Source organism: Tubulanus polymorphus, chromosome 10 (genome assembly GCF_964204645.1).
Source record: "Tubulanus polymorphus chromosome 10, tnTubPoly1.2, whole genome shotgun sequence".
NCBI classification, from domain to species: Eukaryota; Metazoa; Nemertea; class Palaeonemertea; order Tubulaniformes; family Tubulanidae; genus Tubulanus; species Tubulanus polymorphus.
The window spans coordinates 10,185,431-10,301,959 of NC_134034.1; the positions used below are offsets into that span (position 1 = coordinate 10,185,431).

The 116,529-nt window shown below is 38.0% G+C and overlaps 10 protein-coding genes across 12 annotated transcripts; 6 read left to right on the forward strand and 4 right to left on the reverse strand.

Annotated features, from left to right (window-relative positions):
* Nucleotides 1-2,585: 2,585 nt before the first annotated feature.
* On the forward strand, nt 2,586-36,117 carry LOC141912034 (nose resistant to fluoxetine protein 6-like). Its single transcript, XM_074803203.1, has 15 exons — nt 2,586-2,835; nt 16,790-16,914; nt 24,908-24,986; nt 25,373-25,457; nt 26,458-26,693; nt 27,379-27,546; nt 28,514-28,607; nt 29,042-29,143; nt 30,179-30,347; nt 31,190-31,269; nt 33,343-33,453; nt 33,578-33,692; nt 34,217-34,403; nt 34,630-34,772; nt 35,031-36,117. The coding sequence occupies exons 1-15, from the start codon at nt 2,622-2,624 to the stop codon at nt 35,289-35,291; spliced, it is 2,169 nt and encodes a 722-aa protein (XP_074659304.1). The 5' UTR covers nt 2,586-2,621; the 3' UTR covers nt 35,292-36,117.
* Nucleotides 36,118-37,019: 902 nt separating this feature from the next.
* Nucleotides 37,020-55,974, reverse strand: LOC141911590 (nose resistant to fluoxetine protein 6-like). Its single transcript, XM_074802575.1, has 17 exons — nt 55,945-55,974; nt 46,465-47,188; nt 46,135-46,259; nt 45,483-45,561; nt 45,308-45,399; nt 45,226-45,242; nt 44,699-44,922; nt 43,448-43,615; nt 43,149-43,242; nt 42,472-42,573; nt 41,703-41,871; nt 41,291-41,370; nt 40,078-40,188; nt 39,878-39,992; nt 39,505-39,691; nt 39,256-39,398; nt 37,020-38,545 (listed from the first exon to the last, which is right to left on the reverse strand). The coding sequence occupies exons 2-17, from the start codon at nt 46,697-46,699 to the stop codon at nt 38,285-38,287; spliced, it is 2,202 nt and encodes a 733-aa protein (XP_074658676.1). The 5' UTR covers nt 46,700-47,188; nt 55,945-55,974; the 3' UTR covers nt 37,020-38,284.
* Nucleotides 51,405-55,007, forward strand: LOC141911862 (beta-1,3-galactosyl-O-glycosyl-glycoprotein beta-1,6-N-acetylglucosaminyltransferase-like). The gene is made up of 4 exons (XM_074802936.1): nt 51,405-51,518; nt 52,010-52,827; nt 53,136-53,371; nt 53,957-55,007. The coding sequence occupies exons 2-4, from the start codon at nt 52,013-52,015 to the stop codon at nt 54,268-54,270; spliced, it is 1,365 nt and encodes a 454-aa protein (XP_074659037.1). The 5' UTR covers nt 51,405-51,518; nt 52,010-52,012; the 3' UTR covers nt 54,271-55,007.
* On the forward strand, nt 55,767-59,764 carry LOC141911740 (beta-1,3-galactosyl-O-glycosyl-glycoprotein beta-1,6-N-acetylglucosaminyltransferase-like). The gene is made up of 4 exons (XM_074802770.1): nt 55,767-55,789; nt 57,341-58,188; nt 58,506-58,741; nt 58,850-59,764. Exons 2-4 carry the CDS (start codon nt 57,380-57,382, stop codon nt 59,164-59,166), a joined length of 1,362 nt encoding a protein of 453 aa, XP_074658871.1. The 5' UTR covers nt 55,767-55,789; nt 57,341-57,379; the 3' UTR covers nt 59,167-59,764.
* Nucleotides 59,754-66,084, reverse strand: LOC141911742 (uracil-DNA glycosylase-like). Of its 2 annotated transcripts, none has more exons than XM_074802774.1 (5): nt 66,006-66,084; nt 63,430-63,716; nt 62,549-62,596; nt 61,809-61,984; nt 59,754-61,591 (listed from the first exon to the last, which is right to left on the reverse strand). In XM_074802774.1, exons 2-5 carry the CDS (start codon nt 63,607-63,609, stop codon nt 61,312-61,314), a joined length of 684 nt encoding a protein of 227 aa, XP_074658875.1. In that variant the 5' UTR covers nt 63,610-63,716; nt 66,006-66,084; the 3' UTR covers nt 59,754-61,311. The 2 variants fall into 2 exon arrangements, with proteins under 2 accessions (XP_074658875.1, XP_074658874.1); XM_074802773.1 differs by lacking the exon at nt 66,006-66,084 and adding an exon at nt 64,126-64,411.
* On the forward strand, nt 65,347-73,714 carry LOC141911741 (uncharacterized). 2 transcript variants are annotated; one of them, XM_074802771.1, is made up of 8 exons: nt 65,347-65,481; nt 67,657-67,886; nt 69,131-69,302; nt 69,474-69,599; nt 70,645-70,806; nt 71,319-71,477; nt 72,469-72,716; nt 73,396-73,714. In XM_074802771.1, exons 2-8 carry the CDS (start codon nt 67,707-67,709, stop codon nt 73,486-73,488), a joined length of 1,140 nt encoding a protein of 379 aa, XP_074658872.1. In that variant the 5' UTR covers nt 65,347-65,481; nt 67,657-67,706; the 3' UTR covers nt 73,489-73,714. The 2 variants fall into 2 exon arrangements, with proteins under 2 accessions (XP_074658872.1, XP_074658873.1); XM_074802772.1 differs by lacking the exon at nt 65,347-65,481 and adding an exon at nt 66,291-66,463.
* A 6,678-nt stretch (nt 73,715-80,392) lies between these two features.
* LOC141911958 (isopentenyl-diphosphate Delta-isomerase 1-like) lies at nt 80,393-85,091 on the reverse strand. The gene is made up of 6 exons (XM_074803087.1): nt 84,999-85,091; nt 84,279-84,463; nt 83,352-83,444; nt 81,836-81,966; nt 81,056-81,245; nt 80,393-80,562 (listed from the first exon to the last, which is right to left on the reverse strand). Exons 1-6 carry the CDS (start codon nt 85,049-85,051, stop codon nt 80,426-80,428), a joined length of 789 nt encoding a protein of 262 aa, XP_074659188.1. The 5' UTR covers nt 85,052-85,091; the 3' UTR covers nt 80,393-80,425.
* A 315-nt stretch (nt 85,092-85,406) lies between these two features.
* LOC141911895 (UPF0538 protein C2orf76 homolog) lies at nt 85,407-90,248 on the forward strand. Its single transcript, XM_074802986.1, has 5 exons — nt 85,407-85,637; nt 86,751-86,801; nt 87,467-87,504; nt 88,007-88,088; nt 88,795-90,248. The coding sequence occupies exons 1-5, from the start codon at nt 85,478-85,480 to the stop codon at nt 88,869-88,871; spliced, it is 408 nt and encodes a 135-aa protein (XP_074659087.1). The 5' UTR covers nt 85,407-85,477; the 3' UTR covers nt 88,872-90,248.
* Nucleotides 90,249-99,629: 9,381 nt separating this feature from the next.
* Nucleotides 99,630-103,858, reverse strand: LOC141912062 (PGA biosynthesis protein CapA-like). Its single transcript, XM_074803242.1, has 3 exons — nt 103,710-103,858; nt 101,262-101,486; nt 99,630-101,109 (listed from the first exon to the last, which is right to left on the reverse strand). Exons 1-3 carry the CDS (start codon nt 103,745-103,747, stop codon nt 100,050-100,052), a joined length of 1,323 nt encoding a protein of 440 aa, XP_074659343.1. The 5' UTR covers nt 103,748-103,858; the 3' UTR covers nt 99,630-100,049.
* A 3,661-nt stretch (nt 103,859-107,519) lies between these two features.
* LOC141911591 (thrombospondin-2-like) lies at nt 107,520-109,548 on the forward strand. The gene is made up of 4 exons (XM_074802577.1): nt 107,520-107,588; nt 107,955-108,084; nt 108,744-108,929; nt 109,304-109,548. Exons 1-4 carry the CDS (start codon nt 107,520-107,522, stop codon nt 109,546-109,548), a joined length of 630 nt encoding a protein of 209 aa, XP_074658678.1.
* Nucleotides 109,549-116,529: the final 6,981 nt, after the last annotated feature.

Genomic DNA, 116,529 nt, shown 5'->3' on the forward strand with positions numbered 1-116,529 from the left:
ATATGATCAGGAGTTGAATAAGAATACTGTGCGAGTGGATGTTTAAAAACCTGGGGCCAGTTTTGTAGACTGGTATAACCTTTTACCTAGGGGCTAACTTAATTGATAATGAATTGAGTTAGCCCCGGGGTTGAAGGTAATACCAGTTTAAAAAACCGGGCTATGAGTTACTAAATCGACACCATGATCAAAGAAACCTTTTCTGACTTATTTTTTCTTTTCTGAATTGCGGGATTGTACCTTCTCAGGGGGATTCATCAAGATTAATTAACATAAAATCAGGCGCAAAACGGTAGTCACTTTTCGAGCGACCAACCTCCGGGGTATATTTTTTCTATCGAACGAACGACTTTGTATCTCGCTCGAGGACTTCGTGGGGGGGGGGGCGCTTTCGGTTGTCCGGAACCTGACGGTCGCTCTGTCGTCCTGCCGGTAATCAATATCTGTACACGCGAAGCATGTCGACATGTCAACGGAGAAAAAGTCACTGATTTACGATGAAAAATGGTGCTGTCGAACACGAAATAACAAGACTCCGCGCAACGAGATCAAGGCCGAATGACGATACATCGAATATCCGATCACCGTGGCTACGGTTTTATGGGTATCCACTTCAACTCGTGGGTAAGTCAATCGACTTCGGATTCAGATAACCCCCGGGTTAAACGTAATGCCAGTCTATAAAACTGGCACACATACATGCCGATTCGTTTGTCGCACCGGCGTAGGAGCACTCAGCTCGACTACGACTCGGTCATCATCGCGAAGTCTAAAGGTCATGTGGCGATCTGTAATACGACAATGCGTCTCCGTCACGTCCGTTTTACCAATTACCCAATAAGTCTCTTTGTTCCGATGGATTGTGGGTATATATATATATATATATATATATATATATATATATATATATATATATATATATATATATATATATATATATATATATATATATATATATATATATATATATATATATATATATATATATATATATATATATATATATATATATATATATATATATATATATATATATATATATATATATATATAAATGACCCTTATTGTGCTCGAATAACGAAAGAACAAATTCTCCGCGCGCGTCGGTCATTTATATTCTCAAACGACCGAGGCTGTCAAGCAAGTCCCCGGGGTCTAGTTTGTTTGCGGCGACGACCTCGTCGGTAACGATTCAATCGGACTCACCGACGCTCCGAGAATAAACGCGTGACGTGGAGACGGTTCCGGTGATCAATTCAAACGGCGTAACCCTGCCAGACGTAAACAATGTCGTCGGTTTATTGGCGGAAATGATCTTGGAAAAAAACAGCATAGCGGACCCACAGACGAGAGCACGAGGAGCACGTGCTCCAGTCGCAAATTTACCGTGCCCTTTTGATAATACAATGGCAATCAAATAAAAACCCGCAGTAGATTTGTAGAAACAAATACAAGTTTTGTTTGTATTTCTTGTTCCTCTTGAGTTAGAGTTAACTGTGAGTTAAAGTTAGTTCATTTTCAATGAGTTAACTCAGAGTCAAATCTTAACTCAGAAACTGTGGAACTGGACCCACGGTTTGAAGATGAGGTTTAGTTTTAAGCTCGAAACTGTAAAGGCTAGTTTTCACAAGCGGTTTCCTGCGGCGGCGGGAAAAAGCTAGCTGGAAACCGCTCGTGAAAACCAGCCTTAAGGAAATGAACTGTTTCTATCAATTCACTAACGTCACAATGGCAATATTTTTGAGGGCGGAGAAAGTCAGGTTTCGATTGAAAGTATGTATTCCAGTTTAGGAATGGCACTCTTCCAGGTGACAAACTCTCTACCGGCCGCTTCTATCAGGTTTACAGATTACAAACTCTCAACCGGCCGCTTCTATCAGGTTTACAGATTACAAACTCTCTACCGGCCGCTTCTATCGGGTTTACAGATTACAAACTCTCTACCAGTCGCTTCTATCGGGTTTACAGATTACAAACTCTCTAGTTTATACGTCCATGGCGAGACGTTTGAATATCGAGTTATCTATAGAGACTTCGCCTGGCGTAAATGAAGTCAAGTTTAACTTCTCCAATTCTCGATATTTCATTATTGAGTGTCTGTGCGGATTTATAACGGCGAAAGATCCTGTTTTTCCAATCTTCGGTTAATGAAATAGCCAGGATCCGAAGATCCACCGTGTGCCACTGCGTCTCAGGCGATTGCATCTGATGAACGCAATTCCGACAACGTCGGTCATTCATTTCTATTCATTTCTATGCACGACGTATAAAATAGGTTTTTATTTCACAATCTCTGCTGCAATTTCGTTAGTCCCGTCCTCACATAATAAGATCCTACCAACTGATCTAACCCAAAATCTATGCTTTTTTCACGCTAGATTAAGGTAAGTAAGCCGCGATTTTATTTTGTCACAAGAGACCAGCCTTATCTCATTGAGCTACTGGGCCCGCTCCAGTAAGTCGACCCGCGCGTGTGCGCCATCTTTCTTGAAATCTACGAAGTAGCAGCGGCAAAACGGTTGTCACTGATTGGCTAGGCCAGAAAATACGGTGCTATGACGCGCGTTTGGTCAATCCACAAGAAACAGATTCAGAGGTGTATGTAGGGCCGCACAGATAGCATGGAGCGCAATGTTTATTTCATTGGGAAGCTACTTTTCATATTCGTGGTGTCTATCAATTCGACGAATGCCATCGATCCAAAATTGTCGACGCCTTACGAAACAGCCTTAAAGAACGCAATGAGTAAAAGATTAAGGATAACCAAGGTTTGTTCTGATCAGACCAAGGAGCTGATTGCACAAAAGGCGCAGAAGACCGGTTGGGCAGTTGCTAGTAGGTTTTATCTCTGTTTTTTTTTAAAATTCTGTACACGTTTGTCCAATTTCTACAAATTCATCGACAAATTGATTAATAATAATCTTTATTTACATTGAAATTATAACATAATATAACATTCAGTTTTATACACAATTAGATAGATATATAAATATGTTATAATATCGATGAAGGTGCCCGAGAAGCGAAATGCTTGTAAAAAGGGTCACCTCAACGCACTGTTACAATCACACAATCACATACACACTCACATTCATACATCAAAAGAAAAATCAATAATGTAATAAATGGCGAATAATTAGCTAAATCATATAGTTAGAGATTGTGGTATTTTTGAATTTATATTTAAGTTCACGCAGAGATTTAGAAATTTTTAAACTGTTGGGAAGGTTTTGCCAAAGACTAGGTATTGAACGTAGAAATGAGTTATGAAATACATTTTTTCGGTGATAGGAAATTCGTGGAAAATCACGCTTTCGCGTATTATAGCAATGATTTGATGAATTTCTTTTGAATAGACAGATTATTTTCGTTGGAAGTTGGATATTAATGGAAAGGTATGCATATTTTATTGATTCAAATTTAATTAGGTCATCAAATTTAAGAATTTTGAAGCCTAGGAATAAAGGATTTGATGGGCTGTTGTATTTTGTTTTGCCTATAATTCTAAGTACCTTTTTCTGTAACTTTGTTATTCTATTATGATTTGATTTAGAAATCAATGGAACCCAGGCTATAAGAGAAAATGAATGAATGTAACTATCATACAGTTGTTTAAGGCAAAGGGAAGGAACAATGTGTTTAATACAATTCAGAAGGTATAAGTTACTAGAGACTTTTTTACAGATTTTATTAACATATAAATTGGAATCTAAATGTTCATCTATTTCAAGACCTAACGACGATGCCGATGACGATAGATTAATGGTTTCATTGTTTACTCGAAGAGTGTATTGATCATTTTTGATTAAGGTATTTCTATTGGGTTTGAATAATACTAATTTAGTCCTAGATAAATTTAACGTCAAATTGTTTGAACAGAACCAATCATATAAGATAGACATATCGTCACTCAATGATGTAAATAATTCTTGAATACATTTTCCCGTGATGTATACAGTGGTGTCGTCTGCAAAAAAATGGAGTTACACTTTTCAAGGCAGAGATAAAGATCATTAGTATAAATCAAGAAAAGTAGAGGTCCTGGCACAGATCCTTGAGGGATTCCATAATTGACCGGTAGTTTACAAGAACTGGTATTTTTGCTGCAAGTGTAAAAGAGTTATTTCCGAAGCCTGTGATTATATTGCCAATAACTTCCATATTCGCATGTGTCGTCGAATGACCTGTCCTAACGCCATATTGGCTATTATATAGTATAGAATTCTTCTGTAGATAACCATACAAACGTTTGTGTACGATCTTTTCAAGTACTTCGGATATGCATGGTAATAATGATATGGGTCGGTAGTTTGTAAACAAGGATTTGTTATATCTTTTTAATAGAGAGGTGTTACATACTGTAGTTTAAAATTATCAGGAAAAATTCCGTTTACAAGTGATTTATTAAAAATCTTAGTTAGGGGTTCTGCTATTTCAGCCCCAATGCGTTTTAGGAGTATACTATTTATTTTGTCATGTCCAGCAGACTGTTTTGGTTCTAAAGATACGATCAATTTACACACTTCATTTACATATGTAGGAAAAAGAAAAAAATTACAATTGTTCATCTTAGGCATATAATCCTTGTGACTCAAATTTGGTTTTGGCAGTTTTTTTTTTAGACAATTCACTTCCAACAGTACTGAAATATTTACAAAATGCATTACTTATTGTTGATTTGTTTTTACATAATACGCCGTCTACATTAAAAATATCAGGATCACAGTCTTTATTATGAGATTTTCCCAACACATCTTTCATGGTAGCCCAGAGTTTACGGCTATTGTTTTTGAACTTTAGTAATTTATTACTATAAAATTGCTGTTTTGCTGCCCTTTTAGCGGTGTTATAAGTATTTCTATAAGCCACATACAATTTATAGCGTGGCTGACTTTTATCTAAACCTATTATTGTCTTGTACAGGGAATTACATTTTCGAGCAGAATTCAAAAGGGTCTGTGTCATGCATGGTTCGCGAATGTTATGGTGTTTGAGTTTAACAATGTCTTCTGGTGCATAATAATCAATAATACGCGTTAGATTATCATTAAAGTACACGTATGCAGCATTAACATTTAGCTGATTTATCGGTGACCAATCGGTCGCCAAAATAGCACGGTTGATAAAATTTATATTTACACCTGTAATTTTTCTTCGCTTATAGAAACGGGGATTTTCATTTACATGCGCGGTTTTATCAATTGAAACGAGGCAAGGCAGATGATCTGACAAGTGGGATAGCAAAATGCAAGAGTTAATACTTCCTTTAATATTAGAATCAACATATATATTATCTATCAAAATAGCAGTATTTTTGGTTATACGAGTTGGGCGAATGATAGACGGATATAGACCATTAGTTAGATTAAAATCTAAAAATCTAGCCGTATTAGCATGATTATCAATTTTTAGAGAATCAAGATTTTGGTCAGTCCCAATCATGACACGCTTATTTTCGTTCTTAACTTTCTCTACACAGATACTGTAATCATTAATGAAACTTATCTCACTTGTACCTGGTACACGGTATATCTCACCTACTACAATATTGTCATCTAGCTCTATAAAACAGGACTCGAATTGATCAGATTTAAAAATACATATTATTATGTACATAAATGGCTACACCACCGCCCTGGCTTTTTTCTCTGTGTTTTTCAACTAGACTATAACCAGGTATTTGAACTTTACAAACATTGTCGTCACTAGTAACGTTTCACATAATAGAATTAAACGTAATTTACATGACTGCTGGAGAAGTCGCATGGAAAGAACTCTTTCCATGCGACTTCTCTAAAAACCAGATCCTGAGATTTTGCGACTTTTATTTCGAAAAAAACTTTTTCAAAAAATATTGGGTTCTCAAACTTCTAGACGGTAATAATATTTCTTAGATCTGTTATCTTACTACAGAGACTGTGTATATTAAGTTGACGAATATTGAACTTAGAATCATCGAATTTGATCTTACTTATATGTCATACATATCTATATAAGGACAATCATTATTCAAGGGATTAGAGTCGATTAAGTCGTGATCTAGTAAGTAATCAGAATTATTCTGAATGACCTTGATACGGTCTGTTACATTTATATTACCGAGACACGTGTACGGTGTTACGGTCGCTCTCTATTTAGTACGGTCTTGAATAGAATTCTGAAAGACTATAAAATAATTTATTCAATAGTCAATAGTTGGCCTACAATTAGCAGTGGAACGCTATCAGCTATTCAACAGTCATTATTGTTTCATCTTTCAACACCTGTTGGCACGCAGCCAGCGCAGCGCAGCGTTCAATGCTTATGTAATACTATAGTCTCACACACAGACACACTTCCCTGCTGTAGTAGCAGTGATCAATAGAGAACATATATGGCTATTAATACATGCGCTGTATTGTAACCATCCTCCCTCTGCAGGGACTCGAACCTGATGGCATCGCTACACTCAGCCACAGCACGAACCCCTGCATCAGTAGACCGGGTGCGCAGGTACATGCGCAGCTTTCCGAACGAAAACTGGCGGCACCGATCAGATTGCTCGTTGTAAAATCGTTGAGGCAAATTTCAAGGAAGAACTATAAATGGGAAAACCCGGGCTAAAATAAAACTGGATTTCTGATTGGCTAAAAATCACATCATCTGAACTGCGCATGTATCTGCGTACACGGTCGATTATGGCAGGGTTTCGTGCCGTGGCAATCTCGATGCCATCAGGTTCGAATCCCTGCCGGGGGAGGATGTATTGTAACACTACTGCGACGCACGCGGAGAGCTCTGGCCCGCGTCTTATAAATTTGATCCAAGGATAATAAAAGCTTTAAATTACGAGTATAATAAGACCTTTATGAATCATAAACTGTAATAAGGGGCTATCAATTAATAAAGCAATTAGATTTAGAATAAAAACCGCTATCATCAGAACCAAAAACTCTAGAATCTTTGATGATCATAAAAACATCAGCTTTTTTCATGTTGCGTTATTCTTGGAAAAATACTGACAACCTCAAGAAAATACTGACAAACTCGAAGAATTGTACTGACAACATCTTTCTGAGGTTGGCAGCTATGTATATAATAAATAGGCTCATGTTTATTCTTGGACATTTGGCTTTTTGGTGGTCTTTTCAGCAGAGGGAGGCGTCTCAGTAAGGGATCTGTCTTTACGTTTCTTTCCAGTGTTACCCGTCTGTGGTGTCGCACAGACATCGCTTTCGCCGATTCCTTCAACTGCTTCGCAGAATTTCTTTATCAGAGCTAACTTTCCGGTTTCACTAAGATGGATGCCACTGATCATTCTCTTATGACGGTTACCGGCGCGCGAGATATCACCATCCGAAATATGTTAATGTTTGGCAATAATAAATGATAAAACACGTATCACAAGTAGTCTTTGAAAAAAGATTTGTATTGCGAATTTCTACCTATTACGCCAAAATTCAAATTATTTTCTCGAATTTCGACTTATTATGTCGAATTTCGAGTTTTATCTTCATGCCGAATCTCGAATTTTTATGTCGAATTTCGTGTTGATTATGTCGAATTTCGACTTATTTTCTAGTCGATTTATCATTTCGAAATTCGACATAAAAATAACTCGAAATTAGACATAATAACTCGAATTTCTATATAGAAATTAGTAGAATTTCGACATAATTAACTCTAAGATCGACATAATAAGTCGAATTTCGACATAATTAACTCTAAATTCGACTTATTACGTCGAATTTCGAAATATCGTATGTCACCAAGGGGCTTCCGTATTATTCTGCTCCTTGAACAGAGCACAGTAGTACTGCAAAATATAAACTAGGCGGAAGTTATAGAAGTAATAGAAGTTAACCCTTTCGGACATGAAATATTGTCTTCATCGTGGTACTTATGAGAAGTTATTAGGAAGATTATACTTCATGTCCCTAAAAGCCTAGCGCACATCGACACTGCGATTGGAGACAACTAGTTGCTACCGAACGATTACCCCGCGCACATCGAAATCTAGTTACAACCGGTCAGTTGCAGCAACTGCATGGCGCGTGTCGATCGTCAAGATCCAGAGCGCACACATCGACGGATATGACTGCGATTGAGTACAACCAGTTGCTCAAAATTAGAACATGGGCAACTGGCTGGAACTGGAGATAGATCGACGCTTACCAATTGTAAGCTCGCTCACATCGACACATTCAAGCAACTGATCGTATCCAGCCAGTTGCTCTCATGCGCCGTAAACTGCCAGTAATAGGGGTAATAGGCTTTCATACCAAAGGTCGAACGGTCGAGCCCATTAAAAAACGAAAAAACATAAAAATAATAACAATTTCTACTTGAATTACTCGCGAAACTCATAAAAATGAAAAATAAATTCTCACACGCTCGAATTTATTTTTCATTTTTTACTCGCTAAAAAGTAACGAGTAATTAACGAGTTGTTTGAATTGATATTTTAAACATATTTCAATATTCATATTTGTATGAGTTAGATTTTTAAATATAAAAGTGTGAGTAAAGTGTGAGTGAAATAATTCATATTTAAAACAGTGAATATTTATATTTGAATGAGTTTTAATAAAAATTTTGTTATAAAAATGAAGAAAGAAGAAGAACCCAACTTTAAAATCGAAATCAATGAAACCAATAAATCATTTTCACAGTTTTACATTAAAAATTATATTTCGGCAACAAATTTAGTGTCCGCAAGGTATTATAAAATCGATAACATAACTATGATTAATCAAATATTATCAAATGAAACATATTTAATTACTGAACTAGTAGATACTTTTGATAATGGTGTTAAAAGTCCTAAAGTATTCGATACAGTTTTAAATTTTAAAGGAACTTTAGATGAAAACATAATTAATATTCTTAAAACTCCTTTCAATGAAAGAAATGATGATATAATACTTTCAAAAGATTACAATGATTTGATTAACTTAAGAATTGAAAAAAGACAATTATATTATTTCAATTTTGATAATAAACAAATTATCTATAATGAAAATTCATCAAATATTGGAATTCAATGTGAATTAGATAATAATAATTCTTATAAAGATATTGGAATTCAATGTAATTTTGATGATGAAATTGTTGCGCCTAAATATAATCCTAATGAAAGCGTTTTATGTAATTGTGGAAAATATTATACTCGCAGCAATAAATCACACCATTTTAAATCAAAATATCATAACACATATTAAAGATAAAAAGTGATAACATAACTGATGATTTAAAAATATTAAATCATCATTTTGATTTCAGTAACTATCCTAAAGATCATGAATTGTTTAGCAATGATAATAAAAAAGTTCCTGGGAAGTTTAAGGATGAATTAGGTGGTGAAGAAATGATAGAGTTCATTGGTATTAGATCTAAAATGTATAGTTATAAAACCAATAAGGGTAAAAAAATATTTTAAAGCGTAAGGTTTCAGCGAACTCTAACTCTTTTTGAATTTTAACCTATTTTAATAAAAATTTGATATATAAATGTGCACAAGATTAATTAAAGTTCCCGCGAAAGACATGAGTAATAAATATATAAATTTGATATTATATTATTTAACTGTTAACAATAATTTAGCAGATATTTCAGGAGTAAATATAAATAAGTATTATAAATCTGAAAATAATGAATTAATTGAAACATCAGATATATTTTGCGATAATATAATGCTATATAAAATCATGTTAGAAAAAGAAATTATAAAAGAAAATAGAACAACTTTTCTAAACATTAATCAGAGAAAGATAACACATTATGAAATTAAAGAATGTTTTAATCAAGGAGATATTATATTGGATAACTTAGCTATAAAAATTACACGTGTTTTAACAATTCATGATGATAATTCAAAATCATATATATTAAGTAGAATTAATCAAGAATTAGAATTAACAGATTATATTGCTGTATTTAAAATTTCATTATGCAATCAAAATTTAAATGAATTAATACAGAAAATGGATAATATTGAAAAATTATTAAATGAAAAAAATTACAATATATTAGATGTAGATGTGACACAAGATTTTAAAGGATCATTTAATTCAGATGAAATAAAATCAATGTTCGAAAATAGAAAATATAAAGTTCTAAAAGAATTTTCCAATAGTTGTGTTTCAGCATTACATAAGGATGATAAAATAAAGATCTATAATAAAACAGCATGTCAATTCAAATCTCCTGGTGTAAATATAAATTTCGGTTCAAATTTAATGAGTTACATAAATTGCTATCAAGAGAGGTTAAAAGAATCATTTGAAAAATCAATTGAAACAGGATTGATTAGAATTGAAATAACAAGTATTTCATTTAAAAGAGGATTAAAAGTGATGGAAAAAATAAAACAATACTTAAAAAAAAAGAAAATATTTACTATTCACCTACATATTTACAACTTAAATCATTATTTGATGAGGTTCAACAGACCGTATGTATTTATGATTTGATTGAAAAATGCTTTTATTTCTGTTATTATGGTGATTTATTAGCAAGGAAATTTATAGGATATAAATCTAGGATAAGTAAAAATATTGAAGAGTCCTCCTTTTTACTTATTTTATCAATGTTTACAATTAAGAATATCCCATGTTTATACCTAACAATTAATCAAAATGATGATAAATCAGAATTCATTATTGAAGCAAAAAAATATATTAAAACTGAAGGAGCAACTGTTATATCTTCAACTAATTCAATGTTTACAGTATTGAATAAATTTATATTTAGATTTAAATTACGTGAAACAGGAATTAGTTTTACAACTTTAAAAAAGAGATACAATATAAAATCTAAACCTTTTTATAAATTAGATGCACTTGATATTGAAGAAGATTTTGATTTAAAATTATTATCTAAAAGTGAATTTAAAAAGTTAGAAGAAATGAAAGAACTTAAACAATTACAAGAAGATATAGATGAAAATAGAAATAAAATTTGTAATGAATTAAAACAACAATTAGATATTGATAATGAATTATTTGAGACAGAATTTAAAAACCTTGAAATAATTCCTGAAGTAAAATTAAATGATTATACTCCTAAAATATCTGGAATTGACAATAATACAATTTTTGAAATTAGAGGTTTTTCAACTCAATGTAAATGTATAACAGATCTTTATTTCAGTTATATTTTAACAGATCAAGGCTTTTATGAAACTACTACTGATTTAAGAGAATTATTGATAAAAACATTACAATTAGACGTATTAAATAATAATTATTTTGAATTGTCTTCGATAGAAAAAATCATCAAAAAGTTAAAAATAGGCGTTCATAGCCCTGATAGACACTTTATTTTATCAAAATTAGAAAAACCTTTAAAAAAAGATTTAAATAAAAAAACAATAAGTTACTTTATCTAGTAACTTATTGTTTTTTTATTTAAATCTTTTTGATTTCTATTCGCGCTATTGGTTAACAAGAATTGACTAGAATTCAAAAAGATTTAACAAGAAATTCAATAACTTTAACTGTTAGTATCACTCTTGTATTATTTCATTGTTTCTCTTACTGAATAAGCCAACTAACTAATACCACTCTTGTATTATCCTAGTCAAATGTAAAGAATTTATAATATCATACTTGAATGAATTAAAACATAAATTACTTCTGTTACTTCATTTTCAGAAATAAAGCATAATATGTATTCAATACCATTAATACGTATTTAATACATGGTATTAGGGTATCTAATAGGGTATCTAATACATGGTATTAGGGTATCTAATAGGGCATCTAATACATTGATACCTCAACCTCATACATTTCAACTAATATATTTTATATTTTCAGCTAATTTAACAGTCGATTTCTTATTTTGATTCATATAATTTTTCATCAAGTTCATGAATATACATGTGATTTCTCAAACTCTTTTTATTTTTATATCTTTTATTGCATTTTTCACAGCATTTAATATTATTCAATCTATCTGAAATATAATTTATATTTTCTATTAATTCAGTGTATCTAATTTTACAGCAATCATAGAATTCTAACAACTGTTTTATACTATAAATTGAAAAAGAAAATAAACCTGTAAGCATAATAATTGATTTAATATTCTGTTGATTTTTATATATTAGATGTAATAAGTTTAATATATTTTCACTCATTTTTATAGACAAAATATATAGAATAAATTAAATTAAAAGATGCTGTTTTAATCCTCTAAATCATTTTCTAAATTAACTTTTTTATTGTTATTCTTTCTGTGATTGTTTCCATTTAACTTCTTTAATTTCTTGCTCAATTTTATATTTTCATTCATCAAATCCTTACTGATATTTTCATAATAAAAGAAAAGCGCAGCCAATATTAATCCGCCTGCTACTAAATAATGTTTCAAATCACTTTTCCCAGTTGGAATGAAACCATCCATTTATTTAAGAGAAAAATTAAACAGTTTATAAAATATTTAATATTTATATGTTTCAAATCAAATAACAATTAAACTTACTACTAATTCTTTATGCCGCTGAGAATTATATTTTTGCTTGTGCGTAATCAATTTTATCACCTGATATTCTGTTATATTATTCTTGATCATTTCTTTATCGAAAAATTCATTTGATATGTAAATATTTTCATCATTATGAATTAAAATTAGATGGCGCAATTTATTTCTAAAATATCTAGGATTAATGAAATCAATATTATATTCAGAATTATCTTTCAATAGTTCTAAACGCTCGCATTGCTTAATTTTCATATTGTTAAGTTTCATTTTTCTTAAATAATCAGATTCTTTACGTATATCACATACATTTATGAAATCATTAGAATTTATCTTTAAATATTCAGTATATTTTTTCATCAATTCAAAATCCATTTTATCAATTATTTCAAAATGATCGTGTGTTATCTTCTTTACTTGGAAAATAGGTTTTTCTAATTTTGATAAAATAAAGTGTCTATCAGGGCTATGAACGCCTATTTTTAACTTTTTGATGATTTTTTCTATCGAAGACAATTCAAAATAATTATTATTTAATACGTCTAATTGTAATGTTTTTATCAATAATTCTCTTAAATCAGTAGTAGTTTCATAAAAGCCTTGATCTGTTAAAATATAACTGAAATAAAGATCTGTTATACATTTACATTGAGTTGAAAAACCTCTAATTTCAAAAATTGTATTATTGTCAATTCCAGATATTTTAGGAGTATAATCATTTAATTTTACTTCAGGAATTATTTCAAGTTTTTTAAATTCTGTCTCAAATAATTCATTATCAATATCTAATTGTTGCTTTAATTCATTACAAATTTTATTTCTATTTTCATCTATATCTTCTTGTAATTGTTTAAGTTCTTTCATTTCTTCTAACTTTTTAAATTCACTTTTAGATAATAATTTTAAATCAAAATCTTCTTCAATATCAAGTGCATCTAATTTATAAAAAGGTTTAGATTTTATATTGTATCTCTTTTTTAAAGTTGTAAAACTAATTCCTGTTTCACGTAATTTAAATCTAAATATAAATTTATTCAATACTGTAAACATTGAATTAGTTGAAGATATAACAGTTGCTCCTTCAGTTTTAATATATTTTTTTGCTTCAATAATGAATTCTGATTTATCATCATTTTGATTAATTGTTAGGTATAAACATGGGATATTCTTAATTGTAAACATTGATAAAATAAGTAAAAAGGAGGACTCTTCAATATTTTTACTTATCCTAGATTTATATCCTATAAATTTCCTTGCTAATAAATCACCATAATAACAGAAATAAAAGCATTTTTCAATCAAATCATAAATACATACGGTCTGTTGAACCTCATCAAATAATGATTTAAGTTGTAAATATGTAGGTGAATAGTAAATATTTTCTTTTTTTAAGTATTGTTTTATTTTTTCCATCACTTTTAATCCTCTTTTAAATGAAATACTTGTTATTTCAATTCTAATCAATCCTGTTTCAATTGATTTTTCAAATGATTCTTTTAACCTCTCTTGATAGCAATTTATGTAACTCATTAAATTTGAACCGAAATTTATATTTACACCAGGAGATTTGAATTGACATGCTGTTTTATTATAGATCTTTATTTTATCATCCTTATGTAATGCTGAAACACAACTATTGGAAAATTCTTTTAGAACTTTATATTTTCTATTTTCGAACATTGATTTTATTTCATCTGAATTAAATGATCCTTTAAAATCTTGTGTCACATCTACATCTAATATATTGTAATTTTTTTCATTTAATAATTTTTCAATATTATCCATTTTCTGTATTAATTCATTTAAATTTTGATTGCATAATGAAATTTTAAATACAGCAATATAATCTGTTAATTTTAATTCTTGATTAATTCTACTTAATATATATGATTTTGAATTATCATCATGAATTGTTAAAACACGTGTAATTTTTATAGCTAAGTTATCCAATATAATATCTCCTTGATTAAAACATTCTTTAATTTCATAATGTGTTATCTTTCTCTGATTAATGTTTAGAAAAGTTGTTCTATTTTCTTTTATAATTTCTTTTTCTAACATGATTTTATATAGCATTATATTATCGCAAAATATATCTGATGTTTCAATTAATTCATTATTTTCAGATTTATAATACTTATTTATATTTACTCCTGAAATATCTGCTAAATTATTGTTAACAGTTAAATAATATAATATTGAATTTATATATTTATTACTCATGTCTTTCGCGGGAACTTTAATTAATCTTGTGCACATTTATATATCAAATTTTTATTAAAATAGGTTAAAATTCAAAAAGAGTTAGAGTTCGCTGAAACCTTACGCTTTAAAATATTTTTTTACCCTTATTGGTTTTATAACTATACATTTTAGATCTAATACCAATGAACTCTATCATTTCTTCACCGCCTAATTCATCTTTGAATTTACCGGGAACTTTTTTATTATCATTGCTAAACAATTCATGATCTTTAGGATAGTTACTGAAATCAAAATGATGATTTAATATTTTTAAATCATCAGTTATGTTATCACTTTTTATCTTTAATATGTGTTATGATATTTTGATTTAAAATGGTGTGATTTATTGCTGCGAGTATAATATTTTCCACAATTACATAAAACGCTTTCATTAGGATTATATTTAGGCGCAACAATTTCATCATCAAAATTACATTGAATTCTAATATCTTTATAAGAATTATTATTATCTAATTCACATTGAATTCCAATATTTGATGAATTTTCATTATAGATAATTTGTTTATTATCAAAATTGAAATAATATAATTGTCTTTTTTCAATTCTTAAGTTAATCAAATCATTGTAATCTTTTGAAAGTATTATATCATCATTTCTTTCATTGAAAGGAGTTTTAAGAATATTAATTATGTTTTCATCTAAAGTTCCTTTAAAATTTAAAACTGTATTGAATACTTTAGGACTTTTAACACCATTATCAAAAGTATCTACTAGTTCAGTAATTAAATATGTTTCATTTGATAATATTTGATTAATCATAGTTATGTTATCGATTTTATAATACCTTGCGGACACTAAATTTGTTGCCGAAATATAATTTTTAATGTAAAACTGTGAAAATGATTTATTGGTTTCATTGATTTCGATTTTAAAGTTGGGTTCTTCTTCTTTCTTCATTTTTATAACAAAATTTTTATTAAAACTCATTCAAATATAAATATTCACTGTTTTAAATATGAATTATTTCACTCACACTTTACTCACACTTTTATATTTAAAAATCTAACTCATACAAATATGAATATTGAAATATGTTTAAAATATCAATTCAAACAACTCGTTAATTACTCGTTACTTTTTAGCGAGTAAAAAATGAAAAATAAATTCGAGCGTGTGAGAATTTATTTTTCATTTTTATGAGTTTCGCGAGTAATTCAAGTAGAAATTGTTATTATTTTTATGTTTTTTCGTTTTTTAATGGGCTCGACCGTTCGACCTTTGGTATGAAAGCCTATTACCCCTATTACTACTGCCTTGCAACTAGTTGTCTCCAATCGCAATGTCGATGTACGCTAGGCTTTAAGCTGAAAAAAAGTTGAAAGGGGAATAAACGTTGCTCGAAACATACAAAATTAAACGTTGCTCAAAATATATCTCTTCTATTAAAGAATGTTTTATCTTTGACTGAATCATCGTTGGATTTCTCTCGTCCTCCATCTTACACGGATAGTGTGTATATTCTCGACTCACTGGTCTGGTATTATCTTCACCCAGTCCTGGCAGTGGTTGTATCTACAGTGATCTCCGCTGCTCTACGATCTTAGTGTAACCCATCCTCCCCTGGCAGGGATTCGAACCCGATGGCATCGAGATTGCCACGGCACGAAACCCTGCCATAATCGACCGTGTGCGCAGATACATGCGCAGTTCAGATGATGTGATTTTTTATTTAGCCAATCAGAAATCCCGTTTTATTTTATCCCGGGTTTTCCCATTTATAGTTCTTCCTTGAAATTTGCCTCAACGATTATACAACGAGCAATCTGATTGGTGCCGCCAGTTTTCGTTCGGAAAGCTGCGCATGTACCTGCGCACCCGGTCTACTGATGCAGGGGTTCGTGCCGTGGCTGAGTGTAGCGATGCCATCTGGTTCGAGTCCCTGCAGAGGGAGGATGAGTGTAACCACCCAGACACGTTCACTCAAATTGTATCTGTATCTGAAGTTATTAGGCCGCTTATGGTCCTTATGAGGCGCTATGGCGGTGATGTCGCAGTTAGCGTCGCACTGTGGTACATCAGACACTAAGGTTCTTGGTGAAGTATTATCGAAAATATTTTTCAGTGTATCGCGCTACCGGAGACATAGGACACGGAAAAGGCAGCCGTTGGATCGGCGATTTTGATCTTTGCCATACAATCAAAACTGCTCAGTACTGCTCATCAATAGCCGGCGGTGGAAAATCTAGAGTAAGTAACGTTTGTTTATGATTTATTCACTGTGAAGGAAATTATAGTTTTTCGGTTTAATTTATTCGCATAAAATACTAATGTATGTTCGATAGTCTGTGACACCTCCTCTCCGCGCATTTCAATTTATAATTTCAGTTGCGAACCAGCTCATTATACATTTATCATAATCGTTGCATCGATCTGTTTTCGTATTCGGAAACAAATGTTTAATTCACTGTCACTTGTTTGTTAAGCGCGTCCCTATCACAACGGTAGGCCGAACGATAATGATTGCACTATACTGTTAATGCGACCCGAAGAAGGAACCGAGATATCGTGGGAGAGCGAATCCGTCCTCAGCTCCGCACAACGACACAAATTGAATTTTGACCCGACACCAAAATAGATAAACAACTCATGTGTATATAATTGAATTTTGACCCGACACCAAAATAGATAAACAACTCATGTGTATATAATTTGAATTTTGACCCGAGACCAAAATAGATAAACAACTCATGTTTATATAATTTGAATTTTGACCCGAGACCAAAATAGATAAACAACTCATGTGTATATAATTTGAATTTTGACCCGAGACCAAAATAGATAAACAACTCATGGGTATATATTCCGAAATCTAGATACTCACAACTATTTTATTATATTCGTGTTTCCTACGTATCGACACCTTTTACAAATCTTTGTTTCCTAATTTCTTGAGGGTGCTCTCCCGGGTACTCTCCCGGAGCTACCCCCGTTGCTCTCCCGGGTACTCTCCGACTAGTTCAACTATGTCTCTTATTTTCATACTCTCAAAATTTGGTTTCCAAGGAACTATTCTCGTGACCAACGCCACCACATTTGGGGAAGGCCGACGACCAACCTCGGGACCTTATTCGTCCACCAGGCCCCCAACAATTAATGTTCCTAGCAACCTGGTTAAGAAACAAGCCCGGAGTTGTTTAGGTTTCCAAACAAGTAGACGTTGACACTTGACTAATCCCTTAGGATTTTTACTATTGTCTTGAAAACTAAATCCAAAATATTTCTTGCTTTTACATAATCATCAGTTTTAAAATCAAATTTGAAAGTGCAATAGGTTCTAAGTTTAGGAAGTGAGACTAAGCCATTCAGTTTGATAAAGTGATAACGATTTGGTTTCACAGTGCAAAATAGTTTCCTTAATCGTAGAATTGCGTAGTATATTATTTCCTATATGTTCGTAGTATTGAGCTATATTTAATTTATACATAATTGAACTAACGCCTTTACACCAGGTATTTTTTGTTAACGATAAATGATAGTCCCAAAGAAATATTTTCCTAGTAAGTCTATAAACTGGTAAGTTGCACAAACGGACCCACAATCTCAAAGTTTCTAGTTGGTGGCGGATTTTGACGGGAGTCCACCCCATATCACCCTCCGGTGTCACAAGTGCGCACTATTTTCCTACACCTAGATAAAATCTCATTGCTCTGTACTGAACATTTTCTGCCACTCGCCATGGTTTGAGTCCCCATACACCGGCACCGTAATCCAGAACCGGAACCACTGTCGCATTGTAAAGTTTAGTATAAACCGCATACGGTAGTCCATTTGTAGAGAAATGTTTCGCTTGAAAACCTCGGCATGAACTGAACCAGTAACAAAAGCAAACCATTGGTCAAAACATGCCCGTTTAGGAATTCCCAGTGAATCGAGTTTTATGTATTATATATGAACATACAACTGCTATCGATTTACGCATGTTTTATAAATATCAAAAATTGCCTATCATAACGATACGTCCAAAGCTAAGTTTAGCCCAAGTACTTAATCTCATCGAGATCCGACCCTTTGCTCAGCTATAAAAGGGGCATTCAAAGACGAACACCTCAAAATCTTGTTTATTCGTAATTTGTTTGCGTTGAGCCGTTTTAACCTCATCATTTGACATCATAGCATTATAGTTATGTGCGATCTTTTAAATTTTTTTAATGTTTTTAAATTACTTAAATCTATATTGCCCCTAGTACACCCGATGATGGCTAATAGTCTTTAATACAAATATATATATATATATCTGTTCATTTATGAATATTTGAGGACTTATGAACTAAAAATAAGTTAAATTTTTGATACATTTTGAGAAAGTCACAAAACATTTGAGACTGCGTTATATATATATATATATATATATATATATATATATATATATATATATATATATATATATATATATATATATATATATATATATATATATATATATATATATATATATATATATATATATATATATATATATATATATATATATATATATATTTATATATATATATATATATATATATTTAACTTATTTTTAGTTCATAAGTCCTCAAATATTCATAAATGAACAGTTAAAAATTGTTGAAACATGTCGACTCTGCCGTAAAATCAACCTATTAACATTCCGGAATTTGGGATAATATTGGGCTTTAGAGAACATAATGCCCCCGAGGTCTTCACATTTACAGAAAAGATCACGTAAGGATTCACGCGCAGCGCGTGATAGGCGCACAATAGAAATATGAGCCGCGCGTTCTTTGAGTGTCACCAATTAAGAGGACCGCTATTGTGAAAATTGACCTTGGTAGGAATAATCCTCCCAATGTCAATCGATGGAAACTTGACCATGGGGTCCGATATTTTTACGATTGACTTTGGGAGGAATATTCCTCACAAGGTCAAACGAAGAGAATTTGACCTTCAGGTGTCTGATATTCGAAGTATCGACTTCGGGATGAATGTTCCTCCGAATGTCAAACGAAGGAAACTGGACCTGGTCTGTTATTCGAAATATAGACTTTGGGATGAATGTTCTTCCAAACCACTGAACGCTAAAAACCTGAGCTTTTAGAATGATAGGTATATATATTAATTATATTGTTGTAATAATTGTTTTAATAAGTAGTATACTATAGCGACGACATCAGACATATTTAGGCAATTTGAGTGATAATGCACACGGTATTTGAGGTTCTGCGACGAATGATTTATAGAAAGTTGAATAGCTGTAGTGCAGGTTCTAATAATAATCCTAATATAGTCTTCACATCGCAATCAGTTGTTAGAATGCATCTTCCTTTTTCTTTACTTGATCTTGAGTCTTTGACTAGTTAAATTTTTTCTTCATTGATTGACGCTGAGAGGTCTAGATCAAATTATACTGTTTATCAAATCAATTATTTTACAACTGCAAATTCACACTTGATATTGATATTAACAATCAATATTACTTATTTCATTATATAGCGCACTGCTGCAAATTGTAATCAGTGTGCTTTGCATGAGTATAAAATTAACACAAGCTGAAAGAATCGAAATTTAAATACGTGGATGATAAAAATCAAGTTAAAAGGCGTAGGGACGGAGAGATCTGGCGAAAAAAAAAACAGTTATGGGCGCAAAATGGACCCGTGCCTAATTGCCCGACCAAAAACGACAGACCAGACCTGAGTCAAATTAAGCGTGTTGATTTGAACTGGTTCTGGAAGACAGTCACTTCGCTTGGTTTAAGTATGGACTCGTTTTAGATTCCATGGTTTAAGCATTGTTTAGTAACGAATGAATGGATTTGAATTTGAATGTGAAATGAATTTGAACATGAAAACCTGCGCGCTCTTTGGTAAGCCATACGTAAAATTTAAGTCGGACCTGATTCGAGCCAATTTAGCCCCGAAAAATCGTCTCTATAGCCGCGATCACACGTGTATTTTTGGCCATTTGCCCGGAACAACTGTTCACACGGGTGCCAAATGGGCCCGAGCCTGTTTGAATTGCAACTAGCACCGTAAATGATCCACTTCGCTTTGTTTGAGCATTGTTTAGTATCAAGTGAATGGTTTGCGTGTGAACGCACTCTCTAATTACCAAAATTGGCCCGAGCGTGCTTTGAGTAGCCTTTAGATATTGGATAGGGCGATTTTGAATTATTTTTGTGGAATTTTATTGAGAAGCTCAAACTCCCTAAGGCGATAAAGTGTTTAAGGCAGATCTTTCCCGATTTTGATCCCACCATATGAATTCCTCATGAAACTATTATGTATAAACACCTCACAATTAACGTAATGACTCAGTGACGTTAGAGCCTATTATAGTCGAGTTGGATTTCTCGATGTATAAATGCAGGGAGGGTCGGGAGCTTTATGTTCAATAACATTAGGTTCCAATGTTTGCTCTATGGATTTCAAAATAAAAGAAAAATCTACGTTTCAACGTGATATCTGTTTCATTACTCGTAATATATCGGGGAATCTCTGCAATAAAATTGGACGATTTCAAAAATATTACAAAATGAGCAAATTGCAAATAAAAAAAGTGATTTTTGCTAACAGTATTGATTCTAGCGTATACGCGGATTTTGTGTTTTAATATAAATAGCATAGTTTGTATGGGCATATTGATATCCTAATGGTGTTCGACAGTAAAATATGAATAAATTGGATATACGTATCAATAATACGAATTAATTGACCTTAAGATTGTATCTACTTATAATCCCTTCAAAGGGAGGGGATTACCTACTTTGAAGAATTGGGGATTTTTACCTAGGGGATTTTTACTCGCTTACTTAGATGTTTTGAATTATTGACTTAGTTATTTTATAAAGTTTAAGTTCATCGCTAGTAAGTTTATTCATTGACCACTTGCATGATAGTTCTTGATATATTCATTATATGCAATGAAATGAAATGTAAGTTCATCACATTTCTGAACTCATTAATACCGATTTTAATTGTTTTAAGCCCCATGAAAAATATGTGATGTCATTAAATTGAAAGCTTAATGTTTTATTAACATTGGCAGTAGTTCTCATAAATTTTCCTTGGCCTTTTTTTCCGTGGCCATTTTTTTCTTGGCCATTTGTTTCCTAGACAAATTACCTTGGCCATTTTTTCCTTGGCCATTCTTTCCTGGCCATTTTTTCCTTGGCCATTTTTCCAACATTCTGGGGTTTTTTACCGCTGTTTTTTAGCAATGCACTGTAATGAACAATTTACTTTGTTTTGCTAAATTAACTACTTGTAATCAATTCACTATAGAACTGTGTTTGATCCTAACAAAGAGTCCGGCGTGCTATTCTAAACTTCAGTGGACAAAAATCTCTTTCTAAAAATTATATTGCTAAGATATTCCTAGTCTTCATCCTTCAGCATGAACTCTAGGCCTGGATATATTTCGGATTCATTAAATGGTATCATGTGTGTGTAGAACGTTTGGGCGAAGGTATTATCCCCCGGTATCACGCGTAAAACAAACAGAGAACATATTTTCATACATAGGTCATCGCATTATAGAAATTGAACTGTTGACAAGTTGATACGTCAAGATTTCAGTAAAAAGGGCAACATCATCGTTTATGTTAGCGAAGCTTGGTATACAAGCAAGCTGAAAATAACAAGCCACTGAATTTTATCTGGTTAGGCTTTGTATAGCTCATTATCTATAGAAAGTTAGTGATTAAGTTCTAAGTAAATATTGCTCAATTAAAGAGAATTCATTATGACAATGTACAAGCGATGACAGGCCTATGAGGCACCCGTAAAACAAAAATGTATTTCACGGATTTTGCTGTGCGGTGCGATAAATTATTGAAACTTTTTATTTGAAATATCTTTGAAATACTATTTGAAATTTGAAATATTATTTTACCAGTGCGATAACTTTTAGTATTAGTTTAGTATTAATGAAGTATTTCAATCTTTGGATAAACGTTGGAAAAATGGCAAGGGGAAAATTGCCGCTAAATAAACATTAGAATTTGCAGGTTTTGTAATAACTTTGAATTGTTAGATTTTACTGGACATTAGTGTATGCTGAATATCACGAACAACGAAACATATATCTCATACAAACGTTGATTGTCTTTTTCAACTTTCTTCATTTCAATAACAATCAATCGATTTCTAAGTCGATTTAATTACCAGGATAGCGACTATATGCGTTTGTGCTTTTAATCAACTAATTTCCGAATCCGTGGTATGTCAATCAAATAATAATTTTTAAGTCGAGAAAAAGTAAGATGCATTCTATCAACTAATTTCAATGTAAAGACTATAATGCTTCCTTAGACCAGGGAAGTGTGATGACACACATCACACTTCCCTGCTTAGACATATCATCCCGATATCTGGAGTTCTGGGCTTAGTAACGCATGTTTAAAATGAATTTTATCCGATATTTTTGTAACATAATGTTTTCTCTCTGCAAATTCCTGACGTTTTGTGGGTGCTAACGTCCAGTGGCTAGTAGGCTGGATTGTATTTTCCCGTATTTCATAGATCTCCATGCGTATAAACTTGAACTGAACTGAATGGGAACTGAGTTCGGTTAGTAGTAAAAACCTCCTTATTAACTCCTATTTCTGAATTGTATGTGAATAAAGAATCAAACCCTCATACTGAATACACTTTTACGTATAAATGAGAATAATGCTCACTAGGACAATGGCTAATTTGCGACCGTAAATGAAAGAAATACGACTCGAATATTTTTATTTTTATCATGCGTGACACGCGAATCTCCTATTAACACTAGTAATGAGAGAAGAATCCACGCGAATGAAATGTATCAGCTTCATAATGATCTTTAATCCTTGAATGACCATTCTTAATTAACACAAAACACTTAATATAAATGATTTGTATCGATTACTATAGAATTTCCATTTAAAGAATGCATTTATCAAATTACGTCCATTGACTCTGAGAATGAACCTTTAAACCCGTAAATTAGCTAAACTCGTGCCGTTAAGCTATTTAGATTTATCGCAGTCTTGTGAAAATTTGTAAGCAGTCCTAATATATTCCCTGTACAATCAAAACTTAATTTCTATGTTATGCACGTGTTTTAATTACGATTTCCCCTCTACATGTTTATCGGGAAGGGCCTGATTACAATCTGATTACAATTGATTGTCAACAAAGTTATAGCAATTTACTGTTAGACAAAGAAAGTACAAAATCTATTTAGTTTTCTAAAAAAGTATGTATGTCTCATACCGTCTCATTACCTCGAACACTGTGTATCGTATCACTCGAAATTCATAAATCTACCGGCTTTATGGCTTTAAAAAAACTAATTACACCCAAAACACCAATACCTATCTTTCTAAAAATGCAGGTTATAGCGTTTAGTGGTGGGAGGAAAAATTCCTCCCCAAATCAATATACTTTGAATCTAAGACTCGGATTCATTTTCCTTCAGTTGACATATGACAATATTTCGAATATCAGACCAGGTCCATTTTCCTTCGTTTGACATAGGGAGGAACATTCCTCTCGAAGTCGATACTTTGAATATCAGACCTGAAGGTTAAATTCTCTTCGTTTGACCTTGGGAGGAATATTCCTCCCAAAGTCAATTCTTTGAATATCTAACCCCATGTTCAAGTTTCCATCGATTGACATTGGGAGGAATATTCCTCCCAAGGTCCATTTTTCACAATAGCGGTCCTCTTAATTGGTGACACTCAAAGAACGCGCGGCTCAGATTTCTATTGTGCGCCTATCGCGCGCTGCGCGTGAATCACTTACGTAATATTTTCTGTAAATGTGAAGACCTCGGGGGCATTATGTTCTCTAAAGCCCAATATTATCCCAAATTCCGGACTGTTAATAGGTTGATTTTACGGCAGAGTCAAACATGTTTCAACAATTTTTAACTGTTCATTTATGAACAAAATGGCGGCCGATTGAATAGGTCGATGTTTCTAGCGCGATTACTGCTACTCGTATCGTAAAACGATTTATTCGGCAAATATAATGTGTTAAGATGCGTGTAATTTGGATATCCCGTGCATTAAGGAACGTGTATCAAGAACGTGGGTTTGTACATGCGGAAATCAGTCGCACGGAGAGCCTCGTGACAGACAATAGATAAGATATTTGAATATTTAAATTCTTGTCTCCAGAACGTGTCTTTATCGGTATCGGTATCACAGTATAGCTAATCTTTAATTAGTTTCATATTATGCTTTATTCAGAGAATACCAACTACCGTATTCGGAACGTGTTTGCCGATATCATGCTCGGCAAAAGATACTCAGACAATCGCAAACGACGGTACGTAGTAACAGGAACCGTTGTTACAGAAATAGCTGCAACCGAATAGGGTTACTGAGATACGATTGACTAACTACTCAAAACCGAGGTGGGAATGCATTAGGCTCTAACTATATGACAAATTAATCTAAAGAATTAGTTTTATAAAGCATTTCTTACTACTAATTACCAATATACCAATTAACTAATACCTTCACCACTTACGTAACAGTGCAAATCTAGTGAAAATATTTAAAAGTTTGAATTAAGGGGATTTATACTGTCATAAAAACTCTGATCAGTAGTTCTTTGATTATTTGATAAAAAGGCTAAAATATAATAATCCTTTTATCCAATATCTTTAAAGTTTAGCACATAGAGGCATATAAAATACAATATATTTCCAGTACTTCGTCAACTTGGGTTCGGAGCAACAACGACAAAGTGCAAAAGAACAAAACCGGCCTATACAGCGAACGACAAGCTACTTATGTAAATATATAAATAAGAAAATCCACAAAACGGGCGTTACCCTTACTGTGCCCGTGTTAAAACTGCTCAAATTGATATTCGTGTTTACGATGTTATTGGTGCTACTTATTGGTGCGCTTATTTGCCCAGATTTCCTACAAAGATAAATAAGATTACAGTGGAACCTCGTTACAGCGAACTTACAGCGGGACCAGAATTTATGTTCGTTATAACCAATAGTTCGTTGCATCCACGTATAAAATCTATCTAAATGATTTACTTTGGACAAAACCCTATATCTTTATAGTCTCTTCATGTTTTAATGAGGTTCCACTGTAGTGCTGCACTCTTAGAACAAAGGGTAGGCCAGGCATTACATTTTAGTTGACAAATCATGTACTTGATTATCCGCTAACCGGGCGAGTTCGGCAAGTAACTTAATTTAACTCCATTGAAAAAAGTCAATAAGTCGAAAGTTGCTGGTCAAAGAACCACAGTCAGTGCGTTTTAATTGGGAACCGCTCGTCGGCTAGAAGCGCGGCAAGCCGTTACAAAAATGTAACAAACAGAAAAAAACAAAACAAAGTAAGGCTTATATATTTACTTTTGTTTGAAAAAATCACTGGCGGATAATTGCGGAAATATACTACGGAAAAAGCACTTTTCAAACTAAGTGGTTGTAAGCAAATGTGGCGAATAATACGAACACGTTAGGGAAATCCGTACAAATATACGGCGGATAGCGAGAATGGTGGTTAATTGGAGGGTGGGTGCTTGATTGCTATTTGAGCCATATTTTACGAACAGATTTGAGCACAGATCTGTCAAAATACACATTAGATATTAGAAGATGGCCAAAAATCCTTCGAGGGTAGACTATATATGGATATGAATGTGAGCAGTGTTCAATAGTCAGTATCACGGGCACTATAAAGGCGTAGGAGCGTTTTAGGGATTTTTTGCCCTATTATCATGTTTCCGAAATACATCTTTTTCAAACTGTCGGATCGATATTTTGTAGATTTTGGCTGAAACGGTTGGTTGGTTTGATTGTCGTGGCGACAATTGTCGATATTCTACAACAGTTCGTCGTAAATCAATGCCGTGGTCGGAAGAGCATCGGCGGTAGTAAAACGGTCACTTCCGCCGAGCAAACTTCCGATGCCGAAAATGGTAACGATGTCGGCGAAAACCCTAAAAGACATACTTCGATAGCCAACAGAATTGTAACAATTACTGTACAAATTGTATCATTTTGTAAGTCTAATGCTATCACTTTGTTCATAATTCGTAGTTGAGGGTAGTCCGATAATTCGTAGTTGAGGGTAGTCCGAAAGTAGTCTTAAATGATAGAGACTTACATTGACTATAGAACTAATGGTCTTAAGTTGTTACGTAGATTTACTATGAAAATAGATGGTCTTAGACTGATTTTGAGTTGTTAGATTGGCTATAGAACTAAGATGATCTTATAGGCTGGTCATAAGTTGTTTGATTGACTATAGAACTGAAATGAGCTTACACTGGTCTGAAGTTGTTATATTGGCTATAGAACTAAGATGTTCTTAGACTGGTCATAAGTTGTTAGATTGGCTATAGAACTAAGATGATCTTATAGGCTGGTCATAAGTGGTTTGATTGACTATAGAACTGAAATGAGCTTAGGCTGGTCTTAAGTTGTTATATTGGCTATAGAACTAAGATGATCTTATAGGCTGGTCATAAGTGGTTTGATTGACTATAGAACTGAAATGAGCTTAGGCTGGTCATAAGTTGTTATTTGCCATAGAACTAGATGGTCTTACACTGGTCATAAGTTGTAAGATTGGCTATAGAGCCAAAATGATCTTAAGTTTAAACCTTGACCGTGGAACCGGCCCCCAGTAACACATAACTGACGGAGAACGAAGCAAATATGAATTTTACTCAATTCTCGTATTAGTTTTTCAGTTTTTCCGAGCATTTTCTCTCTATACAAACATCGGCAAACTGTCGTCTCTGGAATCTTCTTCGTCGAGTCTTCATTGCGTGAACGGTATCCGAATATTCGGTACTCTGTGGATCGTATACGGTCATACTATCGCGTACGCCGGAGAATCACTGCTAGCAGGTACGTGTTTTCAATCTTGCGGATTGATCATCGTCAAATGTTTTTCATTGATCCTAACAGTAGAAGCATTGAAACCGAGTTTTACTGTATGTTATCAGGCTGACAATGGATAATTTATTCCAGGCCTACCTTAAATATTTACGAACGGATTTGGGAATGTATTATTAACATGTGGAATATGTAAAATAAGCAAAGTAATGATTGCATGTATAGTTGGTTATGAGATAATTTTCGATTAAACCTAATAAGCTCTGTGAAAATGGCCCCTGCTTCTGCTGCTGTTGTTGTTGTTGTTGTTGTCGAATGCTGCGACCTGACCACATGTCACCGGCAGCAGATGCTAAACCGGCACCAAAGAGTATGGTTATCTGTGCCAGAAATAACGCTGGTATATTTATTTTTTGCAATGGAAAGAATGTCACCGTAGAACGTTAAATGTTTGAAATGTCTAAAATGTTCAAATTTTCGAACTGATATGGAAAGAAACACACAATGATCTGGAAACATTATCAGAGGGCATTTTCTTGAATTCATTGTCCCACTAGTACTCAGACACTTGCTTGCCACTTCATTGGTCTATTACATCGCCCAAAATCTCTCGAAATCAGATGCGTTTATAACGTCACGACGTTTGCTCTATAAATACCACGCATCTGATTAGCTAGATATATAGACTGGTTGGCGCTGAGCGGAAAGAAATCGTGGGCGATGTAATAGACCAATGAAGGACCCGGCCAGGGTTTTTGTTGGCGTGAGATTCAGCGGGCGGCAATCAAACACTGGCAAGCGAGGATTTTGCTCAGAAAAATTCCGAACTAGGAAAAGGTCCTAAAATCGCCTAAAATGCCTTCATGCTTTCCGCACTGGCACCATCCGCGGTGTCGTTTTTTGTTAGACCTTTCTGGTATGAATCCTGAATCCACACCAACCCACCGTTGACGCCGACAAAACATTGCTTATTTTACAGAAAATACAAGTTGGTTCGTTGAACAACAGAAAACGTGGAATTTTCAGCTAGCCGATACATTTTTGATCGCTGTTGATTTGTTTTTCTTCCTCAGGTTGGTTGTTTACTATCTAATTCAGTACAATAATTCCGATATTATCAGCTACACCTTGTTGACGCCGTAAAATCGTGGGGTTCCGTGTGAGTCGATGTGTCGATGTGCACTACGTCATCAATTTCGGCGTTTCAAAATAACAATATCAATTATGATTTCGGCGTTTATTTGTAATTGAATACATCTAGTGACTCTTTATTTTCTAATTGATGAATTTCTATGTCTATTTAATGATGAATCTTACTTGCAACTTGGATACGGTGTGGGTTGATGTGCGAAACGTCATCGATATCAAGTTTAGACTGGTTGCCGGTCAATTCAATTCAATTGTCGGCATATTCAAATTCAAAATAATCTTATTGATTCAAACTACATAAGCGCGTTATTCATAGCGAAATTATAAATTTTCAAATTAGCTTTCTTGTTGATTACAGCGGCGTGCTCATATCGTATTCCTTTATGTTGAAAATCGCTAAAGTCAACGGAGTTCCCTGGAAATACAACTGGTTCATGTATTACGTTCATCGCTTCTGGAGGTAAAAAGTTCTACGCTCAAAACCCATCCCATGTTACATAGAAGAAAGAATACTCGAGGCCCGAGAAAGCGGTTTTTCAAAAAAGATACTACACTTTGATTTTAGCTAATAGGCCGAGAAGCGATAAAAGAATTTCATAAAGTGCCGCCACCTATCGGTGTTTGGGCATTTCAACGAACGTAAGATAGCTCTAAAGCACACTAGTAGTGCAATTAGGGCAGTCACCTTCGACTAGTTCGCCATCTAGCGGACAATAAGGTCAGTAGGCCAGTCACCGTCCTGTGAGGTGACATTGCCATAGAGTGGGTTTTAGAGAATATCATCTATGATTTGAGTTCGGTCATTCGTTTACGAACTTAGAATTTATTAATGATTAACCGACCAACGATAGATTCTTGATTGCTCATTCATGAATTGGAGAATTGGATTTTGCGATGAATAATAATAATAATAATAATAATAATAATAATGAAAATAATGATAATAGAAATAATAATAATAATAATAATAATAATGATAATAATAATGATAATAATTTTATTTTCATTCAACTACATTTCGATATAAGGTTATTTTTACAATTCGGAATAACTAGAGATGAATGAGGGATCCAGCGCAAACCTTTGGGGCTGTACTTACAAACAATTGCACGGCGCTGAACCGCGCTTGATGATGCTTCTCGGCCTTGCATTCTAATTCTATGTCTAAGGGATTTAGTTGATTGAGAATTGATCCTTTGCCGAAGCTGCTCCAACTGACCGCGAGCGTTCCCGGGATTCTTTAACGAGGGGGTTGGGGCTAAATTCGCTATAAAAGGGCTCAACTACTAGATTCCACCACTCACTGCCGTTAGGCCTTTCTAAAAAAAAAACAAATATCGTGACTGCTAGACCCGGGGGCTTTTTCTTTGTGATTTGTATGTCGAGGAAAAATGTTTTCCATTATTTCGAAAAAGATATCATGACTCAAAAGGTAGAGGGTTCGTAATTGTACTATCACTACAACTTTCTTATCAATTGATTGATATTTTCCTAGGTTGACTCCTGCGTATATGTTGCTACTCGCGATATCGACGAATCTAAGTCGCTACCTCGGAGATGGTCCGGTATATCCTGATGTTTGGGGTTTTGACCCTAATTGCAGAGCTACGTGGAAGACACATCTGATGTACACGAACAACATACACGCTAGGGATATCGAATCGGTATATGGTCGATATTAGAACTCTGCACTAATCGGACGAAACTTAGAAATCCGCTAGGCGCTGTTAGTAAACTTGTGTTCAGTCCAGCGCCTTGACCGTTGAAAGTTGACGGGGGGGGGGGGGGCAAAGAAACCCTAAGAAGGGCAGTTACGCAAATACCGATATAACGATGCTTCATATGGGCCCTAACAAAAGTTCTGATACACTTTTAAGAAAATGTTTTGTAGGAGCGATGTGGCCGATTGGTTAAAGCGTTCGGCTCTGGGAAGTCAGGTAGTGGGTCCATACATTACCAACCGTAGTGTCCTCAGGCAAGACACTTATCCTCATTGCTTCACTCCACCCAGGGGAAAATGGGGACCTGGCTTGGTAGGGACTCCTGGGCTCAGTTTCAAGGTTGAACTCAAATTTTTGGTCTAATTACTATCGTCGGTTACTTCATGTTTCCAATGAGGACAACAATTCAAACTTAACCGTTTTAGGCTTAAACTTGTTCATGAAACTAGGCCCTGAGCGCTTGTCAGCGCTCGGCGTTACTTCTGGGGGCGAGGGATCACTGATACATGTTAGAGCATTAAATGGCTGAGTATTCATTTCATAAGATTTTTTGATTTCTTGGTAGGCAACTGGCCCCACCACTCCCCCCTCTAGACACGGCACTGAGATTACTAGCAGTGCCTATGGCCAATTATTGTTCCCTTTAATTATCATTTGAAATTAATCTTGACTAGATAAAAATATAGATATATCATTAAAAAACAGCCAGCCAGATAAATTACATACCATAAGAGAATATATGACTCGATAATCTGATTTAGAAAATCACGTTTTTCTGATTCCAGTGTTTAGGATACACGTGGTTTTTGGCAGCAAACATGCAATTTTATTGGGTTTCTCCTATAGTTCTCGTGGCCTTTTGTTGGTAAGTAATACAAGTACACGTGATATCATTTTGATTAATAAAGTTTTGCCCGTGAAAGTGCTAGAATATCAGGACACGACGGTAAGATGCGTTCACTTGTTAATGCATGGAATTTTTTTATGGCCGTAAAAACCGTTACGATAATGTTTACATACATCGATACCAGGTAAGCGTTATTTAAGGGGGTTCTGTGTGAGTCGATGTGCACTACGTCATCAATATCGGCGTTCAAAACAATTACAATAGTGAATTCTGGCGTTTATTTTCAATTTAATTCTACTTCATAATTAGGGTTTTCTGACTTTCGTCGAAAACCCTCTTGAAATTCTGTTGATTATTATTATTATTATATATTTTCCGCCGATTTCGTCAAATAAAATTCATCTTCATTCAGATTCGGCAACTGACAGCTTCGAAACGAAATGTATAAATTGATACTGTAATAACGGTCTCTCTGAACCAACAGATTGTCTGAATGTACTTTCCATCCTATTTGAAACTTAAAATTACTTATTAGGTTACTGTAAATAAAGAATTGAATTGAATTGTTAGACAACAAGCACCGGCGAAATAACAGTTTGTGACGTCATTTAGTTAGTAAATAAAGGAGGGCTCCGATAATTTCCAAATTACGGGGACTATACTGGGGTTAGACCATTCAACCAAAAAGAGGATTGCTCCGATAATATCCAAATCATCTCATTTTATTTTTTCCATCGAATACCCGGTAATTAATTTTTCCTTTCGATCACATGCATCCAGAAAACCCGTTATCGCTGCTTTGCAGCTATATTTCTTATTCTATTTTTGTTAAATTTTGATAATTGCTTTTGAGAGGATGTGCACAACGTCGTCGATATATCGTGGCTAGACTGGTTGCCGGTCAATTCGATAAATTCAAATTCAAAATAACTTTATTGCCTGTGCAGTACACGCATTATATGATTTGTTTTATGCTATTTCATAGAACTATAAGCGAAAGGGAAGGCCAACTCCGTGACGTCAGCCCTCGCTATCTTCGAAATTGATCCGCGCCCTCACCAATGGCGATAAACAATAGGTTCTCTGAAATATTTTTGACCATATTTTCTCTGCGAGCATTGAACATTACCGTTTTTCGAGATTTGGTATTAAACAAATCACTGAAAAACGCTGAATAAGAGACCGGCAATCAGTCTACAACATCTATTGTGTATCGCTACTGGTGAGGGCACTGAACAAAACAAGATAGCTAGCGGTGCCTAGCGGATTTTTGAGGAGTCGGCCTTCCCTTTCGCCTATAGTTCTACGGTTATTTGTTGTCGACAATGTTAGGTAATTACGCGTCACTTTACATGGCGATATAGTCTTTTAAGTTAGTGTTCTTGTTACTCTGTGAGTGGTTGACAATTACTACTTATACAATGGCACGAAATTAGTTCACTTCAAAATAACATAGTGTCAATATGTCGAAACGTCGTGTCTTCGAATTCTTAACGATATCATTGAAGGGGTCGTCTAACCCGCAGCTATCCCACCAGATGGCGTGACGAGCAATTGGTCTAACTTTTTGTGATATTTTGACAAGACAAGTTTGTATACTTTGTATAAGTCTCCCTCCATGTTCCATAGAAATGGTTGGAGTGTAAATCCTAATCCTAATCCTTCCGTTGTCAAGATTAGTTAATTTTCAAATTTTCAATGAACTTTGAACTGAATTTTCCCGAATCCGTATATTATCACAGCAACCACCAAATATATAATGAAATCATTCTTCAGCTCAGATGTCGGTGTATATCAGATATCGTTGATAGTTGATTCATTTAAGGGAAAAGTTCATTCGGATTTGATTGAAATGTAAAAGAAACCGAGTAACTACTAGCGAACCTGGTGGAGCCTCACCTGCCACGCACATGGAATCCTCGATTGCCGGGGTAGTGCTACCGGTACCCTTTTCTGAATACAGTTTTATTGTATTTCTATATTGTAAAACCGATCTTTTTAAGATTCTGAAAATAATCATCACCAATTAGACAGATCATGGATGATAGATTATAGAACACCTTAGTCATGATTACATGTTTTACACGACAGGAAAGAAGCTTTTGGTGTGCTGGTAGCTTCCGTTCCGATATTTGCGCATATTGGATACATAGCGCATACATCGACCGTTCAGCGCTGGGGCATTAACGCTCAAGGCGGAGAGTAGGTGCAAATTATTATTCTTAATTATCCATAAGGTGCAAATTATTATTCTTAATTATCCATAAAATATATAGAAATGTATTCTAAATTCTATATCTTGCTTATTGGTGTTCGTTGTTTCCAGTTTTACCTATGGAATATACGTAAAACCGTGGTATCACGCGGGTCCACATTTCTGCGGACTTATCGTCGGCTACATCATGGCTAAAACCAATGGAAGAAATATCGCGTTCAATCGGGTAAGCTTCACGGGAATCGGTGACGTATTCGTTATCCATCACTTATCGGGGCGGTTCACTTCCTGGCGCGGCCGTTGTACCTTATTCGTGTTCTCCGAATCAAAATCTGGACCCTTATGAAAACGCCTTTTTCCTTTGAATTCTAGGCCCTGGATATATTTTCACTCGTTTATTTTATATGCAAAACATTACTTTTTCATGATCATGATAGTTCATGATATAATCACCAGATGTCGCCCTATCATAGCAAAATCATACATTTTTCTTTTCTGATGATGTGGTTTCTTTACAAACCTAAAATTTGCAACTTTACAGAAATATCTATATACAAATGATAGTTTTTTTTAAATTAATTCTAGTCTCCTCCGATACCAACGTTGAAATTAAATCTAAAAAGAACTCGTCAATTTAATTTCTATATTCAATTTATATCAAACAATTACGTAACGTTAAAAAAGTATAATCTGTTCTCCTTGTTTGAGTCTGGTCATTCTACTATTCATTTTAAGCTTTTCTTTCTCCAGGTATTCATAATTATTGGCTGGATAATCGGCATCGCTTGTATTTACTGGCCCGTATTCGGATTGCATGGAGCATACAACGGCCATCGAATGAGTCAGACGATGGTTAATCTCTACTACTCGTGTCACAATACGGTGTTTGCTATCGGATTGGGATGGGTCATATTCGCTTGTCAAAACGGTTATGGCGGTAATTATCGATTAGTTTACCTACTACTCTTAAAGTGACTGAAAAAATTATAATCTTTTGAAAATTCGTTGATTTAAAAGATTTGTTCTCGTGTTTAAATTTTAAAACTCTTAATACGGCGGTAATTATCTATTTATAAAATGATGAATTTGTGTAAATTCATTCGTAATTTTTCCAATATTTCCAAGTTTAAATTCAAAAACTCTTTTCTTTTTCACGATCTTAGGAGTTGTGAATAGTTTCCTATCGTGGAGGGGCTTTTTACCGCTAGGTCGATTGTCGTACTGCGCCTACTTGGTTCATCCATTTGTTATCATGTACAGAGGTCTATCGCTACGGACTCCCGTGTATCTGAACTACACCAGTTTTGTAAGTTATGTCGATTACTGATAAATGTAACATTAAACTATACTATACAATATATATTGTATAGTATATTATTATATAATATACTGATCACCGAGTAAAATAATGTAATTAATGTATATTTGGTGATAAATGTATGAATTTGGGAGCATTAGACAACATAAAACTGGGTGCGGCATTTCGTGACGGATATGCCATGTGTGTGCCCCCCCCCCCCCCGTTGAAACCATTATGGTAATTGAATCTTTTTCTTCATTTCAGTTGTACCTACTGGTCGGTAATACGCTACTTACTTTCATGGGTGCAGCAATACTTAGCCTATGTATGGAAATACCGTCTGCTGCGTTGGAATTCAATATCAGGGAGATACTCGGCGCTATATTTTCGCCTATTTTTAGGTGTTTATCCGCTGTGAGTCCATTACCTCATTTTACCAGTTACGCTAAAGCAAGGTTGTCTAACCTGTTGATGTATTCGCGGTCTACCGTCCTGTGGCAAAGGCTGAAACAACAAAATGCATAAAAGGTTATTCCTTTTTCTCGAGGTCTTTTCTTGTTTGTTAATTTATTCATTCATCCATCTGTGGTTGAAATCCTCAATGGCGTTTCTCATCGCTGATGCTAGGTTCTGCTAGATCGTAGTTTATAGAAAGGCAGACTTCTGTCTCAGAAATTGGGTGAACTCAACTCGTGTTGGTTTGTGTTTGAATATCAGACCGGATAAGACCAAAATCCGGATTAAGACGATCCGGATTAAGCGAGCCGTGACTCACCATCTTGTATATCTTGACGATACGTATCAACATTCGAAGACGAGAAATCCATACTCTGACTCTTGAGGCGGGTTATGTGTTTTTTATTTTTAAAGCTATTTTCTGGGTTATTTACCGTCGCGGGTGGGATTTCAAAGTTTTAACGAGAAACATGGCATCATAGTCTGTACTTTGTGTCCTTATATCACTTAACCATTGTCCGCACAACAGTCCGTCCACTCACCTATCATTCGTCTTGAGTCCATGATCCAACTACGATAGTTGTGATATATGTCTGTGTTATTTTTGCCTTTCGGTGTGGAATTAACTTTATTAGTAAGGCCCTAAAATTGGTACACCTTTCCAGGCAAATTTTTCCCGCATTCGTCTGAAATCTCTTGTAAACTATCTAGTATCAATTTAAGGTCCTTACTAATAAAGTTAATTCCATGGTACCAGCTAGGTTATTGAATCGTCATTTTCTTAAGCGCCATTAACTTGTGTGAACTCTTGATCTTTGATTATATATCCATGACAATACTGTGTGACAATATTTCTTATTAGATAGATGACTTTCCGAAATAAACGAATAGAAATCTTTTTCCGGACACACTGGGCGATTTGGTCGCCCGATTTCGTCGCCCGACGAAATCGCCGGTAAAATCGCCCAGTGTGTCCGGGCAATCGCCTTCGGCGATTTAGTCGGCCGACGAAATCGCCCGAATCCAACATGTTGGATTCTGTCGCCGGCGATTTCGTCGCCGGCGACAGAATCGCCCAGTGTGTCCGGGTACGGCGATCAGTCGCCTCGAGCGCCGTATTAACCAGCCAATCACGGCTCTTTGATTTATTAAAGGTGGCGCTAGCAGCTGGTCGTTTCAAAATAAGCGGCGCTGTTCGCCGATTTCGTCGCCGACGAAATCGCCCAGTGTGTCCGGGTCTGTCGGCGATCAAATCGGTCATAAAATCGGCGGCGATTTCGTCGATTGGTCGGCCGACGAAATCGCCCAGTGTGTCCGCGGCTTAAAGTTCCACGCGTACCGATATCGACCATACGTTATAGGATCAGAAAATACTAGTATCATTACTATTATTATTATTATCTTATCATTATCATAATTGTTATTATCATCAATATAATCATTATTCATACTATCATTATATTTTTGTAATAATCTGTAATTTATGCGTTATTTTTGTGCTCTGTGCAATGTTATTATAACTTGTGGAGTAAATAAACTAAACTGAAACTGAAACATTACGCGAGCGTCGGGTTCACACGTAGTCCCGAGAGTTTTGACGTTTCGCGATATGACCTGGCAAAAAAACAAGTTATTTCATAGTTTATTTCTGGATGCAAATCTTTACTGAACAAACTCATCACGCATGTATTAGATGTAAAAGATTGTTACCGAATATTCCAGACCATGAAAATAAAGAAAAAAAGCTTTTAATAAATAAAATATCGCAACAATCTTTATTTCATTTTAGTCTTTAGTTTTTAGGTATATGTATAATGTTTAGAGCCCTACAATGGAAAGATAATGAATTTACGCAGACATACTGTCAGGAGCCGTCAGACACCGTCAGACACCGTCATGAAGAGTGAATCTTGAAGGCAGAAAAGGAATGCAAATTTGAAACGACACTTGAAAATACTAAAATGTTGTTTATTCACAATTTGAGAAATCAACTCAAGCTTATACATTAAGAGTACGCCGAAATTAAAATAAAGGCAAAATTGAAAATAACAATATACAAATACACTACACAGGGTAAATGACTGACAAAATTGATATTTACATGAATAGGAAACGCAATCCCTGGTAAACAATTTATTCCGGCCCATTTATTCAACTTTTAAAAGGCAAAATAATCTAATGAAAAAAAGGAAACTTTGAAAAATTTATACAAGGTAAATGACTGACAAAATTGATATTTACATGAATAGGAAACGCAATTTATTCAACTTTTTTCGAACTGTAATGTACATTGAAATCAAGGCAAAGTAATCGATCTTATTTTAGAATAATCAAAATAAACAAATGAAAAATTAACTTAAATTAAGGGGTTAGGGAACATGGAACAGACCCAGTTTGCAATTTATTAATCACTTTGTTGTCATTTCGAAGTAATAACAATTTGGCAAAAATAAAGTGATTGTTAGATTTCGGAAAAAAGTTTAACTCAAACTAAGAAATTGAAAACTACGATATATTACGAAAAGATTTATTTCACAAAATTTGCTCAATTTGCACAGCGTATTGTTGGGTTTACCAAGGAAAACTCGTGTTATATAAAAAAAGGTATTTCCAAATTCGATTTGCACAGTAGGACTCATTTAGTGTTGATATTCAATTTTAGAATTCACAATCATTGTTTTTTATTTCCTGACGGTGTTTAGTATAACCCGTGAGTTCATGACGGTGTCTGACGGTCTTCCTGACGGTGTCTGACGGTGTTTAGTATGACGAACCTAACTGCAGTAATCTTTCTAAAATGGGCGTATATGAAGAGATGACGCAGAGCCGGCGGTGTAATGTAAGCAGACCCCAAATGACGTAGGACACATCCACTGACTTAAGATTCATTATTCAACTAAAAGACATGAACTTTTTTCATCAAATACGTAGAAATTATGAATCGTAAGGACTATCTAATTACAAAATAAACGCTAAATTTCAAATTATTGATGACGTACTACACATCATGTGTGTGTGATTTCCCTAATCAATGAATAAACGAAAGACTCCCATAAACCGTTTTATGCATTTTGCTGTTTCAGCCTTTGCCACGGGACGGCAGACCGGGAATACGTCCACAGGTTAGACAACCTTGCTTTCGCGTAACTGGTAAAACGGGGAAATGGACTCACAGCGGATAAACACCTGAACGCAGGCAAAAACACTAGGGCGAATATCTTGCTGATACCGGGTTCAAGAGCAGCTGACGGCATTTCCATACATAGACTAAGTATTGCTGCAGTTATGAAACTAAACACCGTAGTAGCGACGAGTAGGGACATCTGAAATGAAAAAAAAATAAATTATTACATGTACAATCATGGTTTTCGCGGAAGACGTGTATGACACATGATGCCTGGAATACTAATGAGCTTTTCGTAAAAGAACATGGAATGCAAGAGATATCAGACCGGACCCAGTTCCACAGTTGTGAATTAGAGTTAACTCTGATTTAAAATCAGTTCATTTTCAATGTTTAAACTCAGAGTCAAATGCTAACTCACGACTGTGGAACTGGGTCCTGGAACTTAAAATGCTACAGTGGTTAGACAAAACTGTGCGTGAACTGATATAAATCTCAGTGTAGAGTAAACGGATAAAAACAATTTTACTTAGATATAATTTTGTTCCTCTGAAGATGAGGTTTAGTTTTAACTTCGAAACTGTGAGAAAATAAACCGTTTCGGCAGATCTACTGTGGGTTTTTATTCGTTAAGTGGTTAGACAAATTGTCGCCACTTAGAAATAAGTCTGCGTTTTCTTCAATATTCGAGTACAGCCCTTCTTCCACCAAATAAACATTAAAATCATTGTCTGCTCAGTGATTGGTATAATCAATTCATTACTTCATAAATGACGTGTTTAAGAAGAAAGTTCAATGTAGAAGAAATTGAACGCAAAAGACCGAGTAACTACTAGCGACACCTGTCGGAACCCCGGTAGCGTTGGTAGCTTTTCATTAATGTAACATATCAGTTAAGATATAACTTACGAAACTGGTGTAGTTCAGATACACGGGAGTCCGTAGCGTTAGACCTCCGTACAGGATAACAATAGGATGAACCAAGTAGGCGCAGTACGACAATCGACCTAGCGGTAAAAAGCCCCTCCACGATAGGAAACTATTCACAACTCCTAAGATCGTGAAAAAGAAAAGAGTTTTTGAATTTAAACTTGGAAATATTTGAAACAATTACAAATGAATTTCAACAAAATCATCATTTTATAAGTAGATAATTACCGCCGTAACCGTTTTGACAAGCGAATATGACCCATCCCAATCCGATAGCAAACACCGTATTGTGACACGAGTAGTAGAGATTAGTCATCGTCTGACTCATTCGATGGCCGTTGTATGATCCATGCAATCCGAATACGGGCCAGTAAATACAAGCGATGCCGATTATCCAGCCAATAATTATGAATACCTGGAGAAAGAAAATGTTTTGGTAAGTGCCAGCGGGAATAACGAGTGTGATGTTTGTGGTCGCCGGCGCGCGTTCATTTCCTTTGGCCTTGTAGGATACATCCGCATTCACCCGGAAAAAGGGGGCTAAGTGAAAAAATGAATCCAGTTGCATTGTCATGGCTTAAAACAAAACCTTGAAGCTTACCCGATTGAACGCGATATGTTTTCCATTGGTTCTAGCCATGATGAAGCCGACGATGAGTCCGCAGAAATGTGGACCTAGGTGATACCACGGTTTTAAATAATAGTCATGGCCGAAGCTGGAGACAATCAACACATATGATTAGCATATAGAATTTAGAATATAGTCTTTAAGGATCATTGTAGGAAATATTTTGCACCTACTTTTTGACCTTCTGTCCAACTTGCCAGTGCTGAACGGTCGAGATATAAGCGAAATAGCTAATATGAGCAAATATCGGAACGGAAGCTACCAGCACGCCAAAAGCTTCTTTCCTGTCGTGTAAAAAATGAAACTCGTGGTCCAAGGACACGATGCCCACTTGGAAAGTGGTTTCAAACGCTCGAAAATCTAAAAAATTTCAATATTCAACGCCTCCTGGTGACCATATCAAAGAACCAATGACCTTGAAACTCACTACAATTATAGAACATGTCAGCAGCTACAATTTTGCAATTGATTGTGGTAACAAAATATGCCTCGGTACCAATATAATATAGAAACACTAAGTTATTGTATTATTCAACGCCTCCTGGTGGCCATATACAAAGACTGATGACCCTGAAACTCACCCCAATCATAAAAACATCATGAGCTACAACTTACCAATTGATTGTGGTAACAAAATATGCTTAGGTATCAATATAATGTGGAAAGACTGTTTTCTACCTACGAATGAGTATTGATGACACTAAGATGGCCACCAATTGCGTGATAACTGGCTGATCAAAAATACCAGTCTCATTTATTACAGATCCCTTTCCAAAGAATACCCATCACAAATTGCAATAAGAAATGGCAAACCAGTAGGAAGCTACAGGACTCAAAATTCACATTTTTGGGCACTAAAAAGGTCATAGGACGGCCATCTTGAGTCCGATCGACCCAGTTTTTCTTATGCTGATGGGCCCTTGTGGGATTCAAATATGTCCGAAGATCAAGGTAATTGATCAAAGCGTCTTCAGAATTGTCCTAAAAAATTTCAAAAATGTGTCAAAAGTGCTGATTTTGGCGAACAACAACGGCTGCCATTCGGCAATCTTGATTCTGACTGGGCCAGTTTTTTGGCTGAAGATGTGTCCAGGGTAGATACATGTGTAACCCAAATATCAAGATATTACATTGCAGCGCCGTTGAAACTTCCTTTAAAAAACTGGTGACCGTCTTCGGACGAAAAGTGAACGCAATAGCCCGCTGGGACTTAAGTCCCAAGTAAGCTAATTACGACAAAAGCGATCGATGATTCGTACGCAATCGATTATGATCATCTTCAAAATCGTTAAAAAACGATTTCATATATAGAAATACGATCAATTTCTGAATTGTATTTGGAATTAAGATTCTATCAAAAATTTCACTCGCATTTGCATTACTTACCAACAAAAGGCGACGAGAACTATAGGAGATACCCAATAAAATTGCATGTTTGCTGCCAAGAACCACGTCCACCCGCAACACTGGAATCACAGAACACAAGCTAACGCCAAATACATATTCATATTCAAAATCGTATTCTGTTTCTTGGTTTGTTATTTGTCTAGCTGGCATTTGTCTGAATGAGGCATTAATATTTTTATCTAGTCGCGATTTTTTTTTCTTCAAACGATAACTGAATTGAACCATAGAACTACAATGAGTGTTCGGGAACACCAAGTCCAATTCATCACGATCCTTTCGGTGTTAATTTTACTACCCTAAACATATGTGTTTGCCCGATCAAGATTACATGATTACAAGCGGATTTTGGATGTTTCCGTTCGATTTGAGAGCTCTACGATCTACCATATACCACTAAAGTATCATTAGCCAGGAAGTTGTCCATGTACGTCAGATGTGTGATCCACGTATCTCTGCAATTAGGGTTGAAACCCCAATAATCTGGATATATCGGACCATCTCCGAAATAGCGACTTAGGTTCGTCGTTACCGCGAGTAATAGCATATACGCAGGAGTCAACCTAGGAAAATATCAACGAATAGATGACAATTTCATAATGATGGTAATTTCTTTCGTAAGTGCATACCGGTTTCCACCCATTGGGGGCATAATGAAAAATATTGTTATATACCCGGCCTCATAGATTTATGCGTTGTCTGCTCGTAACTTCGCATACAAGGATTTAATAGCCCCGGCAAGATTAAGCGATCATTTTTCCCATTTAAAAAGCCCTAGCAACAGGATGTGCAAGAATGGATTATAATGGGGCTTTTGAAGAGAGATTTGCCCACTCCTCTAAAAATCCTCGGCCCGGTTCCACAGTTCTGAGTTAAATTTGACCCTCGAGTTAAAGCATTTAAAATGAACTGATTTTAACTCAGAGTTAACTCTAACTCACAGCTGTGGAACCGGGCCCTGGGAACGCCCATGGTCATGGCCAGATGGAGCCGCTGAGGCAAAGGATCAATTCAATCAACTAATCCATTCGAAAACGAATTAGAATGCATTATTCATTTTGGGTTTCCAATTCATAAATGATCAATCAAGACTTATTTTTCGTCGGTTGATAATTTAGAATATTTCTAAGTTGGCAACATGTTAAATCAGTTGTTACTGTTACCTCCAAAAGCGATGAACGTAATACTTGAGCCAGTCGTATTTCCCGGGATCTCCGTTTACTTTATCGATTTTCAACATGAAGGAATACGATATGAGCACTGCGCTGTAATCATTAATAGAACTAAGTTGAATGTTTATTGGAAGCCTTAAGAATAGCATACATATATAGCGCTCAAAAGTATCGATAATGAATAAAATATAAATACAGATAACATAATACATATCAGGGGCCAATAAACATATCGAATTGACGATTGAATTGAATTGACCGGCAACCAGTCTAAATCCATTGTTGATGGCGTTGTGCACATCGATTCATGCCATATCTTTATTGCCCTAGCCGGTTGAAACTGTTGAGGGTAGGCTGGCACTCCGTGAAATTGAAACTTACTTCTTCGACCCAAAGGGGTCATAGATGGGTAGAACGTAGCCTGTACGTTTTCTATCCGCAAATCGGGGTCATATATAGAACGCTGGAACCTTAAGGTTACATTTTTCATATGATGGATTTTTCAGGGGCCAATAAACATATCGAATTGACGATTGAATTGAATTGACCGGCAACCAGTCTTTTTGTAACGATTTTTACAACTTGATTAAGGTATCGTGTAGCTAGGAATGTCTCTAATCGACATTGGGAGCATTCGGAAAATGGGTAATGAATGAAATTCAACCAACCTGAGAAAGAAAAATAAATCAACAGAAACCGTAAATGTAGTGGCTGGCTGAAAAAACCACGTCCAAGTCTGTCCATGATACCACCTTGCGTTTACTGCAAAATAGGCAACGTTATGTTTGTTTCAATAGGCACAGATCCTAGAAAGGTGTGGATCCAGGACTCTTGCCTCGAGGGGGAGGGGTTCAAACGAAAATGTCCCAAAGCTATAATAGATACCAGAGAAAATATATCCTCAACATTTTGTAATTCTAAGAGTGTCTGTGCATATCAGTTAAATGCGTTATCGTATTGAACTCACCTGCTAGTAACGCGTCGTAGGCACCCCCGAGAGTATGACCGTATATGATCCAAAGGATGCCGATAATTCGTAGACCGTTTACACAATGCAAACTCGACGCAGAAGCTTCCAGCGAAAACAATTTGCTAATGTTGGCATAGAGGGAAAATGCTCCGAAAAACTGAAATACTAATACGAGAATTAGAATATATATATATATATATATATATATATATATATATATATATATATATATATATATATATATATATATATATATATATATATATATATATATATATATATATATATATATATATATATATATATATATATATATATATATATATATATATATATATATATATATATATATATATATATATATATATATATATATATATATATATATATATATATATATATATATATATATATATATATATATATATATATATATATATATATATATATATATATATATATATATATATATATATACTTGCTTCTTTTCTACGTCAGTTATATCTTCCCGGGTCAGTTCCACAGTCACGGCAAACCGAGCTTTATAAACAGAGCCAATCCAACGGTCTAAGCTCATTTTGGTTCTATGGTCAACTTAAAAAACCGGTCTAAGCTCATTTTGGTTCCATAACTAATCTAAGGGGCAGTCCCGAAAAGACGTCAACGGTCGAGTGGGGGGTCGTGAACTCTGGACTTGAGAGCACAAGGAGAAGGAGAGTTGTTCGGATGTGGACGTCCTTCTTTTTTCTCGCTTAATTTCCTGTATGCCAGAACAAATCATTTAGTCCATTACATGTACGTATGAATATCAAATTGGGTCCATGGTCCAGTGTCACAAAAACTCTTAAAATATCGATTTAATTTCTCCGTTAAATCAGCTTAAATCCCGATTCCTTTTACGATATCGATATAAGCTTGTCCGTGAAACTGGGCCCAGAGTGTATGATAAACGATTATTTCGCATGACTGGATTTCTGATGTCTTTGATTGTTTTTTTTTGTCCCACGCACAAGGGGTGGGGGTTAGTGCAATGTGGACAATCTGTGGACATGAGGGAGGTCAAAATTTAGCAATTTTGTTTGGACGTCGTTTAAGGGCAGCCCCAACCGCTTAACACCAGTCTAAGCTCGTTTTAGTTCTAAAACCGAGCTAACAATTTACGTAAGACCATTCTCAAGACTTAAGATTACGTTTCGACTATAACTCTCGACTATGAATTACGAAAAAAATCACAACTTATTCACTTACGATATGGCATAATTTGTATATCGATTGTTCTATCGGCTGCTGATTTAGGTCTTTTACGGTTTTCTCCGACATCGTTACCCTTTTCGGCATCGGAAGTTTGCTCGACGGTTTGACTACCATCATCACTGTTCTTCCCACCCAGGCGTAGATTTACGACGTACCGATGAAAGGAGTCGGCAATCGTCGCCACGACAATCAAACCAGCCAAAATTTTCAGCCAAAATCTACAAAAAAAAGAATCGATCCTACAGTTTGAAAAATGTGTATTAAAATCTTATTAAAATACAATCACAAAGTTGACGAAGACATAATGAACAAATGATACGCATTCGCCTTTGGTGCCTCAACTTGAAAAGTCTACAGGATTCTGGTGTCAAAAACTTTTTGTGTCAGGCCCATGTGTCGTGATCGTGGGGGTTTCTACGGCGTCAAACGTTTTAAGCATATAGCGACTTAAATTAAATCGTTAAATTATTTTGTATTCTATGTGAATGTGGCGTGAAAATGAGTTTGATTGGTGGGCGAACGAGGGCGGCGCAAAAATCTGATAAACCATTGATAAAGTTCATTTCGGGGCTTTTCAAACAGCTCAAGTTTCTATATACTTACATAAGTAGTTTGTTTGTCGTAAGCTGTATACGCCGGTTTCGTTCTTTTGCAAGTCGTCGTCAATGTTTTATTGAAACCAAATTGACGAAGTACTAGAAATAAATCGTTGTTCTTTATTTTTAGATAGCGAATGCAAACAACAGCCTAGAACTGATCGCTCGGATTATTCACGTACCGTCGTTGGCGATAGTCTGTGTATCGTTCGCCGAACACGATATCGGTAAACACGTTCCGAACACCGTCGCTGCGAGTCTCTGAACAAAACGGGGTTTCAATTAAAAGCATCTTTGGAAATAGGGAAGAATAAAATTGTATCATTTAGTGATCAATAATGTACAGAATGATGCATATTGATGCATAATTACGCTCGGATCAACTGTTTATCAACGAAATTGCGGATCGAAACGTCGCACGGAGAGCAAAAATGTGTGACAGGCAGTAGTGATCAACACATTAGTATTCTATGCGACTGAATTACGGGGCCAAAAATGTTTTCTTCGAAATATGAATATGCATGATATTCAACTATATAGGTTACAGGGACTCGTATCAGAGTTGTAGCTAAATGTAAAAACGATAATCTGTTAATCCAATGTATATAGTATATATAAAATAACGTTATTACGTTATTTTATATTATATACATTGGATAAACAGATTATCGTTTTTACATTACCTACAACTCTGATACGAGCCCCTGTGATATAGGTTACGACATTTTGTCGTAACCTAATTGTTGTATCCCCTCTGTTGTATAGGCCAATTGGATGTAACCTACGGCACAATATAGAGATTTTATTGATTTGAATTGAATTGTGTATAATTACTTTAGTAGGTCCGAGGCCGGCTATAGACGCGCAGTACTGTGCTGTATCGATTGAATGGCAAAGATCAAAATCGCCGACCCAATGTTCGTTCTGTCCGTATTTAATCTCGCCGGTAGCACGCAACACTGAAAAAATAATCGCAACAGAATCAACTGTTTCATTCCTTTATTCGCATCCGATAGACTAGAGTACAGGCACGGTTATCATGTAAGAAATCGGGCATTTCAGGTAGTGGTGAAAGAGACGGATCAAGAAAGTATATATCACCTTGTCAATGATTTTGTCCAAATTGGATGAGGTTTATAGAAAATAATACAGATAAAAACCTACTAGTAACTGCCCAACTGGTATTCCGCGCCTTCTGTTCAATTAGCTGCTTGGTGTCACCAGAACAAACATCGGTTATCCTCAAGTTTTTACTCATTGCATTCTTTAAAGCGATTTCGTAAGGTGTCACCATCAATCCGTTTTGAATGAACCAAGACAATTTCGGATCTACAGCACGTGCCGAATTGATGGACACCACATGAAGTACAAAGAGTAGCTTCCCAATCAAAAGCTCCATGATATAAGTGACCTACTTCTGTGTCAACATAGCCTGCTGACTGCAATCCGTGTATAAGATATGTATATTGATTAAACACACGTATTCATCAAATAACAATGTACGTAAAAAACAGGTTGTCCCCGTGTTGTATGGGTCATCTGTCAGCTGCTGTCAGCACGCCGCACTTCTGTTGAGCCTACCATCTATCTAAGTCTTCCAATCTTTTCCGTCTGATGTCCTGTCCTTGTTCAAAAGAACACATATTATCTCCCATCACCAGCAGTGCCGCCTAGTTGGCTAGATTCAGTTCAAATTCAAGTTCTGATGGACTTTGTTCGGTATTTAGACTTGCAGTGTTACTTATTTGGTGGTGCTGACACCTACTATATCGTTCTTGTACTAGCAGGTTAGTTGTAGTCGACGCTCAAGATTCAGGTTTTATGGCAAAGATCATTATCGCCGACCCAATGTTCGTTTGTTTTATCCGTACTTTATCTCACCGGAACACTGAAAAAGTAATCGTAGCTTGGGATAACCAGAGTTATGATAAAACGAGTTTTCTGATGGGTGAAGCCACTAAATCCATTTTTGCGAAGGCAAATGGCCCAAAGATTTTGCGGTTCTATGAACGCTAGTAATCGGGGTAATGGGCTTTCAAGCCAAAGGTCGAACGGTCGAGCTCATAAAAAATGAAAAACATGAAAATAATAACAATTTCTACTTGAATTAGTCGGGAAACTCATAAAAAATGAAAAATAATTCTCACACACTCGAATTTATTTTTCATTTTTACTCGCTAGAAAAAAGTGTGAGTAAAGTGTGAGTGAAATAAATTCGAGCGCGCAAGAATTATTTTTCATTTTTTATGAGTTTCACTCCTAATTCAAGTAGAAATTGTTATTATTTTCATGCTTTTCATTTTTAATGAACTCGACCATTCAACCTTTAACCTGAAAGCCCATTACCCCTATTACTCTTAAAATATTCATATACATGAATAAAATATATATGAATAACATATAAATTGATAGATTATTCAATATAAAAGTGTGAGTGAAATAATTCATATTTAAAACAGTGAATATTTATATTTGAATGAGTTTTAATAAAAGTTTTGTTATAAAAATGAAGAAAGAAGAGAAGAACCCAACTTTAAAATCGAAATCAATGAAACCAATAAATCATTTTCACAGTTTTACATTAAAAATTATATTTCAGCAACAAATTTAGTGCCCGCAAGACATTATAAAATCGATAACATAACTATGATTAATCAAATATTATCAAATGAAACATATTTAATTACTGAACTAGTAGATACTTTTGATAATGGTGTTAAAAATCCTAAAGTATTCAATACAGTTTTAAATTTTAAAGGAACTTTAGATGAAAACATAATTAATATTCTTAAAACTCCTTTCAATGAAAGAAATAATGATATAATACTTTCAAAAGATTACAATGATTTGATTAACTTAAGAATTGAAAAAAGACAATTATATTATTTCAATTTTGATAATAAACAAATTATCTATAACGAAAATTCATCAAATATTGGCATTCAATGTGAATTAGATAATGAAAAATCATTTAAAGATATTGCAGTTCAATGTAAATTAGATGATGAATTTAGAAAATTCAATCCTAATGTGAAAGTGCATTGTTATTGCGGAGGTAAATATTTAAAATCACATAAATCAAAGCAATATGAAGCAATTAAACATAAAAACTGGCGTAAAGAGTAACAATTCTACATTATAATTATTGAATTGAGTTAAATGATTTAAATATCTAATAGACTGTTACAATGATAAATTGTTTGACAGTTGAAATGATAAATTGTTTGACAGTTGAAATGATATTTATCATTTTAACAGTCTATTAGATATTTAAATCATTTAACTCAATTCAATAATTATAATGTAGAATTGTTACTCTTTACGCCAGTTTTTATGTTTAATTGCTTCATATTGCTTTGATTTATGTGATTTTAAATATTTACCTCCGCAATAACAATGCACTTTCACATTAGGATTGAATTTTCTAAATTCATCATCTAATTTACATTGAACTGCAATATCTTTAAATGATTTTTCATTATCTAATTCACATTGAATGCCAATATTTGATGAATTTTCGTTATAGATAATTTGTTTATTATCAAAATTGAAATAATATAATTGTCTTTTTTCAATTCTTAAGTTAATCAAATCATTGTAATCTTTTGAAAGTATTATATCATTATTTCTTTCATTGAAAGGAGTTTTAAGAATATTAATTATGTTTTCATCTAAAGTTCCTTTAAAATTTAAAACTGTATTGAATACTTTAGGATTTTTAACACCATTATCAAAAGTATCTACTAGTTCAGTAATTAAATATGTTTCATTTGATAATATTTGATTAATCATAGTTATGTTATCGATTTTATAATGTCTTGCGGGCACTAAATTTGTTGCTGAAATATAATTTTTAATGTAAAACTGTAAAAATGATTTATTGGTTTCATTGATTTCGATTTTAAAGTTGGGTTCTTCTTCTTCTTTCTTCATTTTTATAACAAAACTTTTATTAAAACTCATTCAAATATAAATATTCACTGTTTTAAATATGAATTATTTCACTCACACTTTTATATTGAATAATCTATCAATTTATATGTTATTCATATATATTTTATTCATGTATATGAATATTTTAAGAGTAATAGGGGTAATGGGCTTTCAGGTTAAAGGTTGAATGGTCGAGTTCATTAAAAATGAAAAGCATGAAAATAATAACAATTTCTACTTGAATTAGGAGTGAAACTCATAAAAAATGAAAAATAATTCTTGCGCGCTCGAATTTATTTCACTCACACTTTACTCACACTTTTTTCTAGCGAGTAAAAATGAAAAATAAATTCGAGTGTGTGAGAATTATTTTTCATTTTTTATGAGTTTCCCGACTAATTCAAGTAGAAATTGTTATTATTTTCATGTTTTTCATTTTTTATGAGCTCGACCGTTCGACCTTTGGCTTGAAAGCCCATTACCCCTATTACTAACGCTTTTGCTGATGTTTGTGATACCACATTTATAAAGAACAGAATTTAATGATCACTATAATATTGTATTTCATTCAGAGGAAATATTTGTTCGATTGAAAAAGGGAGCGCGAACTCGTGATGGAAATGAATTAGGCATTATATCAAAAATATAAAATATGAAATTCACTCTATAAAAATAAAACACTTTAAAAAAACCTTATGCGCTTAGATGGTCCTTGTCAATCAACGTGATTACGAGATTGGAATCATAGGAGTGATTAATAGGACTCGCAAAGCAAGTAAGATAGCGAGGATAGATGTTGCGCAGACGCCGGTTGTCATTGAGCCATTATCAGTTTCCGAGTTTCCATCCGATGTCGAATTTACATTATCAATAGCCCCAGGACCCGAACCCATCCGGCGAGTGCCGGTGATAGATCGCTTTCTGATCACCGATCAATTCAAATCAATCAAATTACATTTCAATCGGTTCTGGAATACATCCAAGAGTGATATCCGTCGCTTTCTTATCTTGAAATAGGGATTGACCGGGATTGACCCTCTTAAATTTATTTGATCGGTAAATTCCGTTTGATTTTTTGCCGTTAGCGTCCCTAACAAACCCACCACACCTGCCGGGAGCGAAACTGGGGGTTTAATTTTGAAATCGGAAATCGAAGTACAGATCGTGTATAGTGTGGATCAGCAGTCGAGTTACAGAATCTTTTCTTTTTGTTTAAATCGAAAAGTCGGCTTTTAACGATCCCACTGAGGCCAACATTAGACAAGATCCTTGGTACGTTATGGACACATTTCCCCCAAACCATCTCTTTCTTTACCCCCAGAGACTACTGCAGTCATTGAAGACGATGCTGAACAAGATGCTTGAAAATATAGCTCATCGTCAATGATTTCAAGAATTTTCTGGGTTTTTTTTCATCGACGTTTGATGGGTTTACTATGTCAATTTGCAAGTATTATGAGATTCAGATTACATAAAATTTTGTCGTTTTAAAACATTTGAACACAATACGCAGGGCCGACGATTACAAGTTGACATTGACCCAGCTCTCAACCACACAAAAATATCGTACCATTTTTCTTTTCTTCCCGGGAGAATTCTTTTCGAAATTGTTGCATTTAGAAGGCTCCGGGGCTATTTGAGACCGATCATAATGTTTGAGACGCAGCTGCATCACAAGCCTAAATACCTTTTCAGGTATGGGAGCTGGCCTATAGCTACGGTTTAACGTTAGCCCCTCCGCCGGCGCTATGGGCGTCATGTGTCATGCGAAATTCAACGCGAAATTGCGTAATCTTACTTTCATCCAATTTTTTTCGCCAAAAAATCTTTGTTTGTTTTGGCCACCGCGGTATCTAAATCATTTCATCCCCATTCGATTCGTCCGAATGCGTGCGTGAAGATGGTTGAAAATGAGTTAGCAGTGTATGAGTCAGCGCGATCGATGCGCGGTTGCATCCCGGAAAAGGGCTGCAGCATCTTTCCATCACAAGCAGAGAGGAGGAGGGAGAGAGGGGAGAGATGAGGCAGTACTGTGCGTACGGTATGTCAGCAACGTAGGCCTACGGTATTTGATCAACTGCGTGTGCTCAGTGATAAACATGTACGGTTTTTATCTTTTTAGAACGCAGTACTAAACTTTCCGGTATCGATCCGGCTGATATTTCTAGGTGAATGTATGGGGCTGTACTGAAAATAGTGCCTTAGATTACAGGTTATATATTGAAGATTTATTCCAAAGAGACCACGTACAGACTGGTACAAGGAACTATAATGATACTCACAAGGTAGGATACAGCTTGTACATGTCGACCGAGATTCGCTAATTAGAGACACCAACAATGTTTTTATCGACTTTTTTCATTCGATTGAACACGTGCGTTGTATATGTAGGTATATACGTAGGCTACAACACTCCTCAACAATCGCCGTGCATTTAGTATTGACTCAAACAATAGATAGAGGATGTACGCCTAGGCAAACGAGGTAAAGCTCCCCTCCCCCTCCCCTGGAAATCCCAAGAAATATAGGGGATAACAATTTGTGTTTCGTGCACAAAGTACATAGTAATTAGTATGTAACGCTTTGAGCTTACCCATCCCCTACCCCTGTACCGGACCCCTTATCATATACTTACTAATTTGGGTTGGGGTTGAGCTTTATATGTCATATCTATCCGCGTATTTCAATGCTTATCTTTATGTTCATGTAGTGAGGTCGATCGTATTGTGACTTTTTGTGTGTTCACAAGATTAATACGTGCTTTAACCGTTCGTAGGAGATGAAGTGCAAAACCCGCACTGTAGCCGTCATACCGCCGCTGCTGCTAGTTGCGGGTTTGCTGTGGATGACGTTTAGGCACCCCCGACGCCCGCGGCCGGCGCTCAGATGGTGCTCCGACGAAGAGGACCTAAGGGACGCGGCGCTGTTCAAATGGGATCGAAATGGCTGGAATAGAACTGATACCGATTTGGTAACTGCCGCAGACGTGTCGATCCCCGATATACGCGAGAAGATCGTCTACAAGAACTGCGCGGCGTTTTACGTCGAAGGAGCTAGTGAAAATATCCTGCCGCTGCTGAGGGAGGCAGAAACGGCCGCGCGGAGACCGCAGCGCTCGACTGAGGAATATTTGAAAATGACTTGCGACTGTAATGCGTTTAGACGCGATAGGAAGTATATTTTACACCCGCTGACAGAAACTGAACGCCAGTTCCCGATCGCGTTCAGTATACTTATCTACGCAGACCTGGAACGTTTTGAACGCCTGCTCAGAATGATCTACCGACCTCAGAATTACTATTGCGTGCACGTCGACGCGAAATCGTCTGCCGAGTTCATGGCAGCCGTCAGAGGTATCAGCGACTGTTTCCCGAACGTGTTTCTATCGCCGGAACGTTACGACGTTGTGTGGGGTAAACTGAGCGTACTGCAGCCGGAAATAAGCTGTATGAAACAATTGCTTATAATGGGTAAATCGTGGAAATACTTTATCAATCTCACCGGCCAGGAGGCTCCGCTGAAAACGAATTTTGAACTGGTCAATATTCTGAAAACGTACAACGGAGCCAACGACGTTGAGAAACTGATATCTAGGTAAACACTTATTCATGAATTGTACGTATCAGAGGCGAATCTTAAATAGAGCGTCTGATTCGGGGAGGGGTGCACCTTAAAATAGGGCGTATCATAATCATATTAATAGGTTTTATAGTTTTTATATAGTTTTTCAGCTATTTTAAGTTTAATATTTTCCCTTTCCCCGCGAGATTTCAGGGCAAGTTGACATTACTGGGGGCAAGGTTCGGTACCCCTGCACCCTCCTCATAATTTGAGTTAATGTTCGGAAGGGCTGACTTAAAGGTATTCCTGTTATCTATAGTTTCTAAGTTTTCTTTTCACAGAAATGCCCCGGAACGTTATGCCGAGCGCATGAAGGAACTACCACTACCGGAGGGCGTTAGGGTTGTGAAAGGCGCAGTGCACGTGGTCTTGTCGAGGGGATTCGTCGAGTTCACCACGCATGCGCCGGTCGCCAAGTACTTATATAACTGGTTCAGCGAGACGGCGATACCGGACGAGTATTTCTTCGCTACATTGAATCATAACCCACAGCTTGGAGCGCCCGGCGCTTACACTGGTGAGTATATCCATATTAATTCCGTCTACAGGGGTATTTACAGTTTTGGACCCTGTGTGTTCAAGGTTGGTCTGCGAGCTTGCATGGCTATGACCAACCTTTCAAGATCACCCTTCTTCGACTATTGCCCTATAGATACATACAGTCATTTTGGAATATGGCGTTGGTAGTTGATTTTCGATTCGAAAGGTGAAGTGCTGAAAACATGTGAAGTGTGGACGGTCAGTTTTTGAATGTGTGCTGAAAAAATGCCTTATATTTGGTGTTTGTAGTAATTTCGATAAAAAATGTCTCCGTTCGAATCCTGAATACGTGTGAAGTGTGAACGATCCAAAATTGGTCAAAATGGTGCTTAAGTCGCCCGGGTCAATCACCAAGTTAAAATCTCTCGTATCGATTCATTTCCTTGTGAATTTAGTTGAAATCGGATCGAGAAGGTACCGGTACTCGATTACCAGGCTATAATTTCAATCAAAAAATCCCCGGGGGGACAATCCGAACGATGATAAACTGTTGAACGTCCGAAGGCGATTGCAGATAGAATAACTATGTCCGGCAAATAAATGTCTCTTAATTTTCCTTCAGGTAAAGTTCACGAGACCGACCCGGTGAAGTTACCATTTATGGCGAGATTCAAAAACTGGGGAGAATACCCATGCTCTGCGAATTTCTGGTTGAGATGGATATGCATTCTTACAGCCGGTGATCTTCCGACGCTTTCTCACCGTCCGGAACTGTTCGCCAATAAATTCTTGTGGCATTTTTCGCCGGTCGGATTCGACTGTCTGGAAGAGTTGTATTTCAATCGGACACGCGATCAGTGGGCGAAGGGTCTATCGGCTAGCGCGATAGATTTGTCCTACTATAAGTCGTTAGATAACGTGTCCAATCACGTTTAAGGCGGTTTCATCGATGGTCCGCTAGGTGGTGTTGCTAGTCGGAATAACTTCCCACCAAACGATGACCAGTGTCATCGGCTATCCCACCAAAGGGGCGTGTTGCAACTAATCAAAATCTATGTTAATTTGTTATGACGCGTGACTAGGAATTTGGCGAATCAGAGGCGCGTTTGTTTGAAATCGGTTTGTAGAAACTGGTGTATATCGGTTTATTGCGTCATAAACCCATTTGCTGTAGTGTGAACAAATGCGACGTTACGAAAAGTCATTTTGAGTCAGCCGACCGCGGAAATCTCCTTATTCGGCCATGTTGGAAAAGACGGTTAGATGTTACAAACCGCTCGCAAACCGGTTTAGTCGGTTTACGCAAACCGTTTAGGTTGACGCCTAAACGAAGTTTGAGACGCCGGGTTTATGTAAACCGGTATGGACAAAGTCGATTTTCCTACAAACCTAAACGGTTTGCGCGAACCGATTTCAAACAAATACGCAACATTGTCCACGATTGCTATCAGTCGACTGCGGAGGAATCCTTAAATGCTACAGCTTGTTTTTGGCAATGACTGTTACGCAGTAAAGAACTTCGTTACAACGTTCTTTGATACAACGATTGATCAGTTTTTGCGGACTAAGAAGTATTACATTCCGATTTATTGCGTTAATTATAACGATTTAATTCCATTTAAAATGGAGCTAATAATACAATTTCTACCATTGTCTTAACATATTATATTTTGCCAATTAATTTAATTTACATTAATGTAATTGATTTAATAAATTTTATGTTGTACGAATATTTAATGTACTGTCTCATTCTCTTGGACACTATGTTTCCAGGCCAGTCTTATCGGTCTCTTAAAAACCGCAATGCACACGGAAAGGATAAACCTTTTGAATTTGTTTGTTTTGCCGTATGCATTGGGCGGATACGAGTGTGATGTCTAAGAAATCGCCAAACCCAGGACATGAGCGCCTAAAGTGTGGGTCGAACAGGTTTGGGAAATATCTACACCTACTTTCATGGTATTTGGAGCGATCTTAAGAGGATAAAAACGTTAATTTCGCTCACTTATGAGTCAGAAAAAATGACAAATTAGGGGTTTTGAAAAAGGAGTTCGTTTTTACAACCTTACCCCATCGACCTCCCCTCTCTGACACCTACTTCTCTGCCCTCTAGAAAGTCTCTCTTGAGCGCTCTGTTCTCGTCTGAGAGTAGATGTGACTTGGATCCATTCCCCCACAACCACGGCACCCGTATTTAAATATTGGGGGTGAATAGTAGCTTAGATCATCCAGTATCGCACGTATTATTGGATACGGTACGTTCCAAGCTACTAATCACCCAAACGTAGTCCCTGTGACCCCCGAAAGACGAGATCACGGCTAGAATCTCGTGCCGGGATTGATGATCGTCGGTGATGTATGCGGAACATTGCGGACTGCAACTCGGACGCGTTTGTCGCGTATTTTTTATGATCGTTTCTAATTTCCGGTGATCAGACAGGCAGTGAGACCGCAGGTGAGTACGCTTATTACGCACGGCAGTAATATATCGATTGACGCCCCTTTCAAATTAGGGTCGCAGATGTATTTTACCTTGTATGACAAATTAAATGGTGAAGCTCGTTTTGAAATATCTCCAGCAGATTGAGAATAGTTTTGATATTTACCTACCCGTATTTTGCTGTTTTTATGGGTTTGACTAAAATCCGGTTATTGGCCTCGGATTTGGAATCGATTTTTTGCGTGAAATTATCGATAATCAGTAGACCCCACGGGATATGTATGATGCCACATTTTCAACCTAATTCCAGGTCTATTCAAACATAAAATGTCTATATGGCCTTTTAACATTGATTCCCAGTCAAACGGGTGGATTCGTTATTCAGATATATATTATATATTTATAATAAATCGGAATGTAATACTTCTTAGTCCGCAAAAACTGATCAATCGTTGTATCAAAGAACGTTGTAACGAAGTTCTTTACTGCGTAACAGTCATTGCCAAAAACAAGCTGTAGCATTTAAGGATTCCTCCGCAGTCGACTGATAGCAATCGTGGACAATGTTTAATCTTAATTAGTTATAGCGAGTCGACTGAACGTAAGTAGGCCTAGGTGAAATATATTGATTGATCGATTTTTTTTTAAATATATGAATTTTCATAAAGAAAAGGGGGCCTATATCAATCGGATCAGGCTCTTGTAATCTGGGATACCATATTTAGCCTACCCCGAATTGGGATACTTTCATCATGCTAGTTTCATCAGCCTGATTCTAAGAGCTCAATGATGCCCTGTCGCCGTATAGATTCACTCAGTGGGTGGTCATAATGACCATAAAAAAGAAAAATGAATTGAAAGAAATAGGCTGTTTATCATGTCTGCAGTTATAACAGGCTTGATTTACACAGTGATCTCATCAGAGTACCGGGTAGAAGGAAATATGTTGGACTATGTTTTGGTTCGGCGCTGCATATGGACAGGTCGTGTTGACTGAATTGGGTCGAGCGGGGATCATAGAACTCAAAACATAGAACTCAAATATCAAATTTTTGATTTGAGTTCTGTCTGGATTGACTTTTTGAATCTATACGTGTTTATGCTCTACCGTTCGCAGGTGGCATCAGACCACAATTAGGTTAGTAGTTCGAAATATGCGTAGGGCCGGACCCCAAAAATAGTACCTAGAGTGAAGAAGAGGTCCCCCATAAATGTTGCTATAATTTCTGCAAATGGGATAGGTAACGAATTTCGGTTATATGTATGAAAGCCATTGATCCTGAGAGACAGATCGATGATGAAATAAGGGATTCCCTGGACTTTTTTTGCTTGGATTAAGGGTACCACACACGTTGGGGGATTCCCTTAGATATTGTGCTCGGATGTACTGGCATGTCTGTAATGGATACCCCTCATTTCTAAAGGTTTGATTATTTCAAAAGTAAGGTTGGGTATGCATGGGGCGAAAACCACTTCAATGCGTAGCTAAGATGCTGGCCGATGAGCCATAAGCAGGATTTCGCTTATATATGAACTAAACTCTCGAATTTCTTGTTTTTACTATAGGATATAGACGATTTTGGAATAGTGGTCTGAGCTCAGGTGATGAAGTACAAAACCCGCTCGGTGGCCGTTGTTCCACTGATGTTGCTAGTTACGGGTTTATGTGTGATATTCATGCGACGCCTGCGGCCGGTGTTCAGACGGTGCTCCGACGAAGAGTTCCTAAGGGACGCGGCGCTGTTACTCTCGTATTGGGATCGAAACGGCTGGAATAGAACTGGTGGCGAGCTAGTTACTGCCGCAGACGTGTCGATCCCTGATATACGCGAGGAGATCGTCTACAAGAACTGCGCGGCGTTTTACGTCGAAGGAGCTAGTGAAAATATCCTGCCGCTGCTGAGGGAGGCAGAAACGGCCGCGCGGAGACCGCAGCGCTCGGCTGAGAAATATTTGAAAATGACTTGTGATTGCGATGCGTTTAGACGCAAAAGGAAGTATATTTTACACCCGCTGACAGAAACTGAACACCAGTTCCCGATCGCGTTCAGTATACTTATCTATGCAGACCTGGAACGTTTTGAACGCCTGCTCAGAATGATCTACCGACCTCAGAATTACTATTGCGTGCACGTCGACGCGAAATCGTCTGCCGAGTTCATGGCAGCCGTCACGGGTATTAGCAACTGTTTCCCGAACGTGTTTCTATCGCCGGAACGTTACGACGTTGTGTGGGGTGTGAGCGTACTGCAGCCGGAAATAAGCTGTATGAAACAATTGCTTATAATGGGTAAATCGTGGAAATACTTTATCAATCTCACCGGCCAGGAGGCTCCGCTGAAAACGAATTTTGAACTGGTCAATATTCTGAAAACGTACAACGGAGCCAACGACGTTGAGAAACTGATATCTAGGTAAACACTTATTCATGAATTGTACGTATCAGAGGCGAATCTTAAATAGAGCGTCTGATTCGGGGAGGGGTGCACCTTAAAATAGGGCGTATCATAATCATATTAATAGGTTTTATAGTTTATATAGTTTTTATATAGTTTTTCAGCTATTTTAAGTTTAATATTTTTCCTTTCCCCGCGAGATTTCAGGGCAAGTTGACATTACTGGGGGCAAGGTTCGGTACCCCTGCACCCTCCTCATAATTTGAGTTAATGTTCGGAAGGGCTGACTTAAAAGTATTCCTGTTATCTATAGTTTCAAAGTTTTCTTTTCACAGAAATGCCCCGGAACGTTATGCCGAGCGCATGAAGGAACTCCCACTACCGGAGGGCGTTAGGGTTGTGAAAGGCGCAGTGCACGTGGTCTTGTCGAGGGGATTCGTCGAGTTCACCACGCATGCGCCGGTCGCCAAGTACTTATATAACTGGTTCAGCGAGAAGGCGTTACCGGACGAGTATTTTTTCGCTACATTGAGTCATAATCCACAGCTTGGAGCGCCCGGGGCTTACACTGGCAAGTATACAAAAAATACCCTGGCTGGGCTCTCGTCTGGTCATAGCTTACATGGTGACCTACGACTTACCGGTTTGCTAACTAACTGCATAATTTTCTCTTCCTCAGGTAAAGTCAACGAGACCGACCCGGTGAAGTTACCATTTCTGGCGAGATTGAAATACTGGAAAAATGAAAACCCATGCTCTGCGGGTTTCTGGCGGAAAGAAATATGCATTCTTACGGCCGGAGAGCTGCCGACACTTTCTCGCCGTCCGGAACTGTTCGCCAATAAATTCTTCTGGAATTTTTCGCCGGTTGGATTCGACTGTCTGGAAGAGTTGTATTTCAATCGGACACGCGAACAGTTCGCGAAGGGTCTATCGGCTAGTTCGATCGATTTGTCCTACTATAAGTCGTTAGATTACGTGTCCAATCACGTTTAAGGCGGTTTCATCGATGATCCGCTAGGTAGTGTACGGTCGAAAATACATTCCGCAGTCGCCTGTCCCAAACGATAGGCATCGTACTTCACTCGTTGCTGCAATTGCCGAGTGTTTCAGGATTTAATTGGATCCGTCCGCGTATAGAATCTACTCGTGGCGATATATGTGAATTACCATCTTCCAAATGAATACAAGCGAAAAGATGCAGCGGGACTTTTTTGACGACTTCTGATATTTCCAATACGAGAATCCGTCCACAATTTCAATGATTTCATAATGGATATAGCGAATTAATCATGAACAGATTTTCCGGTGCCCTGAAGTTCGTTATAACGAGGTTCCGCTGTATATAGAACTATCGTTTGTAAGGAACTTAATTTTCCGGTTCGTTGTGGCGAGGTTCCACTGCTAAAAGATTCAATCGCTATATTAGTGCAAGGTGACGAGCGGGTTCGAGTCCAGCTTTCTGCTTACACTTAATCACCGTCCCGTCCTTTCCCATCCGATATGGCTAGTCTCAATATGAAATCAAGATCCGAGAAACGTAAACCTTTCGACACAGATAAGCTATAACGAAACAACAAAAATGAACTAGCTGATAACTTTTAATATCCCTCATCGAAAACTGACTGCTGATAAGACATGATTTCATACTTTCGGACGCAACAATTCATGCAAAATTCTAGAAAAATAATGGAACATCTATAACTGATACTCCGTGACCAGTTTGAACGAGACAGTTTTCAAAACCAATCGTAAACGACAAAAATACCCCCGGTACCCCGTTCCCCCGGACGAAATCCCACGAGGTATAAATCCCCGCTGATAACAGTCACCCCAAATTTGATTTCGCAACAAAATTCAACAGGATATTTCAATATTCTCATGTTGAAAAACGGATTTCAAAAAATACTCCGTGATGTATGCATCATTATTTTCATTATCATTTAATAATAATCAAATAAACAATGATTATATGATTATTATTATCATTATCATCATTATTATCATTAATATTATTAGAAAACTGAACCTGGGGGATTTTTAAATGATTTTAGATCAAACGTGGTGAGCGGATAATAAGATAAAAACCCACTATCTACAGATTAAAAGAATTTTGATCTCACAAACGTCGAAAAACGTCTAAGTTCGAAACGTCGTGTAATTTATATATTTTAGATTGAATGAATAAATTCTTGTTTTTGAATTCTTTTAATCTGTAGATAGTGGGTTTTTTTAAAAATGTTTTTAAGCACTATATTAACCAGATAGATGGTGACTAGTTTATTTCAATGTAGAATTCTTGGGTCTCAACTTTTACTTGCAAACAACGATAGATCATGACCTACTTGCGAATGCTTGCGGGGAAGAGTGAACTGCACCTCATTCTTTTTGATGTTATAGAATTTCGTGAAAAGATTTTTAAATTTGAATTCAAACTTTTATAAACTGTTTTATATATGCGAACTACCTGCCGAATCTATTTTGACATATTATGTCTCACTTCAAAATAGAATTCGGCGGATAGAATTCGCCATAGCCAAGCTGATGATAAATATATTATATATGAATCTCTCGTCTCAAAACATATACTTTGCATAAATCTACTATACTTTTTCGTATTTTTGTTTTTGTTGTTTTTTATACCATTGGAGAGAAAAACTTATTTTTTGCCTCTATACGTTTAATGGAAATGGTCGCTGTGGTAATGAACTTGAATGTAGAATTTAAACTTGTCTTAAACTTGTCTGATCTTATCTTATCTTATCTATGAGTATCCCCGTGTCGTCAATTCCACTTGCGCAAAAGCGTAACGACTCATTTAAATTAAGTTCCACTGTTTTGTCGGATTTAATTATAGTTCGACAGTTGTGTGGGTTTAATTTGATCCCTAAGGCCGGTTCCAAGATTGTGTGGGTTTAATTTGACCGAACCCAGTTCCACAGTTGATTGCGTTTAATTTGACTCTGAACCCAGTTCCACTTTGGCTGTAGATCCAGATTAATTTGACTCTGGATCCAGATCCACAGTTGTGTGGAATTAATTTGACTGTGGATCCATTTCAAAAGTTGCGTCTAATCTAGAAATGATAATATGTGAAAGTGTCTTGGTTTTCGACAAAGCCGAGTTCGTTTTTTTTTATTCTTAAAGTTTCCAGTTAATTGGAGTTTTCCCGTGTTTTTTCAGTTCAGAGTTCACCGAACTGAAACATTTACAATTTTGAAACTTATTGAACGACAACGGCGACGGATGAGCCGTTTTAATGACCGAATGTTTCGTCAGGTCGATGAACGAAGCTTTTTTGTGCGCGAACCCGCCCCACAGTAGAAACACAATCGCCGAACAATGATCGTTGATCTTCTTCAAAACGTCTGTAGTGAATTTCTGCCAGCCGTATTTAGCGTGAGAGTTCGGGGAGTGGGCCCTGAAACAAAAGCGAATCAGTGTCCGGTTAATAAAGTGTAGTATCGATTTTAGACTTTCTATTTAGCAAGTGTAGCTTAAGACTGGATCCAGTTCCACAGTTGTGACGGTTTAGTTTGACTCTGAATCCAGATCCACAGTCGTGTAGGTTTAATTTGACTCCGAATCTAGTTCCACATCTGTGTTTTTTATTTGACTGTGGACCTTGTTGTACTTACTCGACTGTTAAAGTAGCGTTCAGTAGTAAGACCCCTTGGTCGCACCATTTCTCCAAGTTGCCACAATCCGGAGCCTTGAAACCGGGAATGTCGTTGCTCAGTTCTTTGTAGATGTTTTTCAGCGAAGGCGGCAACGGAGTGAAGGAGTGCGGAACGGAAAATGCTAAACCATGCGCCTGAAAGATGTTCCCACAGGTTTTAATATATAGATTCGACAATCCCGTGGGTCCGACTCTCCGAGATACACGGAATCTCGGAGCAGGGATGTCGGGTCGTTATCGCAATAATCTGGGGAGGTGGTTCGTACTGATTCATGCGTATAAGTCTAATGTATACAACTTCTGAAACATCTAACTGCATATTTCTTTAAAATTGAAGAGTTTTGGGCATTTTGTTCAAATTGACCTCTGGGGAATTAAATCGCATGTTACCCGCAGAATGCTTGAGTTTCAAGCACCTTCAGAAGCTGTTTAGAGGGAGTTTTTAAGGAATCGAGGAATCGTTAGAAACCCTTTCTATAATCTAGGTTTTCATCCCGTAAGTCTGTTGTAAGTTTTTCATTCCAATTGTGAGTTTTTTCTTCATCAATCGTCAGACAAGACGCGATGCCATATTAGATTCAAATCTACGATTACATGGTCGTAGACGAAAGTGGAATAATGCGTGGATGACGAATCTCGGATTAGAAAAAAAATCGTGTCCCATTCGGAAAAGAAAACCGGTTTGTATATGGCTTTTACCTGGCCGTCGTCGTGGTATGGGTCCTGTCCTAGAATAACAACTTTCAACTGGAATATAGAATTACAATACCCTATTGTTAAAAAAATGCAAAGAAAATTCGTTTTAGAATCTATAGGCTCTATAGGCGTACACTGTTCTTATGTTCAAGGCAGTTTAATGGTAACAGGCTATATACTAATAGCAATGGTCCCCAAGAAAAATATACAAATACAATACAATATTGTTGAAAAGGTCAAAGGAAAAAAATCGTTTTAGAATCTATGTACACGTGTAGGGATTCACTACTATTCTTATGTTCAAAGCAATTCAATGGTAACAGGCTACACTATAGTAATGGTCCTCAAGAGATGAAATACAAAGGCCATAGAATACCGGTAGTTGGCATTATTCTATACGCTGTACTCTGGCGTTAGGACTGGCAATATATAGAATGTTTTTTTTTCAAATGGTTTTGCGTAAAAAGTCCACCGATCAAGCTGTGTATTAACTTCAGGGATTACGGATAACTAGGCTAAAAACGATACCTCCTTTCTCCTAATGGGCCGGGTCATATTGTAAACTGCGATAGCATTTGTAATAATTTCATTTCTATAACTGCCGGGTCTGTTATTGTCAGCTTGATCATGATTTTTTTAAAAGTGATGTACAGGGTAGATAGGCGGCCGGCCGGGCCAACTTTTAAGCTCAGTAGAAATGAGAAACAAGGTATCAATTTGTCATCAAATTATAGCTGGTCATTTTCTTAGTAGAATCGTTCGGAAAATGATCCACTTATATCGGGGAAAATACGGTTGAAGTCTTAAAGAGGGTAGTACGGTATCGTGACTTCGCCCTACTGGGCTCGCTACACCTATAGGCCTCGAAGGCTAGTCACTCGCACCTGTTTCAACGGTGTCTTCTGAAAAGCGTTGAATATCATGTCTCGCGGGGGGAAAATCGTTTTCCCCGCTTTGTAATCGCTTTCCAGGTGATTTTCAATTTCTGACCAATAGTTTTCGCGGAAACAGTCAGCTAGCAGGTTGACCCATCCGTCCTCGGTTAGGTACGACTTCAGATCCATGGATGAAGTTGATTCGGTCGCGACTGTCGGTGTTTTCGCTGCTTTTTTCAGCCCGGGTTTTCTCGCCGCCGTTGTTGTTTTTCGCTTTTTGTTTTTGGATACGCCGCCTGAAGAGAGAGTATAAACAAGAAAGTAAATCTCTTGCGTAAGTCGGATGCGGTTGAAGATTAATCACCTCGGACGCCAATAGGTCCTAAGTTTTCCTTCCCTTTTTCAAAGAAATCTATATTCCAAAGTTGGCCGATTTCTCGAGTCGGGAACTCGCCTATTTCGTGGTACTTTTCTTATTGCCAAAATAAAAACTAAATCAGTTAGAATCACTCGCCGTGAATCGTATGTCTATAAGTCATCCCGTCGCAGTTTGATGTTTCCCCTGCTCCTGGCTTAAATCGACGATACAAACGTTCGTTTAGATTTCTATCTGGAGAGCCCCCCCCAAAATCTCGCCTGCCCTGGACGGGGTGGATTTACTATCACGCGTACTAGGCTTGCCGCGATTGGCACGTACATACATACCATCAGTTTTCCTTTTAGCACAGTCTCGGCTCGGTGCGCCGGTGTGACGACCCATGTTTCGGAATGTAAATTTCGAGCCTGGTTGCCAACAACGCCGTAATCCCTAAATTGGAAGCTTTATCGAAAAAAAACTCCACTCCAGCCCACATGCAACAGATGCCCTGGATATGAGAAGTCGACCCGTGAAGACACAACACTACCGATCCTTTTGGTAAGGTGCCAACGTCACACCAAATGCTTTATTCGGCCTGTATAGTAATCTAATATAATATTTTCTATGCGAATAAAGTTTATTGTATTGTATTGTTGTATTATTTATTCTATTCCCGTGGTTATTTTGCACCCGTGGAGGAGTGTGGCAGCACCACTCTGCGTCTGCCGAGTGATTGAATTCGGCGCGGCCAGGTCGTGCCATGATAAATTACCCCGAGCTACACGATCGCACGGAGACGATTTGGCACGACGGATCAGGCTCGGCCAAATTTGGCCCGTGCCTACAACAGAGAGCGCGTTCACACACAAACCACTCACTCGATACTAATCAATGCTTAAACAAAGCGAAGGTCATTTCCGGTGTCGCAAAGTTGCAAATGCTTCTTGCGCTAAAATTTCGTTGTCCGCCGATTTTGTCTGGCCAAACAGGCTCGGGCCCTGCACACCCGTGTGAATAGTTGTTCCAGCCTGGTCAAATTTGACACGGGACAACAATGTTCGTGTGATCGCGGCTAAAGGTTCGATTCTCTCTGGACAGGGTACCAATGCCGGGGCGGGCTCCATAAACCACGGGCCCGCGCCAGAGCGTGTATCGAACGGTCAGATTCTAAAATAACATTAACATTTAAGCCCTCCCAGCGCTATTCAATGAAAAATCTATCTTTGATCAAGCGCTGCTGACGGCTCATGCTGAGGGCTAAAGCGAAGTACACGCCGGTGTCCAAGCGTTACGTGCGCGCATCGATAGACGCCGGCAGTCCAATCGTTCGTGCCTAATTCGCCATCTAGCGGAATAGAGTGGCAAGTTGATACGGTAGCCCAACGACGTAAATTCAAGAAAATATAAATTGACATAGAAAGTATGCTAAAAATGACTTAGAAATATTTCGGGTTGTTATTACCACCTTTCTTCAGTCCAAAATGATACGCCATATGAATTCAGAGTAAATATAGAGGTTAAACATTTATGTTGAATTTGAATTTGGTGGAGCCAGCTGCGTAATTGCCGTTCAGATTAGCGCCGTTTCGCGCAGGTTAACGCCGGAAGTTCCCAGCCCTCAGCTTCTCCAGCGTCCGATACAGCGAGCTTCCTTCGAGAATTGCAGCCCGAAAACATTCGAGTCGACCAGCGAATCGCCAGCAGTAAGTCTCGGTAGCGCGCACCGCTTATTTTGCACCGTTTTGCGCAGGAATTCGACTCCGAATTTCGGCAGAAAAATCGCTCATTAAATCTGTCGGTTTCTAATCCAAGCAGTTGATTAATTAATCAATGCTACTACTCTACTGTACTCTCTATCAATATCATCGTCGTGCTGATTAACCGAGACTGACTGAGATAGCCGATAAACTAAGCGTTGATGCAGGCCACCAAAAATGTTGTATAGGCCTACAAACCTGAACTCACATGGACCAGCACAAATGCCGGTCAGTTACTAGTTGAGTTAAGCTTAGTCAGTAACCTGTCTGTGGTTTAGTTTCACGATCGGATATTTTCACAAACCACAGTCAGGAATGGGAAGGTCATTTTTGTATGAAATCTTCGTCAGCCAATTTGACTGACGAGTAATTTGCCTGGCATTTCATTGTCTCTTAAGATATCTGTCTAATTTTTGTTGTAATCGACGCACAACAGATTCGTAGTTTGTCTGATACCTATAACACCTCACCTGACGATCTTAATCCATGTGCAAATCGGCCGTAAAGTGAGAGTAAATTTCCGTCCAGTCAGCAGCTGCCATTTTGAAAATTACTGGAGATGCTGGCACCTGTGGACTGAGGCCAGGACAACAGCACAAACTAACGAAGCGAAACGACGAAATTTAAAAAAATTAAGAAATCAACACTTATACACGTTTTTCTTTTACCAGAAATTTATTGTTTCATTATTCGTTATGGAAAACACGAAGATTTGAAATACAAGTTGGAAAACCATCAAAAATAAAAATTGTCGTTTCGTCTTGGAAGTTTTATATAAATCCTTGTAGGTCCCCTTGTCTTATCATGCCACATGTGCAATACAGAGAAATGGCGGCCAATGGCGAAATTTGTGGAGAAATTAATTAATTTCTCAAAATAATGTTGATTAATCACTCGAAACATACATAAAATTGGATTATTTCGAAAGGTACCTGTGTTAGTTTGTGAATTAAGCCATTAATTGTAGACTGAAGTGAATAGAAAGTATATTTTTGAAGTGTTACTTTTTTCAACCGTGTTTTGGTCCTTGTCATCCTGGCTAACGTTGGTATAAGCCCATCCGATTATAAAAAGCTTACCACCAACGATTAGGTAACTAACTAGTCCTTGTTAGGTCAGGCATGTACTACAAAAGCTAGTCCTCTCTAGCAAACTTGAAATAGACATGGATAGAGCTAATGATAATTCATTGTAGCTTAGCTTTGTCAATTGCTCCCATGGCATCTCTGTGTACAGGGCCCTTATGACTCAACTTGGTTCCGTGAAAACTACTCAACGATAAATGTTTTTAAATGTGCTTGAAACTCCTTTGATAAGAGTGAAATGTCAGACAAATTCCTTTAAAAGTTCCTACATTTTTTAAGGCAAATAGATACACTTTAGAAGCTGTACATTAAAACTAAGCCTGAATCGGAAGTGTTGGAACCGGGATCGTTTTGCTACCCTATTAGGCGGTTACCAAATTAGGACCCAAGTTTATTTAGTGTCAAGGAGGCCCGTACCAAACACGGGGCAGGGGGATTTCTGAAAATTGTCATTATTGCAAATGTTAATTTCATATATAAGAAACTGCCCTTTTTCAAGTTTCTCTGTTTGGCCTCAAGTAATGTGATGTAATTTATTTCATCGTCAATTATAATTACAAATGAAATTTATAACAAATAAGTAGATCGATGACGAGGGACCTGAACAGAGCCTTAAAGGCTGTACAATCGCTAGGACGTTCAGGCCCCCTAGAGAAAAAAAAAAGATTAATGGTAATGATGATTGTTTGAATGAACCGGAACCGAATTTCCAATAATGTACTTCAATTTAAAAAAAAAAAATTCTGTTAACTCGACCGCCGATCACACAACTATATTTGTACTTTTTCGATTTCAAAATCAAACCCCCTGTTTCGCTCCCGGCAGGTGTGGTGGGTCTGTAAGGGACACTCAATCAAAAAATCAAACGAAATTTACCTGCGAAATAAATAACAGGGACAATCCCTATTTTAAGATCAACAATTAGTAATGCTAATAATAATAATAATAATAATGATAATAATAATTACTGAGTGTCAGGTATGGACGGCCCTGTATTTCCCGCAACTAACAAATGTCATCGTATTTTTCGCGATAGGTTCAAATAAACCGCGTTAGAAGAAAACATCAAATCGATCGATCAACAACATGTCTGGACGCGTTATAATCGTAACCGGGGCGAGCAGCGGCATCGGTCAAAAAGCGGCCGAATACCTGTGCGAGCGCGGCGACAACGTCATCCTGGCGTGTCGCAACGCGGAACGCGGCCAGGCCACCGTCGATCGTATCAAGAAGAAGAATCCGGAAGCCCTCGCTCATTTTATGGAGGTCAGTAGTATTCGCATTGTTAGCCTAACTCAGAGGAAAAGTGATAATAATTCTTGAGTTTTTGGGGGTGTTCCCCGCTAGGGTCCCCCACATCCCATTCAATTGGCGATTCGCGACTTTACAATTGAAGGCTTAAAACACCCACCCAGCCCTATATATAGCTAATAGTTACTGCTGTTATTATCGTAATTAGCAATTAACGACCTATTATTAACGAGAAAATTATTAATCCTTGTACGTAATTAGGAGATTAATTATTCTCGATTTGGTTCAGTTTCGACTGGGGATGTTATTGGCCTATTTTAAAAGTGGAACGTGTAACACCAGCTGTGTCACCAGGTGGCGTTGCTATTAGTTCAATCTTTTGTTCAACGTCGAAGTATCAGTGTTTAAAGTATCTGGAATGAATCAAATTAGCTTAAAAAAAGATTCACCACTAAATTGAGGGAATTTTGATGAAATGCACATCTATGTTGGATCATTAATCGTGGAATCCACTCATGTGGCAAGCGAGGGTCCACCAGGTGTCGCTTACGATGCGTGAAGCAACCAGCGATGTCAGATTTATTCTCAGATTCGATTATTAAAATCCAACCACAATTTCTCAAAAATTGATGAAGAAAAATAGCACCGTCTGCGAAAAATCATTTGAAAGTTAATCAGGGGTAGATTTAGCACTTTGAAAAGGGGAGAACAAGCGCAAAATGAAGGCGATCGGATGGCGAAGCTGCTCCAGCGCGTTCCATCGGCCCTAGACCCCATCATTTAAGTTGATTGGGAAATCTTTCCGACGTCCAGAAAATTTAGGAAAAATAAACGCAATGTGACGAATTGGTGAGCGTATTTTAGCAATATAATTGAAAGAGAATATTGCGGCGATGATGATTCCGTCCTCCGTAACGTAATTCAAATTTTCAGCTTCCATCCTCCAGCAAACTAGTTTGTTATATACATTGGCTTGAAAAAGTTTGTTACTCGGCCAGACAGGAGGCTTACGAAAAATTTTCGAAAACAGATTTTCTTAAGGGGTCATTCATTTATAACGTACGCATTAGGGGAGGGGGAGGGGTCAGTGCAATTGCGTACTGTAATGCTTAATGTATACGAAAAAATGGCCGATTTTGCGTACAGAGGGGGAGGGGGGGGTTGAAAAATTCAAATTTTATGCGTACGTAATTAATGAATGATCCCTAAGACTTTGCATTGCGATAAAACCGTTTAAATTTGAATCGTATTTTCGATAGTTGGATCTGGCGAGCGTGGAGTCGATTCGTAAGTTCGTCGAAGCGTTCCACGCGACCGGTAAAAAGTTACACGTTCTCGTCAACAACGCCGGAATGTCGCTCGGGTTCAAGTCGACGAAACGCGAGACGACGACAGACGGATTCGAAATCACGTTCGGAACTAATCATTTAGGTGAGTGTGAATCGTCGGTCAAACAAGGTGCGACCACTTTCCAAGAGATGTTATATTTTAATCGGGGAAATTTTGTTGAAGGGTCAGGGAAATATTAGGGGTATTTTGGTCAAATTATTGCGCAACTGCGAGATATATATTGTTACAATGTAATTTATTTTGTATTTCAAGGTCCGTTCTTGTTGACTAATTTATTGTTGGATGATCTGAAGCAGACGGCTGAGGAGACCGGCGACGCGCGCGTTATCATGGTCGCCAGCAGCGCTCACGATAAAGCCACAATGGGTCGTCGATTCCGTAAGTTTGTACTGCGTCGTCCGACTGCGGAGGATTTTTTTCACCCATTTAGGCGCTTACTGAATTATTAGAAACCAAGTCTAGACCATAGTATGTGCTGAGGATAAAAATCTGATAACAAAACCACCAAATTAATGATTTACCGAGATCAGCAGGACTGATTTAGGAGAAGTCTACTGTCATTGGGATGAATGAAAGTGATGCAGACGCTACCACGAAATTTGAAATTTTCTCCTTAAAAACTCCTTTTTCCAGGAATGACTGATCTATAGGGACCCTGTATATCCAGGAATGACTGATCTGTAGGGACCCTGTATATCCAGGAATGACTGATCTGTAGGGACCCTGTATATCCAGGAATGACTGATCTGTAGGGACCCTGTATATCCAGGAATGACTGATCTGTAGGGACCCTGTATATCCAGGAATGGCTGATCTGTAGGGACCCTGTATATCCAGGAATGGCTGATCTGTAGGGACCCTGTATATCCAGTAATGACTGATCTGTAGGGCCCCTGTATATCCAGTAATGACTGATCTGTAGGGACCCTGTATATCCAGGAATGACTGATCTGTAGGGACCCTGTATATCCAGGAATGACTGATCTGTAGGGACCCTGTATATCCAGGAATGACTGATCTGTAGGGACCCTGTATATCCAGGAATGACTGATCTGTAGGGACCCTGTATATCCAGGAATGACTGATCTGTAGGGACCCTGTATATCCAGGAATGGCTGATCTGTAGGGTCCCTGTATATCCAGGAATGGCTGATCTGTAGGGACCCTGTATATCCAGGAATGACTGATCTGTAGGGACCCTGTATATCCAGGAATGTCTGATCTGTAGGGACCCTGTATATCCAGGAATGACTGATCTGTAGGGACCCTGTATATCCAGGAATGGCTGATCTGTAGGGACCCTGTATATCCAGTAATGACTGATCTGTAGGGACCCTGTATATCCAGGAATGACTGATCTGTAGGGACCCTGTATATCCAGGAATGTCTGATCTGTAGGGATCCCGTGTTTTGTTGTTTGCAGGTGTGGTGGATATGGACATGGAAGACTTGCACCTCGTTAAACCGGGAGCGTTCACCGGCGTTCAGGCGTACAAAGACTCCAAGGCGTCGAATATAATGTTCATGAGAAAACTGGCGAAAGACCTCGACGGAACGAACGTGTCGATTAACGCCATGTGCCCAGGTAAAGCAATATTCTAACACCCTGGCCTTAAAAAAGAATGGGTTTTTTACTTGGGCTCTAAATCCAGTTCCACATGATTTTAATTTGACTGTGAACCCAGTTCCACAGTTGTGTACTGTTGAATGGGACAGCCCAGTTCCACAGTTGTATGGTTCTAATTTGACTGTGAACCCAGTTCTACAGTTGTGTACCGTTGTATGTGACAGCCCAGTTCCACAGATGTATGGTTCTAATTTGACTGTGAACCCAGTTCTACAGTTGTGTAGCGTCAAATGTGACTGAGCCCAGTTCCACACTTGTGTGGTTCTAATTTGACTGTGAACACAGTTGTGTCTGTGTTTAATTTGACTCTAGATCCAGTTCTACAGTTGTGTGGGTTTGAGTTGACTCTGGGCTCTGTTCTGCAGTCATGCGCTTTAGACTCTGGACCCGGTTCTGCAGTCATGCACTCTAAACTCAGTGCCTCAGTTGTGTGCATTTGATTTCACTTCGGAACAAATTTCTGTTTGCAGGATTTATCCCGTCGACCGGTTTGGGCAGGAACAATCCGGCCGGAATTAAAGTGTTGATGAAGTTGTTTTCCGTTCTGAGACCAGTGATGAAAACCATTAAAACAGTAGAGCACGGAGCCAATATGATCTACGAGTTAGCTGATGAAGAAAAATTCAAAGGTAATTAGAAAAAAAAAATATTAAATTCATTAAGAAGTCGAAGTTCATGCGGATCATCGGAGGCTTGATGGAAAGGTATGTTTTAAGAGCGAAAACTAAGATCGCGTTTGTAAGTGGTCGTTCATGAGACGGCTGCTCGACGGTTTGAACTTCTGTCGCAAGAAAAACTTCCTGCATCGCGACATCAAGTGTTCGAACATCCTCATGAATAACGAGTAAGTTTCGGGCGCTAACGTTTCGATGCGAATATTCTTCCGACCGAGTTCTGATCGTCAGAGGCATCTGTTAATGATTCGTAGCCACGTTTTAAGAATGACACTGAGGTCGTTTGAAAGTCGTTGGTGTTCGGTCACAGTTTGTATCGGTTTGAACATTCTTCAGACCGAGTTCTGATCGTCATAGGCATCTGTTAATGATTCGTAGCCACGTTTTAAGAATGACACTGAGGTCGTTTGAAAGTCGTTGGTGTTCGGTCACAGTTTGTATCGGTTTGAACAATCTTCAGACCGAGTTCTGATCGTTTATCATTCTAACAGCACTATCACAGGAAAATCAGACAGCTTCACGAAAAAATAATTTCAATAATTTCAGACCTTGTCGTTAAAATTCAGATCTGCGAAAAAAAATATAATAAATCGTCAGAAAATCAAGTGGTTTAGAAATAACCATAACTAAATCCGGGTCAAAGTATTAGCCCGGGTCTTATCTAGAAACTTAATACATACCGACAAAATCCCGCAGATTGGTCTGAAAATTACGACTTGGAAACATAAACCTGTTATGATTCGTAGCCACGTTTTAAGTGTTGAACTACGATTGTGTTTCTAAGTCGTCACTCTTCGGTCGCGGTTTGTATCGATGTGAATATTCTTCAGATTCAGAGTTCATCGTAGATGATTAAAATCAGTCGCGTTTAAAACACGAGAAAGTTTGAAAGTCGAAAGAATTAAACTAAATAAGCTCTCTAACTCAATGAACTCCCACATTTCAGGTGTAACCGGAAAATATTTGGTCGACCTCGAAGAAGGCGAGAGCAGCGAAGAGACTCGCGACGAGGAGAAAATCGAAAAACTCTGGCAGATGAGCGGCGGGTATCTGAAAATGGACGGATTCGAGCCGTTGGATGTACCCGAGCCGCCCCCGGAGCCCGAACCCGAAACCGCCAAAGAGGAAACAGTTAAAGAAGAGAAGACCGAAGATAAAAAAGTAGAGGAGGCGAAAACCGATGATGCCAAAGAGGTAAAAGAAGGAAATTCTTATAGGGTTTTTAGGATCAACTGTGTTGATCTCTATAGAATGGTTCTGAGAGTAACTTTCTGTTAGCTCTTGGTGGCACAAATTGTAACCACTGAATATACACTGCTGATATTTTTTTATTAGGTGGGAGATAGGTGTTGGAATTAATATGGCGAGTTTCATCCATCAGCTCTAAGCTATTTGGAAGTACTGGGAGAAAATGTGCAAAATTTCAATGGATCTTTCCCCCATTCTACTAATCGATGCTTGACCTTGTATCTTGATGATAACATCACAGGGAAAGCCCTTCAGGAGGGTATCACATGGAAAGCTCTTTAGAAGGGCTTTTCCAGTGACATCATTATCAAGCTGTAATAGGGAAACCCAGTACCATGTATATCATCAGTTGAACATGCTTCCACTACACAGTGCACCATGTTTCATCTTTATTAGCTGTTTATACGTTATTTCAAATCGAGAACAAATCCATTTTTGTGCTCAAAGGTAAAATGTACACAGTTGATCCTACTGGAACCCATGGTCCTTTATTAATATACAGATTAGAACTTTAGCCTGAGGGGATTTGTAAATCGGCGAAAAGTGGCGCCACCTTTTTTTTCCGGTTTTTCGAGTTAGTCTCAATTTGCAAACGATTCGGTATTTCATTCGTGTTTCATCGCAGGACGAAGCGAAAGACGAAAAAGATGAAACCACTAAAGGCGAAATGGAACCGGAAGACAAAGATAACGACGCCAAAGAAATCAAAGACGAATAAACCGCGCCATCGACCGTCACCGTGGCAACCGCGCCGAGTACGTTCCCGTGGGCCATTGTTGTCGATGTAATTTTTCCGCCAGCGCGGCGCGCGGTATAGTAGTTTCAGCACGTACGACGAAAGCGCGACCGATCGAAAAAGAGAGACACCTAGTGGAGATCAAATGTACTACTATCATAATATAACTATTATTTGTATGGATGTATTTTAACAATGAAAACGAAGAACTGCTTATATATATATGTATACATATATATATATATATATATATATAATTGTATAAATGTATTAATTATTATGATTATTATTATTGGCATTACAGCGGTCATAAATGTATGTACATAGACTATTATCAATATTATTATTATTACTATGATTAATTATAGTTAACCGAGATTGGGACCAGTGTTATAATGTAGTATAGGTTCGGTGTTGTAATTCGAAATGTCGTTTGACTGAAAGAAGAGAAGAATTGTTCAGAACTAAACCATGTAAGCTGCCAACTGTTCCTTAACTGTAGGTCTTAGGCCCCTTACATACTGGTATTAACCGATTCGCATTAACTCTAGCCCCCCCCCCCCTGAGATATTCTGGTATTATGCGTACTGATTAACGAAAAGTGTTACTGAGGGTCTTACCCCCTTGATTGTTGATAATTTGAACAGAAATATGAAAGATGTTACTGAGGGTCTAACCTCCCTTGCTTGCTGATTAATTTGAACCGAAATATGAAAGGTGTTACTGAGGGTCTAACCTCCCTTGATTACTGATTAATTTGAACAGAAATATGAAAGGTGTTACTGAGGGTCTTACCTACCTTGGGTACTGATAAATTAGAGGACAGTTTGGATGACAATTTTATCGAAAAGAGAACATTTCAACTAATTATAGGACTAATTAGATACCGTTTAGAACTTAGCGCGTGGAAGTTGGCAGCGTTGGATGACTCGCTAAGATGAACGACGACATATATAGATATATATATATATATATATTGAAACCTGCTAGTGCTGCTACTGCTGACACCTATCTGTCATTGTTGTAACTATGATCACGTCTGTTGTCGTCATTCTTGCCACAAAATGTCGTCTGCTGCAAGCATCGATTGTCGTTCCTCTTTTTGGTTGGTGTTTCGTCCATTGTTCATCGTCATCATCACGATCATCATCATTGACAGGTTTAATCGTCGCAACTACACGAGCATCACGCGGTTTTTACGCGCAATAGTTATCGTTTACGGTGTGATATTTTTTTCGTTTTAGGGCGTAGGGAGTTATTTAATCGATCGAGAACAATGTTTTGTTTTTTTTTTTTTCACGATCTTGAAAATACTCTCTTAGTTCGATGTAGCTTAGTTATAGAAACTATATTCGAGAGATGAATATATCGATGGACATTCTTTGCAGGGAACTGAGGCGGCTTCGGCGGGCCATTGAAATTGCCAATATTTATTTGCTGAAGGTTATTCCAAAACTTGGACTTGGCCGGCTCTCATCCCTCTGAACTGTTGTGCAATACAGCTATGATTACAAATAGCCCCAGTATAGATAGACTTCGATACGAGCCGGGTCAAGGACTTACTTCCACCAGCCTGGCTTTGTAATCAAATTGTAGAGGCATCTGTTTTGTTACAACCTTGTTTAACGAGTGAAAACTAAGATCGTTAGAAAGTCTTGCGCATTTAAACGAGAAAGTTATGCAGTTATTGGTCCAATATCAGTTCAAACTCGAAGAAGCCACGTTCTGGTTTGAATGATCGTGGGTGGCTCCGAAAATATCCAAATCACAGAATTCGGATTCATCTGTTTCTCTCAAGCGGCTGGCTCTGGGTGGACGAGGTTTTGAAATCGACCAGTGAAAGAATGTCCATCATGAAGGATCGTCGTTTCTGGTTATTATTATGAAACTTGATTTTGGCGTCTGTACGGGTTTGAAAGTGAATTTATGTGGCTTTAACGGTAGTAGGATCTATTAGCTTAGAAACAGTAGCTAGATAGCGATCAAGAATAGTAAAATTTTGATCCAGAAAAAAATCGATCATGCGAAATGTTTATATTTTTCGAAGAAAAAATCCACCATTCCATTTCGGGCTTCGACTGGCCAATTATAGAATAGAGCTATTCTAGCTAGGTGAAAGAAAGTCTTGATGTATTTGATGTATTATTTAGAGGCATTTCTTGCGAGGGCATTTTTTTCATCGTCTAAATATGTGTCTTAGGTCATTCTGTAGTCGGAAAAGATGGCTGCCAATACGGGTACTTCTGCCTGCGAACATAACCCGTATAATTGTTAATGTACATGAGGGACGGGGGCTTGCAATTCAGCGAAGTATCGGAAGTTGAATTCATAAATTATCGGCGGTCGGATTGATGTCAAGTATGGATTTCGGTTTAAAAAATTGAAATAAATCCGCGATTGAATCATGAAAAATTTACGAAGAGCATCGAAGTATTTTGGTCCTTTTGATTTGTCGTATACCATGGAGCCCATAGTTGTGGCACGAGCTGTGCTTGAAGTGTTAAGAAATTTTACCTCAATCCGTCAGTGACCGACCGCTTTTTAGTTTTTTGTACCACTGCAAAGTTTTCTGAAGTCCAATATTGCTTGTTAGCTTAGCTATTGTAAGCATATGATGCGCCATAGCGTAGGTGGATTGTTTTGTGCGGATACAGGCCGCCATCTTTTCCGTAGAGGTTGATAATGGAATAATTATTTTTTAACGTTAGGGTTAGTAGTAGTTTAGTGTAGTTTCATTCTACGTGGATACCTCTTGTCTAAAACGCAAAAAAAAAATTATGAACCATTCCCGAGTCACACGGGTTATATGAGAATAAACGATATTAGGGTTTTACGCTTGCGGACTAATTACTTGATTACTTAATGGCAAATTTATATAAACACATTCATATTTTACGCCAAAACGAAAATGATTTGAAGGTCTATATTTTCGCGATTTCTTTTTAATTTTGTACGATTTGCAAGCGTTATCATACATTAAAAAAAAGATATTTCCGAATTTAAATTTTGTAATTTTCATTACACACAAATATATATATACATATATGCGTGCGCCATCACTTGTCCTTCCTCCTAAAATCGTAAAGTTTATTTTTAGCTATTTTTTTACGCGTGAACTGAGAATGATATGCATTAAATTTAGATGCTACATTGTTATATTTCTACGAACTGACGTCAGTCGTAGCTGACGATTTCTTACTTGAAGAAATTTTCAGCGGTCGCTTATCAAATAGCCTACCGAGCTGGTAATGCAGACTCAGCGTTTCTCCTTACTTTGTTTAGTTGATCTGTGAAATGTCTCTTACCGCAGTAAAGGTGGAAACTGGTAAAATTCTGCCCCAAGTTTGTATCAAATACTGAGTAAGAGTTTGAGAAATACAGTAGAATCGGTCCTTTACTGCGGTCAAGTTGAGACTGGTAAAATTCTACCCCGAGTTGGTGTCAAATACTGAGTAAGAGTTTGTGAAATACAGTAGACTCTGTCTCTAACTGCGGTAATGTTGAGACTGGTAAAATTCTACCCAGAGTTGGTGTCAAATACTGAGTAAGAGTTTGTGAAATACAGTCAACTCCGTCTCTTACTGTGGTGAAAGGTTAAGCCATTTATTTTGATAGTCTCATAACGAAAATAGAACAACCATCATTTACAGAAACCAAATGTGATATTTTGTCTAAAACTAATTATTATAGATACAAATAGCTGCTTTTCAATGAGATTCATTTTTACTTGTTCGAAAAAAAGATTGCCTACATATACAGCATACACATGTTTACTATAAGTGTATCATCACCACTCAAGGCTACGGATTGACAAAAGTCATTGCCCGTGGTTTCATGAACAAAAAGTTAAAACTTAAAATGGTTAAGTCGGAATTGTCATACTTATCGATGCTGCGAAGTTTTCAGTTCATTTTGTATTGACTACTTCGTGTGAAGAATAAGTACAGCCATTCAAGCTTAACCGTTTCAAGCCTAACTTTTTCTTTGTGAAGCCCACGCTCATGCCTTTAAAAATGCTTCTTTTGTAAGAATTTTTTCTTTGCTCGCTTTATACTCTATAAGATAATTTAAAACGATGGTGCTGCGTACGTACATGCTTTGTAGGGGTGTTCATAAAATTCTCTAGGATTTGTGCTCTTGCATAATCTTTTTTTCCGCGTTATAAAATCGTATCCCGCAATAACACAACCAGTCGGTGCATTTGTCTTCGCGCGTCTTGGTCGTGAAATTTCGAAAGAAACAAAAAAATTCGTCCCAATTATTTTCTACCGTTTTTTTTTTTTTCAGTCTAATTTTTTGTTCAAAACAAAGTAAAAAATGAATTTTTTAAATTTTTAGGAAACTCGTTTTTCCGTATTTTCGAGTTGTTTCAAGAATGAATGTATGTTTCGCTCTGCAATCGAATTAGACGTTTACGAAATGGATTGTTAACACAATTACCTGGTAATATTATCGGTTAAGATATTCTCGGTGTTAAGTCGTTCGCACCTGTTTGCTTTATCATCACTTATGATCCTCACTTGCCAGGGTTCGACCGAGACCACCGTGGCCAGTTCGATACGACGAATGCGTGAGGCGTTTTTATTTAAAAGCAACTCGGTTTAAATCGGTTCGCTCGATTGGTTGGCTATCACGTGATAAATGACCCTACCCTCTAGACCGTAAACGCCAATATTCTGCGGTTGAAAAGCCGCCATTTTGTTTCTCACGATCTATATCTGCACCATCTTGGAAATCGAATCAAAGTGCAGCGAGAAGGGATATGACCGCGTTGGGTAGACGAGTTGGTACTTCAGCCGCGAGCGCACGCGCATTTTTGGCCCGGAACAACTGTTCACGCGGGTGCCAAATGGGCCTGTTTGTTTAAGAAATGAACGATGCGTTCAGTTTTGACACGAATTGCTTGAATGAAAAAACGCCCATACTCAAGTTGTAGTGTACATGTCGACTGTGGCAAGTGAGGGCCCATTATCATAATTTATGATGTTATTTATCATTGTGCATGCCATTTATCTGCCAGGCTCGGGTATCTTCGGGTCCTAGTAACGTCGTAATCGTGTATCTCCATCGTTTTCGTCGTCTTCAAACTGAACTATAAGATATTAATTAATCGATGAATATAAAATTTTACGAAAAATAAAAAGATTAAGATCTTGGAAATCTTATTTCATTACGAACTGTTTCAAAATTATATGTATCGAATAAATGAATTATAATAATAAAAATCTGTGTGAATTTCCATTAAAATCCTGTTGTTGTTTTTTTTTTTTTTTTGTACAGATTTTCTCAGCGCCAGATTTTGGTTGCCAATAATGTCAGATGTTTCACTTTTTAGTTGCTATATTTGATTATGAAATTGTCACTCGGGTGAAGTCCTGGCCATTTGTGAAGTATGGCCCAGTTTTAGAAAATATGTCTGGCATTAGTAGTATGGTAAATTCTCAAACATTTCTCTGGTTAAAGGTCTGAACACATCTGAATTGAGGATGATCAGTTTTTGAAAGAGTGCTGATAAAATGTCTAATGTCTGGCGTTTGTAGTTCATCTTTAATTTGAAAGATATGTGGACAATCAGTTTTTGAAAGTGTGCTGATAAAATGTCTGGTGTTTGTAGATCATTTTCAATAAGAAATGTTTCCTGAACACATATGACGTGTGGACGATCAAAAGTTGGAAAAATTGTGATAAAGCATCGAAGATTATTAGTCTTGGATTCTTGTTCTCCCTAAACTAATCTGCGTTCAACAATAGTATCATGACATTTTAGCCAGACTCAATTTCCCTGATGAAACTTTCCTAGGCTATGCAAGACAAGCCTTAGAAGCCTTAGAAAGTAGGTTTTTTAATCCTATTTTCGACTATTGGCTGTTTTTTCTTCATTGGGGAATAAGAATTTATTCTAAATGGAGTTCGAATTTGTTTTCACTGAAATCTAATTTCTGCTGCATGCGCGACAGAAGCCTTAGAGCTAAAGACCTCTGCGTCACTGACTCAAAAAAATAAGGCGCATCTTTATTGTCATCTTGATTTTTTCAGGAAAATTCTTTGCCTGGTTTTTTTTCAACGGAAGTTTCTTAGTGCAGGGTCCAATCTAAGCACTTGTCCAATTGTCCGGGACAAGTATATTATCATCAGGGCAAGTAGGTTATCATTATCACTTGTCCTCCGGGCTAGTGCAATTTTATATCTCAAGCTTTTTCCCAAATGATACAACAGTTGGACTGCTTGTGTAGGGCAGGTAGATTTTTGAGGGGTATGTAAAATTTGAGATATGCTTGCCCTCGGGCAAGTGGTTTTTATTCCTTAGATAGGACCCTGTAATGTCAATTCATTTTTGTCTTCCATCGATTTTTCAGGGATATTTCTCTTAATCTTTTGAACACGTACCTCAAATTGGTCTTAAAATACGACCAGTGAAACTGAGCAGTCTAAATAAAACCATCGTTTTTATATCCATTTACTATTGAAGGATTGCTAAAAAGTATTCTTTAGCTCACATTGAAAACAGAAAAGATCAGCCATTTTCGTTAGTTTTAAGCTGTTTCCTGTGTTTCCATGCCTATGCACAATAATATTTGATGATTTTGAAGTAATTCTAAATGGTATGGATGGAAACATTGTTGAAGTTGATTCAGTTCATAAAGTGGAGTCTCTTTCCTCTTGAGTCAAATGAGTCAAAGAAGAATTTTTCCTTCGATACAGCATATAATGGATATAAAAACGATTGTTTAAGACTTCACAGTTAAACTGGTCATGACCGATTAGAGGAATGCTACAAAAGATGAATTGAAATAAATATCTCCAAAATTAATGTTGATGACAATAATAAATAAACCTAAGAAAATTTTGACGAATAAAACTCTCACAATAGAAATTACACGGTAAATACAAATTAAATTCGGTTTTATTTTCACGATACTCATAGATATTTGTGGATGGTCTTGTGGTCTTTGAATTTGTCGAGTGAGTTTAGATTGTCCCACCATTTGTATAAATTCGTACGGCTGATTAACTCGAACCATGGAGTGATCAAATTACCATCACGTTCAGCTTCAGCTGCAAAAAGAAAGGATTAGAATCTTAGAAAGTGCATAATTGAGGTTAGTCAACGTGTATATATAAATCTGCAGCCTTCAGACCTTCAACAATGTTCTGTGAAGTGTGGATGTTACCAGTAATTTTTTGAAAGTGAGCTGATAAAATGTCTTATGTCTGGTGTTTGTAGTTCATTTTCAATCAAAAATGTCTCAAGTGAAGTACTGAACACGTGCGGACGATCAGTATTTGAAATTGTGCTGATGAAGTGTCTAATGTCTGGTGTTTGTAGTTCATTTTCAATTAGAAATGTTTCAGATGAAGTACTGAACACATGTAAAATATGGACGATCCGTTTTTGAAAGTGTGCTGATAAAATGTCTAATGTCCGGTGTTTGTAATTCATTTTCAATTAAAAAGTGTGGACTACATTGTCTACAATGTGGACAATCAAAAAATTGAAAAAATAATGATACAACAGTATCGAATTTTTTTAGATCTATTTCTAACTCACCGATGAACGATTTCAGTTGATTCTGATCGACGTATTTATACGACTTCACCTCGTTTAAATTCGGGCAGACGTCGACTTGTGTCTGTATGAACAGTATGTAATCGATCTCGTGTTCGCCCCACCGTTCATCCGGAACGTTCCGCGATTTATAATGTATCCGCGTTAGATAATGAAACTTGTCCAACGGCACCTAGAAATGAAAACGTAAATACAATTTTCTCACGATTTGGATCGATAAACCTGATCAGTTTCATAGATATGTAACTTTACGTCCAGTTCCACAGTTGTATGGGTTTTATTTGACTCTGGATCCAGTTCCACAGTAATATGGGTTTCATTTGACTCTGGATCCAGTTCCACAGTTGTGTGGGTTTAATTTGACTCTGGATCCAGTTCAAACAGTTGCGTGGGTTTTATTTGACTCTGGATCCAGTTCCACAGTAATATGGGTTTAATTTGACTCTGGATCCAGTTCCACAGTTGTGTGGGTTTAATTTGACTCTGGATCCAGTTCAAACAGTTGCGTGGGTTTTATTTGACTCTGGATCCAGTTCCACAGTAATATGGGTTTCATTTGACTCTGGATCCAGTTCCACAGTTGTGTGGGTTTTATTTGACTCTGGATCCAGTTCCACAGTAATATGGGTTTAATTTGACTCTGGATCCAGTTCCACAGTTGTGTGGGTTTAATTTGACTCTGGATCCAGTTCCACAGTTGTGTGGGTTTAATTTGACTCTGGATCCAGTTCAAACAGTTGCGTCTGCCCCAGTATTTTTTACCTGTTCAGGTTTGATACCAAGTTCATGGTTTAATTTCCTCTGTGCGGCTCGTTTGACTCCGACTGCGTCTGTCTCATCCAGTTCACTGGATGTATTCAGAGGATGACTGCAGCATGTGTTTGTGAAATGACCTACAAGTCAAACAGCAAAACACCTTTTTACAGGTTAACAGAATATGGTACAGGGATCAGTTACTGAAAGGTTGTTCATTGTAAACCACAGTACAGGGGTCAGTTACTGAAAGGTTGTTTAATGTTCCACAGTACAGGGGTCAGTTACTGAAAGGTTGTTCAATGTAAAACCACAGTACAGGGATCAGTTACTGAAAGGTTGTTTAATGTTAACCACAGTACAGGGATCAGTTACTGAAAGGTTGTTTAATGTTAACCACAGTACAGGGATCAGTTACTGAAAGGTTGTTTAATGTAAACCACAGTACAGGGGTCAGTTACTGAAAGGTTGTTTAATGTAAACCACAGTACAGGGGTCAGTTACTGATTAATGTAAACCACAGTACAGGGGTCAGTTACTGAAAGGTTGTTCAATGTAAACCACAGTATAGGGATCAGTTACTGAAAGGTTGTTTAATGTTAACCACAGTACAGGGATCAGTTACTGAAAGGTTGTTTAATGTTAACCACAGTACGGGGATCAGTTACTGAAAGGTTGTTTAATGTAAACCACAGTACAGGGGTCAGTTACTGAAAGGTTGTTCAATGTAAACCACAGTACAGGGGTCAGTTACTGAAAGGTTGTTCAATGTAAAACCACAGTACAGGGATCAGTTACTGAAAGGTTGTTTAACGTAAACCACAGTACAGGGGTCAGTTACTTAAAGGTTGTTTAATGTAAACCACAGTACAGGGGTCAGTTACTGAAAGGTTGTTTAATGTAAACCACAGTACAGGGGTCAGTTACTGAAAGGTTGTTCAATGTAAAACCACAGTACAGGGATCAGTTACTGAAAGGTTGTTTAATGTAAACCACAGTACAGGGATCAGTTACTGAAAGGTTGTTTAATGTAAACCACAGTACAGGGGTCAGTTACTGAAAGGTTGTTTAATGTAAACCACAGTACAGGGGTCAGTTACTGAAAGGTTGTTCAATGTAAAACCACAGTACAGGGATCAGTTACTGAAAGGTTGTTTAATGTAAACCACAGTACAGGGGTCAGTTACTGAAAGGTTGTTCAATGTAAAACCACAGTACAGGGATCAGTTACTGAAAGGTTGTTTAATGTAAACCACAGTACAGGGATCAGTTACTGAAAGGTTGTTTAATGTAAACCACAGTACAGGGATCAGTTACTGAAAGGTTGTTTAATGTAAACCACAGTACAGGGGTCAGTTACTGAAAGGTTGTTTAATGTAAACCACAGTACAGGGGTCAGTTACTGATTAATGTAAACCACAGTACAAGGGTCAGTTACTTAAACCACGGTACAGGGGTCAGTTACTGAAAGGTTGTTCTATGTAAATCATGGTATAGGAGATCATTTACCCAAGGTTATTCTTACCTGGAAACGTGATTTTTGAGTCGGCTCTTTGTTGGAGTAAAAGTTCATTTTGACTATTGAACAGAAACACGCTGAAGGCTCGATGTAAAAGATCTGAAACAAGTTGAAAATAAGGTGAATCACAGGGATACCTCGACTAATCATAGAATTACCCTCTTATTTTATACTAAGACGTGTAATCCATAAAATCATGGAAGTGGATATTTTGCCAATATTTTGCCATTATTTTAGTAAACGCTATTTTTCAAACATCTATGAAAAACAACAATGAAATCATTTTATTAGGTAGGGCCTATAGGGTTAGGTTTCGGTAGGGAAAGGGTCCAGAGGGTTAGGATCACAGATAGAGGTTTGGGGGCTCTTGACCATTAATTACACACCTAATTAAGGCAGAGACACCCCACCGTTGCACAGGCAGCGGGAGAGCTTGTAACTAATTATAATCATGTGTGTGATTAGCGAATTAGTGAAGTACTAGCGGACGAGCGAAAATCTGTCAATGGTAGGGAAAGGGTCCAGAGGGTTGAGGTTAGGGTTAGGTTTATGGATAGAGGTTAGGGGAACCAATTTGAATATTAATTAATGACAAGTGTGTTCTTCAGATTAACCCCGAGACCCGATTAATCAAGATTTATTAATTAATTTCTTTTCAGTTCCCCACTAGAGCACGGGCAGCGGGAAAGCAGGCTAACTCCCTACTGAATGCGTAGTTAAAACATTTGGTGTTAAAACAAGCCTCGGTGGTCTAGCGGAAATACGCTACGCTAGCAATAGTCAGTTGCTCCGTCCGTTCTATTCTCTCAGTTCTCCACACTTTCCTTGAAAAAGTTGCGTCGTGTGAATTAACCAATCAGAACGAGTTATCAGCAAAACCCACGTTGCCTGCCTGAAATCATTCAAACTGAAAACATCATTTTTTCGTTTCACCTTTTTTTTCGATATTTTCCCAAAGGTGACAAGTTTTCTTCGAAGCGCTGTCGACTTTTTTGTCGTTTTCGTCGACGACAATGCATTCCTCTTTCAACAGGTCGACCTGAGTTTGATCCAAACCGGTCAACAAGTCGACTGCGTCACCAGTCGACATACCTCTCCTCGTAAATAACGAAAGCGACCTGTAATTAAGCCATTCTTAAAATTATTCTAACCCTTTCTGCCTTGACTTTTTAATATCTAAAACTGTGGAGATGATTTGAAAATTTAAAACAATTCCACCCCACAGGCTTATGAATTGTCTCTTCACCGCGGTGCGGTGTATTGTTAGTAAGGCCTACTAATAATATTTCGCAATATTTCAATGGTCCTGCCATCTTTCAAGAGAAAATGTTTAACTTATTACTATAATCACTGCGAGTGCGATGTACTGGGCTAAGCCCATCTTCGATCTATACACCGCATTGCAGTGCAAATACACTGTGAACAAGGCCTCGCAACATGAACCCAACTTAACAAACACTTCGGTCTAACAAGTTCGGTCTGAGTAACTACATTAGTCCATTACTGACTGCAGTTTGAATTTTTGTTAATGTTTTGCCTGTGGTGTGGCAAGATTTTAACTTGAAGGGAAAAAGCAGGAACCAGGGCAGGTCACTGTGGTCAATCTTTTCCTCTAATTAGGCCTAACCGTTAAATGTTGCTGACTTTACTTGCCGATTTATTTTTCGACCGATGACAGATGAGTTCTTCATAAAAACCGACGACATATCCTTAAAAGTGATGAACACATTCTGCAATTAAATTGCATTTGCTATTGCATTTGTTAAAATAAATCTATTTCCGGGTTCCCCGACCTACAAAATGTGGATTCCCGATTTATTTCCGGCTTCCCCGAACGAGGGATTCCTTTATCGGAACCTACTTTGGGTTCGAATCCCGCATATCTTTGCCGGTATAATCCTTATATCGAATAATCTCTTTCATGTTTTATGCTTAATTTTGCTCTCCAGATGAATATGGTGGATTCGTCGATATTAGCTGAGCCCACAATCGATTCCTTCGTACAGCCGCAAATCCGAGTAAATCAAATTTTATTGTACGAAGCAACGCGTGTGTGGAGCGTTTCCGGTGAATTGCTAAAGTATCGTTTTCCTGGGTTGTTTTTACGCCGAATTCGTCCCTGTATTGTTGGAATGTTGACCGGTGTCAGGATGACAGCACCCGACGCGGCTCACGGTACGATCACCGTGCGTCTGATTCGATCGTTCGAACACCGAAACATAAAACACGTCATTTATAAACACATCGATTTCAGTATGACCGCCAAACAGCTGATGAACCACGTCAACCAAGGTGACCAATTGATTTGAAGTTTTTTTTCTTACCTTTACAATCCGTACTTCGTTCTACCTCGATTTCCCAAACCTCACTGACTGGCCCAAAGTAAAAGGCCCTAGCCTAAGGCCATGAGAATGGATGTTATTTATTAGATTTGCGTCCATCGTTTGGGGTTTGCATGAATGAGCGGGCCTCGATAGCTCAGTGAGATAAAGGGTGATGCTGTTACATCCACTGACAGTGCTGAGTGACAAGTGGGTTCGAGTCCTGCTTGCTGCTTACAATGGACACTTCAAAGGTCGTGATCTCATTGTGAGATTAAATGAACAATCCAATAAGGTTAATGTCTATTTATTAATTGATGAGACCTGTTTTTCTGGGATATTTTGCTTACTTTTTGGGGTACATACCTCATTTATGTCTTAACAGAATGCCAAAAATCGCGGACAACAACTGAATATCCGATATATTTCCAGTTCTGTACCAATTAGATGGATTGGCAAAAAGACTCCTTAAGTCCAATTGAATGAGAGAGAAAATCCTCCATTTTGTCAAATTTCTCGAATTTTTACATTGTCACCATGCCTACGAAATGAAGTTATTTTTCTTGTGGGGTCTCAACAACTAAATCAGGGTGGCGTAGGCATGGTAACAATGTTCAAATCCAAGAAATTTGACAAAATGGAGGATTTTGTCTCTCATTCAACTGGACTTAAGGAGTCTTTTTGCCAATCCATCTAATTGGTACAGAACTGGAAATATATCGGATATTCAGTTGTTGTCCGCGATTTTTGGCATTCTGTTAAGACATAAATGAGGTATGTACCCCAAAAAGTAAGCAAAATATCCCAGAAAAACAGGTCTCATCAATTAATAGATAGACATTAGACAGACCCGTCTGTCGTTTCTAAAGGACCCCCTGTTTTTCAAACTAGCTTTCGTTTCAGGGACTGTGACATATTATGGGACCCTCCTGTTTTTCAAAGGGACCTGGCTTGTTAATTTCTTATTGAAAACACTGGTTAGTCTTGGGAAACCAAGTTCCAAGCGATGTAAAGCCAAACAAACCCACTAAAAAATTTGATTTTATGTCGAAATTTTCATTATGACGTTTTGTATATTTTTCAGATATACAGCATCGTCCTGGCCTGCCGCCGCCTATCCGAAAATTTCAGTACGGTAAGCCTTGACTCTCCTATCCTTATCTCTTACGAAGACTTTCTCTTATTATCCTGAAGTCGAAATTAGAATGAAATCTCTTCAAATAATCAAATTGTAACTGACCGCGGGGAACTGTGGTGCTCTGGATCCAGTCTCACAGGTACAGATTAATTTAATCCGTGCTGTTTGAATAAAACTCTGTGAAATACCAGTTCAATTCCTTCGAGATTTTCATTTAAAAAGAGTCGACTTTTCGTATCAATTTTTTAGGAAATCTATACCTTTTACTTAGTGAGAGAGCTAATCTTTTATCAATATGATGACTCATTTGATCATTTTCGGATTTGAAAGCCTAAAAAAATCAAGCTCAAATTTCATCGAAAATGAACCAATTTTCAATACGAATGACCTGGGATGGGTTTCAGAGATGTGGAAGAAAAATATTCCCTGGGAACATTTTGAAATTTGTTATAACCATGGTTTCTCATTGGTGGTTGTCATCCAGATTGAGGATTTACCTCTAGGGATAACGTTGATACTCAGGCTATGAAACCGGGCCCAGGTGTTTTCTGGCGCCATCTGGTGATTATCGTCGGTACCCCGTGAAATAAGGATTTAGGAATTAAAAACTTTTTCGTAGACTCTTGGTTCAGAAATTCAGTTGAATCTGGTTTTTTTTTCAGATACGATGAAGATTCAACATAAAGCTCATGGCGCGAAGGTAAAATAAACTTCGCGAAATTTGTGAAAAATACCCCAAAAAAAAAACCGGTCATTGGTGTGATTGGAGTGAGAATCTAGTTAGAATACTGGGCCCGGTTTTATAGACCAGTATAACCTTTAGCCTGGGGGCTAACTGAATTGAAAATTAATTAAGTTAGCCGCCGGGTTAAAGGTAGTACCAGTCTATAAACCTGCCCCAGGGTTCTTACAGATGAGGGGCCGTTGCAGTTGGTCAAAAGTTGGTTACAGTTAATCGGCCGATAAATTCCATAGAATGAACTATTAATTTCCACTATGTCGACTATCTGCTGGTTAACCGTGACCAACTTTTCAGCAATAACTGGCTCCAGGGATTTCGAAAAATTCCCGAGTAGTTGTCATAGTTAGGATGATCAGACTTGAAACTTACCCAAATTACAACTTACGCTTAGTAAATTCAATTAGAAACACGGGACTCAAAATAGTGTCGACTTACGAAAAATCATTTTCTTTTATTACAGTCAAACGACCCGGTCATCAACACGGAAAATGACGAATGTTTGATGTTGAAACCGGGCAAAACCTTGTCTGAAAATGGTGTCGGTAAGTTCTTAAAGTCGTTTCCTTGGGAGATTGTCCGTCATCTTTCATGAGAGATAATAACTATTTACAGGGTCCCTACGGCTCCTTGATTCCTTTAAAACTCCTAAACCAAAAATATTTTTCAAGGCCATTGAATATCCTTGAATTTTAGCAAAATGCCCAAACGACCTTGAAAACTCCTTGAACTTTGAGAAATTGGCTATTAGGAAATTATTAGGTTTTAGGTCTTGTTATTATACCCACAGATTCCACCTAAATCAAATGGTTTACTAAGATAAACAGTACTGATTTAGGAGATGTCTACAGTTAGTATATGAAAGTGATGCCGACACTCTCCTCGAAATTTGAAATTTTCTCCTTGAAAACTCCTTGAATTCTGGAATGACTGATCTGTAGGGACCCTGAATTACTAATACAGTCAAATCTGCTCAATCCGGATTTTGGTCTTATCCGGTCATATGCGGGCCATTTCTTCATTGAAATACGAGACAATGACTTTTGATCCATAATTCTTCAGTTTTCCCATAATACGGATTAATCTTTTTGGTCCAAAATGATCCGCAATAAGTGGATTCTAACATAGCAAAGAGCGTCGGCCGATTTATACACCGCACTGCGGTGTAAATAGATGCATAGGTTATAGTTAATCAATATTTTTGTGGCTAAGTTTTAATTCTCTGGAGTTTTTTTTTTTCTCATGCTTCAGAAAATGAAACGGAGATTTCGTATTTCATGTTGGCCGATTATTTGAAGTATAAAGACGACCCGCATTTGGTTTGGTGATGGTGCGGCTGAATGGCTGAAATCGTTTACGTTGTTAAAGTTGAAATGTGCACTGCTGATGCGATAACGATTCGCGATCGCGTCTCACGAGGGAGCCACTGTTGTTTACGCATGTACATCATTCCTCCAGCGCCCCACTCCGGTTGGAGCGTGAATGATAGTACGCGTGTTTCATTTGTATCGGCAAGAAAAGAACTAAAACCAGCTGTCATTAAATGCGGGTAAAATGTTTTATCGAATGAATGCGTTTTGAGGAATTTTGTCTCCGTAAATTTTTCCGTCGAAAAAAAGAAGTACATTGTATCGACCGAAAGAAGCAGCCCCGGACCCTGCATTCCATCGCCTCAACTGTTCACCCCCGTCAAACAGTTGATACTTACTAACCACCCCAATTTTTGATCGTTCACATATGTTCAGGACTTCTAAATCAGAGTTGTAAGAAATAAGATATCGTATCGGCGCACATTCAAAAACTGATCATCGACACTTCATTCTGAAAAGATGAATGTATTAACCCTTTCAGTGCGTCTACACCGCAGTGCGGTGTACGAATCGGTGATGGATTTTGCTAGTACACTGCACTGCCGTGTATTGATTTAATTAGTAATTACTAATTATCTCTCTTGAAAGATGGCAGCACCTGTCAAACATAGTAAAATATTAGTGAATAACGATATACCGCGCCAGGTATAGACGCACTATAGTGGTATTCCCGTTATTCAACACACTAGGGTGGAATTTTAAAGAATTTTTCAAATTATCTCCAGCACTTTAGGGTATTAATAAGTCAGCACTGAAAGGGTTAAGTGATGCACGTTCCCGGGGCTGCAGATTTTGATACCAGCATTTATCTGAATTGGATTAATAATATTTTCTATTGTGGGCGTATACATATAAACATTGATCAGCTCGAAAAACAACGAATACATTAGACTGGTCAGTAACCAGTGATATAACGATTAATCAGTTATAACCAGTCCTGAATGTTTTACTATTTTGATAGTTTCATACTGGATATAACAGTGAACTATCAGATATAACGAACATATTTTCTGGTGCCCTGAAGTTCGTTGTAACGAGGTTCCGCTGTATATAGAACTATCCGTTATAACGAACAGATTTTCTGGTCTCCTGAAGTTCTTTGTATCGAGTTTCCGCTGTATATAGAACTATCGGTTATAACGAACAGATTTTCTGGTCTCCTGAAGTTCTTTGTAACGAGGTTCCGCGGTATATAGAACTGTTATGTAAGGTACTATGTACGTTATGGTTATCGATTTTATCAATCGTTCTTTCAAGGAAAAATTACTGAAATCCTCGATATATTTTGTACTAAACTGAATGAATACGTTTGCAAGAAAAATAAATATAAACATGCCAGAAGCTTATTTTTGTTGTTAGTGGTTATTTTGCTTCTGACGTCATTCGGATGTTGGTTTCCTTTTGGATTATCTATTTGATTGTCGATTGGATTATATATTTGATGGTTGATTGGATTATACATTTGATGGTTGATTGGATTGTCTTTTTGCTTGTCGATTGGATTATCCATTCGATTGTCGATTCGATTATCTATTTGATTGTCGATTCGATTATCCATTGGATTGTCGATTGGATTGTCTTTTTGATTGTCGATTGGATAATATATTTGATTGTCGATTGGATTGTTTATTTGATTGTCGATAGGATTATTTATTTGATTGTCGATTGATTGTTTATTTGATTGTCGATTGATTGTCGATTGGATTGTCGATAGGATTGTTACCGTACCTACGTTCGCTCCCCCGTAGCGCCGTGATTATTGACAAGTTGGTTTAGTCGGCTGCTTGTTTAGTATAGAACGCGCGTTTGATGTCGTTAAATGGGGTGAACAGGCCACGTTTAGATGAGCAGCCATTGAAATGAGGACGAGAGAGAGAGAAAGCGAGCGAGCGAGAAGAATTCTCGCATCGTGCGCGTTTAAGCTGCCTCGGGCGCAACAGTAAACCGGCGACTTTTTAAATGTTGGTGCCAGCCCAATCGAGCGCGCGATTTACCGTCCGTCGTAGGACTTCCCTCACTTACCAGAGCGACTATAGCTCTTCCTTGAATGAGTTGAGTTTGCGGTTCAATGTCAATAAATGAAAGCATCTTTTTTCTTATCCTTATATACAAATTATTTCTTATAGATACCAATCTAATTTACATTCATTGTAACAGTTGACTTAATATTATGCAAATATATGTCATCTGTGGGATTGACCAATAGCAATAGTTGAAGGGCAAAGTCAAAGTCACGAAGACAAACAATTATTTATACATTCATATTCACGACGTACTGTAATCGGATTTTAGTGCGAGATAAACCGACATCATGGATGCTGAGGATCCGCCGAGATTTTCAAGTCTAACTTCCATGTATTCTTAGGTACATATAGTCAAGACACTAAGTGGCCAAAATTGGAATTTCGCTCGCCTGGATCATCTCAAAGCCCAAAGATTCTGGGCCCGGTTTTATAGACTGGTATTACCTTTTACTCGAAGGCTAACCCGTATTGAAAATGAATTGAGTTAACGCCCGGGTTAAAGTTAAAACCAGTCTATAAAACTGGATCCTGAAATTTATTTTGGTAAATTTTTAACCCCTGATACAGTAGCTATTTTAAACATGTACCCATTGTTGCTCCGTCGAAGGGATCAGCTCTATAATCTAAAGCATGCGCTGGATCCACGCCTGCTTCCGTCGATCGAGGGTTTCATTTCGGGTGCCGCGTATCAGTAACAACGGCGTGGCCACTCCTGGAGTTCAGGGAAATTTGATTTGCACCTAAAAATTCATGGAATAGTCAAAAGGTCAAAATCATGACGTTTTTATGCACGTCAAAAATGCATGCCTTTTTCGTTGCTGTCTTAAAATTCGAAATGAAATATATCGTAGTCGAGACAACTTTTGGTCATGAAATTTTGGTAAATGTTCAGGAAAAAACTAAATCAGATATAAGTGGCCACCCTGAACAAGTGTTCTGGTTTTGACCAGTTTTCACTCGAGTTTCACGATTGGTTTTCTTTCAATCCGCATTAAGTTGCGCCGTAGTTTTTCGCTGACAGCATGGGCGATACGAGTCTGACTTATCGAGTGTGTTTAAGTCAAAACTTTCTTTAAAAAAAAGGATATAAAATCTTTCCGTGCACATATGTATATAGCACTTTGCCGTGGGCGAAAGAGAAGACAGCGCGAAACTGTGCGGGTCTTAGCTAGGCATAAACACGAGACTATATCGCTCTACGGGCTTCTCTCCGCGACGAGGAGTCAACCCTGCACGCGCTGGTGAAACCAGATAACTGCGTGCGCGCATTTTCTCTCTCTCTCCCTCCCTCTCTCTCTTCTCGAGATTGACGACGTGTATTTCTTGCGAATCCATATATACCGACAGTTCGTCGTATACACGCGGGAGTTCTGAAACAAACACGAAATGAAATGTCAGAATGTTCGTTTGTAAGGCTGCATTCGCCCTACTATACGTCAATGGGTGGAGCCGACTCGCTAAGCGTCGCGAGGTCAACCAGGCGCGTGTCAACATATCATCGAAATAAACATTTAGAGCTAATTCCACGTGTGTTTTTCATTTTCACTCTGAATCCACTTCCACAGTTGTCAGGAGTGGATTTAGAGGGCCCAAACCCCCCCATCCCCCCCCCCAAAAAAACCAGAAAACTTGAAGGTCCATACAAAAATGTCTACCCCAAGAAATCTTAAGTGACCTTTTTTCAATTAAGGTGAATATGAGACAAACAAACAAACAGTATTTTCTCATGCTGATGATACAATTGTATTGTGACTGATTGTGGTTGATTAATTTCATGGATTTCATTTTCAACTTCGTGGAAATCCCATCAAATTCTTCTCAACATTTCAAAACATTTCTATTGTCGAGTACCCGCTCACGGTCGTTGGGCATTAAGGCTGTGCCGTTTTTACAATAACATTTAATATGGTCCCTTTTTACTTTCCTGGACCCCACCACTATACAAAAGATCTAGATCCACACCTGGTTGCTTGTGGCTCTGATCCCAGTTCCACAGTTGTGTGGGTTTAATTTGACTCTGGATCCAGTTCCACAGTTGTGTGGGTTTTATTTGACTCTGGATCCAGTTCCACAGTTGTGTGGGTTTAATTTCACTCTGGATCCAGTTCCACAGTTGTGTGGGTTTTATTTGACTCTGGATCCAGTTCCACAGTTGTGTGGGTTTGATTTGACTCTGGATCCAGTTCCACAGTTGTGTGGGTTTTATTTGACTCTGGATCCAGTTCCACAGTTGTGTGGGTTTTATTTGACTCCGGATCCAGTTCCACAGTTGTGTGGGTTTAATTTGACTCTGGATCCAGTTCCACAGTTTTGTGGGTTTTATTTGACTCTGGATCCAGTTCCACAGTTGTGTGGGTTTAATTTGACTCTGGATCCAGTTCCACAGTTGCGTGGTTTTAACTATAGACTCTGAACCCAGTTCCACAGTTGAGTTGGTTTAATTTGACTATGGATCCAGTTCCACAGTTGCGTGGTTTAACTATAGACTCTGAATCCAGTTCCACAGTTGTGTGGGTTTAATTTGACTTTGAATCCAGTTCCACAGTTGCGTGGTTTAACTATAGACTCTGAATCCAGTTCCACAGTTGTGTGGGTTTAATTTGTCCCTGGATCCAATTCCACTATTGTGTGTGTTCAAATGTTTGACTCTGGATCCAGTTCCACAGTTGCGTGGTTTAACTATAGACTCTGAATCCAGTTCCACAGTTGTGTGGGTTTAATTTGACTTTGGATCCAGTTCCACAGTTGCGTGGTTTAACTATAGACTCTGAATCCAGTTCCACAGTTGTGTGGGTTTAATTTGTCCTTGGATTCAATTCCACTATTGTGTGTGTTCAAATTTTTGGCTCTGGAGGACCCAGTTCCACAGTTCTGTGGGTTTAATTTGTCCTTGGATCCAATTCCGCTTTTGTGTGTGTTCAAATGTTTGGCTCTGGATCCAGTTCTACAGGTGTGTGGGTTTGATTTGTCCTTGGATCCAGTTCCACAGTTGTGTGGGTTTAATTTGTCCTTGGATCCAATTCCACTATGTTGTGTGTTCAAACGTTTGGCTCTGGAGGACCCTTTCCTCGTCACTGTCGAGATTTCTTAAATGCCATGTTCAATTATACAATGGATCGTAAGAGAAGTCGACGACGAATTATGACGTATGTACAACAACTTCTGATGCCTCCTCCTCGAAGATGGTCGATCGGGAGGCACCGAAGCCCTTCGACTGCCACTGCCTGCTGTCGTCTTCTAATCGCCGTGTAAATTAGATTAAACCGTGTCTTTCGTGATACGCGGCGATCAAGGATTGGCGTAATCAAAACAAACCCATAGAAATACTCTTTCTCTCTCCCCTCTCTCTCCGCACACTCTCTCTCCCCTCTCTCTCTCTCTCATTCTCTTTAGGTAGTAGTAGCAATTCCTTAGTTTTGTCGTGAATTTCGTTCTACCCTCACAAGCAGACGGTTATTGAGGCGCAATTCTCGCGCTTTCTCGCTCTCTCTCGCGCGAGTGGTGGTTCGACTAAGTCAATTAGTTAGCTAAATGAATATCAAGTGATATTGACACAGTTATTGGACGTAAGTCTCGTAAGATCGTGTCGTTGTCTTTATTCAATTTAGAATCGATCGCGCTTTTCGCTTTTTCTTCGTCGCGTCCTAAAAAAAGATTCTTTCGAATTCACAATCTTCGAATAAAATAGTAGCCTAATTGCGATCGGCATTTTTAGTTTGGTGGTATTTTCCGCGTGTTTTCCCGGCTAGTAGAGTATGGATAAGTTGTCGATGGGTACGCTTCTAAACTTGACCAAAAAGCCGACTAGCCAGACATCGCCTCGCCTCGCCGAACGCGCTATGCTAACCACCGCGCAAGGGTCGCCCGTAGGACTAACGGGATCGTCATCCGCCTGCGGCGGCTACCCGACATACCGAGCGACGGCATTTCCTCCGCAGTCGACCGCCGCCGGGTCGGGTTATTCGATCAACGGTCTTCTGGGGCCGAATTTCAGCGCCACGACCGCGGAATTTTACGAACACTATCACCACCATCTCGCCTGTTCGACGGTGTCTCCCGCGACTGTTCAAAAATACAGCCCTGCCGCCGGTAAGTGAATTGATATCGTAAATCGTATGTTTTTACGTCGAATGACGCGTGACTGCTGTTAAATGCGTGTATCGCATTGCCTGGGTTAATTCGGTTTGGGTAATCAATTTATATGAAGCAGTACTAGGCGCTATAATCTGCCGCGAGTTTACTGCGGTTATCGAGTAACGATACCTCGACGACAGTGTTGTTGTAAAAACTGTTTGTAACCGCCAGAATAAAATTTATAGTATATAAAAGGTTTTTCGTAGATGCAAGCTAAAACTGTCAACAACCGCATTGAAATTAGTAACAAAATTAGTACTTTTTGAAGTATAATGATAATGAAATTCAATTCAAAGTAATCGATTATCTTAGAATCAAGTTATAGAACCGTTTGTTTTGTAGTTACCTGGCACTTCAGTGTTGTGTAACTGCTTCTTGTTATAGTTAGGACAGTTTGCCCGTTTTTCGTAAATGTATCTAAAGTTTTTCGTAAATGTATCTAAACAGTAATTGCTGCTGGATTATAAATTTTCTTATTCAGTCCGTAACTTGGATTAGAAATAAACATATATATACAAACATATATATCAACAAGTTGTTGTTGAAGTTGTTGATAATGATAATGATATATATTTCATCATCAAATTGAAAAGGAATACATGGAGCACGGAGTGAATTGGTGATACAGGAGCACGAAACAGAGCCATAAACTGTGTACAATCACTAGGACGCCCAGTTCCCTTGAAAAATGATAAATGATAGCGAATTTTCATATTTGTTTGTTTCGTAACTAAGGCTAAACAAAAATGATACCTTGTTTCTCCGCAGCGGCCGGGTCATTTTTGTAAAATATGATAAAATTTATAAACAGTTCATTTGTATAGCGGCCGGGTCTGTTATGGTAAAATTGATCACGATTTTAAAAAAAGTAATGTATAGGGTAGATAGGCGGCCGACCGGATCAACATTTAAGCTCAGCGGAGCGGAGAAACAAGGTATCAATTTTTTTTGGCCTAAAATTCACTGAAATATTTTCTTTGTTTGTCCACTAGAATTTTGAATTAAAATCAAGTTTCGTTTTCTAAATTGTTACGCATATAAGTATGACAAGCTGTATATAACCCTGGCCAACTGCTATATTAGTCTACTGGTTGATCTTAAAAGTAGGGATTGACCCTGTATTTGTTTGGTAAAATTCGCTTGATTTTTTGATTGAGTGTCCCTTACAAAGTCACCACACCTGCCGGGTGCAAAACATTTTGAAATCGGAAATCGAAGTGCAGAAATTTGAGTGATCGGCGGTCGAGTTAACAGAATTAAATAATTGGAAATTCGGTGATGATCTTGAAATAAGGAATTGTTCCCTCTCACTCGTTTGATTGACGCGGATTTGGTTTGTCGCAACTCATCAGTCACGCACCTGCCGAAACGAAACAGGGGGTTTGATATTGAAATCGAAAATCGGCGGTACGGTTAAAGTTTTCTTTCCACGTATACGAGAGCCGGGTTCGATACTCGGTTAGTGCGTGTGATAAATTTCACTGTCGCTTCGTAATCGTTACATCTACACTTATCAAAAAAACTTATCAAACTTAACCTATTTATGCATTGGCGGATAGATTAAGATATCGGCAAAGTGAGTGCACAAAAAGCGACTAAACCAAAAATTCAAATTTAACTCTTTCGTCAACTCATACCGTATTCTAGAGCAACTCGCCTACGTTTCACAAAACATTTTAAGCTTAAAATGGTTTTGTTTGCCTGTTTACCCGTTTGCCAAACCGGGTGCTGATAAATAAGTTAAACGTCTATAAAAAAGAACGTTGCACATTTTAAATGTAATCGACGAGCGAAATTTGTGTTTGAAACAAAAATGTTTTAAGCTGTCTTTTACGGTTTAAATCTTATCTATAATCTTAACCAGATATTATGATATTTCGAATTGCGAAAAACCGTATTATATCGAAAGTGCAACGAGTGCTCGTCACGGGTCGTTAGAAATTGTTTAACTTATATTTTTTTCATTTACTCTCAAAACTTTCTCTCGCTTCAGTCGCCTACGGTACCGGTATGAGTCGACCCGAAAACCAAACACTCGTCAGTAAACAAAATCCAGTGACGTCACCGACAACATTGGCAGCAGCCGAAACGAACCGAACGAGTAACCATGGCAACTCTTATCACAGTCCGTCGTGTAAGTTCGACTTGGCGAAAATAGTTTTTTTTCCTGTTGAAAACTGTTAATTTTGAATGTCTTCATCGTAGTAACCGTTGAAGATCGAAACAAAATAATTAAAATCTTTTTTTCGGGTCGGACTTTTTTGGTCGGGCCCAAAACTAACGTGTAATCAAAGTAAACAGCCAGTGCGCGGTTCCATTTGGCACCAGTGTAAACTGTTGGCCCCGGTCAAAAGTGTTCGTCATATCCAGCTATCGAAATTGTCTCGTTTTGGGACTAATTGAGATAATGGGATGCTGGCACCCACCAGATGGCGCAACAATGCACTCAGTCTGTTGAAAGTGAAAATTAGTAAATTTTCAATGAACTCAGAACTGGACTTTTAGGCTCCCAAATATTGTCAAACAAGTCATCAAATAGATATAAGATTGAGTCGTTCCCAATGATTTAATGATATACACAATGTAAGTTTTACTGAAACATGATTTGCCGATGAGAAAGTTGATTCGAATTTAAAATTGAGATCATGGACGTTTAAACTAGTTTATACGTCCATGTTGAGATATAGAAGAAATTGAAGCGCGGTTTACCGCAGTAACCACTAGCGAACCTGGCGGATCCTCGCCTGCCATAAAGTGAAATCCTCGATTGCCACAGCAGCGGTGCCGGTACCCAATTGTCCTAATTTATAGGTGCCACTGTATATGCGTTTCATATACAGATATCTTTTGTTTTTATAATTCTGAACAGACCATCATCAACTGAGACGCAAACAACGGCGCTACAGAACAACGTTTACTAGTTACCAGCTGGAGGAGTTGGAGAAATCGTTCCAGAAAACTCACTATCCGGATGTGTTTTGTCGCGAGGACCTGGCGCTACGTATCGACCTTACCGAGGCTCGCGTGCAGGTCTGGTTTCAGAACCGCCGCGCCAAGTGGCGCAAGTTACAGAAACAGTCGCCCGCGGCTGCAGGCGTCGTTCCGATCGCGGTGAAGAACGAGAGCGACGGTGGAAGCGCTCACTCGAGCACCACTACCGTGTCTGACGGTGAGTTCTGTTAACTGAAATTCTTAGAAAGGCCGACTGCTTCTATCAAATTTACAGATTACAAAATCTCTACCGGCCGCTCTTATCAGGTTAACAGATTACAAACTCTCTACCGGCCGCTTCTATCAAATATACAGATTACAAAATCTCTACCGGCCGCTCTTATCAGGTTAACAGATTACAAACTCTCTACCGGCCGCTTCTATCAGGTTTACAGATTACAAACTCTCTACCGGCCGCTTCTATCAGGTTTACAGATTACAAACTCTCTACCGGCCGCTTCTATCAGGTTTACAGATTACAAACTCTCTACCGGCCGCTTCTATCAGGTTTACAGATTACAAACTCTCTACCGGCCGCTTCTATCGGGTTTACAGATTACAAACTCTCTATCGGCCGCTTCTATCAGGTTTGCAGATTACAAACTCTCTATCGGCCGCTTCTATCAGGTTTACAGATTACGCTATTCCGGAATAGGTAGAGTGCATTCTGGTCGAATCTTACGCATCTCAGTAGGTAGTAACACGGAGTAATCATTCGACACAGACAGACAGAAGATAGTTTAGTATCTATGAAACCCAGCCTAGCAATTAATTCCGGGCATTTTTTTCTGGATGTAATTTCAGGTCAGTCTCAGCAACCGCAGACTTCATCGTGTCCATCGTCCTGCGTACCGGAACCGCCAGAAACAGTAACATCCGGTTTACCGAGCGTGGCGACCATTTCGTCGATGGCTTCATTACCAAGTATGTATCTACATAACATGAGCGTGGAGTGGAGTCCGTCCCTCGCCGCACCACCTCCGCATGCTGCAGTACACAGCCAGGCATCGTCGCCGTTTCATCATTTGTCCCTCGATAAATGTGCGGCAGACAAGAAATTCTCCTTCCATTCCGATGACTAGGGCGTTTTTGAAGTTTTAGGGGCAGCCCGCAAGGGCTATACGTATTTTGGATGATGTCGTTAGGGATTTATAGAGGCGACCGTATTTTCTTGTACTAGGCATAAATAAACTGAGATGTATTTTCGATTTGATACAGATGCTCAGAAAATGAACAGTTTTTTTTCAAATTTTTCTTGGTCCCGAAACCCCTTAAGGACTTCTGTTTCTACAGAGCTCGTGTTCATGCACCAATTACGTGTAGCTCTTGGATTTTTGGTATTTCATAGGTTAACTAGTTTATATTTGACTCCCTACTCATGCATAGCTTCATCTCTCACGCGCCTGGATGAAGCTACGATACATTAGCAGCGAACGCTCGTACTTCAATGAACTATATTATTAACTAATAAATTACTATCCGATCTGGTTGTGCTGCTATTTTCATGTAAGCAATGGATAATAAAAGAAAATAAAAATAAGACAAAAATCTCGTTTGTACATGCAGTAAAGTTGTATTCATTTCTGAGGTAGGTCTATTATATACCTGGTACAGAGATCTCTGACAATTTTGAGAAAAACCATTTTCATAAATGTAAAACAATAAATTTATGTAAATCTTGTAAAAACTTGAATAGAGTAAAATGTCTTATTCGTCTCTTCAATCTTTGATCTCACTTATGGTCGCTCTGCGCGGTGACGAACGATTGTATGGTGGCTGATTCGGGCCATTCGGACCACTTCACAGCACACGACCGAATTGAGGGTTCCCGGGGACGTGCATCTCAGTGATGGTCGCTCTGCGCGATGAGGAACGCTCTACTATCGCTATATTCATCCGATCGAATTGAGGGTTCCCGGGGACGTGGATCTCAGTGATGGCCGATCGCAGTGAGGAACACTCATCGCAATCTCCGGGGTTGGAAATTCTAGAAGTCCCGCTTCATCGATTCTAGTGAAGGGCATATCCTGACAGGGGGCGCCTTGGATTCCATGCGCATATACTTCGAATCTAACTCGAGTTTTTGCGGATCGATATTTTCAGCCCCGCGCTCGCGTATACCGACCGTTTCGACGGCCATCAATCGTCTCATATCCGTCGCCGAACGAGTCATTGATTCGTTCTTATTTGCGATATCGCTGAAATATTCGAAGTTACGTTCGAACTCGGCGATCGGTAAAATGGCGAACGACTGGGCCACGTAGTCGATTTCGCGTTTTTGAATGAACATCAACTCGTAGTAGGCCGTTTTAATCGATACTTTGCCGTCTGCGCGCTTTTCCAAAACCAGATTCAAAATGGCCGATCCCCTGAGGGCTAGAATTTTGAAATATTTCATATCGGCTAAGAAATTACCCAATGAATACACGACCAAGGAGTCGTCCTTTTTATCCCAAACCATCGGTTGTAGCACGTGAGGGTGAGACCCGATCACTATATTCACGCCGAGTTCTTTGAAGAATTTAAACCACAATTTTTGCCGATAGTAATCGGGGTGTTCTTGGAATTCTTTACCCCAATGCACGAAGGCGATGATCTGGTCGACGTTCATGTTTTTAGCGCGTTCCACCTCGCGACGAATAGTCGTTTCTTCGAGATAGTTCATTTCGGTCGGCGGTTCCATATCGCGTTCTGACGGCGTGTGTCTGGTGAACGCCAGCAGCGCGATACGGAACCCGTCCTTCTCGAGTATTAACGGTGAGAGTCTCCGACGCGCGTCACCGTCGACGAACGCTCCCGTGTGTCTGATGCCGAATTCGTCTAGAGTTTCGCTCGTTTTGACGATACCCGCTTTTCCGATATCGTTTGCGTGATTGTTGGCCGTAACCAGAACGTCAAATCCGGCGTTACGTAAAGCTTCGACGAACGCAGGTGGTACGACTATCGTAAAATGGCCGTTCGCCCAGTCCGCATCCGGAGAAGAACCGACTGAACATTCAAGATTGCCGATCGCAAAATCCACGCCTGATAATCTTGACTTTATAAACCTTTAGATAAAGATAAACAAGATTAGTAAATCTTTGGATCTTCTGAAGTTCAATTCTAACAGAAGAAAGGCGAATTTAAATTTGAATTTGAATCTAACTGATGTAACCGAAACTTTCAGTTACGTCCGTTTGATTTGAATTCGAAAGGCTACCTGAATATTGGGTTGTAATCGTAAGTTTGAGTTTCTTCGTCGTAGGCCGTGCGCGTTATGTCCCTGTGCGCCATGATGTCACCGGCAAAAAGCAACGAAATCGTCTTCGGCGGTGTTCGGGTGTCATCGGAAACGTTCGTCGGAAATCTGACGCGATGAACGAAGTAACAGCAGGTTAATACGAACACCGTAGTCACCACGAACCATTCCTGATAGGGAAATGTCCTGAAATTATCCATTTTAAATCAACGGTTAAACGCAGGGCACGTATATAGAACTATCAGTTGTAACGAACAGATTTTGCGATGCCCTGAAGTTCGCTGAAACAAGGTTTAACTGTATATAGAACTATTTGTTAACAGACAGATTTTCCGATGCCCTGAAATTCGCAGAAACAAGGTTTAACTGTATATAGAACTATTTGTTAACAGACAGATTTTCCGATGCCCTGAAGTTCGCTGAAACAAGGTTTAACTGTATATAGAACTATTTGTTAACAGACAGATTTTCCGATGCCCTGAAATTCGCAGAAACAAGGTTTAACTGTATATAGAACTATTTGTTAACAGACAGACTTTCCGATGCCCTGAAATTCGCAGAAACAAGGTTTAACTGTATATAGAACTATTTGTTAACAGACAGATTTTCCGATGCCCTGAAGTTCGCAGAAACAAGGTTTAACTGTATATAGAACTATTTGTTAACAGACAGACTTTCCGATGCCCTGAAGTTCGCAGAAACAAGGTTTAACTGTATATAGAACTATTTGTTAACAGACAGATTTTCCGATGCCCTGAAGTTCGCAGAAACAAGGTTTAACTGTATATAGAACTATTTGTTAACAGACAGATTTTCCGATGCCCTGAAATTCGCAGAAACAAGGTTTAACTGTATATAGAACTATTTGTTAACAGACAGATTTTCCGATGCCCTGAAGTTCGCAGAAACAAGGTTTAACTGTATATAGAACTATTTGTTAACAGACAGATTTTCCGATGCCCTGAAATTCGCAGAAACAAGGTTTAACTGTATATAGAACTATTTGTTAACAGACAGACTTTCCGATGCCCTGAAGTTCGCAGAAACAAGGTTTAACTGTATATAGAACTATTTGTTAACAGACAGACTTTCCGATGCCCTGAAGTTCGCAGAAACAAGGTTTAACTGTATATAGAACTATTTGTTAACAGACAGATTTTCCGATGCCCTGAAATTCGCAGAAACAAGGTTTAACTGTATATAGAACTATTTGTTAACAGACAGACTTTCCGATGCCCTGAAGTTCGCAGAAACAAGGTTTAACTGTATATAGAACTATTTGTTAACAGACAGATTTTCCGATGCCCTGAAGTTCGCAGAAACAAGGTTTAACTGTATATAGAACTATTTGTTAACAGACAGATTTTCCGATGCCCTGAAATTCGCAGAAACAAGGTTTAACTGTATATAGAACTATTTGTTAACAGACAGACTTTCCGATGCCCTGAAGTTCGCAGAAACAAGGTTTAACTGTATATAGAACTATTTGTTAACAGACAGATTTTCCGATGCCCTGAAGTTCGCAGAAACAAGGTTTAACTGTATATAGAACTATTTGTTAACAGACAGATTTTCCGATGCCCTGAAGTTCGCAGAAACAAGGTTTAACTGTATATAGAATTATTTGTTAACAGATTTTCTGATGCCCTGAAGTTCGCTGGAAACATGGTTAAACTGTATATATAACTATTTGTTATATTTATATTCAGGGTACCAGAACTCTGCGGGATATAACAGGAACTGCTGGTTTTCTGGTGCCCTGACCTTTTTTTGACAACTTATACGTACATGCCGCGTTGACACTTGGAAACTAACGAATAATAGGGCCGTTTATAATGACGATTCCTTGGACTGATAAGGGGACTTAAAGTGCTATTTAAGTCTATTATCTTGCGAAGCGTATACCTAAACAAAGTTCGATCCAAGGTCACGTCAACGGATTATGGAACCCCTCAAATCCAGTATATATATATACATCAGCTGCGTTTACGCAGGGAAGTGTGATGAGGTCATCACACTTCCCTGGTTTACGTGGGCATTTTGGAGCCGGGCCAAATTTAGCCCGTGCCAGATTAGGCCGAAACAGAATAATCTAATCCGATATAGGGTTTAGGAAGCGAACCTCGCTTGCCACGGTATCGTTATAAAGGCATATTGACGAAAATGAGTGATTTATATAGGCGTTGAACGTTAGATTTGGTCTGGTCCGGGAAGAATCATCAGCGACTCAAAAGGCATCGACCTTTGACGTCAATCATTGGGGAATGGATTCAAAAAAGCGATCCCATCTTTTCTGAGTAGCAGTGCTGGGTGTGGGCCGGCAACGCGTTCGGAACATATTATATCGCATTAGACGAGCTCCCAAAATACCGATTTACATAAGCTTTAAACTACTGAGTAGATACGTACCAATCTAAAGATACCGACGATAAAGATTCTCGCTCCATCTCTCGCACGAATGGGCGTTAAGCTTCGAACATCACCGCGCGTTGTTTTTTTTACACGTATATATCTACGTACATAGCGAAGAGCATTAGTGAGTGTCTATCTATTCAGAGTGAGTATACATCGTGGTGTCAGCCTGGCTATAGCGCGCATAATATGCGCGCTCGGTTTTTAGTACATTAATACTATACATTGAAACAAGGCCGACTCGAGCTTTACCGCGCGACCTTTTTGTGACGCGCATAACCGGTTTATTCTTATAGCGCGTGATATTCGATGCGGAGACACCGTCATTCGGCAGGGATTCGAACCTGATGGCATCGCAACACTCAGCACGGCACACTGGACCGGATGCGCGGGTTTACCGCGCGATAACTTGCGGCGCCAATCAGATCGCTCGTTGTATAATCGATGAGGCAAATTTTACGGAAGAACTATACAACATGCTTTCTTATGAGAAATAAATTGAAATTGAAATTGAAAATTGAAATGCAATACAACACAATATATACAATAGAACTTTATTGAACTCTTGAAATATACATAGGAAAACCGGGGATAAAAAACCGTGACCAGCCTCGATCAGGCAAAACAGAAATAAAGAAATGTCGCGGGCGACAAAACCAAAATTATGGTTTTGTCGCGTTATTTTAGTTTTGTCGTTTTGTCGCAATGTCGCCCAGATTTGCATATTCGTGTTTTTTCACGCATGTCCCTTATTATCAGCCACCATACGATCAGGTTCGAAACCCTGTCGGGGGAGGATGTGCGGAGAGGAAAAGATTAAATAGAATTTGGTCTGCGGAATAATAATGCGAACTCGTCCAGTTACTGCCTTAAACAGATTAAAGCCGTTTCGCTCCCGGCAGGTGTGGTGGGTTAGTAGGGGTCACCAAATATGAAGAGCAAACGAAAATCGTTCTTTTTCCGCTTCAATTCCTGCAGACAAGACGCGGTCAAGGCTGGTCATTCGTACTTTGATTTCTTCGTATGAACCTAGAGGGATTACGAGATTGTAAGGTATTAAGTCGCGGGCGTCTATCAAATTGCGCACGTCACAATTGGCCGGCCATTAATCATTTATTATCTAGCAGAAATATCCGTCGTTGTTGACGTTTCATTAACATTTGACATTTTCATTTTTATCATCATGTATCACATGTACAGCGCCGTATTCCAAAAGGCTCGAAGGCGCTTTACAGAAAACAAAAGAGGCACAATTGAAATGTAATATATCTATAGCACAAGCTATAGTGAATTATACAAGTACTTGCTGATTCAGACTGGATGGAAGATTGTTTGAATGAACCGGAACCGAATTTACCAATTATGTCAGAAAATTCTGTACACTGACTGTAATCTCCTATATCTGTATTTCGATATCCGATTACAAAATCGAACCCCCTTTTTTGCTCCCGGCAGGTGTGGGACCCCTAACCAACCAAATCTAACATTTTGGGATATTTTTTGCTACTTTACAAATGGGTTGAAAATTGATTTTTCGGGGGAAATTTTTTCCTTGAACACCATTTTCTCCGCGACATTTCTACCGCATTCCATCCGGGCAAATCCGAGCCGCCCGAGCTGACTAAAGCCGGGCGTAGGTCGGCCTTGCGACGGCTTGGTCTTGCGGAGTGTGGTCTTCCCCGTTGTTCTCCCGGAGCTACGCCCGTTGGACTCCCGGAGCTACCCCAGTTGCTCTCCCGGACACTCTCCGACCAGTTCAACTATGTCTCTTATTTTCATACATTCAAAATTTGGTTTCCAAGGAACTATTCTCGTGACCAACACCACCACATTTGGGGAGGGCCAACGACCAACCTCGGGACCTGATTCGCCCACCAGGCCCCCGAGAATAAATGTTCTTAGCAACCTGGTTAAGAAACAAGCCCGGAGTTGTCTCGTTTTCCAAACATGTAGACGTTGACACTTGACTAATCCCTTAGGATTTTTACTATTGTCTTGAAAACTAAATCCAAAATATTTCTAATTAATCCGAGACATAAACTGAACCAGTAACAAAAGCAAATAAATATCAAATAATCATTAAGCCAAAATTTGCCCATTTGTGAATTCCTAGTGAACAATAGTAAATAGACATCGGAAAACGATTGGTCAAAACATGCCCGTTTAGGAATTCCCAGTGAATAGAGTTGACGTATGTATAATGAACATACAACTGCTATCGATTTACGCATGTTTTATAAAAATCAAAAATTGCCTATCATAACAGTATATCCAAACGAGCGCCGAAGGCGCGATGTCTAGAAGGGGGTTTGCCCCCCCCCCCCAAGAAAATTTTGAACATTAAAACGTCTGAGATGCGTTCTGGTTGCTATGAGAGCTCATATTCGAATAATTCTTCTGTAGATAATATAAAGCCTCAAAGGTTATCGTTGGTCTAGGGAGGGATCCAGATGTTTCACCACCCCAGAGCGGCGTCTTGCTGAACTGGAAGGACAACTATATCATAGCACAAAACGGGGGATTTGTGGGCACTCCCCCAGAAAACTTTGAATTTTCAAGGCTCTGAGATGCAATCATTAAGCATATTTGGGGCATAACATCTATCCCCTATTTCCGTTTAGATTCGAATTGACCATTTTTATACTACTTCCAGAATACTTGCCCGGAATAAAAAATTCATGTTAGTACAAGAGCCTGTCAAAATCACGAACTAGAATGGTAAACCTGATAACCCCTCGATACACTAGTGGTAGGCCGGATCTGCCACTGGCCACTGACTTATTGATAAAGAAATAGCAGAACTGATGTTAGCTTATTGTACAATCAATACTCTCTCGATTTTCTCGGTTTTCATCTCTCGGCATTTCAGCAGAATATTCTTGGTCAAATCCTTTATTTTGGTCAATTTTTAATGTATAAAATACCTACAGAATCAGTGAAATATAACCAGATGTCGCTCTAAAGTAATATGAAAAAAGTTTACTGAATTCGGTTACTTTGATACTGTGAGATAAGGTGCATGGTCCAGATGTGACACTGTTACCGCATAAACAAAACTCGCTGGAGTCACTGGGCGGAAACGCCTTCGAATGAAATACTTTTGCACCACTGACAACTTCAACAACTTGATGACGTTTTTAGCATAATGGGGTTTTCAATTATTGGTGCGACACAATATGTCGCAGTGCTACGCCCCTGGGTCACATAAATCGCTTCACAGTTGGTTCGATTTGAATTAACATGTAATTAAAAATCATTCAGCCAGTTCGTCCCTATAACAACGGTTCGAGTCCAGACGTAACAGATTTTGTTTGTATAAAAATCTAAGACAATTCTAAGCACGGATCAGTCGCTGTCTGAACGACCAAGTCGACGTCTCTCTCTGGTAAGGTTAACTATTTTCAAATTCTAACGGCAATTATCGTTTCGCCGTAATCGTATCGATAATCTATGGAACTAAACTAAACTTGCGTAGTAAAGAAATTCTTTTCTTCGTCTCCAGGAAGAAATTATGAAGATTTTCCACTTCGCTTTCATTCTTTTGTCATTGGCAATCGATCATCTGCCAGTAGACGCCCAAGGTAAGATTGAAAATATAAACATTTAAATTTATAGTAGAAAAATAATCCGATCGTTCGCAATCTGACGCGAGTCCAAGGAGAAGAAACCATTGATTTTTCATCTATAAGTCAGGAATATCCATTCTACAACCGCGATCAAACCGAAATTCGGTCAGCGACCGCCACTTAGTGAGAGAGAGTTAACGAATCACATGATATCAACAATGCATCCTATTGGTTGATAAAAATGGATCGCTCGGCAGATTTCGCCGAGTGCGGGCAGACGAGCGAATTTGCGGGCGATCCGATCGCCGGTGTAAATAATCGGCCGAAAATATTAAACATGTTTGATACGGGCGATTCACCGGGCGGCTGATATTTAAGAATTGATCGACTCTTGAAAGGTTACACTTGACGTCACACAGCGCGTCATATTGGCCGACAAACATTAGTCGAAAGACGGCCATTTTGACGAACAATATATCAATATCTTAATTTCTTGCATGTATAGAGTAAGCGGCGTTAGTTGCATTAACCTGCTGAATAATACCATTTCCATCCAACCGGCATTTCGTGTATATGGTTATCTTTATTACGTTACTTATTTGTATTACTTTTTTGTTACTTTGCATAAGTCGACGGAGTTTATACTGAATGGGCTGCGTGGGATACTTGTTCGAAGGCATGCGGCGGAGGCCTGCAGAAGCGAACGCGCAACTGTCAAGGCGTGGCTGATGGCGGGAAAACTTGCGCTGAATTGAACCTCGGGGGAGATGTGGAGAAAAGAGCTTGCGCTACGACACCGTGTATTAGTGAGTGTATCATGTTCTTATATTCCTACTGCTTCTTCTGCAAACAGCACCACGCGTGTCCTTAAAGGACTCGATGTTACGGTTCGCGCGTATTTGATTTGAACTTTACCCTTTTGGAATCAGACCTTGGGGCCAGTCGCACAGTCGTGGCTGAAGTCCAAAAGTGGTCTTAAATCTTAAGACAGGTCTCAAGTTGTTAGATTGGCTATAGAACTAAGTTAGCCTTAGACTGGTCTTGAGTCAAGCTGTGACTGTGCAACTGACCCCTGTTCTGATTCAATTTACTTTGTTCGATTACCGAAAACTGAGTTGAAGACATTTCTAAGGCAATATTATGTATTATCATGTATCATTTATCCGCCAGTTATACTTTTATCTTTAACCACTTTTTGAGCAACTGCAGTTCCAGCATCCATTTCCACAGTTAAAATCAGTTCATTTTCAATGAGTTAACTCTGAGTCAAATCTTAACTCACAACGACGTTTTAGATTCTCGGCTTGAAAACATTGTCTCAGGTGTGAATTCAAATGCCAACAAAATATGTTAATTAACGACCAGGAGATGCTATAATAATGTGAATGATGCTTCCCGAGAAATAAATTTGAACTTGAACTCGACGGTAAAACGTTAATATTGATATCTCTTTGTGCGGTTAAAGTCGACGGTAATTATAGTGCCTGGGGCGCGTGGACTGCTTGCTCCAATAACTGCGGCAAGGGAACTAAATCGCGCAAACGCATCTGTACCAACCCTGTACCAGCTAACGGTGGAAAAACCTGCGCCGAACAAGAACAACTCGGCGGATCTGAACAAACTCTGACTTGTACTGGAACTGTTTGTCCAGGTAAGAAAAATAATAATCACTTGTTCAGCATTTGACGATGTTCATTTCTTGATCGAAGTTGAAGTCGCGCCCCTCCGTGCGCATGCGCGGCATAAATGAGCCAATCAGCTACGATGCACGGTTAAATAGCGGGAGTAAACACTCTGCCGTGTACAGCTAAATATCGACTGCGATAAAACGATAACCACCACTCAAACGTGGTGAACGGATAATAAGACAAAAACCCACTATCTACAGATTAAAAGAATTTAAAAACAAGAATTTATTTATTCGAACAATCTAAAATATATAGAATACACGATGTTTCGATCTCACACTAGAGATCATCGTCCGGTGTCAGAGATCGTCGTCTCCATATTCTTTTTCATTTGTAGTTAATGGAAACTGGGGTATTTGGAGCGGCTGGTCTCCATGTTCCACACCCTGCGGTGCGGGAATCATGAGTCGTAGGCGACTATGTAACTCTCCGCCGGCATCAAATGGTGGCCTCGCCTGCCTTATAAACGGTAGTATCCGAAAAGTTCTCGAGACTAAAACGCGAGTATGTCAACAGGCGCCGTGTCCCGGTGAGTATTTCAGCAAAAGCCGCGCTATCGGCGAATTGTTTGACGCCGTATAAACCGTTTCAATGATGATCGGTAGATACTGAGTATCGATCAGTATTCCATATAAGTTAATGACCAAAATCCACAGTTGCTGATAAAAACAATTTATTCTGATACTTTTGTTTGTATACATCGATAACCACTGTGCTTAATCGAAGTGGTACTGTACGAGACTGGATGCGCACTTACTTGCGCTTCAAAATAACAATAACAATTTTGACGGTCGTTTTGTAATTGAATATATTCGATGTCTTATTTTATTTTCAAATTTTCATATCTTTTTTGATAACGAATTGCGCCCTTAACATCCTCGCTTACCAGGGTTTGATTGCCACCATCAAAATTTATTGGGCATTATATCTAGCCAATCAGATGCGTTGTACTTCACCGGCAGATTTGCTTTATCAAATTTTGGCTAGACACATAGACTGGCGGCCATTGAGCGGCAACCTGCCCGCCCTGAAGATATTTTTGGCGGTGCTATAAACCAATGAAGGGTTTGCCGCCGTGGTTTGTGTTAGTGCGAGCTCGGCGGGCGGCAACCAAGCCCTGGCAAGCGAGGATGACCCTCCACATACAAACGCATAAATCCACCATTTTCACATCCCCTTGTACGCAGCTGTAATGTTTTACCCCTCGCTTGCCAGACTTTGATTACCGCCGAAGCCCACGCCAACACAAACCCTGGCCCTAAATCCTTCATTTGTCTATTACATTGCCCAAGGTTTCTTGGGTAGATAGGTTGCCGTTCAGTGCCCACCAGTCTGTATATTTACTGAGCCAATCAGATGCATAGCGATTTTGCTAGTGAGAAACAACGCATCTGATTGGCCTAATTCATAGACTAGTGGCCGCTTAGCGGCAACCTGTCCGCGCAAGAAATCTATCTAAACTGAGGCCTTTTTATGAACACTCGATTAGTATATTCGAGTATGCAAAACGTTTTTATGAGCATGGATTATGTCATAATCCGTCATTTTTATGAACATTGGTTATCATAATCGATTAGCATACTCAGCATACTCGCTCGGCGAGCAAGTATGCCGATTATCTAATCCAACCGATATGGTGTTCTCGGTAGAAGTCGCTGCTGAGTAGGCCATAATTGAATAATTTATACCTGGCGTTTTTATCAACCAACATACCCGGTTATGCTAATTGACACTAATCGGCTATATAATCTAAATAGCTAATCTATTTCGATTTTGCTGGTTCATAAAAAGGCCTCTTATACCGGCTTCCAGCTCAGATGTAATGAAATAATTGAACGTAAGAGAGCAAGTCACGTTCACTTTATTCAGATGTCCAGATGAGAGAGAGAAACAAATAGAATATAGTTGATTGTTATTTTTGTGTTTTTGAATTTCCAATAGACATCTGGCGGCTTAAGCGACTATCGGCTGCGCGGAGTCAGTGTTCCAGAATCTTGTTTCGACATAGGACTTAACGTGTAACTGCAAGTTGATTACTATTTTCATGATGTTTTCTATTTCCAATAGACATCGATGGCGGCTTTAGCGACTGGGGTACATGGGGCAAATGCACGAAAACATGCGGCGGAGGGACTCGGTTACGCACTAGAACGTGTAGCAATCCAAGTAAATCTGGAAAAGGAAAAGCTTGTGTTGGTGCAACGGCGGAAATAGTAAAGTGTTCTGAACATCCATGTCAAGGTGAGTTGCCGAGAAGAAAAGAAACTTTCCAAGAATAAGTCACCGCAATAAAGAAGTTTCCATTTCCTAGGCGCCATTTTGTGGCGGTCCCTCGAGGTCCTCATTGTTGCGACAATTTTCACTCTCCTTTTTGAAACTAAGTTTTCATCGAATTCCAATTGTCTGTTGATCAACATGGCGGACTGTAGAGTCGTGTCATTGGCACGGGAGCTAAAAACTTCCTTTTGGGAACAAGAACATTTGGTTTTCCTAGGAATAACCGCATAAGGAAGAACCGTAACATCGGACTGTGCATTCTGGTGAGATTTTGTCGAAGTTTGAAGCTTTTAACTACTGAATTTGACAAGTTAAAGTTTCCATAGAACATAAGTGTGGACATTTTCGTATATAGAGTACAGGCTATTATAGCACACTCTGTATAGTACAGCCTGTTCACCGTTCCGCTTGAGTTATTTTCGGTCGTGAAAGGTTATTGAGAACTGTAAAATGGAGAAAAATTCAAAGCACTTAGCCAGTGGTTCGAATACCAATCGTAACCGTAATCGTAGTAAACATGATGATCGTAATACCAAAGACAAAGTCGATAAACAAACAGAACATGCTGGCAGTGGGAATACTAAACGAACTCTGTCCAAAGGCTCGGAATCCAGTACCCCTCCAACAAAAAGACCGGCTCATACACAATCGAAATCGCAACCAGCTAAAAGTTATGGAGAAACTGATCCAGATACAGATACCGAAAGCCGCGAATCTGCAGGAGAATCCGACAGCGAAACGGAGAAAGAACTTACTTTAGAGGACATTTTCCAAGAAATTAAGTCGATGCGGAAACATCTGGAACGAAAAATCGATGGTAAATTCAACTCAATTAAGAAAGACCTGGAACAATTCAGAAAAGATTTTGAAGCTAGTATGGATTTCAAGATTGAAGAAGCCAAAGACGAACTGCGAGTTGAGTTTACCACGAAGGTTAGCGACCTTGAAAATAAGCTTAAAACCAGTGGCCGCACCCAACCAAAGGACGACCGCATTGCAGCACTAGAAAATCGCATAATAGACCAGGAGGCAAGATCACGGCGCGACAACCTTGTTTTCCTTGGTTTAGTTGAGTCGACTGATGAAAACATAGACAACGTTGTGAGGAAACAGTTAGTCGAAAATTTCGGAATCAACAGTGATCGAGCGAGTAAAATTGTCTTCCAGCGGATCCATAGAAATCCAGGCAAAGACAAACCACGTTCCGTGACCGCGAAATTCAGAGATTATGTTGACCGCGAATTAGTATATAAATCTCGATTTAACGCAAAAGATAACACTGTGCGAATCGTTGCGGATTATCCGATCGAAGTGCGGAATAGAAGAAAATTGTTATTCGAAAAATTAAATTCATCGAAATCTACCAATCCATCCGTGGATGGTTTCGTCTCCTTCGATAAGCTGATTCTCGACGGGAAAATTTTCAAATGCATTAATAACGAAGTAAAGTGCGTCGGGGAGGCAACATACCGGACACCTAGACCACGTACACAGCCGAAGAAATCACCCGAAGAGCTGAAGGCGGCCTCGAAACAGCCTGCAGTAGCTAACGCAACAAATATTCAGAGTGCGGAAGTGGAGACGATGGACGCGTCTGGAACAAGTGATACTCCAGTAAGTGACCTAATTGCAGCATCGAGAGTTGTACTAGACGGTCCAGCGTAGGGAAACGCGACAAACTCTCGCCGTCAATCATTAACTTTATGTTCTCTTAATGTATGCGGATTAGAAAATAAACTGGATATCCCTGAATTCCAAGACCATATCAAACAATTTGATATTATTGGGTTATGTGAAACAAAGCTAACTGACTTCCATACACTCAATATCCCGAACTACCACTTCTTTGGTAACAATCGTAAAAAGTACAAAAGAGTGTCTGGTGGAATAGCCGTCCTTGTGCACGATTCGATCATTGAATGTGTTACGGTCTTACCTATTAAATCAGAATACATACTATGGTTTAAAGTGTCAAAACAGCTTTTCCCTAACTCAACGAGTGACGTATGCGTCGGTATGTGCTACATCCCGCCCGAGGGCTCAAAATACCTAACCCCTGAATGCTGGACGGACATTGAACTCGAAATTATATCAATGCAATCTAATTATGAGTCAGTAATCCTAATGGGTGACTTCAACTCAAGAACTAGCAATTTTACCGACTTTGTTGAACCAGATGAGTTCCTGACGCAAAGACTCAATTTGAACAATACCAATTACTTGCCCGAAATTTTCCAGTTCAATATTCCAGTTGATCGTACCAGCCAAGATCAGTATGTGAATAACCATGGCCACAAACTCTTAGATTTATGTAAGAATTGTAATCTCTATATAGCAAACGGTCGACTCGGTAAAGATCGTAGATTAGGTAAATTAACTTGCAAAAACGCGTCTGTAGTCGATTATGTAGTCCTTTCGCCGAATTGCTTTAATTTTTTGTGTGACTTTTTTGTGCATGATTTCTGTGACCTATTCTCCGATGTGCACTGTACTATTTCTTTCAACCTAAAACTCAGTGGTATCCCACCTACCCCATATAAAGGCAATGAACGGCCAGTTACACGAAAAGTAAAACATAGGCCAACTTGGAAAAGAGATAAATCAGACCAATTTGCTAGCAATTTGAATACCCAAAAGTACGAACAAACACTACTATCTTACCCGCATGTACTTGATAAAGATGCAATCGATTCCTTATCATCTGTTATAAATGAAATATTCAATGACGCCAGTATTATTACCTTTGGTAACAAATGGAATTCTCCCTGTCCTTCAAAAGTTAATAAACTAGATAAACCATGGTTTGGTCATGAATGTCGAAATGCAAGAAAAAAGTACCATATTAAGAAGCGCATTAATAATCGGATTCGAACCGACCGTACTCATACAGATCTTGCCGAAGCCAGTCGTAGTTATAAAAAAACTATAAGAAAGCACGTGAATTTACACAGAAAGCGTATGCAAAGAGAAATTCGAAACCTTAATCTTCATAACCCTAAAAAATACTGGCAGCTTTTAAACAGAAACACCCCTAGAAACACTAATATTCCAGTACCACTGGAGGACTTGTATGAATTTTTCCGGGATGCCAATAAGCAGCAAGATGATAGATCAGAATTACCTAATGTAGCAAATGATATGATCAATGAAAACGAGTCACTAAATGATGCTATATCTGCGGAGGAAATTTTAAAGGCAATTAAACTACTCAAAAATGGTAAATCAGCTGGAAGTGATGGCATCCTAAACGAACATATAAAAGCCACTAAGGATATCATGCTCCCAGTTTATGTAAACTTCTTTAATATCGTTTTAGATACTGGGATACTTCCAGAATCTTGGCTAGAGGGCGTCATTTGTCCCATCTTTAAAGGTGGAAATGACAAACTACCAGAGAACTACAGGCCCATCACTATTTTAAGCTGTTTGGGAAAGGTTTTTACAGCAATACTTAATAATAGACTAACATGTTATATTGAAACAAACAACATCCTCCATAACAACCAAGCTGGATTTCGTCGTGGTTACTCGACAATTGACAACCTCTACATTTTACATATTTTAGCTGAAGTTATTAAAACTCAGAAGAAGAAACTATATTGTGCTTTCGTAGATTTTACCAAAGCCTTTGACACAGTCTGGAGAGCCGGACTATGGCAAAAGCTTCTTACAAATGGTATAAACGGTAAATTACTTAACTGTGTGAAGAACATGTATGACAATGTTAAATCATGTGTGAGAGCTAATGGTAACCTATCTGCCTTTTTTCCTTGTGAGACAGGTGTCAGACAAGGTGAAAATATGTCACCGCTTCTTTTCTGCCTGTACTTAAACGACTTAGAAGAATTTTTACATAATAGAGCCAGTAATGGGATCAGTTTGTCCGATCATAACGATGTCATCGTTTATGCAAACTTGGTAATTCTATTCTACGCGGACGATACGGTAATTTTTGCGCAGAATGCGCAAGAACTTCAGCGCAACCTAGATAATTTCCATGAATACTGCAATGTATGGAAACTAAAGGTCAATACTAGAAAAACAAAGATTATAATATTTGGTTCTAGAGGCTTAGGAAATGAACGGTTTCACATGGGAAATCAAAATATTGAGGTTGTTACCAGCTATAAGTACCTGGGATTATTATTACATCAAAATAGAGGTTTTTTGTCGACTAAGAAATACCTAGTCTCACAAGCAAAAAAGGCACTACACGCTCTATACTGTAAGACTTATAGTCTAAATCTTCCTCTAGATTGTCAGTTAAAACTATTTGATCAGACGGTGGTACCCGTCTTATTATATGGCTGTGAAGTCTGGGGGTTCTCTAACATAGATTCTATTGAGTCTGTTCACTTAAGTTTTCTGAGACACGTACTGAAAGCGCGAAATAGTACACCAACGTTCATGTTGTACGGAGAAACTGGTAGATTCCCCCTTTCTATAGTAATTAAATCTAGAATTGTCTCCTTTTGGGCTAATTTAGTTAGTTCTCAGAACAAACTTTCTAGCATTCTGTATAAATCAGTTATGCGACCTTTTTACATTAACGGCATAGCTCCAAATTTCAAATGGATTAGAAATGTAAAAGATATTCTGTATTCTGTAGGTTTAAACAATATATGGGATGATCAATCCTTCCCAAACACTAGATGGCTGCAATCTACTTTAAAACGAAAAATAATGGACCAGTTCCTCCAAAAATGGAGAGCATCCATAAGGGAATCACCTAAAGGTGACTATTACTCTCTATTCAAAGATAATCATAGCCTGGAATTTATTTACACGTCGGACATTCCTGATGACCTGCTATATAGTTTAAGTAGATTTAGAACGTGTAACCACAAACTTCCAATTGAAACTGGTAGATGGATGAAAGTACCCAGAGAAAACAGGACCTGTCCTCTTTGCAACAGTGCTATAGGGGACGAATATCATTATATATTATGTTGTCCAACCCTTGACGTTTTAAGGACCAAGTACATTGAGAGAAAATTTTCAATTTATCCAAACCAGTATAAATTCTCCTCCCTTATGCAGACAAAAAACATCAGAACACTTTATAATTTATGTATCTTTATAAGTAAAATTGCTAAAATATTTGTGTAAACACGGCATTCGCTGCTATGTTATTTTGTATAATGTTCTATTTTTCACTCATATTGTCTAATTTGTAGACCTTGAGTTTGTCAAATAAACTGTAAACTGTAAACTGTGGGGCGAGTGGTCTGATTGTAGCCAGTCGTGCGGCGCCGGACACAGGACTCGCACAAGAACCTGTACGAA

Coding starts and splice junctions, on each gene's coding strand:
- LOC141912034 (XM_074803203.1), top strand. CDS start 2,622: ATGGAGCGCAATGTTTATTTCATTGGGAAGCTACTTTTCATATTCGTG. Junction 16,915..24,907: donor CCGGCGGTGGAAAATCTAGA/GTAAGTAACGTT, acceptor TGCTTTATTCAG/AGAATACCAACTACCGTATT. Junction 33,454..33,577: donor ATTAACGCTCAAGGCGGAGA/GTAGGTGCAAAT, acceptor CGTTGTTTCCAG/TTTTACCTATGGAATATACG.
- LOC141911590 (XM_074802575.1), bottom strand. CDS start 46,699: ATGGAGCTTTTGATTGGGAAGCTACTCTTTGTACTTCATGTGGTGTCC. Junction 41,371..41,702: donor TGGCTAATGATACTTTAGTG/GTATATGGTAGA, acceptor CTGTGATTCCAG/TGTTGCGGGTGGACGTGGTT. Junction 39,692..39,877: donor AACATATCGCGTTCAATCGG/GTAAGCTTCAAG, acceptor TTCTTTCTCCAG/GTATTCATAATTATTGGCTG.
- LOC141911862 (XM_074802936.1), top strand. CDS start 52,013: ATGAAGTGCAAAACCCGCACTGTAGCCGTCATACCGCCGCTGCTGCTA. Junction 52,828..53,135: donor GTTGAGAAACTGATATCTAG/GTAAACACTTAT, acceptor TTCTTTTCACAG/AAATGCCCCGGAACGTTATG. Junction 53,372..53,956: donor AGCGCCCGGCGCTTACACTG/GTGAGTATATCC, acceptor ATTTTCCTTCAG/GTAAAGTTCACGAGACCGAC.
- LOC141911740 (XM_074802770.1), top strand. CDS start 57,380: ATGAAGTACAAAACCCGCTCGGTGGCCGTTGTTCCACTGATGTTGCTA. Junction 58,189..58,505: donor GTTGAGAAACTGATATCTAG/GTAAACACTTAT, acceptor TTCTTTTCACAG/AAATGCCCCGGAACGTTATG. Junction 58,742..58,849: donor AGCGCCCGGGGCTTACACTG/GCAAGTATACAA, acceptor TCTCTTCCTCAG/GTAAAGTCAACGAGACCGAC.
- LOC141911742 (XM_074802773.1), bottom strand. CDS start 64,180: ATGGGTCGTCACACCGGCGCACCGAGCCGAGACTGTGCTAAAAGGAAA. Junction 62,597..63,429: donor AGAAGACACCGTTGAAACAG/GTGCGAGTGACT, acceptor TCTATATTCCAG/TTGAAAGTTGTTATTCTAGG. Junction 61,985..62,548: donor CATACCACGACGACGGCCAG/GTAAAAGCCATA, acceptor AACATCTTTCAG/GCGCATGGTTTAGCATTTTC.
- LOC141911741 (XM_074802771.1), top strand. CDS start 67,707: ATGTCTGGACGCGTTATAATCGTAACCGGGGCGAGCAGCGGCATCGGT. Junction 69,600..70,644: donor CACAATGGGTCGTCGATTCC/GTAAGTTTGTAC, acceptor TGTTGTTTGCAG/GTGTGGTGGATATGGACATG. Junction 71,478..72,468: donor TGATGAAGAAAAATTCAAAG/GTAATTAGAAAA, acceptor CCCACATTTCAG/GTGTAACCGGAAAATATTTG.
- LOC141911958 (XM_074803087.1), bottom strand. CDS start 85,051: ATGTCGTCGGTTTTTATGAAGAACTCATCTGTCATCGGTCGAAAAATA. Junction 83,445..84,278: donor GGAAAATATCGAAAAAAAAG/GTGAAACGAAAA, acceptor AACTTGTTTCAG/ATCTTTTACATCGAGCCTTC. Junction 81,967..83,351: donor CTCAAAAATCACGTTTCCAG/GTAAGAATAACC, acceptor TTTGACTTGTAG/GTCATTTCACAAACACATGC.
- LOC141911895 (XM_074802986.1), top strand. CDS start 85,478: ATGTTGACCGGTGTCAGGATGACAGCACCCGACGCGGCTCACGGTACG. Junction 87,505..88,006: donor ATAAAGCTCATGGCGCGAAG/GTAAAATAAACT, acceptor CTTTTATTACAG/TCAAACGACCCGGTCATCAA. Junction 88,089..88,794: donor CTTGTCTGAAAATGGTGTCG/GTAAGTTCTTAA, acceptor CTCATGCTTCAG/AAAATGAAACGGAGATTTCG.
- LOC141912062 (XM_074803242.1), bottom strand. CDS start 103,747: ATGGAGCGAGAATCTTTATCGTCGGTATCTTTAGATTG. Junction 101,487..103,709: donor TCGTCGGTATCTTTAGATTG/GTACGTATCTAC, acceptor GGATAATTTCAG/GACATTTCCCTATCAGGAAT. Junction 101,110..101,261: donor GATTACAACCCAATATTCAG/GTAGCCTTTCGA, acceptor CTTTATCTAAAG/GTTTATAAAGTCAAGATTAT.
- LOC141911591 (XM_074802577.1), top strand. CDS start 107,520: ATGGATCGCTCGGCAGATTTCGCCGAGTGCGGGCAGACGAGCGAATTT. Junction 107,589..107,954: donor CGGGCGATCCGATCGCCGGT/GTAAATAATCGG, acceptor ACTTGTTCGAAG/GCATGCGGCGGAGGCCTGCA. Junction 108,930..109,303: donor TACTGGAACTGTTTGTCCAG/GTAAGAAAAATA, acceptor TTTCATTTGTAG/TTAATGGAAACTGGGGTATT.